The sequence below is a fragment of the Drosophila obscura genome, unplaced genomic scaffold, assembly GCF_018151105.1.
Source record: "Drosophila obscura isolate BZ-5 IFL unplaced genomic scaffold, ASM1815110v1 contig_84, whole genome shotgun sequence".
Classification (NCBI taxonomy): Eukaryota; Metazoa; Arthropoda; class Insecta; order Diptera; family Drosophilidae; genus Drosophila; species Drosophila obscura.
In genome coordinates, this window is record NW_024542877.1 from 265,647 (window position 1) to 409,825 (window position 144,179).

Here is a 144,179-nt window from a genome sequence, read left to right on the forward strand (position 1 = left end):
GGCTGTGGCTATGGACTTAAAGTGAGCATTTTGACTGATTTAATCAAAGCAATTCTAACGAAGAGCCTCAAAGAGCGTTTCTGTTCCTCCGTTCCACTTAGCAGTAGTTCCATTGCTTCCTTTGCATTCCATTCAGGTCCAGTGCTCTATAACCAGAAACTGTTCCAACTTCTTTCTTTTCTGCTTCTCTGATAGTTTCCACACTGATTAATCCATCTTTTATCGCTAATCTCTTTTCATTCCATTCCAATCTATTCCATTTTCAGTCGTTCCATTCCGTTCCATTCCCCTTTGCACACTAAAACTGTTTTGTTGCTAAATATTACGGACTCTCTACCGCTGCCGTAGCGAGGGGCAAGGCAAATGGCCACCAGGCAAATGGCACTCCCATCAAAGCAACGCCTCTCGAGTGGCCCATTCCTTCAACACATTCCCCCTTCCTTGCTGCTACCCCCCTTTACACATAGCCATACCCTTAGCCTTGCCCCCGCTGCATGCTGCGAAAGTTTTCAAACTATTGGAGGGCAGGGAGTTAGGCGGAGACGACTGGAGACGACTGAAGGCTCCAACTGAAATGCCAACGCTCACATTATCAAAGGCAGAACACCCCACCCCCCACAACACCCCCTCGCGCAGAACTACCGCTACACACCGCTCTACTCACTCTAAAGAAGAAACCAGCTGAGGTCCGCCGTCCCAAACGACCGACAACCGCCGACAAACCAACGTAGCCCCTGCCCCTGCTCCGTACCCCATCCTCAGCCGTTGCTCGGTGCTCGGCTTTCTTAGCGCCAGAAAATCTGCGGAATTTATAAAATTTTCATAGTTACAACTTTCTTTATGTTGAGCGCGCGGGGAGCGCTTGCTGCAGGGGGCAGGGCAAATGCCGTCGGTTGGGGCACGGGGCGACCAGTTAATGTGCACCGAAGCCAGGCAAAGGACTCTCCCACCCAGCCATTCATCCATCCATCCAACCAGCCAGCCAGAGGGGAGGGACGCTTCTATATTTTGCAGTTTAGATTCAAATACATTGCCTCCTCCCCACCACAACCACCCACAACCCACTGCCATCTACCACCTACCCCCTTCCCCCACGCGCTGTCTTTGCCTGTCCTTTTCCCTTCTCTCGACTTTTCCTTGGCTGCGCCTTCCCCTCTCTGCGCTCAGCGTTTTTTGGCAATATTTTTTGCCCGCTCTTTCTATGCATAAAACTTTTCATTATTATTATTATTATTATTTTTTGTTGCTGTCGCTCTTCCCTTCTTTTTTTTGTGCTCTTTCTTTCTTGCTTTTGGTGTATTTTTGGGCGCAACAGAAAGAGACAGCAGCATCACATGGAGGTGCCTCTCATTATGTTGCCGCTCCGAAGCAAAAAGCAGCGCAACAAAACGCTGCTCTAACCCAACTCCTAGTGGAACATAGCTCCCTCCCCTCACCCCCTTGGCACACCCATCCTGCAGGCCGCATCGCGCTGTGAAGACAAACAGACGCAAACTTTCGCAGCTCTAACAGTTTTCTTCCAGCGCGAGGCATTCCTGAACGCCAGCGGGGCACAGCAGCCCCAGCAGGCGGGGTATGGTACGGGGAGTTGCTGGCAAGGGGGTGGGGTTGCAAGGGCAAGGACAGGGCCAGGGCCAGGGTTAGAATCCAGACGCCAGCGAGCGAAAGAGAGGGAGCGAGTGAGTGAGTGAGCGCTCCAAGAAGGAGGAAAGAGAAAACCCGAAAGAGAAAAACGAAAAACCCGAAAGAAAATGTTTCGCGCGCGAGAAATGTTAAAAAATATTTTTATAGCTGCCGCGAAACGTTAGAATAGGTGTGTGTGTGTGTGTGTGTGTGTGTGTGTGATGCTGCGGTGGCTGGTGGCTGGTGCCTGCCGCCTGGTGCCTGGAGCTGCTCCTCCGTTCCTCCTTTCGTTCTCCCTCTGCTTCATGCCATTGGAGGGGGGTGGGCAGGGCATCATCATCATCGTCTTTTTCTAGTCTTGGAGTCTTGGAGTTGCCGTTGTTGCCTTTGTTTTTGTTGTTGTTAGTCAAATGGGGTGTTGATTGAACGGTTGGTTGTTGTGAGCGAGGTTGTCCCACAGCCCTACAAGCACCAGATGCACACCCCCTCCCCCCCTTGAGTGCTCCCCTTTTTTTGCGCCCTCTCTCCATATCCCATCTCTATATTTATTTTATTCTTTTTTATTTTCCCCTATTTTTTCTTGTTTTGCGTTTAGACACAAAATTTTACAGTTCTACCCCACACGAAGAAAGCAATGGGAGAGAGTGAGATGTGAGAGAGAGGGAGAGAGGCAGCGGCAGAGGAAATGATAGATGAGAGAGGGTGCAGCGATGAGTGGCCAAGGAGGTAGGTAGGGGGGTATCTCCAGGGAGAAGGAGCCAAGTTTGCAAAAGTATTACTGTGTAGCATACAATACATACATACATAAATACATACTCGTACATATGTATAAAGAGATTGGCAATGTGCGGTAACTACCCAATAAAAGAGGGGGCTGGGGGCTGGGGCTGGGGGGAGCCGCCTGTGTCTTTGCATTAAGTAAATTGTAGTACAACACTTTTCGCCGAATTATTATTGCGTATTTCAAATCGATATGAAGGCACAGAGGCAGAGACAGCGACAGCGACAGCGTCGATTTCTGAGATTTGCAGCCAATGCGTAGCTGCGATTTGAGCAGCTTGCGAATATCAAAGTTTTGGGGGAATTTAAACAGCAAATAGCCAAGATATTCAGTACTCAACCAACACAAATACCTTGAGCCTAGAGCACACCTAAACATCAAGCAGCTGTCATAGCTTAGAGCTTAGATCGATGCAAAAACATTTAAATGCAGCTGAACAGCTGAAGATCATACCGGAGTACGTACCGGAGTACGTACTGGAGTACGTAGTTGAGTTCTTGCCATCACAGATCCAACACATCGCAAAGCGTTATATGCCTGATGCGATAGTGAATAAGATGGAAAGTTCTGCCCCCCTTTTGGCGCTGCCTAGCACTTGATTAAGGCCAATATTTGCCGTTCTTCAGTTGATAAGACGCATAACGCTGAAGCGTTTAGCAATTTGTTCAGTGGCTTGCTTGGGATAACCCCTTGGTCACGGCCATGGCCATGGCAGCTTAAAGTTAAATTTGTTATCTGTGAACCGAGTGGCCGTGGCCTGAATGATCTACGATAAGCGCGTGGCATAGGATGTGCACGTACCTGAACGTAGAGTAGAGGAGACTCTGCATTAAACCAGCACCACTGCTGCTCCGCCTCCTGCTGTGTGGCTGCTGCCTCCAGGCCACGTGGCACCTGCAAAAGGGGAAATTTTAAACAGAATTTCATTTGTAATAAATTGAGTGGTGTGGCAACTGGCCACTGGCAACGCTAACGCAATTCATATTCTGCATATTGTCTATGCCAAAGTCAGTTAGGCATGCAATTGGGTTTTTGTCTAAATACCAAATGCAGAAAAGAACCCACAAAAACTACGTACATATTGGTGGAAAAATGCATGAGAGCTTTGCTCCTTTTTGTTTGGGGGGGGGGGAGGGGGACGGGGGCCAACTAAATGCGACTTGTAAAAAATAATAAACACATAAATTACAAAAAGCAAAGCAAAAGGCACGAAATTAAGCCGACGAAACGGCACGAATGCGAACAGGAGAGCTCTGCTAGACTTTGCCGGATGATTGTGTGGCGGCATGTGCAACGCATCTGTGGATACCCTCGACATTGGGGCGTAGTGAATGCTGCTTCGTGTGGGGCTAAATGCCTCGCTGGTATCCGCCAGTGCAGGGTATGGCAAATGAAATTAAAATGGCAGCAACAGTAACCAGTGCAAATTATAGTTAGCGCCACAGTTTTTGGCTGTTGGCCAGTGCCATTACCCTTTACCCTTTTCCCTTTTGCCTTCCCTATCAGCACACACATAGAGACATTCGTCTAAACGTTTGTTTGGCTGCACTGCGGCAGCTACCGTGTTAGCCACATGGCGTATACGTGATACGATATTCCCGAAGCGCTTCAAAATTTATTCGCTTGTTAACCATACAATTGCCTTTGCTGCCCTGCTACTCTGCCACTCTGCCACTCTGCCATTTGCCACTAACTACTGCTGCCACTGCTGCTGCTCCTGCTGCCACTGCTGCTCCTGCCACTGCTGCTTCTGCCACTGCTGCTGCTGCTCCTGCTGCCACTGCCATTGTTGTCAATGTCATTGTTGTTGCCACTGTTTTGATGCATATTATGACCCCTACCACATGCATTTTTTGCGCGCTTTCCACAAAGTTAGAAGCGGCAGCAGGGTGAAGGGATCAGACCGTTTGGTCAGGTCAGGTCTGGGCAGGGCAGCGCAGGGCAGCACAGGGCTTCTCTTGAACAGTTCAGAGAGCGCGAAATCTCATTTGGTTTTTATCTATTTAAATACCCTTAAACCGCGATTGGGTGCCACAGTTCCCTCAGGAACTGGCTGCCTGACTGAATGATTTGTATGGCAATTACGATTGAAGCCGCGATCTTCTCTTGCTGCTCCTTTTCCAGGCAAGAGCATGCCAGCATCGGCTTTCAGCTCCCACCTCGATTCGGCTATAATTTCCTTTTCTTCCTTTCTGTGTCTATGCAACACCGAAATGTAAAGTGTTTTTTCAGTTTTTCACAAAAATTATTAGTAATTTTGTTCTACTCCACTGCCCTGAGCATGAGAGAGAGAGAGAGAGAGGGGCGTGGTGTGGCGTGGCGTGGCGTGGCATGGCATGGCATTTGGCCAGCAGGATAGAGGCGTGGCAGTTGGTGGGGGCCATCGAGCAGGCAGCATTTTAAATATAATTATAATATAATTTGGCGCTGTATTTTTTTTTTTTTTGCGCTGCCCATTCCCTTTCCTCTCTTCCGCTCTCTCCCCAACCACTCTCTTGTTACATTTCATGTGTATATATATATATACATTTTTTTTCTACTTTTGTGGGAGTGCTAGAGGGGGTGGGGGGTTGAGTTACGAAGGGATTTTGAGCCATCGCGCTGGCTGCATTGTTAATGCAATTTTCGCTTTTGTTGTCGCTTTTTATTTGGCGCTTTTTGTATTAAAATAATTATAAATTTTTTTTTTATTGTTTGCCCCTCATTTTGCATTTTTTTTTTTTGGTGTTGTATCTGCTGTGCTGTATCTTTGCGATTGCCCTTTGTTTTATCCACACACATACACACACACACATACACACTAATGTGTGCTCGGACATGTGTGTAAATTGTAGAAAAGTCAGTTTTTTGATAGTTTTTTATTTATTTTTTGGTTTTGTTTCGTAATGCTATTGTTTGAAAACCGCCTGCCTGTCTGCCGCTGCCTGCCCCCTACCCCCTGCCTGCCTGCCTGCCATTTCTCATTTGCTTTGCTCTTGTTTCTCACATTTTGTACAATTTTTCTCATTTTCCATTTTAATGCTGCATATCCCTTTTGCCCCTGCGGCGCATTTAAGCTTGTAATTTCGTAGAAAAGTTTAGCTGCCACTCGGCGCAGATGCCACCACAGAGGGGACAGTCAGTAAGGGGGGAATCCTGGAAGCCTACCTGTTTTATTGCATTTCCATGTCCTGCACTTCGAGAGTCGCAAAGTTTTTCAATAAACAAAATCAAAAGCACATGAGTGGGCGGCAGAAATTATTTATTTTCATACTCGTTTATTGCCTGCAACATTCCGCTGCATAATTGCTATTGACAATGGTATCGAGAGACGCGCGCGCTGGCATATAAAGCCATTAATTAATGAGGCCCCCCCTGTCTGCCCCTGCCACCGCAGCACACAGCACACAGCATACAGCTAGGGGGGCGGCCTTGGAGCCTCATTCGCGACAGCTGACTATCGCTGAGGTTGTCTCTGGCCAGAGGCGCCTTCGGACCTGCAACAGGTGTCCGTGTGACCTAGAGAAAACTGTGTTTCCATGCCCCGCTGCACGCCCCCACTCTGTCGCATTCATCGTCTGCTTCGAGTGGATGCCAAGGACGTTGCGTGGCCACCGCGAAGGAGTTTGTGTCGACAAACAGAAGCAGCTGGAGACGTAGACAGCGACAGAGACAGAAGCAGAAGCAGACCCAGACACAGACAATGCCACAGCACGAGGCACGGACAGCACGAACCACCCAACCTCTCACACTCAACCTCTGCGGAGGCAGACAGGTCCAGGACGAGGACGAGGACGAGAACGAAGACGAGGACCAGGACCAAACATTGAAATTAAAATCCAGACTGTCCGTGGCCGACTCTCAAGTGTTTGTCGTTGTTGTTTTTTAAGCGCTGCCGCCACGGACTTTTAACTTCCGGCTTCGCTCTCTGCTGCTAGCCAACCCGCCTGCCCTCCCACACCTCCACTCTGCTGTTGGCTGCTCTGCAGTCACGGCCTTGCCTGGCAACCAAAGTTGACTCGACTCGACGCGACGCGACTTGACCTTGCAGCAGCCGACATCTTGGGCGGCAGTTGGAGGCATGGGGCTGCCAGCCATCCAGCCAGCCAGTCTACCTGTCTGACAAACACACGCGTCTCATCTTCATTCTGCTGCTGTGTGTGTGTGTGTGGGGGGTGTGTGGGGTGTGGGTGTGCAGTGATAATCCGCATAAAATTACAAGAGCAAGGAGCCAAAAGGAGCAACAGGGAGCAGCAGCAGCAGCATCAGCAGCAGACACGCACGCAGCCCAGCGACAGCGACGACAACGACAAAAGAAGCAAAAGTGAGGCCAAGGTCGTCTCGCTCGTCCGCCCACTCACTCACCCACCCACCCAACACACACACACACACACACACACACACACACATGGCAATTGACCAAACAAGTAAAGTCGTCGTCGTCGTCGACGTTGTCGTTGTCGTCCTGGCATGTGGCTCACTTTCACTTCGTCCTGCAAAAAAAAAAAACACACAGAGGATAAGAAGCATAACGAAGGGGGGAAAGGGAAAGGAGTGGCGGGAAGGGGAAGTGGCAGAAGCAGCCTCGCACTGCGAACGTCACACCGAGTGCCCCACCCCCACCCCCTACACACTTCTTGCTGCTTTCTACTCCCCTGAAGCTAGCCCGAAAAAAAAAGAAAAAAAAAAAAAAACGAACGTCCTGCGCTTGCCACTGTGCCACACACAGACACAGACTGTGGCGTATGTGTGTGTGTGTGTCACAAGAGCATATGTGGAGTCAACGCGTTGCCCAAACAAAAAGAACCAGAAAAAAACACACATACACACGCACACACAGAGAGACGCACACATATCCTCCTGTGGCAAGTGGCAGCGGCAGTGGCAGTGGCAGTGCTCCTGCCTGATCCAAAGAACGACTCCTGCCACTTGCCGTCTTGCCTTGGCTTTGGCTTTGGCTTTCTCCCTGCTCTGCCCCCCTCTGACTGTTTGTGTGTGTCCATGCCTCGTCTCGTATGTGTTCCTTAAGTTTTTATGGCTTGCTGACTACTACTTCCGGCATCCGGCATCCGTGGCATGCGGCATGCCCCGCCACTCGATGGTCTTGTCCGGGACGAGCCAATGAATACATTAACACACTCACCCAGACACCCAAGCACACACACACACAGACAGAGAGAAAGGACAGCAACACCCCGAGCCAAGCAGACAGTGACAGCAGCGTCTTGTGGCATGGCCTTGACGTCCGGCATCAAAATACACATGCAAACCCCCTCCCACCCACCACCCTTCTAACCCACCCCCTCATACGCCATTCTTTCCCCAGACGCCCCCCCCCACCCACTTGTATCCCATGTCCATCTCTGGCACACTGGTTGCCATTGTTGCGCCTGGGGCGTGGGGTATGCAACAAGTGGCGCCGGCTTGGGCCCAAATCAACAAATTATCACACACACACAAACACACTGACTGCCGCTGCTGTCCGCCCAGCCCCCTCGCTTTTCACGCTTTTCTTTTGGTGCCATTTGAACTTCGATAATATGGAAATTCTCATCATTTTCTACCCCGGAATGAAAAGCGTTTTGTGTGCCACAGACAACTTGTCGCGCCAACTACGAATAGAAAATTCTCCAGTCCACACATGAGGGTGAAGAGGTTAGAGTGGGGGAGAGAGGAGAGGAATTGTTGACAAGCAAAACAACAACAGATATGTGTGGCGTGGTGTGGAGTGCAAATGGGAAATGGAAATAGGAAAACTCAAATTCAAACTGAATCCGCAATCCGCAATCCGAAATCCGGCATGCCTCAACCCGCATTGCCTCATGTGTCGTGTGTGTGAGCTTTATCACATCGTGTTTGCCCTACAAAACACACCCCACACACGCACACGCACACCCTTGACCTCTTTGGCCAGCCCATCAGCAAAGGGGACATCTAGCAGCCAGTCCGAGGCAGTCAGGCAGTCAGGCAGGCAGAAGCATGGCTCATGAGCGGCTATCACTTACTCATGTGTCATGTCAGACGGGTTTGCCCCTTGCCCTCACCCCCCATCCCATATTCAAAGGGGTTGCCTGGGCATCTCTGCGTGTGTGTGTGTGTCTCTGTCTGGGCCATGTCTCTTGTTAAGTGTTTTAGCAAAGATTTGCCACATGCGTTTAGGGGTTTTGGGTTTGGGTTTCTGGTTTGGGTTTATCTGGTTTTTGGGCAAAGGGTTGCACAGGTCTCGGGCACCCGGTATCGGGGTCAGGGGTCAGGCAGGGCTCATTTACATGGCCAACTAGTTTAGTTGTGTGAGGCGGATATTGTGGATCTGCTTGATTTGCATTTGTCAGCAATGGGATATGTTTTAATCGACGCCGGGGAGTGGGACATACGGGTCAAGGGTCACCACCACCAGCACACACACTCTTCCCTGCCCCTGCCCCTGCCCCGGCCCAGCCATTTTGGGTTTGGAATTTTCCACCCGTTTTCATTATGAAATGTTCTATAAAATTCCGATTAATTTTTTCTCGCATTTGAATCGCTCACTTTTGGGACAAATATGCTGCGGCTCTTTAGTTTTGGGCAGTGGTTTAGCAAAGGGGTTAAGAGGGGTCAAGGGTGGTCAAGGGGTACGTCTGATATGTGTCTGATTTTCTGGCCTATGGCATTCGTGGCTGTCCAGGGTTCAAGCAGCGCCGACACTTGACCTTTGTGGCCTGTCCCATATTCCATTTGCCATTCGCACAATGAGCTTTTGATTAGTGGTGAAAGTAGCTGTAAAATGGAAGAGGGGTGGGCTGGGGTTGGGCTGGGGGGGGGTGGGCTGTGCTAAGGGCTAATTAACTTTCGTGTGAGCAGGCAGCAACTGCAGGCAGAATGAGCTTGTTCCAAGGATCTCTGCAGCTGAACCCTGACCTTCCAGAGTTGCTGCTCGTGCCTCAGATCGCTCTGAGATGATGCCCCAAGAGCGGCAGCGGAACCCTTAAAATATTCTCTTGCTAATTAATAGAGCCTACCTCCCCCCCTCCACCCACCCACGCCAGCCTCAAATATTTTCCCCATATGCCAAAGGAGTCGTCGTTTGGTGTGGAGGGGTGGCTGCGGCAGGAGGCAGGGGGCAGGGGGCTAAGGGTTTTCTCTCAGTTTAAAAGAAAAAGTTTTAAATTAATTATTAGAAAAAGCATCAGCTGCGGTGGGCGGAAGGAAACTAAAGGGGCGGGGGCATTGGATGGGCGGTTTTTTTTTTGGGGGAGTGGGGGGGCAGTGGTGGAGCTGCCACATGAGTTTGAGAGCTGGCAAAAGCTTCGTCAGCGTCAACAGCAGAGCAACATCATGAGGGTTAAGACACACACACACACACACACATGCGTCACACCTCCCTAGGCAATTTCCGCTGCCAAATTGAAAAATTACGCGAGCGCAAAGTTTTGTGTTGCCTTTGCCTTTCAGTTGCCACTGCCACACGACGTTGCCGTTGCTTCTGTTGCTGTCGCTGCTTTGATTTGCCCTAACCCCCGCCCCATCCCTACCCCCACCACCTGCTGCTCCTCTTGCTTCTGTTTCTGCTCCTGCTCCTCCTCCTATGCTGCTGCCACTACTTAAGGGGCGCAGAAAAACATTTTTACATTTTATACGCTCATTACATAATTTCAAAGTACATGTGCGGAATTTTAGAAAACCAAGCGAAGCAGGGGGTGTGCTGGGGGCAGGGCACCCAAAGAGAAAGCGTCAGCGGAAGGGGTGCTGGGTGGGTGGGTGGCTGGGCCGAAGGGAGGTGCGTGAGCAGGCAGAGCCAGATGAAAACCGAACCGAAGCGAACCGAACCAGGCTTTGGGTTTTTGCCTCTCTCCTTTTTTTGTTTTTCGGTTGTGGCTGGGGAGCAGGCCCACTTACCCCCCACCCCAACCCTGCCCCGTTCACCACTTCAGCATTTCCCCATTAAAGGAAAAGCAACAAAAGCGAAAAGACAGCTATCGAAGGCGCACACACACACACGCACGCAGGAAAAACGAGAAAAACGCTAATGAAAATTAAAATGAAAAATTGCAAACGACGTGTGTGGCAGCACGGTGGTGAGGGGGGGTGTGGGGGAGGCACATACACATGCATATATTAGACACAATCATCTCTCGCTCCCTCCCACTCTCTCCCTCCCTCTCTGTGTGTGTGTGTGTGTGTGTGTGTGCACGCATGTCTCCGGTTCCAGCTCCGGCTCCGGCTTCGGTCTCCGTCTCCGGCGTTACTCCATTTGCCTCCCGCCCCGCCGCTCCTCAGCTGACAGCGAAAAACAGAAAAAGTACAAACAAATTTTCCATTTTTACTTTGCAACACACACACGCACACACACACACACACACTATCTCTGTCTCTCTTTCTTCTGCTCTTTCGACAGTTCTTAGGGCTGGTGGGGTGTGGGGTGGGTGTGAACGAACGAACGCGAAACGCTTTGCCATTAGCATACACTACTCACATTTTATAATACGTTACCAACCCCACCCACCCACCCACTCTACCGCTACCCTCCTGCGTATGTGTGTGTGTGTGTGTGTGTGTGTGTGTGTGTTCATTTCATTACACTGTACATAATGGTTGCGCCTGTGTGTGACTGCGTGGAGTGGGAGTGGGGTGGGGGGCATGCAGCAAGGCTAAACTACCCTTTCGCCTAATTTTTAATCTCAAGCGTTGCCAGGGCAACACCAGCAGCAGGCAGCAAGGCAGCAGCAAAACTCCTGCTCCTAGTCCTAACTCCTAGTCCTGCTCCTGCTGCCACCCTCTGGGCAGAAGGATCAGTTCTGCGGGGGGATAGCAGAGCTGCCGGAAAAGTGTCCTCCATCTAAGCTAGTTTTAGCCATTAAAGCAGCTCCCCCCCCCCCAGCACCCTCAGCAGCCCCAGCAGCAACAAACTTGGCCATTATATACGAGGACGACTGCGAGTACATGTATCCTGGAGCCTGTATCCAGTATCCCCGCACTGTTTTTGTATATGTATGTGTTTTCTTTCTTTTTTTTTCCCAGCTCTTGTATCCCTTTTAGACGTACAATTAAAAATGTAAATCAGCCAGCGTCGCGGCTGGCGTCGCTGCTTCTGCTACGCGGTGGCGTCGCCCTTTTTTAATTCTCCTCTTCCTCCTCCTCCTTTTTTTTTTCGACATTTTTCGGCGGCGGCGGCGCTGCTGCTGCTTTGATGGGCTGGCGTGGGGGGGGTGTGGTGGGGGGTTGGGGGGCTGTTGTAGTGGGTGTACTAGTGGGTGGTTGTTAGTTGGGTGGTGGCAGGCTCTCGCTCTCTCTATCTCCCTCTCTCTCCCTCTCTCGCTTTTCATACACCCCGTATGTGTATGTAAATATTATATTTATTTTATTTCGCGGATGACAAGGACACATAGGCCACAGGCTCTCTCTCTCTCTCTCTCTTTCCTTTTTTTGTTGTTACTCTCTTTTTCGATTAGGAATCCTTCAGAGCCTGCCACTGCCACTGCCACTGCTCCCCCCCCCCCCCCCCCCTCCCCCCTCTGGCTGTGCGTCAGTGTTCGCTGCTCCCCTCCTAATCTATTATTAAAAATGTTAACTGAAAGCATTCCTCGTATAAATATAGAGCGCTGTAGAGCCCTGGCCTTCGGAGCCGCCCCAGTCCGGGGCGGGAAGATCAAGTGGAGCTTTAAGCGGGGCGGGGAGGGGATAGACGCACACAAAGCCAGCAGCAAAGGATCCAGCAGCCCAGCAGCCCAGCAGCCAGCGAACATAAATACATATTTATTGTTGGTACAAGCAATTTAGCGAAAAGAAATCCAAATTATATCATAACTTTGTGTAGTGCGCCATCTGGGGTTTAGTTGCCAGCAGCCAGCAGCCAGCATCCTCATGCTTCGTCCTGCGTCCTGCGACTCTGCGTCCTGTTGCTGTTGCTGCCGCCTACGCCTACAACAATGCCCCCCATCCAAGCGGCAGGCAGGCAGGCAGCAGCTGAAGCTCAAAGGCACGAGTCCTGGAAGCATAGACACCAGCAAGCAGCCCACAGTCAGAGTAATAATTCTATGCCCAACGCCATTGTAGCCACGTTAAAGATGTTGCCACACACACACATTTTTGTAGCTGTTCACCCAACGTTTTGTTTTGGGGCCCGCCATCCTTCCAGGAGGGGCAACAGGAGTGTGGGCTGGTGGCTGGTGGCTGGGCGAGGGGGTAAGAGGCGGCAGCACAGGCACTGTAACAATGAAAACAATTACAACAACAATTGCGAATAAACATGCAAAAAGCAAAGTAGAAGATGAAGTAGCTAAAGAGGAGAAGCAGCGGAGTGGGAGTGGGGTGCAGAGAGAGCGAGCGGGCGAGAGGAGAGAGAGAGCAACAGAATCCGAATGAGAATGAAATGTTTTCTAATAAATTTTGCTTTATGTGCGCGGTGCGGCGCAGGAGCGGCATGGAGCGGCAGGGCCAAGGCGAAGGAAGGCAAACGACGCGGCGGCGTTGGCGGCCGCAAGTAGCAGCAGCAGCAGTGGGGTGGGGGTGGGGGTGGGGGGTTGTGCAGGCGAAAAAGGGAATAAATAAAAATAAAGTTTTATATTCATGTACCGCACACACACACACACACAGACACAGACACAGCCAGCGGTGGCTGCTGCTGCTTTGCCACCCAATTGCCATTAATATGGCGGCTGCCTAACATTCATCTGTATATGTGTTGCGTAGCTGTGTGTGTGCATGTCCTGTGTGTGTGTGTGTGTGTGTCTCTAATGCCAAGTTGCCATTTATTTTAACTTTGCCACCAACTTTAGGAGGCAGGCAGGCAGACCCACAAACCAGAGTCCCAGTTGGTATTGCCACTGACTGCTGCCCCCCCCCCCTCTCCCTAGGACCCCCCCCCCCCTCGTTTGACTCAACTAAGCCGAAAAAACTCGTTTCTTTTTTTTTTTCGTGCCATTTTGTTGCTTTTCTTTTACTATTTCCAGCCACATTTTTTCAATTTTTTTCTGCTCGTTTCTGTTTCTGTTTTTCTGGCTTTTTCTCTCGCTTTGTTTTCACTTCTCTTCTCTTCTCTGTACTGTTCTCTACTGTTCTTTTTTTTTTTTTGGGGTTTCTGCTTTTTTTTTTTTCCTTCTGCTCTTTCTTTAGATTTTTTTTTTTTGTTTCTGTTAATTTTTTAACGCATTTTGCGTGGGCCGCGCGTTTACTTAGTTAGTCGCCAGGACTCCAGGATGCCAGGACACCAGGACAGAGAGACAGCGGCAGGGCAGGGCAGAGAAAGGGATAAGGGAAAGAGAAAGGGAAAGGAAAAGGGAAAGTCGCGCGCGGATTGCGACAGCCTTCGAAATGCCGCGACAAAGGTAAAAGGATTTTTGTGTAAGTTAGACACAGCGAGCAGAGGGGGGGTAGGGAAGGGGGTAGGGAAGGGGCAGGGAAGGGAGTGTGCCAGGGAAATGCAGAAAAACGAAAAATAAATTAAATGGCTGTGTCAACATTCATTCAACGACAATGCGCTTCGTTATCCCACGATCGATCCTGCCCTTGCCTCAGGCTTCACCTCGCTCTCTCGCTCTCTCTCTCTCTCTCTCTTTGTCTCTCTCTCTCTCTTTGTCTCTTTCTCTCTGTCTCTCTCTCTTGTCTCTCTCTGACATGCAGCTGTGCCATTCTTAGGTCATTCAGTGGGTCATTCGGCAGGCACAGGACATCATTAACATTTATATGCGCATAAAAAGATAGGCCCGAAAATTGGATGCGGCATGGCCATCCATAACCATAACCCACCCATACGGCAGCCACTACATAGTGCTCTGTGGCATACACACATACACACACACACACATACATACATACATATGTACATATAAATATCTGAGAGATGATCCCGTGGGCCATAAACCACAAATAGAAAGAGAACTCTTCGTCGTGGCAGCTGCCGTTTTACTAGCATTCACATTCGGACTTTATGGGGGGGGGCTGGTGGGGTGTTGTGGGGGGTTGCATTAATAATTCCGTATTGGCCGCAATAAAAGCTCCAGAAGATGTGTCCAAAAGGGGTTCTGGCGGGGCTGGACCACAAAGCGGAATAACAAAAATCAAAGCGTGCTCAGGTCATTAAAGAGAGAGGTGGATGAGGGATGGGCAAGGGCAAGGGTTGGGCATTGGCATGGGGATAGTACCACTACACTGCCAATACAATTGAAAGCACTCGCCATCTCTTTCTCTCTCTCCCACTCTACCCCACTCTCTTTCTCTTCTTATCCGGCTGGTATACACAAGGGTCTATGTCTGCTGCTGCTGCTTCTTCTTCTTCTTCCTAATCAACCCTTTATGAACCCCTAAAAAAAAAAAAAGAAACGCAAAGAAAAAAGGTAAAAAGAAAAACTGCAAAAGCAGTAGAGAAGCGGTGGAGGGGGAGGTGGAGAAGAGGAGAGGCATACAACAATAAAATGTAAAATTAGAAGCGACAGCATCCTCGGGGGCAGTTTTCCAATGAACAGACGGCAGGACCGAAGCACCGAAAGGACTCTTCTGACTTCAATTAGAGCAGCAGCAGCGGCAGCAGCAGCAGCAGCGGCAGGGGGAGAGCGAGTGAGTCAGTTCCGGGAAGTGTGGCTGGGATCCTAGGGATCCCTGATGGCCAGAGGACTTCTAGCTAAAGCATAGATCTCGCCAGAGAGTGAGTAAGCCAAGGGGGTGGTGTTATAGGGGGGTGCTGGTGAACTATTCCTGTTGCCTCATCGATCTGTGACGCTGGTTCTAGTTCTAGTTCTAGTTCTGGCTGCTTCTGCTGCTGGCTTATGCCATCCAAAAAGCATCACACGGCGGATTCCACACAGCCAAAAATAAAATAAAATAAAAAAAAGGTAAGGGCCAAAAGGGGATGGGCAGGCAGGGCAGGGCAGGGCAGACATCCCCAGCAGCCAGCAGCCAGCAGCCAGGCATCATTAAGGGTAGTTTCGAGCATCGTAAAAAATATAGAGAAATAAAATTGAAAAAAGCAACAACAACAGCAACAGCAATAACAAGGTCGAAAGACGAACTCGAAGTCGATGTCGAAGTCAGCAGCAACGCAACGCAACAGCAGCAGCAGCAGCAGCCGCGACGACGTCGACGCACAACTACACAAATACAAAGGCAATGTGGCAGTGGCAGTGGCTGTGGCTGCTGTGTGGCAGGAGGCATAAAGAAAGCTCTCCGCCAGCTCCAACAGCAGAAACAAAAAGCGAACGAAATAAATAAAAAGTATCGATATAGAAAATGTTGGAAGGAAAACTGCGCCGCCAGCGCAGCTGCTATCCTTGAATGAGTTCTGCCGGGGGTGGGGGGGGGGGGAAAGCCTAAAAAGATGATGATGTGCTGGCAGGGGGGTGAGTGGGGCAGGGAGGCAACTACAATTTTAGAGCCCTCCCGTCCCCGTAACCAGCGAAGGAGAAACGCGAACGCGAAACGCCAAATGCGAAACGAAGGCCAAATCAATGAGCGGCATTCCAGGACAGACTCCTTTTAGTGGTGGTGGAGTGGGGTTGGGGCTGGGGGAGGGTGGCTTTTGTCCGGGTGTGTGGGGGGGGGGCTGCTCTTCTAATTTTAGTGTCGCACCATGAAACTTTAGCCCCCGCACCCCCCGACGCAGTTCACTTTCCTCTAGTTTCCATTGCTATAACTGGGTCACAGTTCGAACCCTATTTGCCGCCTACTCGCAGCCCTCCAGCCTACCCCTACTTTCCCATTCTTGCGCCCTTTTTCTCGCAAATTAAAAGAAATATGTTCCATTTCATTTGAATGCGGGGTGTGGGTGTGGGGGGAGTCTGCTGTGGGGGTCTGCTAAAAATGTTGCCGAAATCAGAGGCAGCCCACGCAGCCGCCTTCCTCTGCAGCCTGACTGCTCTTCCTATATTCTCTCCATCTCCATCTCCTTTGCCATCTCCTTCTGTCGAAGTCGAGCGTCTTCAACTGGTTTCCCCCTTGCCACCGCCCCCGCCCAAGACCCCACTAGTACCCACCAAACTCCAGCCCGCAGCAGCCATTAAGTTTTCTCGCTGTAATAAAAAATCTTTCTCTTTTTTTTTTCCTGCCGCCCATCGGTGTGTTGGTGTGCGTGTGTGTCTGTGTGTGTGTGTGTAGATACTAAATTTTTTAGTTCTTTCTTTTTGTTGTTGTTGTTGCTGTATTTCCTTTGCCTTCTTTGGCTCGCGTCGGCATTAGTGTTTATTTATTTTTTTCTCGTTTCTTTCTTTCTTTTTTTTTTCTTCTTTCACTTATTTTATTCTTCTTTTTTTTTTTTTTTGCTTTCTTGAAAAGAAGATTTATGTAAAACGCGTCAAGGGGGGAGGGTGGGGTGGGGGGGCAGCAATGGGGAAATAGTCGCAGATGCTGTGGCCCTGTTGCTGTTGCTGTAAGTTTCACGCAGCTAAAAAAGCAAACTGCCAAAATCCCAACCATCCATCCATCCCAACCCCCTGCAACCCCACCCACCTACCTCAACTTGTGCCACAGTCTGTGGCCCGTGTGCTCTGCCCCTGCCCCTGCCCCTGACTCTGCCTTTCCTTTGACGGCGACGGCGGCTTTGGCCTCGCGTACTGACTGCCACTGCCACTGCCACACGGCAAAGTGAGAGAGAGTCTGAACGCTGAAGGGGGTGGCACAAGGCAGAACCTGTCTACCCAGCCCGCCCTGCCTGCCTGCCTGCCTTCGGTGGTTGGCAAAAGTTTTCGGCAAGTTTAATGTTTAGATTTCTAAGACGCTGCCCGCCATTGGATTTTCAACTATAAAATATTCTTTTCATTTTTCAAACAGAACCAGAACCCACCCTACCCCACAGCCCATACCACCCACTGCCTACCACCCCTGCCCTGCCCTGCCCTGCCCTGCCCCGCTATCCATCTTTGGCAAAGCCATTAAAACCAAACGCTGAATTATAGTAGTACTTCGCTTTGTACATACAAACAGAGGAGAGGGAGAGAGCGAGGGAGAGAGCGAGGGAGATCCCTGAGAGCAGATCTTAAATGGGAATAGGCAAGATGGGGGGTTAGGGATAGGGATAGGGATAGAGTTTGGGGCTTGGGTTTGCCTTGGACTTGGCCACTGCTTGTTGCGGTGCTTAGTTGTTAGTTGGTGTTGCCCCCTCCCGACCTGCCTGTACACTGTCGATTCCAATGGGTAGACAGAATCCCCATGCAGAGCTTCATCTAGCAGTGCATCAGAGACTCTGCTGCTACTCCACAGCCCATAGCACACATGCAGCAATGGCAATTGCCCTCAATTAGCAGCGGCTAGGCTCCAACTGTGACTTTCTTGGCAGTGGCAAGTCTACGTCTACCTGCTACTTGCGGTGGTGCCCTGCCTGGCGAGTGCCGTCCTTGGCACTCGAGGGGAAGTTCATTGAACACCTTCGTGGATGCAGCCTATTGACAAACTGTTGCTGCCGTTGCTGCCGTTGAAGGAATGTCTGTGCAAACCTGCCAAAATACTCACCAGAGAACCCTCGCCCCTCCCCTTGCGATTGAAACAATTGGCATTGACTTGCCTTCAATATTTGCACATGCCACACTTGACACTTGTGTGTGGCCTTCTCTACCGCTGCTCCGCTAACCCACCACCCCTTGTCCTAGTGGTAGGTCTCTCTCTGTACTCCAGTTAGGCGCAAACAGTGGGCGATTCCACACAATTGGGGCCCGGCTATTGGCGCAGCTGTCTTGACAATCATTCTGCAAGCGCAACTCCAATGAAAATGATACAATACCGAGGACAGAGCCTTAAAAACGATTAGGGTGGGGGCGTGGGGAGGGAGTGGTTGGGGTTGGGGTTGCCACGGGGTTGAGTGGGTTGCTTACAGTACAGTTCTGATTGACCCTAGACCCACTGTGCCACGTGCCCAGGAGGAGGCAGCAGCAAGAAAATCGAAGCCAAAAGCAGCAACGAAAGTAAAGTTTTGCACCCCTCTCCGGGGGTGTGGGGGTGGTGGGCGTGGGAGGGTGCGTTGGATGAGAATCCCCTTTTGTCCCGCACCGCTCCCCCTGCTTTTCTGCTCGAATGAATTTTAGAATTCGCCGCATTTTGTCTCTCAAACTATGTGCAATAATACAAGCAAGCCCCCCACCCCCCTCTACACCTCATCCCCTCTACAGCTCTAGGAGAACTAAGAAGAAGAAGAAGATGAAGAACAAAATACGAAGAAGGAAGAAGAAATTGCCACAAAACGTGCTTCTAAGTTATTTTTCATTTGCCACGCTTTGCGCAAGCTGGCTGACCCTCTGCCACAGTCTGCCACAGACCTTATAGCCAAACGCCACCACCCCCACCCTTAACAGAGTAGTTAGGCAAAAGTAACAGCAGCAGAAGCACCAACAATAGAGACACAGCGAAGGAGAGAGCGAAAGAGAGAGGGAGTGCGGAAGCTGGAGGAGGGAAGCCCCATTTTAAGATTTATGTCGGTGATTATTTCTAAGTTTTTGTGCGCTCAATGCTGGCCATTCCCCCGCCCCCTGCCGCTACTCTTCTCTATAAAGAAGAAAAGGAAAATGCCGAAAAAGGAAAAAGGAAAACTGTAGGATCTGCACGATGGGGGCCAGGTGGGGCAGGTAGCAGCAGGGCAAAGGAGCCACAGCCAAAGGAGCCCCCTAATGCTAGACGAGGTCGGTCCCTGGGCCAGAGATAATTCCAGCAAAACCAGCGATAGAGTGCGATAGAGATAGTTGAAGAGAGTGAGAGAGAGTGCCAGAGAGAGAGGCAGAGGCAGAGGCAGAAAGAGCAAGACAACTTTTAGAAAATGTTAGTTTTGTGCAAAGTCCTGGGACGCCGCGCGGGTTTTACCTCTGATGCTGACTGCCGCCTGCCTGCCTGCTTTTGTGGAAAGTTTTTCAACATTTCAAATGCCCAACGCAGCCCTCAACCCCTTACCCTTTTTTGGGGGGAGGGGCAGGCGCTAGGTGGGTGGGTGGCTGGGGGTAGGGTGGCGTAGGGAAGCTGGCGGGAAGGGTCGGTTAATAGTTCCACCTTTTCTTGCTGCTGCTGCTGCTGACAGGTGAAACACGCTCTCTCTTTCGCTCGCTCTCTCTCTCGCTCTCTCTCTCTCTCTCTTGGCTTCTCTCTTTGTTGTCTGCATAAAAAATCGAATCTAATCTATCTAATGTGCTGCTGCCCTTCTCCGCCATTTTCATGGGCCCATTTTCCATGTTTTTTTTTGTTTTTTTTTTTTTCTAAGCACAATACTATTTTTGTATTTTCTTGTATTATCGCATTTTCTTGTATTTTCCACCTATCCCCCCACTCCACTCCACTGCCATTGCTGCTGCTGCTATTCTCGTTGCTACATTTAAAATGTTTTATTTGGCCATTTGTATGTTTTATGGCATTCCTTGTTACCAACTGCCGCCACAGCCACAGCAGCATGGGGGATACGCTGATACTCTCACGGATGGAAGCAACGGGGGACTGCCATGCAGCTTTTGGTTCCAGTCCAAGGACTGGCCACAGGCACAGGTGCACTGTCTGATAGCTGTAGCATAGAGCATTGCTTATTCGGTGTTTTTGCCTCACTTCCTTCCCTGCCTTCCTTCCTTGGCTTGCCATTTTTTGTGCCTTACTTTATTTAATTTATGGCCCCCCCCCCACCCGCACACGGCTTGCAGCGAGGCAGCGAGCGACATAAATAAATAATTGAAGCTTTATAAATCTAAAACATTCGCTAGAAAGTAGTTGATATTTCCCCCGACACCCCCCTCTTGCTTTTTCTGCCTAGGTGTGTGGAACGGTGTGGGGGAGGGGTGGGGGGGTAATGCTTATCTGTGACAAACTAAACAGAATTTCATTTGATGTTCCCTTTCGGCAGCCACTCTCCTCCCTCCACACTGCCCCTTCACTATAAATCCCCCCCCCCCCCCTGCCTTACCATCGCCAGCCCGCATTTTTTTATTTTCAAGCATCTTTGCTCGTGGCCTCCCCCCTCCTGTTATTCGTGCTGCTGCTGCTGCTTCACTGTCAAGTTTACTTTCGTTTTTAGTCTGCCGTATGCTCATTCATTCAACCATTCATGGAGCTAGCTGGAAGGGCTTTGTGTGGTGGGGGGAGAGGTACATACAACGCAGGGGTAGGGGCAGGAGCAGGGGCAGGGGCAGGGTAGCTGGAGCTCAAACTTAAATGCGACCACTAAAAAAGGAGCGAGCTGCAGACAGTCGGCTGGGGCTGGGGCAGTGGCAGTGGCAGGGGGTAGCCAGAAAGCATGAAAAAAGCACGCACTTCCACACACACTTCCACACACCCACACACACACACACACACACTCGCACACATACACAGAAAAAGGTACGATATTAAAAGTAATAATAAGTGCCTTTAGAAAGAGACAGCAAGAGTGAGAGAGAACGAAGAGAGTGAGTGTAGGAAAGGGGTGGGGGGGACCACCCGCACTTAGATATTGAAATGAGTATTTTTTTTTTTAAATATAAAAAGGATGCCCCTCCTACCCTAGACACACACACACAGACACACACTCACACACACACATACATATATCCCCCTAATATCCACTTACAACAACAACAACAACTAATACCAGCGACGTCGACTGAGGCAGAGGCAGAGGAGCAGCACAGCATAGCGACAGCGCAAAAAACCAATGCAAAAGAAATATATCAACCCTCGTGTGCTTTTTATTTTCCAAAACTTACTCTCTCTCGCTCGCTCTCTTCCTCTCTCTCTCTCCCTGTCACTCTCTTACTCTCTGCAGCGCTCTTGTTCTGTCCCTGTCTCTGTCGCTCGCCTTTCGTTTTCATTTTTTCAGCATTTACTTTTTTTCGCTCCCCCGCTCCCTGCTCCTTGTCCTTTGCCAACTTCTACTTCTACTGCTGCTCCGCCGACTGCTTCCTTCCTTTCGGTACTTAGTTTTCTGGTTCTGCGTCTGGGATTCTGGGTCTCGGTCGTGAGGGGGGACCCCCCAACCATCCATCTATTCACGGGGCTCCACGCGAGCTCCACGGGCTCGCAAAAAAAAAACTCTCTCTCTCCTCTCTAAACACGGGACACAGCGCCCCGTGACAAAGGCTGTGATGATGGGCCGGGGGGGAGGGGGTGGTACATACCTACATATACATATAAATGTACGACCTCGCCACTTATCATATGGAAAATGCACTGAGAGAAATTTGAAACAAGTTCGGTTAGTGATCGAAGTCGAGAGAAAAGTACAGTCTGTGCTCGAAATATCCACTTAAAACTCTATTTGTTTCTCGCTCTCGCAATCAATGCAAGTGCAAGAAACTCGAAAATCTTTTCGGCACGTTCGGTTCGTCCTTTGGTTGCAATCATTCGTGTTGTGTTCCGTTTCCATACCCGAAGTTCAGCAGCAGCAGCACATGATCGAACACGCACATCGAACACGCTCATCGAACATCCAAACAGAATGTTGGATCGAACAATTTTGTTCGTTGCACTGCTGTAGGCTGCGTTTGAGTTCGATCATGAGCTCGATCGTCCACACTGCCATGCATTTTCACATCGTAGCTTGCTCAGATTTCTCGCAGTGTAAGACAACATCTAAAAATCACCTTTTCTCCACTACTAATTCCGCTTATCCCGCTGCCGCCGCCGCCGCCGCTGCCACCGCCGCCTGCACTTGTAAGCCCTTGCCATGCCGCTGTCGCAGTCAACGTCTCTGCCTGCGACACACACACACACACACATAGAGCAGCAGCAGCAGGAGCAGCAGGAGAGAGGAGAAAGCACAAGATGAGATTGTTTAACTACGAAACACGTAGTTAAAAAACGAAAAATTGAGACCCGCAAAACGAAGATACTCGCTACAGTGGGGCAGGGGCAGTGGCAGGGGGGGTAGGTGCAGTGGTGGGTTGACAACGGGTAAGTACGCGCTGCTAACTAGCGACTTTGACAGAGACTGCGACTGCGACGGCGACGTCAAAAATTGAAAAAATACAAACACAACTACAATAACAGCGACAGGAAAGCGCGACTCTGTCTACGTCTCAGCATCAACACCACACACACACACAGTCAGCGACACACACACACGTGCAGAGGGGGTGGTGGTTTTGCCTTGAAAAGGAAATTTCGCGCAGCAAAAATCTAAAGCGAAATTGCGGCAGCTCCCTGCTAACGAGTAGGTGGACGGCGCGGGTTAGGTGGAGGGGTACGAAGTGTAAAGTAAAGAAAGAAATGGTGAAATAAAAACCTTGTTTCCGCGCAAGTTACAAGAGTACAAACCCCCCGCGTTGCCCGCACAACAGCCAACCACCCACAAGCAGGCTCAGGCTCCCCTTTCGCCTAAAAAAAAAACTAAGCACACACACACACACACAGCCTCACCTTGCTCCAAGAGCATAAAGAAAGTTGTGATATTTGCTAGCAATAAAAGTAGTAATCAGTGGAGGGGCGCAGGCAGCGGTGCAGGGGAACGCCAACGTCGCTGTCGACGAGTTAGAAAGAGATGAGCATTAGAAGAAGGAGCAACAGCAGCAGCAGCCTCAGCAGCAGCAGTATTTCGTAGCAGTGGGGGGTGTACGGGTGGTTTGGAGGCAATAAATGCGCCGCGTAACGAGAACTTTTCATTTTATATAATTCTCGAATTCGGAGTTTAGATTTTTTTTTTCTTTTCCGGCTGCTTGCCTTGTTTGTTCGTTTCTTGCTCAGCTTTTTATTTTTGCTGAAATTTTTTCTATAAAAATCGAATTTTTAAGTGAATTTTCTTTTGCTGCCCGCTTACTGCTTACTCCTCGCTACACTCTTCTATATTTTTCTGGATTCTGGTTCGTCTTAATTCAAGAAATTCCAACTCGTATTCTTCTCTACATCTATCATCTATCGCTGTCTTCTATCCATGAGGATCCAGGAGATATGTCGCTAAATTTTGGGCGTAGATATGTCGTTAGGGCCTGCCCGGAGATATGCCAAGTGTACACCTGTTTGATTTCTTACTACTTTCTTTTTTGATATTCTTTTTCTCTAATTTTTAGGCTATTTCATGAGCTAAAAAGAGGGTAATCCTCCATCGGATATCTTTTATAGGGATTTAATTATCAACGGGGGGCATTCGCTCTCAGCTGCCAAGGTTCTTTATGCCTAAAACTCAGGCAAGTTTGGAGGTTTATTAAGTACGTTTTAATATTTACAGCAGCGAAGAACGATCTAGGGAAGAGCCCCTAGAACAAGTCACAGTGTATTAAATTTGTTTTGTAAGCATCTAAAGAAAATAATAATTACCAGGTATCCTAATGTCGAGCAACGTGTGCCGTTGCGACTGGTTTTTTGTTGTGCTATGTTTCATTTCATTTTGGAGACAGTTCCTCAGACTTGAATGCTGCCACTGCTCCACCGCTCCTCTGCTCTGCTCTGTTCTGTTCTGCTGCTGATGCTCCTCTACTCTGCTCTGCTGATGCTCCTCTCCTCTGCTCTGCTGCTGTGCTGCGGCAGTTTTTTTGTATGTTCAAATTAGGAGAGCGACATTAATTTTTTAGAATTGCGCGTAAGTGTTGTTTCGAGCAGGAGCAGGAGCAGCAGCAGCAGCAGCCAGCATTCCCGTTCGCGGGAGCTTGTCAAAGTTTGCGCTGCCGCCAGCAGCAGCAGCGCGACGACGAAAGGGATTCAAGGCTGTGTATGGTGGGGTCGGACTGGGTGGGAATGGAGGGGGTGTGGGGCTGGCGGCGAATGGCGATGGCGGTTTGGGGCACTCTGCGCGTTGGGCTTTGTGTAATGTGTAGTAAACGCGCGTGTCTGTGTATGTAGTTGTATTATTTTTTACGAGCGCGATATGTTGTGTAAAATAGCAGCAGCAGCAGCACCACCCACACCCATACCCCCCCTTGCGATACCTTGAATTTTTTATTTTGCTATGCGTCCAACAGCCCCCCAAAACTGCTCGGTAAAAAGCGTTAAAATATATTATAATGTTGCGAAAAATGAAGAAAAAGTCCACAGACAATGCATGAGACCACAGCTCCAGCCCCATTAACACCCACCCCCACTCCCCACTCCCCGCTCGTTCACACCCGCGTACCCGCGGCTGGCACTAAATAAAAATGTATTTACAAAAATTTTCGTGCTGTGTCCTGCCACTTATTATTAACTTTTTTTTTGTTGTTGTTGTTGTTGTTGGTCTGTGGACTTTTCATTCGCTTTTCATTTTCCACTTGGTTATGCGCTTGAGAGTGCGAGCGCGGGTCAGCGGGGTGGCCGGGCTGGCAGGCATAGGTTGATTATCGCCTGGCAACAGCCAGCGATCGATGCCGGGAATGGAATGCTTAAACCCCTAAAATGCAATGCCTAATAATAAGAGCGGGTTATCTATCAATTAGGAATGTGGACATGCATGCATGCATATATGCCTCATCCCCTCAGCCCTTAGCCATCCACCCCACCCCTGAACGTATCTTCCTTATCCACCCCCCTCTGTCCCTTTGTCCCTTTGGCCACTGGAATTACTTTATGTGACAATTAAAATGCATTTTCCTGAAAAATGAAAGCCCCATGAATAATGGCAGAGAAATATTTGGCGTCATGCGGATTTTTTTTTGCCCTATACATATAATTCCCAGACTTTTTTTACCGCAATATTTTCACAAACACACACAGAGTCAGGGTATGTGTGTGGGTGTGGCAAGATGGGGGTGGGGAGAGGGGTTGTAGTCCGGCATTTATATTTGCCTATGTAATGATTTTTTATTAAAAATAAACAAACAAAAAAAAAAATAGAAAAGCATCAACGGAAAAAATCGAATGTGAAATAAAAATCAAGCTACCTCTCGCCCCATCTCCCCCACCCTCCCCCTCTCTCTCTGTCCATCTCTTTCTGACCAGTATCGAAATTTATCGATGAAGCGCCATGCATGGGGGTGCATGGGGTAAAAAAAAACGCAGTCAAATGAAATGTTAATTTTATTTTGATGTAATATTTAACAGCGACGCGTCGTGGCGTCTCGACGCCACCCCCGCCACTCAACAGGGGCGTGGGGACAGGGCAAAATTGGTTGCACACAGGAACACATATGGCGGCGGCGGTGGCAGCGGCGGATCTGTCTGCTGGCAGCTGACATTTGCTAACAAAACAATGCAAAATCACTGCTCCAGTCCAACATCGGTGCCCCTCACATGGGTGGTGGGGGGTACAACTGCCAAGGCCCAACCCCTCGCATCAGGACCTTGTTCGCCATATCATCCTGTCAAATAATCATAACAGCATCAGCCCAAAAGCCCGTGCAACAAAGGGCAGGCTCTAGTGGAACGTGACGTGGCAATAGCAAACCATCCAATGCTCCATTCAGCAGGATGGGGGTTGGCTTCCACGCGCTCGTTCTCTGCAGGCTCATGGGACTAATCTTCGCCCGAAGATGCCCAGAAGATGCGCTACATATCACACCTGCTTCTAGCGTAGAAACACACAAAATTAGAAAGAATGCGTAACGAGCAAGAACAAAGTGCTGCAATGAAGCGAAATTTTTTGCAAGCAAAAAATGTAAAGCATTAAAAATTAGCTAAAATATAATTATGGCTCTTTCCTTCTGCTTTTCTTTGTTTGTTCTTTCAAAGCTATGATCAGATCAATATGTGCACCATTCATTTATGGGGTATTTCTATCTACAAGAAAAATGCTTGCAATTTTTTGGCGCAGCTTGTGCTGTTTGCCTTGTGCTTTAAGTCGCTGCATAAGATTGAATCTGTTGCCCCAAAGGTAAAAGTATTCTATGGAAATCGGGACATAATCCCTGAATTTTTTCTCCACCACTCACTTTTGTCCCTTTGTCCAGCCTTCAGCCGACTAATTGCCTCATAAATGGTAATGCAAATCTTTGGAATGTCAGTTTTTCTTTTTTTTAATTTGTTGACAAAAAAAAATACATGTGGGACTTACATACATATCTTCCAGTGCGGTGGGCAGCAGCAGAAATCTGCCTCAAAGCATTCATTAATGACGTCCAATGAAGGATGGATGCACTTCGGATTTTTATTTTCCTTTTTTTGTGCTGTGTATTCTTGGAATTTTAATGCGCGTCAATTAGTTGAGGATTGTAGGGACAGTAAGGACCTGTCAAAGAGCATTAACGGGCCCACGGGTCAAAGGTACTGGCCATTCAATGAATGTTTTTTCAATCGCATCATAAGTCCAACAGTTGGTGGATGCCTTCTTCGTTAAGTCCTTCAGGATGCGCGGATACCAAAAGAGTATTACCACAATGTTTGTCTGTGTGTGTGTGTGTGTGTGTGGTGGTTGGGCTAATATCTACCCATGGACATGCAGCTTGCATTCAATGTGTTTTTCCTTTTTGTGCAGCAATTCCTGTGGGTGGGAATGCCAAGGACAACGCTTTGCTGACTGAATCTGAAGCTGAAACCATATTCTAAGAATAACACCCACACACACATTAATATTGTACTTCCTTGGCATTGAGGAACCCCTGCCCCACACCACACCCCTCACCGTTCAGCAGAAATAGGCTCATGTACAAGCAGCACTTACGTAGGAGTAGAGACTGCTGCGCAAAGCCTCGCAAATGAATGAACGAATGAGCAAGCAACACACACACGCACACACATATGTATAGATATATATATTCCACATACATATTCATGTATGCAAAAAATAATGTTAAAAACTGTAGGGGGGGTGTGTGTGTGTGTGCGCGAGCCCCAAACGACATGCTAAAAATTTGTATAGAAAATTAGTTAAAAAATTACTCCGCAGACACGCGCACGCATGATGTTGTTGCGTGTGTGTGTGTGCGGGATGGTGGGGGGGTTGGAGAAGGATTTTGGGGTTTTTGAGTTTACATATGCGCACACACACACATACTTTGATGCACGCGCGACAGAGAGAAAAGTAGAAGAGTCTTTCCTCGCGTGCGCTCCACCAGTTAGACACACAGTTGGCATTAGTGGGCGGTGTTAGAAAGTGCGCGCATCACCCCCATCACCCCGCCAGCACTCTTTGCACCCCACTGTTCCTGCCACACACACACACACACACACACATAGTGGTGTTGTGGGGGTTGGGGGAGCCATGTACAAATTTTAATGTTTAGAGTCGCTCGCGCTTAAAGTTTGTCATAAAGCACCCCATTAAAAAAAGGGCGAACCGTGAACTCCATGGCGGTACATGGAGCATAGAGTGGGGTGGGGTGGGGGATATATGGGGGGCATGCTTGAAGGTAGTAGATGCTGGCGAATGCTTGTGGTAGTGCGGGAGGGGGGGAGTGAGTGAGGGAAAGTGAGTGAGGAAAGTGCGTTGAGAGTGAGAGAGAGTAAGAGCTAGAAAGAGAAAGCTTCATGAAATTAAATACAAATGCGAATTAGAAAAACTTGTTCCCTTTTTTTCGGTTTTGTGCTCTGCCAGAGACCCAATCCCTCCCCCACCCCCCTGCTCTCTACCAGCCCCCCCCCCCCTCACTCTGTACATATGAAAAATTAAATTGGCTGCTGCCGCTCAGCCCCGGCCCCCTTCTGGCCACTCAGTCATGACGCAGAAGGAGGAGGATGACGCCGACGACGACGCCGTCGACTGACTGCAGTGACTGTCACTAACAGACTAGCGCGGAATAGGGATGGGGGTGTGGGGGTATAGGTTTGGGGAGTGGGTACACACGCACATGCCAGCAGAAAAAGCGAAAAACTTTTGCCGAAAAAGAAAGTGCTTTTGCGTAGAGGGAGTGGAAAATGGAGGAGCAGCAGGAGCAGGAGGAGAATGATGATGCGTGGGCACCCCTTTGGAGGTGGGTCTTGCGAAGGGTATGAGTGTTATGCTGTGTAGAAGATGGTAGGGCAAATGAAATGTAGGGTAGGGTAGAGCGGGCATAGGAGTACCCCCCCCCCCACAACAAATTAAAACAAACAGAGCCAAAGCAGCAGCAGCAGCAGCAGAAGCATTGAAAGAAGACTGAAAGCCAAAGAATGAAGCAAAAGAGTCGCAGCATCAAATGCACTAGAACTGCCGTACTTACCGTACTACTTATTAGGCCATTCTGCACCCATAAATAGGATAAATTTTTAGCCATTGATTAGCATTTATTTACAGCAGAAAAGATTCAAAATGATCATCCCTGAAAAGGAATAAGAAACCGCAATGATCATCAATGGTAGAAAAGGGACCAAATTGGAGATAGATCTTGTCACAGATTCCTCCATTTGTAGCAGTTGGATAAAATGATAATAATAATTATATTATATTATATTATATTATATTATATTATTATATTATATTATATTATATATATTATATTATATTATATTATATTATATTATATTATATTATATTATATTATATTATATTATATTATATAATATTATATTATATGAAATATTATATTATATTATATTATATTATATTATATATTATATATTATATTATATTATATTATATTATATTATAGTATTATAGAGCAAAGCTAAAATTGCAGATTTAATTTTTATTTCTTTCTCTGATGCTGCACCTTTCTTTAGCTGATCTTCTCTCTGCACTCATCTAAGGACCCAAAAGTACCCAGAGTACCCAAGACATTCTCATCGAAAGAGCAGCCAAAGAAATGTAAAATTATTTTGGCAAAACGAATTCCAAGGGGGCGGCGGGGCACAAATTAAAAAAAGGAAAACTTCGCTGCCGCCAGCAGCAGCAGCAGCAGCCAGGAGCAGCAGCTGACTGACACAAGTGTGGGTGGGTGGCTGTGTGTGTGTGTGTGTGGTTGGGTAGTAGGTGGTTAAGTGGGTGTGTATGGGCGTAGGGGAGGAGGACAACTTGCACGCACCACGACGCACTTTTTCACAAATACATTTGCAATTTATGTAGCTTTTTTGGGCTTTTGGGCTCTGCGTCACGCGAAATAATAAAAAGGGGAGCAGCACACACACACACACACAACACACAGAAAACAGCGAGAGATGAGATGAGCCCCCTCCCGCACCACACACACAACACACACAACACACACACACACACAGTAGGCAATGTTCGACAATGTTCTTTCTATATGGTTACATATTCATATGTGGGAGTGGGAGGCAAAGAGCGCGAGAGAGAGAGAGTGACAGAGACAGAGTTTATATAAAGCCCCAACGAAAAAGGAGAAACGCAACTTTTTTAGCCTGCCCCTCCTCCTCCTCACCACCACATAGTGGGTGGGTGGGTGGCTGGCCCCAAACTTTCTTCTGCAATACTCTTTTCCATGTGGCATGTGGCATGCAGCCCACACAGTGCGCTATAAATGTATGCGGCATGTGCATTATATCCCTGATCCGTGATACCCACTCCCTGCGCCCTGCTCCCTGATCGTGGGTGCAGCTGTGTGAGTGAGCGAACCCTTTTCGAGGGTATTCAGCAATTCGGCTTTGCCACATGCCCCCCGCCACATTCCCTACTTATTTGCTGTTTGGACGTTTTTTTTGTTTTCGCTTCCCTCTGTTCTTTTTGTAGTTGTTTTTGGCAATTAACCAAAAAACCAACCCCAACCCCCAACCCCCAGCCCCACAGCGCGCGCAAAAAAAAAATGAAGAAAATATCTACCTTCACCGAAGGCTGTCACACGCATGCTTTTTGGATGCCACCCACTAGCGGCGCCCCTCCCACCCCCTTAATGCCCACCCACTTGAAAATTTTTAAATATTTTTAACTGCTGCGCTCCGCTTGAGAGCTCTGTCGAAGCGAAAGGGGCTGGGACGGGGGGCTCTGCTGTGCCCTCTTTCCCTCTCTCTCTGTTTGGTTAATATTTTTCGTTCGCTTTCTATGTGTGTGTGTGTGTGTGTGTGCAAGGGTGTACATCCCCCTCCCGCCACCGCATGTGCGTAATATATTAACCGAAAAATAAAAAGAAATACGAGGAGCCGCCAACAAAAAACAAAGCCAACAAAAAAGTAGGTGGAGCTGCTGCTGGCTGCTCTGACACTTGAAGCATAGCTCTTTAGCTACACATACACACACACACATACACCATACACACATACACTATACATATACATATATTTAGTGGATGATGTGTGTGCACAACTTTTTTTTTTTTTGGTGCGAGGCACATAATTAATAATTGGATAGCGACTTACCAATACAAATGCCACAAGAGCAGGCGTGGCAGGCGGGGGCAGGAGATGGGTGGCCGGATGGCCGGGTGGCAGAGTATAAAAATCGTATATGCACCGCTCCAATGATAAATATTATTACTCGTATCTATTCCTCTTTAAAATCCATTTAATTAGCGTAATTTCAAGGCTTAAACGGTTTCCCTTTAACAACATTTATTTCCTGCATCTTTTCAGATTCAGATTCAGATTCCATTTACCAGATTTCACATTCTGATTGCGCAGCATTCGTTTGCTGCCATAAGGATATACGCAGATCAAGCAGGTGAGTAAAACACACACTCTCAATGGCTGCTCAAACTGCTGGCAGATCGGGGTTCACTATTATGCCGGGTACGAAGGAAACTAAACGTCTCTCTTTTACACAGTAGCTTGGCAGTAAAGCGATTTAAATGTACCTCTCCAAGAGTATCTTCGCAGTAAAATATGGGTGGATTTTCTTGTCTCTCCAACTATCTATTTTTTCTTTTTTACCGCTTGCTCTATGCTAGTGAGATTTTACTCAGAAAAAAAAAAGCCCAGCCTGCAGCCTTGTAGCTATTGAAGGGCATCCACATACAGAGTTTCGTCACTTTATTCTTTTAGAGTAGAATTATTCCTTTATTTTTCCAAATTCATTAATCAATTTACATCCATTTAAATAATTTTATTAAATCTATTCGTGAAAGTAAAATGCTGTAGAAATTATTGTGACAGCAAGTTGCAGCTACAAATGTATCTGCAAACGTATCTGTATGTGCATTATATCCCTGAACCCTGATCCCTGATCGTGGGTGTAGCTGATCGGAGCAGATTTCGGTATTTAATTCCGCCTATGGCAGACAAATTTGTGCTGATCCGAGAGTCAATTTCCAAGATTTACCTGCAAAAGATATTAAAAGAATGCGTTACACAAAATTTGCATTATTATCTTTTGAGCTATTTAGCAATTTGCTTAATATAAAAAATTTAAAATTTAAATATTAAAAATTAAAAGATTAAATATAAAAAATTAAAAATTAAATGATTAAATATAAGAAATTAAAAATTAAAAGATGAAATATAAGAAATTAAAAGATTAAATATAAAAAATTAAAATTCAAAAGATAAATAAATAAATAAATAAAAAAATAAATATAAAAAATTAATAATTAAAATATTAAATATAAAAAATTAAATATTAAGAAATTAAATATTAAAAGATAAAATATCTAAGATGCAGAAATACGTAGATCCTTCTTGTTGCATAAACTTTTAAGCCTCATTTAATTTCATGCTTCGCTTTGCTTACAGATTCCCGATCCCCAGATTCAGTTTGTGAGCATTCGCATTCGCTTTCGCATTTGCATTCCACAAACCGATCACAGCCGCAGGTGAGTAGATGATCAAAAGATGCTGCAACCTTTAACAATTCCCCACTGGAAAGGGTTTCTAGGCAAATAGAGAACATTGCTCGGTGTTCGTATAAAGAAACCGGTCTAAAGCACACAGCACACAGCAAGGCAAAGCATAGCATAGGCAGCCCTCATGCCACACACGAGGGATGGCACACACACACAGAAATATACGCACCCCTGTACGGGGCATGGGGCATGGGGCACGGGGTCGGGTCGGGTTGGGTCGGGTTGGGTCGGGGCATGGGACAGACACCACACCGTATGGTAGAAAAGCTATTCCTATTGGCTAATTACTACGACGACGAGGCTGAAGCTGAGGCTGAGGCTGAGGAATTACTCCACTCAGTCGCCTTCGAAAAAGTGTAATCTGCATACGGGATGGTATATCTGCATCAGTGTGGGTGTGTTTGTGTGTGTGTGTGCGTGTGTCTGTATGTAATTTAAAGCAAAGTCTAAGAAAATATGCGGAAACTTTTTTGTGTGGGCGGGAAAGTACGTAGAAGCGGGGGGATGGGAATGGGAAATGGTTGCAAAGATGAAGCCGAAGAACTTACCATGCACCCCCCTACCCTACCCAACCCTACCCTTTCCCTTCTTAAGTATGTGTGTGTGTGTCTAAATTATATGCAACGAAAAGCAGCCAGCCATCAACTGGAATCTACGAATATTGCATCTGTATCTTTGTATCTGTCTGCATGCCAATGCGCGAGAAATCTGTCGAAGATTCGGGAGTAATGCAACAGCAACAGCAACAGAAAGAGGAGCAGTAAAAGGGGCTAGAGGAGGAGCAGTAGAAGGGGCAGCAGCAGGAGGGTCTGGTGGAGGAGCAGCAGCGTCACAAGAAATCTCCTTGAGCGCCACATGCAGCTTAAATAATTTGTCGCATTTGCCGGTTGCCTAACTCCCCAAAACCGCCAAGCCATCATCCCCCAACACCTAGGCCACCCCACCCACCTACTGCCATTCACCTCCTCTAATCCCCCCCCCTTCCCCCTCATCCTATCCACCTTCGCCACCTTCTTGCTGCCTTCAATGAACTACGCGAAACTACACAACGAAGACATCAACATTCACATCCTCATCCACACAGTCTGCCGCCTTCTACCGCCTGCCGCCTACTGCTATCACCCACCCGTCGCTCCCCCTCTAGTTTATGCTCCAGCTCTCTCTCGCTCCGCACACACACACACAGTTGTAATCTCGCTCTCTTTCTCTGCTTTCTCTCGCAACGAAAGAAAAAGAAAGCAGAAAAAAAATACTTCGGGGCGCACTTGTTGGCATCTCTCGTCTCGTCTTTTGCTCAGAGAATCCTCTCCTCTTCTGCGAAGGCAGAAGTTGGCCCAGGGGGGTTGGGGGAGTTGGATGCTGGCGCTGCGTCGAGGCGCTACTGGTGGGTACTTTACTTGATGATTATGGCGACGATAATGATGATTGGAATGGCTTTGAATGGCGTTGAAAATGAAGATTGCGTGTAGTAGATTTGCTCTCGGGGCTCTCAGGGTTTTGGCTGGGGCTCTCGGATTCGGGGCTCCCTTCCGACTCGCTGCCTGTCTGTGTTTGTGTGTGTATTTTTGTGTCCTGTTTTGTGGGGGGGGGGGCATCTGTTTGTGTGGGTGTATTTTTGGCGGGGGGTCGTCTTGATTTTTCGGCGGGGGTAATGCGTCCAACTACAGGCACTATCAGCATTTGATTTTATTACGCTCATTTGCTATGCGCATAGTTCCGAGAGTGTTTACTGTGTGTGCGTAGGGTGGGGAGTGGGCAGTGGGAGTGGGCAGTGCGGGGGTATGTTGACTGTGGTAGGGGTTGCGTGTAGTAGGGGGTGTTGGGCTGTTTTAGCGTCTGTTTTCGCTGGCTGCCTCTATCAAAACTATGGCCTAAGCAACAGGATGGTCTGGCAGCGTACAGTGTGGTCCGCCAGGCATCTTCTTGCGAGTGTTCCGTGCCCCCAGCACCCCCTGACAACAAAAAACTTTGACCTGCTGCGACAGCAGCGACTGAGCCGCTGGCAGCGCCGTTTGCCGCATTGTTGTCGTTGTCGTTGGCATCGTCTTTCGGCCTCGTGACAATGAAGGCCACGGCGACTTTTGCCGGCTACACCCCCCCCGCCCCATTGCTTCTCCTTTGATTCTGCTGTTGCTGCCACAGCCACTGCCACAGCCACTGCTGCTGCTGCTGTGGCTGCTGTCCAGGCCATCGCTTCAGCTTCTTGGCCAGTTTTAGTAGCCGTTAAGACGTCGTGGCTGCCTCAACGCCGTGTCTCGTCATATTGTACGTGATTTCTGCTCTCTCTCTCTCTCTCTGTCCCTGTTGTCTGTTCTCTGTTATTCGTAGTCCTGTTTCGTCGTCTCTCCTGTTTTCTGTTCGTCCTGTTGCTGCCTGCCGTCGCTTTTGCCCTTGCTAAGGATCTTCAGCGCTAAGGATCCCCCAGTGGATCTCCTGTCTACCTAGAAATGTTGCCTACTTTTTGGGGGTGCCACAACACTGCAAAGAGAAGAGAAGGGAGAGAAAGAGTGGGAGCGAGGAGAGAGAGAGATGGAGCCAAAAAGACAACAAATTAAAATTTAAAAAACTTCTCTCTCCTCCCACACACACACACACACACACACCACACACACACACACACACGTACGATATCCTTTTTATTCGCTTGGTTATTTTTGTGCGTCAATTTCCCCTTTTTCCATGGCATGCCGCGACGCTGCTGCTCTGCCGTCGCAGCTCTGCCCTTGCACGTGTGTGTGTGTGTGTGTGTCTTTTTATTTTCGTGCTTTTACAAATTTTTGTGTGTGTTTTCTTTTTTTCATTTTTCGTTTCGCGCTCTTTTCCGCTGCCTCTCGTCGCGATTTTTAAAATTTCCTTCCCACTATTGGGGGTTGTTTGTGTGTGTGCTCTGTGTGCTCTGTGTGTGTGTGTGTGCAGCGCCGCAGCAGCAGCAGCGGCGGCAGCGGCAGCAGAGGCCGCAGCATGCAGTGGGGTTGGTTACGGGATTTTTTCCTACGCCGACGAAACACACACACACACGCATTCCGCCTCCTGTTTTTTCGCTTTGCTCCTTTTTTTCTGTTTTTTTTTTTTTTGTTTTTTATTTCTTCTGTTTTTTCTGCTGCTGTTGGCTGCGCTGCCACCGCTTTTGGTTTTATCATTTTTCGCTTTTTCCTTTTTTCCTTCTTTTTGTTTTGTTTCTGATTTTCCTCAACACCGCCTGCCACCCGCCCCCACCCCCCCGGCCAACGATGCTGCTGCCGCTGCGTTGACGTCGCAGTTGGCTTCGCAGCGTCGCATCCTTTTTTTCCAAACGCTCGCACGCAGAAAAAAAGAGCAAAAATCTCTCCTTTCTCTAGCTCTCTCTCGCTCTATCTCTCTTTCTCGCTCTGTCTCTCTGCCTCTCTCTCTCTCTATGTGTGTGTGGGGAGGTGGGCGAACGCTGCAGCAGCAGCAGCAGCAGTGGCAGTGGCAGGGGCTGAAGGGCGGCTGGTTGGGCGGCCGAAATGAGTAATGAGTGTTTAGTACGCCGTTTGGCGGGTGATTTTTATGTGCGTCGTCGGACACAAGTGGGTTGGGCAGCCGGTAGGGGGAGGGAGGGGGGTTAGCGGCAGAAGCAGGGCCGGACCGGCATCTGCCAGCCAGCCTGAAAAGCCGCTTGGCCGTGTTGCAGCAGTAGCCAGACGGCAGTGAACGACGCGAGAGTGCAGCAGCAGCAGCAGCAGCAGCAAGCGGCAAGCCGTGTGTGGCACATAGCATAGCTTTTGGCGCAAAACGGAATGCCCCCGCAGTTACCCCCCAAAACTGCCCCCGCCCCCGTCACCCCCGACAACTGTACGTGTACCTGTGCTGCTGTATCTTTATGTCAGTGTGTTTGTGTGTGTTTGTGTGTGTTTTAGTGTATCTGTGTGTCTGTGTGTAAAATGACTTCAATTGTGTGCTAAATTTTCTATTTCATTGTCGCGTGTCTTTACGCGCAGCATCCCAGCCGCTGTCAGCCTCTGCCCCTACCCACCAACTCCCCTTCCCCATCCCCTTCCCCCCACCTCACTGTCTCAGCCTCCTGCTCGCCTGCTGGCCTGCTGCTTTCTCCACCACCAAAACAAAGCTCCAGCCAGCGGCAGCGTCGTCGTTGTCGTTGTCGTTCATCCTTCGTGGCTTCGTGCCCGGCGAAGCCTTCGGCTTTTTGGGCTTCGGGTTTTTTTTTTTTTTGTTTGTTTGGTCCTGCTGCCGCCGCAGCCGGCGCTGCTGCTGCCAGCGATTTGCCGACTTGCGGATTTGCCGCTTCCACAGCGTTTGGGCTCCAGAAATAACGTTAGTTGCTGTTTGTTGCTCGTAACGTGCGCGTGCTGCGACGCGGACTGGAACATACCCTGAACACAAAATTAAAACAAAATATAAAATACAAAAAAACACAAAACCACATCAGAGGTCTACCCACAAAAACAAACACAAGAAACCGAAGAAAATAGACCCCCCCCAAACTTCATTTGGCTCCAAAAACTCCAAAAACATAAACAGAAGTGAAATTCCGAAGGAGTCTAGGATCCCACAGAGTCCCATTCCCGCCACTGCCCACAGCCCCAGAAGACAGATCCCCTTAGATCTCTAGATCATTCTAGTGGTTCGGTGTTCGCGTTCAACATACTTTTTTTTTTCAAGTGCCAATCCGCTGAGACTGTTACACAAAAAGCAACGAAAAGCTACAGAGAGACACAGAGATTGATTGATTGATTGATTGATTGATTGTTGATTGTTTTCATATTTTTTGTTTGCGTGAAGGCGAAAGAGAGAACCAAAAGAGAGAACGCGGCAAGCCAAAGTGCTAAAAAATAAAAAAAACAAAGGAAATATTGTGCAATATTACGAGATATTATTCCCCCAACCACAACAAATGCTGGAAAAATCTCAATATTATATGTAGACCCTAAGAAAGCCCTCTGCACCAATCCAGTGATCCAAGTAGATTGAAAAAGAGCAAACGAAAGAATCCCGTGATTCAAAACTGAAAACCCAGAACCAGAAATCCAGCAACAGAAACCGAAAAAGAAACCGTATCAAATACGCGTATTCCCCAAAAAAATAAAAAAAAAACGCGAGCAACTTGCAACAGAAACTCAGAAGCAACAACAGAAACAAAAACAGAAGCCAGAAGACAAGTGAAAGTGAAAGTGCAGGCAGCCAGCCAGCCAGCCAGGAGTGGAGCGAGGACTCGAAGAAAGGGTTGCGCCCGCCCAAGCTGCAGCTGGGCACGTGGAGACAATGCCCAATGCAGGTGTCCTGCTGCCACCAAAACACACACAACACACAAGAACGTAAGTGATTTCTATCTCTGTCTGTAAAGATTTCCCCTGGATTCCTCGATGCAGTACCGTTTCCGCATTTATTCGTGTGGGGCATTATCGTTTATCGAGCAGCCTCGATCAACATTAATCGAATTTCGATTTGTATGATATATCCTCCTTGTACGCTGCCAAACAAAAGAAAAAGTCAAAGTCCAAGTCGTTCCACATAATAAAACGCAATTAACGCAATTCGTTTCCAAATATTCATCAAGCATCAATCCAAATTTTACTGAGTAGAAATTCTTTGGAATTCTTCTCGGTTTGATTGGTTCTTGCTTTGGGGATTGTTTGGAATTTGATGTAAAATTTCGTAAGAACAAAAACAACACCACACCAATATTCAGCACAAGTTTTGTTCCAATGGAAATTGCATTTTGCCTGCAACAGAATTCCTTGGGCAAGAATTCGCTTTCTGCTTTTCGTGTCTCCTCCATCTGTGCGGAGATATCTCTCATCCTTCTTATACTTATTTTTTGATTGATTTGATCTCATGCAAACTGAAGGGGATTTCAAATTCATTTCAAATTCATTCGAAATCTGAACAGAATTCTTTTACTGGAACCCTCAGAGTTCTGCTTTCGTTTCCATAAATTACAGATTGTATTTTTCAGTGTTCTGGAATGTTTGCCCATTAATGCTAAATGCTGCTGAAAGGGGGGTTTCCCATCAATTGGGAACACAATTAAAGACTCTGTTATTCATTTCCTTTGGTAGCTTATCAGCCTTTCGTCACGTTGATTCTCCCACGCTTTACAAATGCCTCAAAATATCCAAGAACTGTTACGAAAAAAAATCTCTACAAAGAGCAAAATCCTCAAATCAAATTGGGTTTCCGTTTGCACGGAGTTGCCCATCAGTGTTCATTCCCCAAATTTCTTTTAATCTCTTTGCTCGCTAGACTTCTTCTTCTGCTTCTTCCCTTCCGCCTCGTACCCGAAATTCTCTCACTCTTGTGGAATCTCTCGCATTCACGGGTATATCGCATCGCATCGGATCGGTGATTCGCATTCGGTTGATTCCCTCGCCTTGGCGGTCATTGAACCTCCTCCCCAAAGCTTTTTTCTTGTAAACACAATTCCGCCTGTCTAGAGAGGGGGCGGGGGGGCGATCTCTAACGCGTTGTTGCTGTTGCTGTTGCTGCCACTGCCATTGTCGTGGGTTGCCCGTCGTTGACCCTTCTCGGAATATTACGTATACGCCGCCGACGACGCCTGATCGCCTGCGCTCGTTCTGCTGCCTTGAGGCGACGACGCTGCGGGCAATGCACGCATACGATATTAGGCCTTCACAGAGAGAGGGAGAGGAGAGAGAGCGAGAGAGAGAGATAACAAATGTGCGAGTATCTGACTAATGCGCCTGCCTTCTCCTGCTGCCCTCCCACCCTCAATGCAGCTCCAATTAGAACGAACAGGCAGGCAGGCAGGCAGGCAGCAGCAGCAGCAGCGACGGCGACAAGTTCAATGCGATCATTCGCTGTCGCTGTCGCTGTAGCTGCCTCTGCTTTGAGGTTGTTGTCGAGGTCTCCTTCTCCTGCCGCTCTTCCCCCCCACTTAGGTAGGGGTTAATGGCAGGTTGTAATTTTTTGTTGTTTTTTTTTTTTGTGCAAGGCTCTCTCCATGGCAAACGTTGCTTAGAAGAGAAAGGAGGGGGAGGGGGGGGGAGAAAAAACGTGGCAGTGGCCGAGTCATTGGTGACATTCTTGGGATGATCTTGAAAGAGTCATCCAACCGACAGAGCCAGAAAGAAAGAAAAAACTGAATGGGCGACAGATCTGCCATACATACATATGTATATATGTATGTATGTATGTATGTATGTATGTATGTATAGCTAAAGATACGTACGATTATTCTCATATGCGGTTTCATTTATAAATCGGTTAAAGGTCGCCAATACGAGAATTGTTCGTTCACTGTCGCGGGGAGGGAGAGGGAGAGGAGAGAGGGAGCGCAGCGAGACAGGCAAAACCAAAAAAAAAAAAACCCATAAAAAAAAACAAAAAAACCAAAAAACCTTTAAAAAAAAAAAGTGCACACAAAAAAATTACAGAAAACATTAAAAAACAATTCTTGAAAAATGCAAACAGCACAAGTGCGCGACAAGCACAAAAACCGATACGCCACGCATAAAAGAGGCTTAAGACATAGTAGCCCAGCCCGATCCCCCCCCCCCCACTCAAGGGGTAGGGGGGGGCAGGGGAAATTGCATCAAACTCAAAAAAACGCAGCGACAACAATGAGTCCAAAAAAAAAAAACAATATATGGGCAAACAAGAGATGCGGCAAGTGGCAACAAGTTCTTATTATGCTTCCCTCTTCCGTTCCCGCTGTTCCAGGCACTATCCCCCCCGCCACTGTCACAGAGCAGGCCTGTGTCCCTCAGGGCCGCGGGGCCCATTTGGCAATCTTTTGGTTTTTTTTTTTTTGAGTGCAAGGAGATGCGAAGGAGAGCAAAGGGCAGTGCGGCGGGGTTGGGGGCAACCCGTTTCCAACCGATCCCAAGAGATCGAGAGCGAGAGAGCGAGGGAGAGATAGTGAGAGCGAGAGGGAAACTGGGTTAGTGCAGCCAGAGGGGAGGGAGATCGTCGTCGTCGTCGTCGTTGTCGTTGTCGTCGTGTAATAAAATGCGGTAACCAAAATATTAAACAAGTCTGCGTCGACAGTCGCAGATTCATCAGCAGCAGCAGCAGCAGCAGCAGTGTCCGACATCAGCAGAAAGGCCTCCTTGCTAAGTAAAGCGGGGAAGGGCAGGGCAGGGCAGGGCAGTGAAGGGCAGAGGGTGTGTAACGGTAGGGGCCCTAAAAACAAACGCAAAAAACCAGGCCGCCGCCGTCTTCCACATAAAAAATTAACTCAAAAAAAAAGAGGTGTATTTTTTTGTATTGGGTGTGTTGGGCTGGGATTGGGGTTTCTTCTGCTGGTTTTTTTGTTGTATGTGAAATGTGGGCTACACTTTCAATTGGTGCACCGCCCCCCACACACCACACCACACCACACCATTCAACCCATCGGCAGTAAGAGCGCTGATAAACGCTTCACAGATCGTTGTGAGAGTATGCGTGCAGGGCAGGGCACACACACACACACACAGCGAAAGTTGCAATGTTCCCGTCTATTTGCAGAGGGCTTTTTGCTGCTGCTGCGGCAGCGATCTCCAGTCAGAGCAAACACTCGCAGCAGCAGCAGCGTTGCGTTCTCCCTCTCTCTGTCGCTCTCTCTCTCTCTCTCTCAGAGACGACACTTTTGTCTTTACAATTTTCCCCCAAAAAATTGTTGTGGCCTGGCCGCCTGGCCTTTGAATAAACAAAACTTCTAAAGAGCCGCACCAACACACAGGCAGAACCACGCACACACACGCACACTGCTGCTTCTGCTGCTGCTGCTGCTGCTGCCGCTGCTGTCCCGCTGCTTTCGTTCTTCGCTGTGTTTTTTTTCGGGTACTGCCGCTGCTGCCGCTGGCTTTCACTGTGTAAAAATGCAGCGCGCGATCAACGCAGCGCAGTCGGCGTCGCTGCACTCCAAAAAACTGAAAGAAGCCAACGACAGCGACAACAACAACAACAAATGCAAAGCAAACGACGACAACGACGAACGGCAGACGACGAACAACGACGATGAGAAGTATATAACAAAAAAAAGCGAGCAAAAAAATACAAAAAAAAATAAGGCGAGCGAAAAGCGAAAACATAATGTATATATGGGCAAGGGAAAGAGAGCAGGGTTAGGGCAGCGGGGGGATATATATTCTCTGATTCAATTGGGCAGACGTAGGCCTGTATGTGTGTGTGTGTGTGGCAGCAGCAGCAGCAGCGACACACTCACACACTCCACTCCGGCGCACACACACATATTCCAACATTGCATTTTTTTTCGGGGGAACCTCAGTTGAGCTTTTCGATTCCGATCGGTTCGTTCAGTTACTAAAGTTAGTTCCAACCAAACGCACAAAAAAAAAAAAAAAACAAATACAATATTGTATATTCCAAATATATTATACCCCAAATATTCCAAAATTTTCAATTACCGTTTCAAGTTTTTGTGCCTAAAAATTTCCAATTGAATTTTCAAACACACACAGAACACACACACACACACAGTCTCGTGAAAGAGGACACTCTGTTGGAAACTTTTTTTTTAAATTTTTTTGACAAGTGCAACCGCGAAAAAAGGGGGAAACAAAAAAGGATCCGAAGGGAGAGATTTTGTGCGCGATTCGCGCGCGATTTGCAGCAGTCGAGAACAGCCGAAGAAGAAGCAGTGCAACAGCGGCTAAGGAGCAAGGATAGGAAAAAGAGATAAAGAGATACAGATAAGAAGAAGAAGGAGAGGGAAGTGAATCAGTGAACAATTTTAGAGACTCTTTCCCCGCATGCCCGCCCGCGCCGCAATGTGCGTGGCTGCCTATGCACTGACAAAGGCCGAATGCAGCCGCAAGGTATGTAAGGGGCGCCAACCTCAACCCCCCCCCCCCCTGAGCCCCTGAGCCCTGAGCCCCTGACCCCCACCCCCACATCCTCATTTTCACTGGAAGGAAGTGCATTCCAGCCATACATCACATCTCTCCATTGGAATCGATCCTCCTGCCATCTATAAATCCTGAAGATCTCCCAGAAATCTCTCGGATACACACATTGAAATTTGATTCCTGGGGCTTTTTCTCCCTCTTATTCACATGAAGGACATTTGGTCTTGTGCAATTTTGATCGTAAGAGAGAGAGAGAGAGAGATGCAGCAGCTGCCTTTGTCTTCTCTCTCTCCCTCTCTCTCCCTCTCTCTCTGTCACTCTTATCTTAAGTTCAACTTCAAGTTTCGGCTACTTCTCCCTCGCGCTCTCCCTGGCTCTCCTCTTCTCTCTCTCTCTCTCTCTCTCAGTCATTAGCACTTTGATGGAGAATCGTCGTGGCCTAGAAGCCCCCCCTTACTGCTCGATCCCCTTCCCACGTTCTCGTGCAAATTTTCGGTGCATCTGCATACAAAGATACAGAGGGACATAAACACACACACATACACATGTACAAAGACATAACCCGAGCTGCAGGAAGTCACTCAAGGCAGCAGCATACGCGGAAGGGAAGGGAGTGCGGTGCGGTGTGGGGGGGTGCGGGGGCAGAGCAGAGCAGAGCGACGAAAGCGGAGCACAGTAGCCGCCCTGCAAAAAGGCAGCGGCAACAGCGACAACAGCAACGTCCGATCTCTGCTGGCGTCTCTGCTGCCGTCGTCAATGCATTGTTCGCTTCTACCTCCTCTTCCTGTCCTGTCCACACCCCCCCCTCTCTTTTCTCCTCTTTGGCTGTGCCATTCTCCGGCTCTTCGGCCTTTGCCGACTGTCGCTCTGACTGCAGTTTGCCGAAGCTCGCCAGGGCCAAGGCAGCAGAGGATCTTGGGCACTGCGCTTCGGCTCAGAGGCACGACTGCGGGGCCGAAAGCCAAAAGCCGAAACCGAAGCAGAGACCCACCCGAGACCCAGAAAAGTGCAGTTTGCTGTTCAGCGTCGCACCGAACAAACGTACAACGTGTCTCGTGTGGCAGCTCATCCGCCGATCCGTTCCGTTGCCGCTCTTCGGCCTCACGCACAATCATTTTTCATTTTCGCAACCGAAACAACAGCAAACAAAAAACCGCCGTAAACCGCCCGGACACGGACAGCTCCGGCATAGGACGACCCCCCCACAAAGTGTATTCACTGCCCCCCCTTGTCCTTTCTTTTGTTTTTCTCCCCTCTTTTTTGTTGTTTGTTTTGTTGATTTTTAAGTAAATTGTTTTTTGGCGTACAAATCAGGATCAGATCCTTGCCACCTGCCACCCGCAACACATAAATTGCAACCTTGCAACCTTGCAACCTCGTGTGGCTTTAGTCAGAGAGTGAAAGACCCTCACTCGGCCTCAACTTTAACCTCAACTTTGACCTCAGCAACACAGCACCGAAATATCCGCACTCAGGAAACCACAGGATTAAGACCAGCAGCAGCAGGAGCAGCAGCAGCAGCAGGTAAGCAGGCGCCGGTGCAGCCGCCGATCAGCCAGCCATCCATCCACCGGTGGAGCAGCGGGTTGAGAATGTTCCACAACTTTCGCTTTCGCTTTTCATCAGGCGCAGTAGAACGTGGGGCATGGGGGGCGGGGGGACCAGAAAAATGGGACAACAACAAAGGGGACAGAAGGAGACAGCAGAGAGAGAGAGAGGAGACACGAACTCAACCACACAACGAGATGCGGGGGCTCCGAAATCCTCTGTCTACGACTAGCTCCCCCCCACTCCACCCCACCGCGCTGTTGCTTTGGTTAGTTGTTAGGGCGACCGAGACCGAGACCCACAGACCAGAGACCAGACAGAGGCGACAGGCAACAACAATGGGCCACATCCAACATCCAGAATTCACATCGCCCCCCCGCCCTGCCCGCCATTACCATTCGCATCCCCACAAAAGCCACAAAGACCGGTACCCTACTCTTGCCACACAGACACACCACACACACATGCAACACAGTGGCAGAGTCGGGGAGTCGGGAGGGAGCCTAGGTGACGTAATGGCTACTACTCCACTAACACATTTTTCTGCATTCCTGCACCGCGTGCTGCAGGCTGCAGGCAGAAGGGGGGCATGCTACAGAGAGTCAGTCGCACGACGACGCGAGAGAAAAACTGAATGAAAATTGCAGGCAGAGTCAGGCAGCAGCCAACGAAGCGTGTGCCTAGCAAAAAAAAAGGAACAACAAAAAAAAACACAGCAGAAAAAAAGAAAAAAAAAAAAAAGAGAAGCACGAAACTAGAGACAGAGGAAGCCAGAGACCAGAAAGCAGACTACGACAACAGACATAGATAGAGCGAGCGAAAGAGGGAGAGAGATAGAGGGAGAAAGGGACGACGACGACTCACACACGTGGTGGAGCCATGGAGGATGGGGATAGGGATGGATGATGATGATGATGGCACTAGAAAAAAATAAAACAGAGACTCGCCAAACTGGTGGCCGCCGCCGCCGCCGCCGCTGCCTGACGAGGAGACTAGACATCGTCGCAGGGAGAGGGAGAGGAAGAGACAGAGCGAGAGTGAAGCTTGCAGTGTCTATGCGTGTGTGTCTGTGTGTGTGTGGCTGTGTGCGAGTGGCCGACATTCAAGGTTGACTGCAATTGTTGCAGTAGCCAGCCAGCCTCTTCCTCTGCCTTGCAATCATGCAATCGAGACGTGTTCCAGGAACCACACCACAGAGAGAGAGAGAGAGCGAGAGAGAGTAGTTTCAGTCCAGTGTTTCGCAGAGAGAGAGAGAGAAAGAGTGAGCGAGTAACAGTAAAACTGAAGCGAAGACTGAACATTTTAGGGCTTCTTCTTCCGCTCAAAAGGGACTAACGGGAAATAGTAGGAGAGCAAGAAAGCAAAGAAGTAAGTGAAAGAGCTGGCGAAGGAACAGTGGTAGAGGCAGTGGCCAGAGAGGCACAGCACAGTGGAAAGAAGAGATGCGCTGCTCCGTTTGCCATTTACAGTTAATCAAAAGAACAGAACAGAAGTCGTTCGGAGTTCGTTCTCGTGGGGGGGCAATTAGAAGAAGCCTTCTCTCTCCCAAGAGAGAGAGGGGTGTGTAGGGTGTGTTGGTGGAGGCGGCGGCGGCGGCGGCGGCGGCATTACTTCCGTTAGCCTTGGCTCTCAATCAACAGAACAGCAGAACCAGAAAAGAACAGAACAGAAAGCAAGAAAGAGTCACAGCCGGCGGCCAATTGAGGCGGTCGGTCGGGTCGGTCGCACAAGTGGACACACACACACCATACAGATAGATACACCATTTCCTATAGTAGTTCCCTCTCCACCCCCCCACCCCTTTTTAGGAGGTGACTCATTGAAAAGCGAGAGGGGGAGAGAGAGAGAGAGAGAGAGAGAGCACTTGTTTGGCTGCAACTTCAAAGCACATCCACATGCACATGCACACACGTTGCAGCGACAGACAGATGCAATAACAAACAACTTGCACACAAAGCCCAGGCACAGCCATCATAATGATCATGATGATGATGATGATGATGACGATGGTGCCATTCAAGGCCACGCGACGATGACTGGAAGGAGGGAGGAGAAGACTAGCAAAAACAAACAGAAATAAAAAAAAACAAAAAGAGGCAGAAAAAAACACAAAAGAGAGACAGAAACAACAACAGCAATAACAACCAAGTGCATAGTTATCGCTATCGACAAAGTAGGCACAGATCATGGGGATCATGGGAGCAGCATTGGCGAAGCAGGGGGGGTGGAGGCACAGTGGAATGGAGCAAAGGAATAGGCTGGCTGGCTGGGCTGCTCCAATCGAGAGTCAAGTTCTCGGAAACGGTTACTCCAAGGCCAAACCCTGGAGATAGACAAACAAATGGCATGTTCGATGGTGGAGGAGGAGGAGGGAATGAGGGACAAAGGCAGCAAATAGGAGAAGTAGGGACAAAGGCAGAAGTAGAGGCAGGCAGAAGAGTGAAAAGAGGGAGCGCAGACTAGACAGCGGACAACAAGATAGTAGAGGCTACAACTTCACGTCTCCTCTCCGCTCCACTCCACTCCACTCCTCTGATTCGCTGCCTCTTCACTTCTCTCTCTTTTGCATTGCCTGCTACTCCTTTCGCCCTCTTAAAGCTCTACATTTTGTTCGCGATGTTTCTATTTTCTGCAGCAGCAGCAGACGACAGACGACAGACGACAGACAACCCATGCACTTCTGTCCCGTTCCGTTGCCTTTCCCGTTCCCTTCCCTTCCCTTCCCTGGCTGATCCTCTTGCTCATCAACCTTCCTCGTCTTCCACTGTTCCACTCTTGCATGCTGCTTCCACGCTGCTTCCAGGCCTGCTGCTGGCTCAGTCAGTCAGTTGGTCATGAGTGTCATGTGGAATTGTTGTTGCTGTTGTTGTTGGTGGATGGTGGAATGGCGGAGGGTGTCTGCTTGGCTGCCCCCGTATCTTTCCCCACCCCGTTCAGCACTTTCGTTGACATTTTTTTTTTTTGCACTCACTTGTGCACTCTTTTTTCTTCGATCTCTTGTCGTCTTGTCTCGGGGTTTCAGCTTACATCGGGGCCGTCGGATCGGGGCGAGGGTTGTCCGTGTGTGTTATATAAAAAAAATTGTTGGCTAAGGCTTAGAGAGCTTCGTTTTGCGACGGGTAATACGAGACGAGTATTAACGGTAAATGTGACAGTGACAGTGGCCGTGACTGTGCCACAGTAACCCTCACAGAAGCCCCCCAGTCCATGTGTGTGTGCTAGGAAACCGTAATTGGTACACACAAACACACACACACACACATGATGCACATTGAGCCCCATTCCATTCCAATATCTACCGCTTTTCTTCCACCCTCGCACAGTGCATTGATATTCAAAAAAAAAAAAAAAACATAAAATAATAATATAAAAAACACCAAAAGATCAACGGCATTTGCAGGCAGTCCCGAAAAAGTACTGCCTGGCCCCATATGCACATGTGTGCGCGTGTGTGTTTGTGTGCCTAAAAATAAGCCCCAACAGCAGCAGCAGCAACTGGCCCCGCGACTTCTTTTGCTCCAAGATATATCTGGAATCTCCTACATACATACACACTCGTATATTGCACATGCGGCAGCAACAGCGGAGGCGGCATCGTCGATCGCAAAGTTCTCTCTCTCTCCCTCTCTCTCGCTATCTCACTCGCACAATTTGCTGAACACATTTTTTATCTAATAACCTTGTGCAATGTTATTAAACCCAAAAAGTTTCTTAACCTCGCAGCAGCGACCAAGCAGCCGCAGCCAGCAGCAGCGGCGAGTAGAGCGAGCAACGCAGCGACTGCGGCAGCAGAACAGCTTTTTGATGAGAAATGCTAATACATTGTTGTGTATGCCTGCCAGTTTAGTGTGTGTGTGTGTGTGTGTGTGTTGCGTGTCTGTGCGTGTGCGATCGAATAATCAGCAGAACAAAGCTCAAGGGGGTATCGGTTGTGGGATAGGCGGTAAAGTAGCGGGAGGGGGCGGGCTGGGTTGTCCCGTTTTCCTTCTTTATATACGATATGCGCCTGCATATGTGTGTCAATTGATCGCCTGCATATATATTTGAGCTTGTGTGTGTGCTTGTGTGCCATATTGCGAAAAATGGTCTATAAAATTAATGAGCTGGCACACACACACACACACGCACAAATAATACACATGTAAATGCATCTCTACGGTCGCCGCCATATCAATATGTATGACAACACCCAAAACGGGGGTATGGGGGAATGTGCAAAGAGAATGAGAGCGTTGGAAAGGCAAAGCCAAAAGCAGCAAAGCAAACAAAGTTCCAAGTTCCATGTAATGCGAATTCAATTGTACGCATACATACACACAGGCACAGCAGCAGCAGCAACAGCGAGAGAGAGATCGAGTGAGAGCGGGAGAGCACATTCATTGCGTTGGCTGCGCAGCTGACTTTCGACTGCAGATCCGCGACTTTTGCTTGGTCTCTCGCTCTCTCTCCCTCTCTTTCACATCGTTTTCGGTCACTCTGCACCTCCTGCTGCCGCCTCCTCCTCTCCTTCTCGAGCGCACCCCCCCCCTTCCGGAGGCTTTTGTTCTCCGCCAGTAATTTGCCGTTTTATTATTTTTTGCGCTGTTTCCTTTTACATTATTCGCATTTGCTTGAACTTTTTGAGTGCATTTCGCATTTCAATTTTCCCGAATCCCCATTTCCAGTCGACAGACCAAACTAAAAAAAAATATTAACTGCTGCGCTTGGCAACTTAGAAGCGCATTTCTTTGCACCGCCCACCCCGCTCGTCAACCTGTGGGACAGACAGGGCTGCCTATTCCCTACTATTCGATACCGTTATGCTCTTACGTAGCCGTTTGCTCATTTTATTTTGCCAACGTCAACGACGGGCCAACCCGTTCCCAGGCGGCTGGCCAATGGAATGCAAATTTCCAATTTCGGAACAGAAAACAGAAAAAAAACAGAACCCGAGACGCAGCAGAAATGGCGCAGTAACAACACAGAAGCAAAACGAAAGACTACTTACAGTGATCTCTGGCAGATAGGAGACATCATCGATAGAGCGACGTGGGCGCAGCAGCAGCAGAGAGTTTTGGGCACGGAGGTGAATGCACCCCATCCCAACGATATGGTCAGCGCGGGCGCGGAGTATAGCGACGCGGAGTCCCGCTAGAACAGTCAGCGACAGCGACGGCGTCGTTTCGTTTGTTTGTTATTTTCGTACGTTTTTGCAATTTGCAGTTCAATGTTCATTAGATGGAGGAGGGAAAGGGAAAGGGAGGACAATTGACTGATTGGAAGTGGTCGACCAGGGGGTGGGAGAGAGCGAGAGAGAGAGGAGAGGGACAGTTATCAGGCGAGCCGCTCGAGCGATAATGGAACGAACGGGCACGGTTCGTTTCGGAGTTACACGCTTCCCGACAGTTGAACGCGCCAGCCACAGTTCAAAGCCCCGAGCAACGGCTGCAGCAGCGTCGACGCAGACGATGACGACAGCGCGCACACACGAAAAAAAAACACAAATCACTCACTTCCCCTTCCTCTTCGGGTATTGGGGGTACAGGCACTGGCATAGGCACTGGCACTGTTACAGGCACAAAACAAAAACCTTCAAAGGAACTCCCCACGGGGATCACTCCAATGGGGACGACCATTTCCGCGGAACAGATCCAAAGCCGAACGCGTCACACTCAAAACTAAACGGAAAATGCGGCACCGCCACGATCTAGCGGCGAAACTATTTTGCCGAGCAGCCGTTTACATTGCTAGTTTTCTAGCTTTCGAGAGCGCTAGATACACGAATAGGAGAGAGAGAAGGAAGAGTCCCACAGAAACCGCTCAAATAGAAACCGCACAGAAACTACTCACGAAACTAGTTGAGTGAGAGCGGAGAGCTTTCGAGCGACAAATCTATTGAGTGCATTGCATGATCATGCTCAAACGTTACGCTCCCTCTAACTCATGGAAGTTAGGCTTGAGGCATAGGATTTGCGCTGCTTGTCTAGCATAGCATCATTAGGAGGTACGATACTCTTCTACTCTTGCGCCTGCTCTTGCTCTTTCCCACACTCCCGCGCATACACACACACACATAAACAATCTCTCGCGAACGGGACAGAGAGCTTTTTCGACTTTGGCTCGCGATTTGTTGAATTTTGCTGCGGGGTAAACGACCGAATGTCCGACACACGATGACTAGGTTAAGGTGAAGGTCAAATTAGCGAAAAATGCAAAACAACTACAGCAACAGAGAAGGAAGCAAGACAGCAAGAGAGAGGGCGAGTAAGAGAGGGAAGGAAGCGGGGAGCCAAAGCTGACGGCGCAGTCGCAGCGCACTAACAATAGAAATCAACTTTGTCAGCGTTAAAGCAACAAAGACTGGGCTGGCTACGGTAGAGTGCGGAGTGGGGAGGAGTGGAAGTCGCAAAAAGAAGTTGAAGCGTAGACAAAAGTTGTCTGCTGTCTGCCGGTAGGGGGAGGGGATCGGATCGGATCGGCTCTGATGTAGGCACAGTAGGAAGCTCAGCCAGGCAGGCGGCGGCAGAGGCTCACATACATATGTATTAACACAAAAAGCCAAGGCCTCCGATCATAGAAGGGGGTAAGGACAGGGGACAGGGACACAGATCCGCAGACAGTTCTTTTTTTGTGCTTGTCTGCTGTCTGCCGATCCCCCTGCTAGCCCCTACCCTGTCTAAGTTATTCAAGTGGATCCCTCCCGCCACCTCCAATCCTCCAGCAGCGATAGACAAGCTACAAGGCAGTGACTGGGACTGTGCTGCGCTGCTGCTGCTGCCTTTTCGAGATGGTGTTTGTCCGCAACGCTCTCACACATCAACGCTTCGCTCTCTCGCCTCTGCCTCTCTCTCTCTCTCACACTCGCACGCTTTGGACTCGCTCTCTCTTCCTAAAAAAGCGCTGGCTGCGCTGCCTTCTAATGTTGGTTTCTCACTCTCTCACACACACACACACACACACTTGCACATGTGGCTGGCTGCCAGACGACAATCGTCTCTATTATGCGCAACTAGCTGCGGCAGCGACGCAGACGGTGACGGCGAGGCAGAGCAGAGCAGACGATGAACGCGAGACCTTGAACTTGGACTCAGTTTTCGAGTTGAAGAATTGGGTTTTGTTTTGAATTGTTTTTATATGTATGCCTGTCTGCTATCTCATTTCTCTCTCTCTCTATCGCTCTCGCTGTCTCAATCGCCCGGGCATGTTCTATGTTTGCTTTTGGGTTTGACGGTGTGAGAAGAGTGTTTGGGAATGGAGGAGGCACTGGAGGTTAGGTGTTGTCTGGCGACCCCCTTCATTGCCTGCAATTAGCCTAATGGGCTAATTAACACGCATTAATCAGGTGCAACTAGGGTACCAGTATCCCCTACCCTACCCTACCCTACCCCACTACTGTGCCGGTCATGTCCTATATATGTATGTAGCATAGCATTAGCATACACACACTCACACAGCAACGTGCAAAAGTATGTGTACATTTGCTTATGCATATGCCATGTAATGCCCCGTTATGCTGGACGCAGACGAGTTCAGTTCACGTGGTGCACTTGCAGTGAGAGGGGGCTCCCTCCTCCCTCCCAATGTCTCTCTCTCTGCTCAGTCTCTGCTTGCGTCTGTCTAGCATTTGTCTAGCCCACCCGACACACACAGCCATACAGACACAGACACAGCGTGCTGCATTTCTACTCTGGGGCTGCTGTAACGGTGCCTTGCGACGTCATCGTCATCGCCATCGCCATCGTCTCTCCCTGCCCTCTTTGACTAGTTTTTACACAGAACTTTCGCTTTCGATGGCTCTGGCTGTGCTGTGCTGTGTGGCTGGCTGCCCTGCGCTCTCTCTCTCTCTTTGCCACTCGTCACGTGTGTGTGTGTGTGTGCTTTTATGTGTGGGGTTTTGTGTGTGATTTGGACGTTAGATTTTACATTTGGCCGGCATTTCTCTCCTCGGAAGGGGGTGGGATGGGAAATGTGTGCGATGTGAGCGCCAGAGCGTCTAGCCGGCAACAAGTGGAACTGTCGCCCCACTGGGCCCCCGGTGTGTGTGTGTGTGTGTGTGTGTGTGTGTGGGAATGTATGATGTGTATGTGTATGTGATGTGGTTGCCAATGGGGGGGTGGGGCCTGTGGGGCCATGTGTAGATGTTGTTTGTTGACTGACCTTGTTTAATGTTTTGTAAACTGTCGTAGGTGGGAATTGTATAATGGTGGAATGGTGCTGGTACACGACCTGACAGCAGCAACTAAAATCAACTCAAACACACACACACACACACAAAAGAATGGAGACAGTGCACTAGGGCCCCTCCGCAACCCATTTCTGTGGATTAAAGCACGCTCCTCTCACGTGCTCCGTGTTGGGCGCCACTCGAAGGTCAGGATAACCGCTGTCACGCTGGTACGGGCAAAAAAAACCAAACAATACTCATTAATCTCGGGGTGGGTGGGAAAGTGCCCTATAGCCAAGTTGCCATTTTGTAAATATCAAAAGGGTTTAGTGGTCAAAAGAACAACGTGTTTTAGTGTGGTTTATCTCAATGATGATTAAAAATAACACTTTAGGACCCATCGGTGTGGGAGGCCAAGGGGTGTGTGTTGATAGAGGGTTCTTAGCGAAAAGTGGTCCGGCCTATTGGGACACCTTCGTTTAAAGTTGAAAAGTGGGGTGGAGTACCAACGTAGACGCTTTCCGTCCCGCAACCCGGGGGCTCCGCGGAATCATGATATACCTTGGCCATCCCGGTACAATTAGAGGTCTTATCTGGCCGGGGGCTCTCCCATGCGGTGGTTAATAAAGCGTTGCTTATCCCCCTTTTCTCAGTGATTTGGTAGATCGCGGGGGGGTGCTCCATTAGGTAAACCATAACCAACCTGATACGTCGTGGGTGAAGCCCAATAATTAACAATATATGTAAAAAAGGCGGTCTTTTCGGGTGTGAGAAAATAAACATCTGGTAAGGCCTATTACCCCTAAACCCCTGGCCCCCCTAACAAGCGCACAAAGGTATAAAAATGATATGGTGCCCCCATCGGGTCTAAGCGCCGGCAGAGGGCCCCATAGTGGCAGTGGGGAGGCAGTAGGTGCGTGTGAGTGTGAGTGTGTGCATAACTAAATCGCATAACCTTGAAAATAGAAATCGCACACAGAAACAGAACTGACGGGGGAACAACGATAGGAATAACGAATGCCAAAGCTAAAGCAAAGTCAAAAGAAATCCACAAAAGTTTTCGGACAAACAAAAAAGAAAGAAAAAGCAAACAAACGCACACACACACACACACACCCGACAGAAGCTAATAATGAAAGAAAAGCAGAGAGAAGTAGGAGTAGAAATAGAAGAGTGACACGCGAGAGAGAGCGCAAAGACATGTCGATGGAAGGGGGGGAGGAGAGAAAGAAGATAACGGCGGCAAACAAGTTTGCACACGTTCCAGTGTCAGTGCTGCGCAAAAACTTAAAGCTAACCTGCAAAAAGAGCGAATGAAAAACAAACGGAACTCACACGAAAATATATTTCACCTGTAAATATCCATACAATATTTATATGCAGCTCTATTTATAGTATTTTCTTGATCAAAGAGTTGTTTTGGGATGGAAACCTTGGAGAAGCCGCAATTCCCGCTAGCTTAAAACAAGCCAGATTTTATCAGAATAAACTAGCTGACAGCACTGCTACAAACATTAGCATGAAAACCCGTGCATTCGTGCGAAAAAATGCCAACAAAAAAATGTACAAATTTTATCAGAAAATAAAGCGTATCTAGCGGGCAGCACTGCTGCAAACACTAGCATTGCGCATATGGTGGAGATGGAGGTTAGAGCGAGAAAGATGTAGCCGAAAGTGCGAGAAGCTAATCAATTTGCTAGATCTGTGAAGAGGTAGTAGTAGTGGGTCGGCTGTGAGTGGGGTGGGGTGGGTAGGGGAAGGGGAAGGAATGGGAATGTCATAATGAGCTAGAGCCAGATCGGAACGGAAATATGTATATGCAGTGTGTTGGTGTTGGTCTATTTTTAATGGAATTATACAATTTAGTTTCCAACTGAATAAACTACTTCTCTATCTAATCTCATTTTTTTCGGTTCCTCCTTTTTTTTTTTTTTTTTTTTTGGTTTTTTATAAGCTACAGCGCAGTCAGCCAAATAATTGCTTTTATTCAAACGCAACACACACACACACGCAGAATTGCGAGAGAGAGAGACCCCCGAAAGCAAAAAAAAAAAACCAAAACGAAAACAAAAAACGACTGCAACGAAATCAACTTTTTTCTAGAACTATTTTGAAGGCTGCTGGCGGCAGCGGCGGCGTCGCAGCAGACGCTGCCAGTGTGGGATGCGAATGTGCGAAAGCGTCAGGGAGAACGGGAGTGAGAGAGAGAGAACGAACAAGCGGCGAAATGCGCCAAACAAAATTTAATAATAATACAGCTACAAAATAAAAAAAAGAAACAACAGAAATATAGTATTTAGCCTTGAAAGTTCGTAAACACTACGGCCACACTACCACACACATGCAGGCGTGTCTGTCTGCCTGTGTGCGTGTGTGAAAGCGTCGTACTGAAGATCTGTTATATGCAGCAAAGAAAGAAATATAACTATACACTTATCCGCTTCACGGGAATGGTGAAATGATCTATTAGGTATCCAATCCGATTCCCCCACAGCCCTGGTAGACATTTCCCACGGCGCCGCAGCCGCTGCTGCTGCCGCTGCTCCTGTCCCACCAGACGGGGGGTGGGGGAATAGTAACGCGAGTGCTTCCCATGATGTGTCGGGTAATGCGAGCCCAGGCGAGACCTTCGATCGGGGGACGTAATTGGAGGCAATTGTTGGAGTCCAGTTTGGAGTGTCTACCAATCGGTGGTGTCAGCGGCGCCTGGAGAGTCTGGCTTTAGATACTTTTACGTCTGCTTCTGTCTCTGTCGCTGACTCTCACTCCCAGCTCTCCCTGCCATTGTCTATGCTGTTACCATTGCCATTATTATTAGTTGTTAGTCAGCCAGGGCAGCGACGCTGGCAGAGGGACAGTGCCCAGCGACAGAGGCAGCGACTTCGACTGCGACGCTTTCAGTTTTGTTCTATGCACAAAAATCTGCCACTACCTCTGACACACAGAGCAAAAAAGAGAGAGAGAGAGCGAGCGAGAGAAACCAAATTTGACGCTGGATTTTTTTTTGCCAAAAAAAAAAGCTGCCAGCGTCGCTGCAGGCAGCATGCGCCTCTACGTGTGTGTGTGTGTGCTGCGTCTGGGAATTCTTAGTACATTCTAAAACGGCCGCAATCGGGCGGTCGCCTGTCGCAGCCCAGGTTCAAGATGGATTCCAGGTGCAAATACAACAAAAAAAAACACAAACACACACACACATGAGTGTGTGTCCCTGTTGCTATCCCTGTCTGGCTGTTGGGCAATCCTTTGGGCAGCCTGCGCGCCTAGCCTCCGACGCCGAAACGCCAACAGAGTGTGCGCGCGTTCGCTCTCTGGCTCTGGCTCAGCGGCTCTCTCTCCCTCTCTCGCTCTTTCTTCCAGACACTGGCAGAATTTTGCCAAAAAATTTTGTTGGATAGTTTCGCATGTGTGTGTCCTAATGCGCTTTTTCGGGTGCCGTCGTCAGCGTCGACGCCGCCGCCTCTGCCGTTTGTGCTGCTGGCCGTGGCAGTGGCAGAGTCGGGCACTCTCTTCTTCTTCGTCGCGAATTCAGTCGAGTTTCTACGCTTGCAGTCGCCAAACGCAGCAAGCAAGCAAGCAGCAACAAATCAGCAGCAACAGCAGCAGCAGCAGCAAGCAGCAGCAGACCCAGTCCCTGGCATGCCAGGCAGCAGCAGCGTTGCCTTTAGTCTACCGCAGACCTCACCAAACGCAGAACGCTCTCCACACGACGCTCGCTCGTTGTTCTCTCCGCCCGCCGGATGATCCTCAATCAGATCCTAGATTCTGGTCTCCTCAAACCAGCCCTGGGCGGTTGCGCCCCCCTCCTCCACCCGCACCCGTAACACACAACACTCTCGATGAAATCGTCAAAATAGTTTAGTTTTAGTTTATTTGTTTTTGCTGCATCGGTTCGTTCGGTCGGTCGCTCGGTTCGCTACGGTTTTGGTCACACTGTAGTTTCACTTCTAAATAAAACCCCCCACCCCCATCATCTCGCGCGCGCGTGTGTGTGTGTGTGTGTGCCCCTTTCTCAACAATACAATTTTTTTTGTACATTTTCTTGAGTGACCAAACAAAACAAAAAAAAAAAAAAACAAAACAAAATAAAAGATCTCATAAAATTGCGTATACGCCAGCAGAAATCCCCAAGAAATTTGCAAACACTGCAAAACACACACCAAAAAATGTTTGAAACTCAAACGGCGGAATTCCCCTCCACCACCCACAAAGAAAGGGTAACAACAGCATCGGTTTGATCGTAATCCAATTGGATAGAAAGGTGAGAGTCCCCATGCCCCCCACCACCCAGAGGGGGGGGAGATGGTCAGTGGAGCCGGTCGGGAATATGATGATGGGATGACGGTATCATCTTCCATGTGTGTGGTGTGTGTGTGTGTTTGTGTGTGTGTTCCCATAGACAAAGAACCGTTGGCTTGAGCTAAGCTGCGCAGCGCTGTCGCTGCTCTGCGCTGCTCTGCTCTGGGTCTGTCAGTGGAGCTATTTTTATATACATGAGCTTTTTGTATTTGTTTGTGTGTGTGTGTGGGACAGCTCTACAAAGTGCAGCGCACTCTGCCGCGCGCTCTCTTCGGGCAGCGGACTTATCTAATAGTTTTCACTTTCAATGTCGTGGAAAAATAAAAAAAAAAAAAAAAAGCTTTGCTGCGTTGTGCGGTGAGCGATAAGCAGGCAGGCACAGCGCAAGAGTGTGCGCGAAAGGGGAGGGGGTAGGGAGAACGAATGCTAGCAAATGTTTTAGCTATTCAAATGAAATTTGCGATTGCTTTTTTTTTGGTTTGCTTTTGCGTTTGCTTTTGCATTGGTGTCTTTCTCTCTCTTTCCCTCTCTCTTCCTGCAGCGATCAGCGATGCGTGCCTGCCTGCTGTCCTCATTCTACCATTCTCTCTTCGGTCGCCATTCCTCCTCCCTCCCACTCCACATTCTGGAGTACAAGTGTTATATGCTTATGCTTGTTATATATTTTGTATTTGCTTCTGTTATAATTATACTATTTTTTTTTGGTTGTTGCTACCTCCCGTTTTTGCGATGCGTTTGCTCTTTTTTCTCACTTTTACCTTGTTTTTTTTTTTCATTTCTTTATCTGTTCTGTTCTTTCGGTGGTTCTGCACTCGTTATAAATTTTTTGCGCTGTTTGCACACAAAACCCCCTGACCCCCCCTCCCCGCTCTGCTCCGTCACTCTGCTAATTGTCTTGCAGATAGTTTTTTGTGCTGTTTTTTTTTGTTTTGTTTTTTAGTTTTTGGTTTTTTTTACCGTGTGACATAGAAAACTGGTCGACGAAAATGCGTCGTCGCCGTGGTTGACATTTTAAACTGCATTTGTTAACAATTTTTGGTACATTTTGCGAAGCACAAAGCGAGTGTGAGACGGAGGGGGAAAAAAGCAGCAAACAAATGCGGAAACTTTACGCAAATGTAGCAGAAAATGTAATGCATGGAGCGGGGAGGGCTTGGAATAGTTGATGCATTTGCAAACCAGTTTTCAGTATAGTATTTGGATGATGTTATTTAAATGGTATTGAAGGGTATTTTTGATGGAATTTGTCTAGTATTTTTTTCTTTTTTTTTTTGTTTCTTGTATAGCAAAGAATCATTCCTTTGATGTCTGGAATGACTATATGTATAGGGTACATTCCTTCAATTCTCAGCTTCTGCTTAAATATGTCCGTTCGCTTATGGGAAATTTATGCAGGAAATCAACGCCAAAATGTGCCGTCATGGAACTATCAAAGTTAACTTTGTTCCCAATGGATATCTCCACTTTCTTTACTTGATTTTAATTTCCAACTTTCTGTCTTTGCAGCTAAACAATAAAAATTAAGGAAAAACAAAAAGTATCCACTAAATACAGAGAATAAAAAACAACAAGAACAGCGAGAGGAAACAACTCCAGAGATAGAAGATATAACCCGCATTTTCGGGACCCAAAAGTCGCCCTACCTTTATACAAAGGGGGCACATTAACAGCCGCCAACATACGCAAGAAGGTGACCTCGAAGAAGGCCAGCGTTGTGTCGGTTGACGACGATCACAACAACAATAACAACCACAACAACGACCACAACGCTCGGCAGGCAACACCAACACTAGCAGCAATCCATACATCGATCAACACCACCCCCAATCGTACGCCCACATTGACACCGATTGCCACGCCCATACCAACGCCAACGCCCACACCCACACCCAAACCGGACACAACTGAACAAGCACAGGATTATCAAAGCAAAATGGACGACACACAGCATTTCTGCCTCCGTTGGAACAACTATCAGAGCAGCATCACATCGGCATTTGAGAATCTGCGGGACGATGAGGCCTTTGTGGATGTCACCCTCGCCTGTGAGGGGCGCAGCATTAAGGCGCATCGCGTTGTCCTCTCCGCCTGCAGTCCCTACTTCCGCGAATTGTTGAAGGTGAGTCCCCGTCTCTGTCTCTATATAACACTGATCTTTCCCTTCGCGCTCGGTGCGAGAGAGTGACCCACTTAGCTGCGTCTCCCTCTGGCAGCCAGTCTCTCCTTTCTGTTTTGTTTTTTTTTATCTGCCATGCCACACACACATGTGCAGCAGCCGTTGCTTGGGGGCATGTGTATATATCCATAGATAGAGAGATACATTTTCGTGAGTCATTTGGGGAAAATTAAACCACTGGGAATCAAACTTGAATGGACCTTCAAGACAGCAAGAGAAGCCCAGAAGGAGCTGAGCCCTACCGGAGACGTTACAGAAAGTTTGCTTAGCGTTTTCCGGTCTTCATGTTGGAGGTTTTTCCTGCCTTCTTTTGGGCGGTTGTGTGTGGCTTTTAGCTAAAAAATATTATGCCAGGGAAACTGCTCTCTGCGGCAGGAGGGGCCCGGGGGCCATAGACTGCGTTCTGTTTGCATTTTAATTTATTTAGTTGCACACGAAAAGGAGGGGCAGGAGAACCGCAACAGCCATGATAGACACGAAAGGAGGGCAAAAACCAAAAGCAAGGCAGGCAGGCAGGCAGGAAGGAAGGAAGGAAGTTAGTTGTGTGTACAGTCCGTAACATGTCATAAAGTTTTGCCTCGCTTTCTGCCTTCCTCGTGGTGTCTCTGTGGCAGGTTTGTGGTGCAAATTAGTCGATTGCTGGAATGTCCTGTCCTTCCTGCCTTCCTTCTGTCGCCACTGCTACTGGGGTGGGGGGGACCACGTTACGTATGATTGATTTGTGTCGCCTGATCATGCAACAACGCATGAGGATCCCAGTCCTGGGCCTTGCCAACCCCTCCCCACCACATTTACGTGCCTTTTGCCCTGCTAATCCTTGAAGTTGCTGCGGCCCCAAGTTGCAGGCCAAAGTAAACTTCCAAACTAATGCAGCTCCTCCATGTTCCTGCCCCCTCTACCTCACCTCACCACTCCCTTCCCCGTGGCGGGGGGCTTGGGTCTGCAGCTTTGCTTCATTATTTTTATTATGACATTAAAATTATGTGAATCGGTTGTTGTTCGTCGACATTTGCCCGCCAAAAACTTTTGCGGCAGCCACAGCCCTCTGCATTGAAAATATTTGCACGCAATTGCGGTTTTTTGGTGGAAGAGGGACACAGCTAGTTAGAGAGCGACACGGGAGGTGGGGGAGAGAGAGAGGCAGAGAGAGTGATAGAGTGGGAAAGAGTGAGTGGCAGAGGAAGAGCAACGTTTGCCATTTGCATTGTAACGGAGCTGTCATTGGGGCAATGGTGTGGCAGAGTGGTGTTGGGTGCGGCAGGGGCTGCAGTAGAAATTATATAAATTACAAAGTCCCCCCCCCCCCCCTCTCTCTTTCTCTCGTTCAAGGATACCCGCCCATCCTTGTCTCGTCCTTCGACATGATTTGTTAACATGATAGAAAACTTAGTGCTTTCCGTTCTCCGTTACGTTCCCCGTTACGTTCCCGTTCCCGTTCCGTTTCGTACTGCTCTCTGTTCTGTTTCTGTTATTATTTGCCGTTTTTTGTTCCAAATTATGCGCACGGCCAAGAAAGAGAAAAGATAGGAGGAGGCGAGAGACAGAGAGAGGAATATTAAGCCAAGTATCTTAGGGTCGCAGGCCTACGAAGTGGGATACCCTACGCAGAGCCAGCGTTTCATTCCGTTTCATTCCGTTTCATTCCGTTTCGTTTCTGCATGCAGATACAGAAGGTAGTTCCATTTCATAGCTAAAAATATCTGACAGATATATATAGATACTGCAACGACAGATACATTATGGGCGCGCGATTCTTCCATCTCTTTGTCACGGAGTAAGGGTATTAAAAGAGCCTCGTTTTGCAGCGTAAAGAACTGCAATTAGGAGAGCGATGTATTTAGGGGGGAATGGGTGATGGGCGATGGGCATGAGGCAGAGTCAGTCGGTGACTCTGATTACGCAATGGTAACACGGCTATGGCAACGGCAGAGTAGGGGCATGCCGCTCTGCCCCTCTCGACTGAAACTCTGACAACAAGAACATGTCTCCGTCTCTCTGTCTCCGTGAAAGTTTGCAAGATCCTCCCTTGGTGCGCCCTGTTTCTGCTCCCTGCTCTCATTCTCAAACAACAACAGAAAAAGTCGGCATTTAATTTGTTAAAAAGGCCAACTAAATGCAGGGGGAGGGGCAGTGCCAGTGGCAGAGGCAGCGGCACAACAGCAAACGTGCAACAAAGGGTCGCAGTTGCATTTTTCTTGAGTTTCTCCTCCTTTTAGGGGCATTTCTTGATTCTGTTATTTTTGTATTTATTTTTATTTTTTTTTTACTGTTTGGCCGTTTTTGTTTGGGTGGAAATTATGTACCCAAGAAATTAGTATACAAAAAAACTTTGCTGGCAACAGAACTTTTGTAAAATTCAATTTGAAATACATGCAACAAAGACAACAACAACAGCAGCAGCAGCAGCGGCAGAAGTAGAGGCGGGGCTCACAGCACACAAAAAAAAGAGACAGTCTCGGGGCACCAAAATGCAGCAGCAGCAGCAGCAGCTCAATGGCCAAACTGGACTGCACGATGGGCAATGTAGAGGAGACACTTGGCAGCAACAGCAGCAAAAGCAGCAGCAGATCCTTCTAGCAGCAGTAGGCAGGGGCTGGGGTGGTCACTGGGCACTTGGCACTTGGCGTCGCAATTGTTCGCGACTTTGCGCCTATGCATAAATATTTAATTAACTGCAGAGCATTATTTTAATTAGGTGTAAAAACTGCCAACAGAACAACACAGACAAGAGCAGCAGAGTTGGCGGGAGGGTAGAGGGTGTAGAGGGTCAAAGGTGGGGTTAATGGGTTCGCTTGGCATTTGCTAAAAGCATTTGTTTTGTTTTGTTTGGCTTTTTTTTTTTGTGAACTGTCAGCAACTGTGCAAATTGCCCCTCCCCTCCCCCGCCTGGCACCCTTCATTAGCATGATGTGTCCAAGAAATGCAAAGATGGAGGGAAAGTATCTCAAAGTGTGAGTATCTCAAGTGCAAGCAGATGCATGTGGAATGGTGCTTGAGGGGGGAGAGGAGGAGCGCTGCCTGGCTGCTCGCATGCGTTGCTGATCGTTCCTCTTTTTTTTCCTTGCATTGTCGTCGTCTTTCGTTGAATTGACCTCAATTTCGCAATCTGTAAAAATACAAAAAAAAATAATAAAAAAAAAAACAAAAAATAAAACCCCACACACACACACATACAGATACGGATACAGATACAGGCAATCTTTCAGCGCTAACTCAATCGCAAATATGCGAATTGCACAAGGCGGCAGTAAATAAGACAAACACACACACACACACAGCAAAAGCTACAGATACAAAGATACACACAGATATACAGAGAAAAACGGAGTCGTTCGGGATGCGCGTTGCGACGATCCAAGGCGAGTGAGACTTGACCCAATTTCTAGTGGAAGCAGCCCAACAGCAACAGCAGCAGCTCCCTTTGTTGGAGTTCCACTTGATAAGTGAAAATTTACAAAGCACACACAGATACAGTTACACACATGCCAGTGCTAAGATACAGATACACACAGAAAATGGGAATGGAGGGAGAGGGCTGGGAAGTGCAGAGAAAACTGGTATGCGTTGGCCCTGAACACACACATGGCGGGGGGGCATTGGGCATGGGCCATGGCAGCAGCTGAAAAACAGAAACAGAAATCGAATGAAATGTAAAGAGAAACAACAACAACAACAAAACTTACTTCAAATCGGGCGACAATTTGAAGGTTGTCTGGGCAGGCAGGCAGGCAGGCAGGCAGGCTCTTCTTCCTTTGCCAATGAATCATTTAATACATTCAATCCATACAATCCACTAAATATCACAAAACCCCCTACCATCTCTGTTTATCCACTATTTAGAGCACACCCTGCAAACATCCGGTTATACTGCTGCAGGATGTGAACTTCATGGATCTGCATTCGTTGGTGGAGTTCATATATCATGGCGAGGTCAATGTGCATCAGAAGTCACTGCAGTCCTTCCTCAAGACAGCCGAAGTGCTGCGTGTGTCAGGACTCACCCAACAGCAGGCAGAGGATACGCATAGCGTAAGTGCCAGCCAGGGGCCCCCCCTTAGCTGCCATGACATGAGACCCAAATTTAATACCCACCCCTCTCCACCTATTTGTCTCTGCAGCACCTGGCTCAAATACAGAACCTGGCCAATGCCGGCGTTCGTACACCGCTCAACACTCACGCCCATCCACATCCACACCATGGCCCGCTGCATGATGATGGTGGCGCCTCGACATTGTTTAGCCGCCAGGGAGCTGGCTCCCCACCGCCGCCACCACAGTCGCTGCCCTCGCATCTCAACAACCAGCTGCTGAAGCGCATGGCCATGATGCACCGCAGCAGCGCGGAGGAGACCTCGCACGCCCTCAAGCGTCTGCGTGGATCCGCCGATAATGGCCTGCCCCTGGGCAGTGGCAGCAACAACAACAGCCCGGACTTGCCGTCCATTCATGCGCGCAGCGCATCGCCACAGCAGACGCCGGCTGACTTTAGTACGATCAAGCACCACAATAACAACAACACACCGCCGCTAAAGGAAGAGAAACGTGAGTGATGGTGGTGCAGTGGCGGAATCTAACACACATCCTTGAGACCGAATCTAACTGGGATCCCCCCATCTATTGTTATATTTCAGGCAACGGACCCACTGGCAACGGAAACACTGGCAACAATGGCGCTAGCAATGGCAATGGCATCTCCATCAGCGATAAATTGGGCAGCCTCACACCCTCACCGCTGGCCCGTGCCGGCGCCGACGATCAGGTGAAGTCAGAGCCCATGGAGCTGGTGTGCTCCAATAACAATGCCAATCCCAATGATGAGCACAGCAATGACTCCACCGGCGAGCATGATGCCAATCGCTCCAGCAGCGGTGATGGTGGCAAGGGGTCCCTAAGGTAGGCATCCATCCCATCCCCCCCCAGCCTGATAAATCCAAATCTTAGAGACTAAATTGTGGTATTTTGTTGTTGTTGATCTTCTAGCTCTGGCAATGATGAGGAAATCGGTGACAGTCTCGCCTCACATCATGCGGCACCACAGTTCCTCATTTCGCCGGCAGAGAACAAAATGTTCCATCCAGCCGCCTTTAACTTCCCAATGAGCAATCTCGATCATTCAGCGTTGCTTGGTGCGTATTCGGTGCAAAGTCTCCTGCCACATCCTGACGACACTCCTAACACACTTTTCTTTCTCTCTTCCCTCTCTTTTTGCGCTCTCTCGTCTGCCGCCTGCCTCTTCTGCTTGTCTCTCTCTCTCTCTCGCTCTGTGTGTCCATTTGTCTACTGTCCCTCGATCAGGTCTCAACACACAATTGCAGCAGTCCGGTGATCTTGCCGTGTCCCCACAAGGTGAGTCCGAGCATTTCTCTATTTTTTGTACTTCTATTGTTTCGCTCTATTTGCGCTCAAAAGCTCATTATTACATTTTTTACATCAAATGCAAAAAATACAAAAAACAAAAAAAAAAATATTATAAAAATAATACCAGTAAAAGTACAGAAAAATACCAGTAAAAATACCAAAAAAAAAAAACCAAATGAAAAGCAAAGAAAAAGCAAAAAGAAAAGACAATTTTTCAAAAAAAAAAAAATCTGCCCAAAAAATGCTGAGAGATTTATTTAATGCCCGTACAAAAATTTGGTTGAAAATAATCTTTATTTGATCTTCAATTAAAAGTCATTGTTTTTTTGTTGTTGTCGTTTTCTTGTTTGAAAATTTTATTTTCATTGTTTTTTCTCTCGATTTTTTGTTTGAGTTTTCGAACTGACTTGAGAGGCAGTGTCATCCATGCATCCATTCTTTTGTATGTATGTATGAGTGTTGATCAGGAGCAGGACTTTTTTGATTTAACTTTCGATTTATACCGATTTATACCATTGGAGACGACCGATCGATCCATCCCCTGCCCGCCCCCCAAGACCGCGGCTCAACAACAACAAAAAAAAACTGTCGATTGAGAGAACCACTACTACTGTCCTTTTTAATTACCAACAAAAACCGTTTTTCAGTTTGTTTGCGATTCCAAAAAAATAATAATAATCAAATACCAAAACAAAACAAAAGTCGAGTTAAATGTCGTAGAAGCGTACAAATTTCTTTCTTGTTTGATTGTTTCGATGGTAAATGTTTTCATTTGTTTCGGTCACACACACAAGACACAACAAGAACCACGAAAATCACAAACCCCCAGAACGAGAAAAAAAATAATAAAAAATAATACCACAATTATCAAAAAAAATAAGAATGCAAAATGCAATTTAGATACACGGTTTTTTAGACGCAAGTTATTTATGTATGACAAAAACGCCATGCTGATATGTTAATAATGATTACGATGAACGATGATGCGTCACTCGTTACTCGTCACTCGTCAGTTGAATGTTGATGAACGCAGAAGGATAATTGCTAAGCAAACAAAATTCTAGACAAGTTCAGACAGAATAAACACCAAACAACAACGAGGACAAGCAACAGGCAACATCCACCCCCCTCGCCAAGTTTGTTTGATGAACTACACAAAATTAATTAACTCCATCTCCAACACCACCACGCCATGGGCCCGGAGGCCTGTTGCATAATGTATGCTGCGGTTAGGCCGCAGCCATCCGGAGAGGCCTCTCCCATCCGCAGATGCCTTTAAAGGTCCTGCGGCTTTTGCGGCTCAATTTGTTGATTGGTGTTTATTGCTTAGGGCAGAAAAACTAAGGAAACCCGTTTCAGATGAGCTCGCTTTTCCGGCTTTTCCATTCACGCGCCCGCGCTGAGATATCCAGATTCAGATCCAGATCAGAACTAATAAAAAAAAACACACACACTGCAACGACGAGATGAGAAATATATATATAGTTTCCGTGTATTTGTTGTGTTTAATTTCCCTTTTCCTCCCCGTTTTAACGTTCTACTCGTTTATTTTCGTTACAAATTTTCGTTGTTTTTTTTTTCTTTCTAATTTTTTGTTCATGTTTCCGTTTTGTTTTGTGTGCTAATTTTTTGTATTCGTAATGAAAACACCCCCCACGCCCCCGCCAAAAGTAAAAAATAATAAAAAACCAAGTCAAAGTCCAGCAAAATGTACTACAGCAACACGCAGCACTCACCCCGCCAACAAACACACACACACTCAATCACATATAGACACCCCACACCACACACACACATAGTCATAGACATAGACACATTGACACGGCCTTAGACACACCCCCACATACACAAACACACTTGCATATACATACAATACATAATTAGATATCAAAACATGAGATTAACACAGACAGAAAAGTACGAATTTTCAAGGTTCTGTTTTTAAACCCAATCCTGTATCCCCTTCTCTGTTGCCTCGTTTACGTTTGGTTCAATTATATTCCATTCCGTTCGTTTCCCCCCAGCCCTTTCTACTGCTTCGTTTACGTTCGTTTACTATTCTCTCAATGAGAGGGCACGCAAATGCTTTTCAGTTTAATTTTGATATAAATTATCATTTGAAAACCCTGTTCTATATGATCTTTATGTTTCTTTATGGTCTCTTGCGTTCCGTTCTGTACCATTGCGTTCCATTATGTTTCGTTCTGTAACGTTATGTTCCATTCCGTTTGTTGCCCTGAGCCTTAACCAAACCCCCCCAGAGACCACGAGAACACAAGACTCTCTCCCACAAGTGAGACTCCTTGATAATTTGATGAGGAGTCTCCGCACCACACACCCCGAGTACATTTTGCAAATAAAAATTTTATTGGTGTCAAACGTTTTTTAGTTTCCATTTGTAAAACGCAACGCATTTGAAGATCGAATATATATACAAATACTTACATAAATATATATATATATATTGAATATTGAACTCTTTCCTTTATTTGTACGTCGTCGTGCTTGTGTCTATAACTAAGTAAACCAAACCAAAATCAAACCCCCAAAACCCTCAAAAATCCAAACCCTCGAACCAAACCAAACCAAAACGAAACAAAATTTGAGCCCAACCCAAAAACCAACCCACGAAAAATGTCAAACAAAAATGTTTTTCGAATCGAATTTTCCATATTCATTTTCATTTTGTTTTAAATTATTAATTAAAGGGAAGGCGATTATATTCCCCATTCGAGATTTTCCCCTTCCATTGACCAAAAGACCCTCCCATCCGCACACACTCGACCAGAAATTGATATTGAAATTGGGCCCCCCCACATACAAGAGTGTTCTGTCGTGTCCTGTCGATCGTATCCAAAATTTGGCCCCTTATTTTTTGAGCACAACCCAACACTACAACAACAGCCCCCCACAAACACACACACACACACACACAGAATTTGAATACACACTGACCCCCTCCTCCACAAGTATCTCATTGAATACAAATACGAATACAGAAACGAGTGCGCACCCCAAGATTCTTTTAGTAGGCCTTCGTTCGTTCACCCCGGAAGGGAGCTGAAAGCCGCGTTAAGAGCAGCACATATTGGCATTTGTATACATACATAAGAAGGGGTTTAGCTCCTATCGAAAGAACCGAAAGAAAACCGCTCCATAACAAAAAGAAAATTAAAAGAAAATAAAACATAAACATGCGACACATACACATACAAAAAACCATTGCATACATACGAGCGCGCTACGTTTCGCGTCGTTTCCACCGTTCCATAGTAATACAGTTAACAAAAAAAAAAACCGTTCCACCTCGTACCAACGTTCCGCGTGTCACACGGCAGACCCATACTACAACGCAAAAATGGTTCCCACCCACAAAAACACACACACACGCACACCAATTAAACGAAACACACATGATCACGCCTACACCCACAGCACGCACGCACACAGGAACACACACGAGAGACAAACAACGCACACACACACACGCATACACACCCACACTCAATCGTGAGACCCAGCTAAACCACCCACACAAACACAGAAAAAAGAGAGAATAGAATATAATCTCTCTTGAAATCGAAGGAGTCAAAAATGCACACACTCTCACTTTCACACAAACACACACACACATCCCCGCCCACACACCCACACACACGCACACACATACATGAACTCTATTATGCGAAGAGAACAAAAAAAAACTAACCCTCAACAAATTGATCAACTAACGCTATTCTTTATTTACTTTCCAATTTTACTAACCGACCAAAATTTTTACAACAAATTTCTACCCCCCAAAAATAATCGTGAGACCCCCCTATACATATATATATCAACCTACCCACACACCCATATATATATATGTATATATATATATATATGAGACCAGTATATATATATACAAACTATTGTTAAGAATTGAATCGATCTAACCCCTCGTATACGTATATAAATCCGCTTTACTAAACATCCCCCAAAATTCCCCAACACCCAATGGATACAAAGATACAAAGCCACAGCCACAGCCGCCGCTTACAGGCGATCCTCCAAAAGCAGACAAATCGATACATGATACAATCACACACCAACCAACCACCCTCTTTCCCCCCGTTCTCCCACACACCACACAACCATCCAAAATGCCCGCCCAACCACAAAAAGAACTATACTGAGAGTTATGTCTCAACAAAAGGCTTCAAAGTATATACAAATTGATTGACAAAAACCGCTTTAAATTACGCTCTATATATACATACATATATATATATATATATATTTGTTGCTCCTATTTATTATACATGAACACAACACACACACAAACAAACAAAAAAAAAAACACAAATCATGAAGAGAATAGTTATCTAGATTACGCCTAGAATATACAACAATACATAAATTGTGTATGCCTTTAGTTTAATTCCCATGCGAACAGCATTCAAAATTCACTAATTTTAAGTTCCACAATTGGTGACCCCGACAAAAAACCCACTTAACAACTGAAAATATGTATCCAACACCTATTAAAAAGTATTTAAGTTATCTCCTAAGCACACACAAATTGAACGAATTTGAACCATATGGAAGAACACATGATCCTCGTTCCTTTGCTGGCTATGGTGGATGGGGGGGGGGGGCTGGCTATGGAATCGGAAGTGCGTGGAAGTCCCGCTAATGGGAAACACAGAGTAGAAAGGGTGGAATGGGAAGAGCACAAATTAAAAAGAATATGAGTACAAACAGAATAGAAAATATAAGGAAAAGAAACGAAAAAAATATCGTGAAAAACAGAAATATAAAAAATGAATAGTAAAATAGAAAAAGAAAAAAAAAATTAAATTATTAGTGCAGAGTGCAGAGAAAGCGGATAAAAAGAGTGAGAGTAGCAATGCTAAAGGATACTGTCAAACTGGAAATATTTAGTGGCATAATTCATCCAATTAGGAACTCTTAGCATTGGGCAGAGTTGTATTGAAAATGGAAAACTTACTTGAACCAAAACCATCATAAATGCAGCCGAAATAGAATATCGATACAATTCCTCTCCACCCCCCAGCCTTCTACAGCCACACAAAAATAAAAAACTGCAAAGAAACAAAAAAAAACAAGAACTGTACCAAAAAATAACAACAACAAACAAAAAATACAACAACAAATGTAAACAAAATCTAAGCACAATGTAAATTTAAAACAAAATTCTGCTAACATTGAATAAGAAACAGAAACAAAAACGAATTTGAATTTGAGATTGAATTTGATATTACGCAAAAAAGACGTATCATTAAGATCCAGGAAGAAAGAGAGAACACGATGGATAATTTGGCAAGGGTTTATTTTTAGTGCTTTTTAAGTGACACACCCAAACACACACACGCCCGTCCCCCCAACACATACACACACACACACTCGTGCAGAATGAGAGAGAGAGAACACACACACCGGGTACGGCAAGAGGACACTTACACGAACAACAACAGGAATACAATGGAAAACCTTCTTTGGTGATGGTGTTTTTTTAAACACAAACACACACACACACACCCACACACGCATACAGAGACACTCAAACACACACACACACAATATACAGACTCTTCTCTCTGCTCCCTTCTCACGTTTGAAATTGAAATGCTCCTCCAAACTGCCCTACCCACCTACCTACCAACCACCCCCTACTTTTTGTATATTACCCACACACCAACACCACCGCACACTATGGTAATGAGTGAAAAAACAACAACCACAACAACAACAACAAAAAAACCCACCCAAAAAACCAACAAAAATTCAACCAACCAAAAAAAAAACCAAAAATTTCCCCCAACAAAATTTTGCACATGTTGAGTATCGGTAGTCTTTCCATAAATATCGAACCAGTCGAGATATTTCGAAACGAAAGAAGGCAAAAGCTGCAAGAGAACGAACAGTCACAGTCGCAGTCGTAAAAGTAACATTCGCAGTAACAGGAAACAGAAAATATCAATTTTGAGATTGAAACTGAAACGTCCGACGAACAATCAAAAAAGAAATTAAACTTCTCCACATTTACCACCTCAGCCCAGCGACAGAATGAATCCGAGGATTCATTTGGTTTTCTTTTCCATACCATGACGCCCATATCCCCATCCCGAGTCCCATTCCCCCCACTGATATCCATCTGCCATCTGTCTATATCTCTATATATCTCTGGCACTGTCACTGTCATGCACTGACCCCTTGCACCCACCCCAACCAGCCAGAACAGAATATAGTTATATATAGAAACTGAAAGAAAGAAACCAGATTGAACAATCGAAACGTAAATCCAAAGTTAAATTCAACAAATTCTGAGCAACTGAGAAACAACTTACATGAAACAACAACAAAAATTACCATATATTTGATGCAAAAAATGCTAAACCAAAATTCCATTTACTGATACACAAAAAAAAAAACATCCGGCTAAAATCCCTACCACCAAAAAAAAAAGAAGCAAAGCAAGGCAAAATCCAAATCCAAATCAAATGAGAAATCACGCAAAATTGAAACAAAAAATGCAAATTCAATTCAATAAAAAAAAAAAACTCGTTGTCCTTGGGCTAATGCGACGTTTTCTGACTTTCTTCCCCAAAACTTGTCGTCAGGTAATCTGACGACAAATGCTACAACTACAACTACAACTAAAAACAACTACTACAACAACAACAACCACGCTTACTCCCAACAAACAAACAACAACAACAACTCAACAACAACTCCATCACCAACAACAACTAAAACTACAAACCGAACAGCAATCACAAATGCCCCTGGCATCTGTGGCCTTAACCTCTCCACATTCGCAGCCAACGGAAGCAGCGGTGGTAGCGGCAGCAACGGTGGCCTCTCAGTGACCGCACTCTTGCCCCAGCAACAGCAACAGCAGCAGCAACACCAACAGCAGCATCAACAGCAACAGCAGCAACACCAACAGCAGCAGCAACACCAACAACAGCAGCAGCAGCAGGCCAACAATTCAGGCCGCCAGACACCGAATGGTATACTGGCCTGCAGCACACCCACAGCGAATACGCCCACAACGGCCCAACAGCAGATGTTTGCCGCCGTGATGGCCAATATGGCGGCCACGGCCAGTGCCACAGCGGCAGCAACGAGCGCCAGCAGCGGCAATAGCGGTGGTGGTGGTAATCTGAACAACTCAACGAGCGGTGGCATAAACACTTCAGGGGGCAGCCTGAACAATGCGCAAAGCGGCGGTGATGACTTCCGTTGCAATCCGTGCAACAAGAACCTGAGCTCCCTGACACGCCTCAAGCGACACATCCAGAACGTGCATATGCGCCCCACCAAGGAGCCGGTGTGCAACATCTGTAAGCGGGTGTACAGCTCACTGAACAGCCTGCGCAACCACAAGAGCATCTACCATCGCAACCTAAAGCAACCTAAGGCAGAGCCGAATGCCGTTGCCGTTGCGCAGACGCCGGGCAATAGCTACTACCATCAACAGCAACAGCAGCAGCATCAGCAGCTGAATCATCACTCCTCCTCATAGGGTTTCATGTACTTTGACTACCATCAGCAACAGCAACAGCAGCAGCACCACCACCAGCAGCATCAGCACCGCCATCGTCAACTGCACCACCACCTGGCCAGCGCAAACTTCACCTCAAGCTGAGGGCCGCCTTGATATTAGGAATGTGTTTTTTGTTAAGTTTGCCCCCCCCAACGATTTGTTCCCCTAATTTCTAAGTCCGAAGAAGCCCCAAGAGAAACCCCCAAATCCCCTACAATCCATAAGCGATTCAAACGATTGCATTTGAATATTCTGAACATTGCACATTGAATATTGAATAATCTACATCAGAATACTTACATACATACATAGATTCATAAGCCACATAAACACACACACACACTCACACACAAATACACACAAAAATACTTTAAAGAAGAGAATGAGAGGAGAGAAAATGGTGCTTTTTAAAATAAAGAAAAAAAAAAATGGAAGAAATATAAAAAAGAGAAGAAGAAGGTAGGCAGAGAACACAGAACACAGAACACAGATAACTAAAGATAGATACAAGAACAGGAGAACAGAAAAAGTTTGAAACAAAATAGAAATGAAGGAAGAGTCAAGAGTACAGCAGAGAACAGACGAGAGCACACGACTTAGGCTAGTTACGAATTAGAAGTTGCCTTTTTGGTAGTTTGCTAAGCACACACAGACAAACACACACACACACACAAGGATACACAGTTTATACTGCAAATCGATAAGTACTATTAGTAGTTGTTGCCCTCCCCTGAACCCCTTTTTCAACACACTCTCTTCTTGTTAGCTATATATAATCTTTATAACCCTTAATGAAAGAAGGAAGCAAGCAAGGAAGGAAGGATGAATGTTGTAGTGTAGAGCCCAAGGCAGAGAGGTGTGTGCCCCGTAGTGAATTCTTCGAAATGGCTTTAACTAAATAGAATTTAAACCAATAAAATAAAAAAATAAAGAAAAATTAACAAAAAAAAAAAAAAAAAAAACAAAAGGAGGATAAAACTTTGGAAAGGATGGATAAAAGAAAATAAAGGATAATGATGTTACGATTTATTAACTCTCTTTTTACACTTAAAATAAAGACCAAGATACAGTGTTTTTTTTTTTACACTTAAATCTACATAAAAAATATAAATATATATATATAATGTTGAAGAGTTGAAGAGTTATAGAGTATATATACACACAGATGCACACACACACATGCATGTATGAGTGGGAGAAACGCCGAGCGATAGGAAGAGCGACCGACCGAACGACCGACCAATTGCAAAGATCTTTACGATAATAAACTAAATATAATTAACAGATTTTCTGAATAGTTTAGGGTTTAAGAAGATCACACATACATACACACAAACACACACACACAAACACACACACACAAACACACACACACACACACACGCACACGAATCACGATGCATATGAATATATTTAAGGAAAAAAAAAACAAAACAAACAAATGTGTTTAACTTTAGTACTAAATAATATTTTTTTTTTTCTCCAATTTTTTGTGTTTTTTGTAATCCGTAAGTTATACGAATATTAATTAAATATTTTGACCGGATACTTTTCAAGAGTACACCTGTGTTCGTTAATTATTAGAATTTGCATAAGAGTTGAAAGGTAAACAAGAATGATACGAGATACAACCAACCCATAACCATATATACCATATACCATATAATATAAAATACCAGCCCATATCCGTAAGCTTAAGATCTACCTATGAAACAAGCAACAACAAAAAGCAAAATTGCAATAAATAAAAATCCATATATGTATAAATACGAAGCGATTACTGCGGTAAACACTGTGCGATTGAAGACCACAAAACCCACTTACGATTCTATACAATTCATGAATTAATTACAAATAAAAGTATACACATGAAGAGGGAAATATTTCATTTACCAAAACAACAACAACAACATCATGAGATCGATTGATTGTCCTCCGATTTGAGGCAACCCACCCCCTCCCCCAATCATTCTATTCACTATACTCACTATACTCGCTCTATTCACTAATACACTCCACTACACTCACTCTATTCACTACTGTACTCCACTCTCCATTCACTCCATAAACTCCACCTCCACTCAGTGTTGTATGCATGTCAATCGAGGCGTCAACCCCCTTACCAAACCCCCCCAACCACCCAATTGTGAAACAGAAGAATAAATCGAATTGATGATCCCCCCACTAGTACTCTCTCTCTCTCTCTATTTCTCTCTGTCTTACTCTCTGGTTATATTCTCATCATAACATTCCCATACAAACATACATACATACATACGATACATACATATTTACACTTATAGCTAGAGAAGATGGTGCAAGATTTTTGGCTCTGTCTCGTGTCTCCTGTCTACTGTCTACGTTGTTTCGTACTTGCGTATGTGTGTGTTCCGAACTGAATCGAACTGAACTACCCCCTCCACCCAACCCCAAGTCCAACCACACCAAACATGCAGTTCCCCCCCCACATACACACCTACATTACATACCTATACCTATACATACAGACAGTCCTGAGATAACTCGTATGAAAGGGCAGCGCAAAAACATTTACCCTCCTCCATTTACTTTAAGCACCCCCTGAAAGAAATAAAACAACAAGAAAAAACCACAACAATTACAATAACTAATACTAATACTTATCCCACAAACCCCCCACTCCTGAACGTCTCCTTACCCCTCGAAGACCACCAACCCCCCCAACCACACCATCATCAGCAGGCCAGCAGCAGCCGTTTAAAAAAATGCTAAGTATCTGAAACTAAGAGAAAGCCCCCGACCCAGGCCCCACAGCCCCTAAACACCTACCCCCACCTCGCACTCACACACACAAACACACAAAAACCAATTCGATGAAGCCTCCTACACTAAGTGTGACCCCTGACCCCACAACTACCCCCTAACCCTTATCCCTAGCACGTTTTGGTTCGTTTTTAACCAATCTCCCACCAAACCGTACCCAGCAAACCCTCCCCCCCACCCCCTTACCAAATCCAAACCAAAGCCAAACCCAACAGGCAAACGGTGCTGCGATTGAGTTTGAAAAAAAAGAGACACTAGTGACAAAAAACCGCAAGAAAAAAAATTGACAACTTGCAACCACAAAAGAAAGCAAGAAAAAAAAAAAAAAACTAAAAATAACCCAAAAAAGAGAACAAAATCAAAAATAATACTAAAAACATTTTTATACATACAACAAATCAATCAGGCCAAAAACAAATGTTTCAAAATTTTGCTAAACAAAAATAACTTAACAAACAATTGAGAAAATTCAAAGAAAATTGAGATCGAATTGAAAAAATCGAAATCGAACAAAAATTGGTTTTAAAAAGCATCCACGAAATTATCGATATTCACACACCCAATTGGTTACAACCACCACCAAAATTACAGAAAAAAAAACAAGTTACCAAAAAACGTTATTTGTTTGCCACAAAAATGGCAGTGTGTGGCAGGTGGCAGTGGCAGCGGCAGCTGGTCTGCAGCTGCAACTGCCATCAGCAGTCCAGAAATCGAGAGTCGTCGCAAGGCAATCTCGAAATCCAAAAATCCGAATCGAAGCGAAACTTGCCGCAAGTTGAGCTCTTCAGAAGAACCTTTCCAATTCGTATTTGAACAATCAACAAATCACAAAAAAACTAGCCACAGCCAAAAACAGCCAACAACCACAAACAGTCAAAAAAAAAAAAAAAACCGTTTTTATTCCCATTTTATTTCTATGTGTTTTTGTCCCACAATTTTGGGAACCCAGAAAAAGAAACAACCAAAAATTCGAAAATCGAAAATGCGAAATTGCAAACCGAATCTGAAATTTGAATCGAAATATCAGCACAGCGTTTTTTGAACAAATTCCTTCGTTAAAATCGAAAAACCATTCGAAGAATGAGCGAGCTCCACACTTCGCAAAACGAGAGAAACATAAAAGAGAGAACAAGCGAAAGTACAAGTAAAAGAAAGGAAAACAAAAACCAATGTTAGCAAAAAAAAAAAAAAAATAAATAAATAAAAAAAAAAATTAGCAAAAATTTTACATTGTTTTGAGCCTGGATTTGTTAGTGTTATAAAAGTAAACAAAGAAACAAACAAACAAAAACAAACAGAAAACAGAAACACAGACAAGAAAAACAAGCACAGAAACAGAAACTTAGACAACAAACACAGACCAACTAATACATAAAAAAACAAACCGAACACACACACACACAAAACATTCAAACACTGGAACACACACACTGACAGATTAAACACCAAAATAGACACCAAAACAGACGCCAAAACAGACACTAAAACAGACACCAAAACAGACACCAAAACAGACGCCAAAACAGACACCAAGCAGACACCGAAACAGACACCAAAACAGAAACTAAAACAGACATTTAAACACCCACAAAACAGAGAGACAAAACTAAACGAAACAACAAACAAATACGAAACAAATACAAAAGAAAAACCAAACAAAAAAAAACAAAAACAAAAAAAATAAATAACAACAAAGTCAATTATACAGAAAAGTCACTATTGTCTCTTTTTTTCTTCTCTTCCCTCTATATGACCGTGTTTAGGTGGCAGCACCGGTGGTGGCAGCCTACTCGGCGGCGTCATAGTGCCCGGCGGTAGTGGCAATCCTTCTAGTAATAGTAGTAGCAACAACCAACAACAACAAGTAGACCAACAACAATCATCACAACAACAACAACACCACCTCCTCCAACAACAACAACAACAACATCATTCCACACAACATAATCCACAACAACAACAGCAACAACAACAACAGCATCTGCAGCAGCAACAGCAACAGCAACAACATTTGAAACAAGAACAACAGCACCAACAGCGCAACAGCAGCAGCGGTGGCTGCAGCAGCAAGCTGCTTGCCCACGAAAGGGAAAGCCTGTCCCGTTCCTCGCATGGCGGTGCCACAGATGGGCATGTGGGCACACCCTCGCCCTCACCCCAGGCCTACCACAAGCGGGAGAGAGAGCGCGAGCGGGAGCGTGAGCGAGAGAGGGAACGTGAGCGGGAGCGCGAGCGCGAGCGATCGATCGACCGTGAGCGGGACATTGAGCCGCCGGGCACAGGATCAGGACCATCATCGCCGCCACTACCACCGCCGCCCTCGCATCATTCGCATTTCGGACAGCATCCACTATCGCTGCTGCCCAGCCACCATCAGTTGCATGCCACGCACCACGAGTTGACCGCCGCCGCCCACCATGCCCATGCACATGCGCACGCTGCCCATGCCCATGCCCTGGCGAGGGCAGGATCACCGCTAGAGCATCACCACTTGCTGCACCACCGACGCGCCTCGCTGTCTCCATCGGCTGCCGCCGGCAGCAGCGGTGGCGGTCGTGGCTCGGCCGCCGGTGGACCTGGGGGAAGTCTGCTGTCGTCCGTTAGGGCCAGCGATGTGGCACAGGCCAATCGGCTGCTGTTGCCCCTGCCCCTGAATGCGTGCCACCGCTGCGATGTCTGCGGCAAGCTGCTGAGCACCAAGCTCACCCTGAAGCGGCACAAGGAGCAACAGCATCTGCAGCCGCTGAACAACGCCGTCTGCAATCTGTGCCACAAGGTGTTCCGCACCCTCAACTCGCTGAACAACCACAAGAGCATCTACCACCGACGCCAGAAGAACCATCACTCGTACTTCCATCATGGAGCCGGCGTGGGCGGTGTCGGCGTGGGCCAGGCTGGCAGTCCGGGCAGCCGTCTCCATCAGTCGCTTAAGCTCCCTGAGCGCTGCAGCGGCAGCGGCCAATAACAGTGTATCAGTGGGCGGCGGCGGTGGCGGTGGAGCTGGCGGCAATGCGGTGGCAGCCGCCGCAGCTGCGGCCGCCGCTGCTGCTGAGCTTCTGCTGTCGCCCATTGTGGGTGCAGCGGCTGTGGCCGGGGGCACGGCCAGCTCAACGCTTCAGCTGGCGGCGGCGCACCAGCAGCAGCAGCAGCAGTCGTCGCCGGGCATTGTCAAGCCGTGCATAGACTTCTTATAAGATCAGCATCAATTATTGCAGCAGCTGTTCCACGTTGCGCTCAACAACTCGGCAGCGGCTGCAGCGGCGGCGGCGGCAGCAGCAGCTGCTGCGGGACCACCGGGCACAGGGGCATCCCCAGTCGGGGGCGGGGAACCGTACGGATCGGGTTCTAGCAGCACGCCCACCGTTGACCTCACGCAATTGGACCACTCGGGTGGAGGCGGCGGCGCTGGCAGTGCGGGTGCTTTTTCAGCGGCGGCAATGCAACTCCATCAGCAGCAGCAGCAACAGCTCAGCCACCATCTGCCACCCCATTTGTCGGCCCACCAGCAGCAGCATCACCATCAGCATCCGCATCCGCATCAGCTGTCCCACCAGCATCCGCATCAGCTGCCGCATCCGCACACGCATCCCCCACACCCGCACCAGCATCAGCATCAGCACCAGAATCCCTATGAACGTATGAATTTATTAGATCAATAAGCGAGGCGCAGAAAAGTATGCTACAGAAAAACAGAGAGACAGTGACAGAGGAGAGGACACCACGAGAAGGATTGGGCACCTACACACACACCCACACACACAGGCACCCACACACACAGGCACCCACACACACACACACATACCCCCATCCACTACGAAAGAGATGATAGATGAGAAGAGAAGAGAACCGACCGACCGACACGAAGGATTAGAAGGAGCAGCAGTACGAAAGAAACGATATACTCCTTCTCCAGGATCATTCATTGATGATGCAGCAGCACAAGCGAGAGTTTTGTAGAACTACTACTACTACGTACATATGTATTTCGGATCTCACATAGCGGAAAATTCAAAGACTTTTTCGGCAAGAACAAAAAAACGAAAACAAGGAACAAGAAACGAGTGACGAGAGATGGAGAGTGAAACGAGAGGAGAGGAGAGAAAAATAAATGGAAAAAAAAAACAAACAAAAACAAAAACATTTTTAGGCAAATGGAAAAACTGTGATTATTTACGACTTGATTATAAAGCAAGCAAAAACAAAAGTCTTTTACGATATATATACGCTATATACAATACATACGATACATCTAAAAACAAACGAAGAAGGAGCAACAAAAATATACAAAAAAGTAGGAATCGCGCTGGAATCCTGGGGCAGGATAAACACGTATAGTTACATATACAATATAAGCATTTTTTTTTATGGCGCATATCCCAAATTGGGATGCGAATAGAGAAGGATGGTCGTTAGAACTAGGATAGGAGAAAGCATAAAGGAGAAAAAGGAGGAAAGCAAAGGAGTAACAAGGAGACCTTTGGAGCGCACACGGATAGAAGACTGTTAACCCACACACACACGCACACACACAAACAAGCACACTCACACACATAAACCCCCAGAGTATTACCCAACGAGGATCGTCAGACCGTCATTATCCTTCCGCTCATAAACCAGAGATCCAGAGTTACAGATGCGGATGCCACCCAAGGATCATCCTCCCTCACCCATCAATGTGCAATGCGCTAAACATTCGACCCTTGACCACACTTTACCCCCATCAAAACGAACAAAAAAAAAAAAAGGAAACTTCTTCTCTGTACAACAAACAATTCTTCTCTGTAGATCCAAACAAAAACACAAAACATTTTTTTTTTTTTTTGTTATTTTTGTATGTATTGTAGTAAGATATCAGAGATCTATATATAATACAAACAAAATACATAGATACATACATATGTGTAAATGTAGCAGCCACTAAAAATATTCATGAAATGAGTAGCAAAAAGGTCACTGAACCAGAAACCCGATACCAGAAACAATATGAACTCTAGATCCTAAGTAAAACTATATATGTATATGTGTGTCATACGGTTTTTTTTTTTATATGTCTACGAATACATTACCAATAGGAACGATATGATGTACATGTATGTAATGTATATGCATATGCATTTGCATATATGTAGCTATAACTATACATATATAAATACGCATATGAATACGATATATATGGATATGGATATGAATATGAATATGCCTATTATATACTAAGACTATGGACTCAACAGCATAACGCATACCACACCAGCATAAGGGAAAACATTAATTTCAAGAGGGGAGATTTTTACATAGGCAAAGAGAGGAGAGGAGAGTAGGAGCAGTAGTAGGACCAGGATCAGGATTAGGTTGTAGGACAAAAAACAGCTGAAATTTATTTAAACATCGATTTGGGGGCACTGTATATTTTTGGCGTATGGTTCTATTCATTGGAGGAGGACTGACTAGGTTTTAGGCTCCGATTAAACCCGATAAACGATAGGGCTGTATATTCTTTTTGTCGTATGGTTTTTGTTCATTGGAGCTGTTATCTCATGACGACTGACTAGGTTTTAGACTCCGTTAAGCCCGATTAAAACGATAAACGATAAATAATTAATTTAATAATCAACTAAACGATAAAGTCGACTCTCGTCGACTATCGATAAATGATTCGATTTACTTGATCCACTGATAACTTGAACAATCAAATTGTTTGGCCCCTCAGTTAATCGTTTTTATAAATATATTTTCCAATTGGCAAAATAATCAAAATTTAGACCGTTTAATTTTGTCGCATTTTTGCATCCTTTTTACATTGATTTAAATGAGACTGATGATCCTTTAAAGTAGAACTTTAGAGAAAGGGCAAAACTAAGAACTACGGACTACACAACCGAATGAACGGATGGATGGATTGATCGATTGATTAAAGGATGGAGACCGAAGCGGATCGAATGGCGGGAAAGGCCTTAGCCTTAATATTTAAGAGCGTGCAATTTTCATACCGTGGTCAATAGCGTTAGGGAATGGTTATGGGAGGGGGTGGGAGAGGTAGAGAGGGGGGGATTTTAGGTAATAGAGGAAAGAGCTGTAGCTGTAGCCTTTTAGTTGAAAGTAAAAGCCACAGGCCGAACGAAGTTGACGAAATCTTTACATACAAAGAGGAGGGATCAAGGATCGAGGAACGATGAACGGGGAACGACGTTGTGTGCGAGTATAGTCGAATTTTATTTTTTATATAAACTTATTTTTGATTACCACTTAGTGTACCCCCCCTAGCACCCCCGCAACTCTATTCGCTGGGGGTGGGTAGGGGTGGGGCAAGTAAATATATATTTCCAATAATTTTTATATTTTTGGCAAACCAAAAAAAGTCTGAAAAAACGTTTACTAAGTTACGTGTTTTGATACCAAATTGATTGATTTATTAAGCTTATGCACATACGAGTATACTTAATGTACTACTACCACATATACACGAAACAAAACAAAAAAAAAACTATATCTATATCTGTATCTAATTTTAAGACAACCCAAAAACCCAAACCCAAAAACCCCATATTTGTTATGCCCCCCCACACCACACCAACTCACGGAGAGTCCCCGAGGAGGATCTCCATATGCAATGCCATATCTACCAATATATTTGTTATTTACACGAGTAAACAGCTTCCTTGTACTACTACTACTACTACTATTACTACTATACGAGGAGGACTGGCCTCAGCCGGCTCATCCTCGAACCTCTGCAATGTCACATCGTTTTTTATTACGTTCAATAAATGAAAATGTAAATGTAAATTGTAAAACAAAAGCAGTATGAATACTATGAATAGCAGTTTGCAGAGACACAGCTTTGCACTTTAAATGTTTGCTTGTGTGTGAATTTGATGTATAAAAAAAACGACATCAGATACAGTCTCAGATACTCAGAAAACCCTCAGAAATACGGACACACACACACACACACAGAGAATCGAACAGGATAAACCTAAAACTAAGCTGAGAAAATATAAACTAACCGTAAACCATCTAACTAAAATAGCATATTGATTACTCCCCCAGATAGCAAACAGTAAGAGATTGATCGATCGATCGATAGCAAACAGTAAGACATCGATAGACGATAAACCAATACAGAATACCGAATACCAAATACCGAACAAATACACAGAAAATACCCGAAGAAACCGAATAGTTGATCCGTTTCAATGTATTTAATATAATACGTATGAGTATTTGTGTTTTCCAGCATTCCCTATTCACCCACCCAGCCCCACGCCACACTCCCCCACTCACTCCACAGCCCCTTGGCAGTTATATAAACATACTCAAATACCGTATTATCCAATGAACCATTAGCTCCAAGCCACATAAAAGCTTACAATTACAAAATACAATTACAATTACAATACGCGAATATATAAGAAATAAACTCAAAACTACAGTAAAAACAACTACAGCTACAACATGCAGTACAGTGCAGCATGGTACAGTAAATACATAGTAAACAGTGCTACAGTAACAGTAACAGTAACTACCTATTCATGGATAGAAATACATCATACTACAAACGTCAAATCAAATAGCAAATCGCAGGATGAACTAAAGGGAGAACCGAACGAACACACCCCCAAACAACAACAACAACAACAACTATCAATCGGAATAAATATAGAAATAGAACCGTTTGGCAATGAAACGCCAGAAAGTAGGAGTCAGAGTCGTCTATTAGCGTTTCATGCCTTTTTGTTCCGTTTAAGGCCAGACAGAATCAAAGAATCAAAACCAATTCTCCAATACAGAACCCATACTTATAGAGATAGTAATAGTTCCATTAACAATACCAAATACCCATTACAATACACCCCCCCCCCCCCCCCCCCTTACAATGCAATTCCGTAACACATGCAGATCGAAGATCTCGAGCGAAAGACAGAACCCACATTTCGAATCATTCTTCTGAAAAATGCAAAACTCCAACATACAACAATAAAACTATTAAGTTTTTGCCCCCTCTTAGATTAGTAAGAAGAAGAAAACAAAACATAACAAAGAACAATGTACATTTTGTGTCTCCTGTACGTACACAGCTCTGTATATAAGCAAAAGGCGGGCCAGCACACCGTCTGCGCTAATAAACAATACACACACTTGCATACATCCATATACATATATATATATATATATATATATGCAAAGCAAAAAATGCAAAGAAACAAAATGAAACGTTTGAATAATTACTAATTTATATTCATGTAAATGTCAACTAGACACAACTCTAAGCAAAAGCAAAAACAAAACCAAAAATCAAACTGGAAACAGAAGGCAAACCACTCCCCCATTTATTTCGTAAAAAATCATAAATCGTAAAGACAGTTTCTTAAGATCAAAAACGATGTAAGATGGAAGCCCAGACACACACACAAGCACATACACACACACACACACTCCTATACCCCCAGACAACTACAAAGAATATGAAAAGTATTTTCATATTTAAAAAAAAAAAAAAAAAAAAACAAACCGATATCGTGTTATTATTTAAATAAATAGAATGTATATAAGTGAACAATTGTACGTGCTGACGATTTCTTTCTTTGCCTTTGGCCCCATTGACCCAACCCGCCTTTACCCTCCCACAGACTCTGTTGGGGTTGCCTCCGCCCGGGGAGTGTCGCTGTCTTTGGATCTTGTGGTTGGTTTTTCCCATATTAGCTGCGGTGTGGCCATTGAATTGGTTCTAAGGGTTCTATGGCACATATCATCAAATCATATCACCCCCTTTCCAGAAATCCCCCCGTAGCTGCTGTTTGGCGTCTTCGATATCTGTTCAACGAGGGTAATTTGTTGACTCTCTTAATACCCTTCCCCCCACCGCTCTGACACCAAACACCCGACACGGACCTGGCCCCATATTTATCTCCTAACACATGATCGCTGCATTCACCCACCCACCCACAGGCCTACCTCAATCCCACACCCCTACACTCCCAGCACCAAGCTCCAACCATGCGGTAACTGATAACCGATAACCGTAACCGATAACCGTAATTGTTAACTGTTAAGTCGATAACACCCGGTCGCCAGTTATGTGTGTGTGCGCGCCGCCGCCGCCTGCACCTGTTTGCGCGGCATCGAATCGAATGATGCCCGTTCCAGGCTGCCAGGTGGGCCCAAGGTTGCCGGCCCCATACATCGACTGTGTTGGCTCTTTTGTGTACTGTTATAATTACTATTCTTTTTCGTTATGTATGTATATGTAATGTTATTTATTAATGTCCTTTTGCCATCATCATATGCCAAGACATACGCAGACATATGCAGTTTTTGTTGCCGTCCCACGCCCTCCCACTCTGTTTTTTTTTTTGGTACTCCAATCCGCGCACTTGCGGATGACGAATACCAAAATATACGTACATATATATATTCTTACATACATATATGTGAACTGCATTCCATCCAGAACACATCGAATACACAACACCATTCACCATTTTTTTTTTTAGCAGTAAGAATAATAAGAATGAGTAAACGACAACCAAACGACACTCAAAACTGAAAAGTAAAATAGCTAAAATATAACAAAAAAAAAAAAAAAAATATGTATAGAAAAACAAAACAACAAAAAATACCAACCAAAATCCAAAAATCCACAACCAATTTACAGGAAATTCGCCCAAGAAACTCTTCTCATGTCAGCTGTGCGGTAAGCTCCTCTGCTCGAAAGCCTCCCTCAAGCGCCACATTGCCGACAAGCACGCCGTGCGCCAAGAGGAATACCGTTGTGCCATCTGCGAGCGAGTCTATTGCTCGCGCAACTCGCTCATGACGCACATTTATACCTACCACAAGTCACGACCCGGTGAAATGGAAATGAAGGACATTAAACTCTATAATCAATTTAATTCGTCAATCTGAGATTTAACACCTTTGCCGGGCACGGCCACTAGCCATGTGCCACAGCAAATAACAGCGAAGAAAGCCAATACAAACAATACCAACATGACGACAACGCCCTACACAGCTACAACGACACCGACACCGACTTTAAATGCAACTGCAACTGCAACAGCCATGACTGGCATGCCCATGACAGCCCATGATCCTGGCTTAGGGGGGGCCTATCCCAAGCGACTCAATGACCAGTACCAGCTGCTCATACAGCAGCGACAAATAATGACACTCTACGACTACTATCTGTATCAGCGCTCTGAGACGATCAGCGGCAACAGCAGTAGACACGGTGGCACTTCCATTGCCACCTCGAGCATCTAGAACTAGCACTCGAAATAGACACCGAACTCGAACTAGAACTCGAAATCAAACTCAAACTCAAACTAATTAACTTAAAGCAATGCCATTTGTAGTGATATATATACAGAACATACAAATATACATAAAATACATACAAGCCTATTATACAAGACGAACGAAGAAGTAACGCAAACGTATTATATGACAAAATATGAAGGAAAATATACATACATACATATGAGAGCAGGAAACAAAAAGGAATATAGATTTAGGCATATTATACAAAACAAAAAAAAGAAAAGAAAAATAAAAGACATTAGACTTTAAGTTTAGGCATAGGAAAAGACATTACTTGGAACACTTTTTAGGACAGTTTAGAACTTTAGATTAGACCTCATGTACATCGATGTTCGACCTAAACGTAGTAGACTTGCTGACTTTTTCACAACTCATGCCTATGGACCATAATGATATGATAAACAACTGATGACATATATACACTGTTTATACACTCTGTGGCCTTCTTTATACCTTATACCTCATACAACGTACTCGTAGTCAATTTTACAATTAGAGCTCGGTTTATTTTTATTTTTTGTTGCACAAGTTGCCTTTCTAAATACTGAATACTGAACGTATCTACGTAATTTCCTTATTAGATCTTGGACAAAACAAAAAAAAAACGAAAACAGAAACAGAGAACGTGCTTTCTTCCAACACACATATACATTTATAAAGCAAAAGAAATATATACATATATACATATATATAATTCGAAGACATATAGTTAATAAATAAATTAAATAAATAAACACACATATTAATCATAAACATAAGTCCCAGTTTTGCCGGTCGATCTTGTGCTTAGTGCTATAAATGTTGCTGCAACAACGGCGTGGCGTGGCATGACTTGGCTCGTCATCAACAACAACAACAACATCAACAACAACATCAACATCAACAACAGCTACAACAACAAAACACAATTTGTCGAGTGAAGCGTGAGATCAAGAGAGCCAAGAAATCCCAAGAAACCCCCTCCCAAGAGTTTTGCCCAAAAAAAATCGGAAAGATGTGACAGCTGATATTCAAGCCAAGCCACCAACACAGTGCCACAGCTGCTGCAACTTTAACTCGGTAGTTTGGGGTACTCGGTACTCGCTACTCGCTACCAGCTAACCGCTACTCGTTAGTCAGTCAAAGTACAAGATCACGCGCTTGCTAAAGGTTAGCCCAACATCTTAAACTACATTGGTAGTCAAAATATTCAAAAAACAAAAACGAGAAGATACGTAGTTAGTAACATTACAGCATTCTATCTCCCTTCTTCTCTCATGGCCTATCGTTCTTACACGCAATCTATTCTTTCTCTCTCTCTCTATCTCTGCAGTTTGCTCTCTGCAGTATTGTTCACTCTCTCTTCCTTACTCAAACTCAATCTACATCTATCTCATGCGCCTATTTCTTCTAGTCTTTCCTCTGTCTCTCTCTCTCTCTCTCTGTCTATCCTTTTTCTACTTGCCTCACAAATACACACTAACTATCCATGAATCGATATTTGTATCTTGATCTTGAGACAACTGCGATATCGATATCTACTGTAAAAAGTGCCTTCTCTACTATATAAAAACTAGATAATCAGAAAAACTAAACTACTATATGCAGCTAGTCAGCATTGCCAGCCTTGGCTAACGCAAGTACTATCTAATCACCTTGTCTCTCTACCGCCGCTGTGGCCCTTCACATACCTAAATACTTATATGTATTTTATATATATATAACATAACCTTTGCCTGCTCACGCGCTCCAAAACTCGCCTCGCCTCTACTCGCTCTCACTCTGTCCTAGACTTGCTGTAGCTATAGACCAAAAACTACTACTCATGTAAAAAAGAACATCTGCGACCTGTAAGTACGACCCACACACTCGCTACCGTAGTCGCTCTCTCGCTCGATCTCCTCTTTCTCTCACCTACTCGCTCACATTCTCGCTAACATTAACTCTACCTCTTGTAAAGCTGATAGATGATCCAAAGTAAAGGATGTAGAGCACCTGAAGCATTGATCGAAAGAACTCGCCGTTCACTCTGTCTATCTCTCTATCTTTTCTCCTTTCCTCTCTATATCTATTAATCTGCAGCTATACTAATCGCCAGCCAAATTAACCATTACAGCCACACAACCAAAATACAAAACAAAAATAAAACGAGTAGAAGTACTCGTGGTTATTGTTTGATTTGCACACTCGTTGGTGGATCCATTCGGGTACTGTACTGTTCAATCAAAGAAGTTGCAGGAGATTGGACTTCTGTCTTCCCCTACCCATACACACACACACACATACACTCACTAACACCCCTTTAGAAGACCATTCTCTCTTTTCTGTGTACCTTTGATCATCTTCGATGCTCTGTTCCTCTGTTCACTCAGCGTTGACCTTAGCATCTGCGTTTCCAGTACTTGTATTGTTGTCTCTTACTCTGTATCTCTACTCTACACCCTCCAGACTCTCTACACACACACACTCTCTCTCTCTCTCTCATCGCCTACCTACTGTTCCCGCTCTGATGCAACTGTAAAAAATAAGCAAGAGTACCACCCACATATACATCTGTATAAAGAATATCTTTTAAAAATATATAAATATAAATACATAGAAAACCCGTTAATAATGGATAAAAACCAAACCGCTACAACTACTATATATATATCTATTGAAACAAGACTACTCAAAATATTTCACTTTTCGTTTTGGTAAGTTTGCGTGGTAATAGGGGACCCGAAAACCAAATCAAATACAACTACAAATCCAAACAAATAGAGTCTCATCACGCTTCCCTTCCTCCGTGCTCGATACACGATCAACGATCCGTGATCGTAGCTGCTGCCCGATAACTTTACTAACTGCAATTCATAATTTATAATTAACTTACCTTTAGCTTTTCGTTCTGTTACATTTTTTTCTTATTTCGTTACAAAAAGAAAATCAAAACCAAAAACCACAAAACTGAACAAAACCGAAACCAAATCCAAAACAAAAATCTAAAAAACAAACGAATCCAAAAACAGATCAAATGACACACATCTGAACTTCATATTCGAAATGCGATTATCCGTGTAATTGTAGTGTAAAATTGTAATTGTAATTGTTTGTTGCTTTACGTTTGATTTCGTTTTTGCCTCCCGCTGCATGCTACTCGCTACTCGCTATTTGTCACTCGCTTTGCTTGCGTGGCGTGTGACGAGTATTTGCTTATTTATCGTACATTTTCCGTTCGTGTCCATACAACACATACTTACACACCCACACACTAACTCATACCCATACACACACACACACGTACACACATACATACATGCTGTTATATATATATATATTTGTACATAAGCATGTGCTGACTGTTTATTGCATTGGTTTGTAGTAGTGTAACTTGTTCGTACCGTATCGTATGTACCTTGTATATAAAATCTAGTCTAATTTCCCCGTATTTACAGTAGCACACACACACACATAAACACACACACCGACACACAAACGCACACACGTGTAAAGTGTACAGATCAGTTGGAAAATATATATATATATTTTTCTATACCAATCCCAGGAGCGCTGTCAAGGCCAGTTGGCGCGTCCAGCGATTGAATTGCATGCTAATACGCTGAGCGTCACCGCCTGGTCATGGCAGTGATCCGGGATGTATCTCTAATAGGAAAAATGCAGTCTAGCAATATTCTAACGTAGACAAAACTCCACCTACTCCTCCACGCATCTACATAAATTTAAACATAAGCTCCAAGTTATGCTCGACAAATAAATTAAAAACGTTTCAAAATTAATTCCCCTTCCCACAAATCCAAACCGTTTCCGTTCTGTATATTCTCACGCGATTACTTAGTAGGAATCATCATTCGGATTAGCGTTTTGTAGTGGCGCAAAAACTTTGAAATTTGGAACCGATTTACACGAATTATATATACATATATATATATATCGATACATATTATAACGCTTTATCCTGTACCTCTCTCTGCTAGCAACTCCAATAAAACTCAATAAACTCAAATTAAATTCAGGAACTTTTTAGTACTACAAATAGAGCATTAAAGCATTTTACCCCTCTCTCTCTCTCTCTCTCTCTCTCACTCTCTCTACCTCTCGTACCGTATTTTATTTTAAACCACTTCCTTTTCCCCTGTACCCTATACCTCCTGCTACCCACCCCACATCCCTGTCGCCCCCGACAAGGGGGAGACGAACCAAAATGACAAAAAAAAAACTCTCTACCATGTATTTTCACATTTTTTAACTTTTGCACTTTTAGTTTCATATTTTCTGAACCAACCACAAAACAGCAATATAAATCTAAAACCCAAATCTATAGCAAAAGCAAACTTCTTCAGACTTCAGACTAATATAATCCAATCGAATCGAATCCAATCCGATCCAAGCCATGCCAAGCCCCACTAACTGAATTCTTTTTTGTCTCCTGTGCAGGACCGCACAGTATCAATCGATCTGCAGCTACCTCGCCAACAAGTTCTACCTCATCGCCGCCTTCGCCGCCCACGGCGCTGACATCGCCAACCAGTTCGCTGAACGGCAGCCTGGCCGCCGCCGTCTACAATCTTCATAGTCATGGCCATGTCCTTGGCCATGCCACATCGCCACCGCGTCCCGGCAGTGTGGGCAGCAGCATTGGCAGCAATATCTGCTCCTCCACCTCCATGGGTGGCAGCATTAATGGCAACAGCAACAGCGGTAATAACAACAACAGCAGCAGCAGCGGTAACAACAACAACAACAGCGGCAACGGCAACAACGGCAACGGCAACAACAACAATGGCATTCCCGGTAACCAAACGAATTCATCGAATGTTGTCGGCCAATCGCAGGCTGGAGCCCCACAAGTGCCGCTGCGCATGCCCCCACCGACCAGCGGCGGCATCAACGAGCCACAGGAGTGCCCCTACTGCAGGCGCACCTTCTCCTGTTACTACTCGCTAAAGCGCCACTTCCAGGACAAGCACGAGCAATCGGACACGCTGTATGTGTGCGAATTCTGCCACCGCCGTTATCGCACCAAGAACTCGCTTACGACGCACAAGAGCCTGCAGCATCGCGGCTCGAGCGGCATGCTCAAGCGTCTGCTAAAGACATCGGCCATCAAGCATGGCCTGGTGGGGCATAGCCACGGACACGGACACCATCCCCATCCACTGCCCCACCACCATGCGCTGTCGCACACAAGGACAAGCCTGTTTGACTTCACCAGCGAACTGGGCCAGCCGCCGCCGGGCATCCAATAGGAGCTAAGTTGGAATGCAATTTTTTAGAGAATCAGTCGGTCTGCCAATGTCAATGCCAGTGGCAATGCCAGCAGCCTAAGACCAGCTACAAATACTTTGCCCATTGTTTTCGCACTGGAAAAAGGGGCGCCACTGGTCCCCTTCTCCTCCTGCACTAGATCTTAGTTAATATATATCTATTAATTATTAATTATTATGCGTATGTATCTCTAAGCTTAGGCATACTTTGGCGTCAACTGTTTTATTATTATTATCAAATTATGTTACATAAATATTACAATTATTATTATTCTAATTATCGCCAACACACACCTCCTCCCCCCTCACTTTTTTTTTTCGTAGATTTAGTAGTTCTTTGTGCTGCTCTCAAAAAAAACCTACTTAGTAGTTGGAGCAACGACCATACATCGCTGCTTCATGTGCAATACCTCAAGAATCGTGTAAATAATTTCGATGATAAACAAAACAAAAAAAATACCTCTGAAAGCTGCACAAAGCGAAAGTAACACAAGCGTATAGTTTTGATGGAATACTTATTAGAATTAGAGTTATTTTCAACAATAAACAAACAAACAACAAATGGGAAGAGAACGAAGGACTATAACACTCACAAAAACAAACATATATACATATATGCACATACATATGCACTCACATTGTAAGCGAAAGCGGAAGTGTTGTTGACTGTAGTGGTGGCTAAGGCGCCTGTGGCTAAGGTTGTGGGCTGAGGGCTGACAAGCAGGCGGCAATAACACGGCACATATCACGACCACTGAATTTGAATCTGCAACTGCAACTGAAATCTAAACTGAATCTGAAACCCATCTGCCATGCCAGCCTCAGCCTCAACTTCAGCTTCGGGCTCTCTGCCTCACACTTCACTATCCAATCCAAAAGTGCAACAAAAACACGACAAAACAAAAACCCACACACACACACAGAATTTGTTTGTCACTCACACATAAGTTTTATAGACACATAGATACAAATACCATACACATGCAAATGTCTTTTAACGTTTTTTTTTTCCTAGTTTTACAAAAGCTCTTATTTTTTATTTAGCAACTGCTGCGCCTCTAGCCACACCCCAGTGCATTCTCTAAAAAAGAAAAAAAAAACAAAGTCAAATTCCAATAAAAAAAAAACAAACAAAACAACAAAAATCCCTCAGCTCGGCGGCAGGCAGGCCCCTTAGATGTTAAGAGATGATGATGATGAAGATGATGAATGTGTGTATTTTTTTTTTTTCGTCAACAAATGACCTAATTGTAAATGTAGCACGTAAGCTTAAAGTTAAAATTAATGCAAATCTAATGTTAAACATGAAAATCAGGAAGGAAGATCGACGAAGAGGAGAACGGAGAAGAACAAACAAACAAACAAAAAAAACAAAAAACATACAAAACAGAAGTAAAACGTTATCAGGGATAAAATATCAAGTATGTAGTAGCGAAAGTCCTTTTTTTTCTACTTATACAATATATACATATATACGACGAATAAAGTAACAGAAATTCAAATCATTTTTTTATATATATACTTACACATATGTATACGTATATTATATATGTGTGTGTATATGCGTACGAGTTAAGCAAAGAGAAACAATTATAATAAAGTTTATGTATACATGTATATAACATATATATATACCATATATATATACACAGGCGGCACTAGGACGTGTGGTGTATAACTCGTACAACAGAGAGCTGTAACCATTTTTTGCAATTTTGAGGATTAAAAAACAAATCATAAAAACAAAGTAGCCGCATAGTAACTCAGTGATTTTTCACCAGCGAAGTACAAATGTTCTGAAATTAAAATTAAATAACAAAATGCGAGGTGGAGAGAAGTTTTAAGCAAAGCCCCAAGTCAAATATCAGCGTGAAAAAAAAACAAATGATGTCAATAAAAACAATAAACTGCCGAATGCAGTATGCCAGTAATTTCAGTAGTAATATATCACAACAACAATAACAGAAACAGTGAACAGTTTGCACTGCCGACTTTGTATTGTAAATATACAATAGATAATATATATATAGAACCCCCCACAAAAACTATTTACACAGATCTACATATTAACCTCAATGCAGTAACATCAGAGATATAGCAAACTGTTAGCTGGAACACAGATATAAAACCAGACATAAAATAAAATACACCCAACACGCGCCAAACAAAAAGTACGAACGTACAGATGTACAGATACAAATGTATCTGTTGAACGTCTCAGGAATTTCATGCATAAAACCAATTATGTATAGCCCAAACAAATACCAATACCAATACCCCCTACCCCGTAATATAGAATACAATATGTACTCCAGGTACTATTCGAAATCTTCCACACTGATCGAAATTTGTAATGGGGCATATCATATTCACATCATTCAATCAAAGCAGAGTTTCTCTCACGATTTCCTCTCGCATGAATGAGCAAATAAAGCATAGTTTTATTAACTAAATGGGCAGTAACAAATACCAAGTACCACATGTAAGCCGTTGCCGTTGCAGCAGTGTTAGTAGCGAAAAGTTGTCGAAAGTATAGGCGGAGTTATTAGTATTCTTTGTGCCATGCTAATCAGACGGAGGGAAGCAGACAAGACAGACCAGATAACAGATACAAGAAAACAGGAAACAGAACACAGGAATATTAAGATAGGAATCTCTCCTGTCCTAGCGTTCAAATAAAGTTCCATCCATGTTTAAATATGTATGCATGTACATGGCGTACGTACGTACGTATCCAAGTTCTCTGAAAGCAGTCCAGGCATCATGCGCATTGTACATCTGATGTAAGCGTTTTCATAGTCTTAATTAATTTATTCAAAACCTAACAGATACTTTTAAGTTGTCGCATAGGGAAGTGGGAATCAAATCAGATGGATGGGAGGGAGGGTACCCGGGATCAAATGATGAAGGCCTAAAGTTTTTGTCTTTCTTTTAAATACACATAAAAATATTTATAATATTTTTTATCGTCTATTTTTTTTTTGTATTTATAGTTTATAGTTTTTAACCCTGTATAACATATACTATTATTATATTTGCTTATTCTGGACTATTTTATAAAGACGAAATTTACCTTTATTTAACTTTATTTTTGGAAATTAAAACGAATATGAAAAAAAAACAACAAAACGAAAAATAATGCAAATGCAACAAAACTGTGATTTATGAAATCTTTTTGACAAAGTAACATTTTGACATTTCCTTTGTACGAAATTCCATTTTGGCTGTTCTTATTTTGTTAATTATGTTTATTAAACGAAACTGAGAGGTAAAAAACTCGAAATTAATCTCACAAAATTTATGTTTAGGTAAAAAAAGAACTGTGAATGCGAACTTTTGTATTATTTTTTGTGAACTTTCTACATATACTATAAAACATGTTTATGTACTGAACTAAAACTATTCAAAATTTATATTGTTTTGGCATATTTTTTACCACAATAAACAGATTTTTTTTTCAAGCAAAAACAAAGAAAACAAAGCACAAAGGTTTGGGTGCCTTTGTATCAACGATACTGGCATCAAAATACATCATTTCATATTTAGTTACACTTATCATTTCGTTTATGGTTATTTATTAAGCCGTTTGTTTTGACTCAATCCTTCAGAAGCTTAAGCCCCGACCAGCCATAGATATCCCTTGTCGCCCTACCTACCCAAATGTCGTTGGATGATGGATCAATCTCATTGTATCAGTCGATAGTCAGAAACAGAAACAGAACCGGACCAATAGACCCACGGAAGTAGAACCAGACGTACAGTTTCTTCCTTTAGCATGGCCAAATAAGTTAAAGATGATGCGCCTATTCGTACCATTAATAAGAAGATTTTGAATCATATTAATGTAGTACATATGTAGCTGTAAAGTTCGTTTAAAGATATTCTTAGAAATACAAATAGATATAAAGTATATACTCGTACATACAGACACATATATCCACAGTGAAGCACTTTCCTTTCCCCTTGCACTAGCAGCTACCTACCCACAATGCCCAACATACATAAAGTAGGAAGTGAAGGTAAATGTTTGTACCATAGACTCCGGCCACGATCATTCTATCTATCTTTTTTTTAGGATTATATTAGCAGGCTATACTGTACGGTGGTGTATCTGCTCTACCATGCAAAAGAAAGCATGAGAATAGCATACATCATGCTACATGCATATGTATGCACATTGTACATCTACGAGTATGTGTGAGAGAATATTATTAATGAAATATTAAAGAAACGCGTAAAAATTGATGACGAAAATGCAACGCATATCACGAAACAACAAAACAAAACAAAAAACTAAACAAAATTAAAAACAAAACAAAGTAAATACAAAATTCGAAAATACGAAATGATGTGGAAAAACAATTAGATAATTGAAAATTATTAGTCAAAATTATTTATTATATTATATGCATATACATAATTGCATACATACATATGTATGTATGTACATCTATATATGTATGTTTATGTATGTGCAAATATAAAAAAAAGAAGCCAAATACATTTCGGAACTATACTGTTTATTGATTTATCTTTTCGGTATTTAAAACAAAAATCTGTGATTAACTACAAAATTTAAATTTTTAAAATTAATTGTATAGCGCGCCATGTAAGCGATAACGATGTTTATATAATTAATTACAAAACAAAAACCAAAAAAACCAAAAAACAAAAATACTGCAAATCAAACTTGAGAATTAAAATACACAAAACAACTTTTTGGATTTTATCTAATAGACAAATACATAATACATATACAATACATACATATAGCACATGCGGTTGCATTTTTCCAAACCTTTCGGCTCTTCGTTGCACACATGAATATTTTTACTGAGACACGGCGCACTTGGCTGCCAACGTAAATCTACCGATTGAAGGAGATTCAGATTCAGATGCAGTTGCAGATACAGATATATTTACACATAGATACATACATAAATACAAAACAAACAAACAAACATAAATCCTTCAGCCATTGCAAATCGATGCACAAAGAGAGTTGTACTTGAAGGAAACCTGAATGAAAATTTATAATAATAATAATTATAATATTATGACTATTTTTTTTTTTTTGTAGACTTTACTAGGAATTATATATCTGTAATTTCGAACACTTTTAAAGTCCGAATTTATTACCAAACAAAAAGGAAAGGGAAAAGGAAAAAATGAGAAATTAATGAAGAATATTTATCATAAAAATAAAGAAAAATTGATTATACGTTAGTAAATAAATTGCACCGAAAACAGGAAAACTCATTTCATGCATACAAACATACATGTATACAAACTAATTGTACATTTTGTATTACTAATACTATTGAAAATCAAAGAACCTCCGCCGCTGGGCGCCTAAGACCCTCAATGGCCGCCGCAGTGCAAAACAATGCAAATGTTAGTCGATTGTCGTCCCATAACATATGTACATACATACACACATATGTATATGTATGCCAACATACAAAAATGCAATGCGGATACAACAAAAGAAGCAGTTTAAATCGATGGGTCGAGTAGGACGTATGAAAGATGTTTATCAAAACAACAAAAGCAAGATGGATTGAATTATGAATGCTTAGTTGTACTAACCGCATTTCAAATATGGTGGTTAGAATACACGCATCAAACATACATATATACATACATATATATAAAAATAATATAATTACATGTATACAAAGAAAAAAAAACTAATTATTAATAAAAATTAAAATAAAAACAACACCAAATGTTTTCTTCTTTTCCCATTACTGCAGCAGATTAAACCCAGATTCGTTCAATCATAGAGAGCATCAGTGAAACTTATCTAAAGTTTCCGAAAACAACAGCCAACTTATGTAGAGCTGCACCGCAAGGAAGTGAGCTGTAAGTGTGCATTTGAATTTGAATTTGAATCTCAGTTGACCTCAATCGACGCGTTCATTTATCGGTCATGTATATCGATACATTAAAATGAATCCAAATGACGCTTATCGCACAAAAGTATCGATATAAGCACATCGAAGAAACATGTCAGTAAAATCAAAATATCAATATAAGTATCACCTCCAAAAAATATACAATATACACAAATGTATAAGAAAAAAAACAACAAAATAATATTATAAAAATATATGAAAAATAAATAATACCATACGATATCTTTTTTTGGAATATTTTCAATACCTCTTAGTCATGTCAGAGGCCCCAAATATCTTTTCGGGGCACTCACCTCTTTGAGCTTCTTTCCCCTTTTCTAATGCGCATTTTTATATCTGTACTCAAAAAGAGTTAAGTGGATGTGTGTAACGCAGAGAAGGAAAAGTTCCCGTATATATATTCTTGATCAGCATCAATAGCCGAGTCGATATAGGCATATCTGTCTGTCCGTCCGTCTGACTTTTTGTCGCCTAGATCTCAGAGACTATAAAAGCTAGAGCATACAAAATTTTGTATCCAGGCTGCTATTATATCACACTTCTACAAGTGTATTTCAAAATTTCGCACCGCCACCGTCCGCCCCACAAAGTACGAAAATCTGTGGCAGCCACAATTTTAGAGATACGATAAAAGTAAAAACGCAGTTCGTGGAGAATGCCCATATCTACCAGATTGCCGGATCTGAATCAGATCGGATTATAATTATAGCCAGAATGTAGAAATGTATTTTCTGTTGGTTTCCCCTCCTTCTTCAGCGTTGCTGACACCACTGATTCTTTTTCTCGCTCGCACACTCTGCCGCGTTAAGTGCGTGAGAAACCCTAGCGCAGGAGATGTAGAATATAAATCGTACATCTATAATCTACATGTTAGATGTAAAATATACATTGTAGATGTAGAAAACAGATGTAGCAAAAAAATGTAAGTGTAAAGCCCCAAGTCAAATATCAGCGTGAAAAAAAAACAAAAAACAAATGATGTCAATAAAAACAATAAACTGTCGAATGCAGTATGCCAGTAATGTCATTAGTAATATGCCACAACAACAATAACAGAAACAGTGAACAGTTTGCACTGCCGACTTTGTATTGTAAATATACAATAGATAATATATATATAGAACCCCCCCACAAAAACTATTTACACAGATCTACATATTAACCTCAATGCAGTAACATCAGAGATATAGAAAACTGTTAGCTGGAACACAGATACAAAACCAGACATAAAATAAAATACACCCAACACGCGCCAAACAAAATGTACGAACGTACAGATGTACAGATACAAATGTATCTGTTGAACGTCTCAGGAATTTCATGCATAAAACCAATTATGTATAGCCCATACAAATACCAATACCAATACCCCCTACCCCGTAATATAGAATACAATATGTACTGCAGGTACTATTCGAAATCTTCCACACTGATCGAAATTTGTAATGGGGCATATCATATTCACATCATTCAATCAAAGCAGAGTTTCTCTCGCGATTTCCTCTCGCATGAATGAGCAAATAAAGCATAGTTTTATTAACTAAATGGGCAGTAACAAATACCAAGTACCACATGTAAGCCGTTGCCGTTGCAGCAGTGTTAATAGCGAAAAGATGTCGAAAGTATAGGCGGAGCTATTAGTATTCTTTGTGCCATGCTAATCAGACGGAGGGAAGCAGACAAGACAGATCAGATAACAGATACAAGAAACAGGAAACAGAACACAGTAATATTAAGATAGGAATCTCTCCTGTCCTAGCGTTCAAATAAAGTTCCATCCAGGTTTAAATATGTATGCATGTACATGGCGTACGTACGTACGTATCCAAGTTCTCTGAAAGCAGTCAGGCATCATGCGCATTGTACATCTGATGTAAGCGTTTTCATAGTCTTAATTAATTTATTCCAAACCTAATAGTTGTCGCATAGGGAAGTGGGAATCAAATCAGATGGATGGGAGGGAGGGTACCCGGGATCAAATGATGAAGGCCTAGAGTTTTTGTCTTTCCTTTAAATACACATAAAAATAATTATAATATTTTTTATTGTCTATTTTTTTTTTGTATTTATAGTTTATAGTTTTTAACCCTGTATAACATATACTATTATTATATTTGCTTATTCTGGACTATTTTATAAAGACGAAATTTACCTTTATTTAACTTTATTTTTGGAAATTAAAACGAATATGAAAAAAAAAACAACAAAACGAAAAATAATGCAAATTCAACAAAACTGTGATTTATGAAATCTTTTTGACAAAGTAACATTTTGACATTTCCTTTGTACGAAATTCCATTTTGGCTGTTCCTTTTTTGTTAATTATGTTTATTAAACGAAACTGAGAGATAAAAAACTCGAAATTAATCTCACAAAATTTATGTTTAGGTAAAAAAAGAACTGTGAATGCGAACTTTTGTATTATTTTTTGTGAACTTTTCTACATATACTATAAAACATGTTTATGTACTGAACTAAACCTATTCAAAATTTATATTGTTTTGGCATATTTTTTACCACAATAAACAGATTTTTTTCAAGCAAAAACAAAGAAATCAAAGCACAAGGCACTTAAACCTTTGTATCAACGTATTTGATGCCAGCATCAAAATACATCATTTCATATTTAGTCACATTTATCATTTCGTTTATGGTTATTTATTAAGCCGTTTGTTTTGACTCAATCCTTCAGAAGCTTAAGCCCCAACCAGCCATAGCTACACCTTGTCGCCCTACCTACCCAGATGTCGTTGGATGATGGATCAATCTCATTGTATCAGTCGATAGTCAGAAACAGAAACAGCACCAGAACCAGAACCAATAGACCCACAAGTTGAAGTAGAACCAGACGAACAGTTTTTTCCTTTAGCATGGCCAAATAAGTTAAAGATGATGCGCCTATTCGTACCATTAATAAGAAGATTTTAAATCATATTAATGTGGTATATCTGTAGCTGTAAAGTTCGTTTAAAGATATTCTTAGAAATACAAATAGATATAAAGTATATACTCGTACATACAGACACATATATCCACAGTGAAGCACTTTCCTTTCCCCTTGCACTAGCAGCTACCTACCCACAATGCCCAACATACAGAAAGTAGGAAGTGAAGGTAAATGTTTGTACCATGGAGTCTATGGCCACGATGGCCACGATCATTCTATCTATCTTTTTTTTAGGATTATATTAGCAGGATTATATTTTACGGTGGTCTTTCTGCTCTACCATGGTAAAGAAATCATGAGAATAGCATACATGCATATGTATGTACATTGTACATCTACGAGTATGTGGGAGAGAATATTATTAATGAAATATTAAAGAAACGCGTAAAAATTGATGACGAAAATGCAACGCATATCACGAAACAACAAAAAAAAAAACAAAAACTAAACAAAATTATAAACAAAACAAAGTTAATACAAAATTCGAAAATACGAAATGATGTGGAAAAAACAATTAGATAATTGAAAATTATTAGTCAAAATTATTTATTATATTATATGCATATACATAATTACATACATACATATGTATGTATGTACATCTATATATGTATGTTTATGTATGTGCAAATATAAAAAAAGAAGCCAAATACATTTCGGAACTACATATACTGTTTATTGATTTATCTTTTCGGTATTTAAAACAAAAATCTGTGATTAACTACAAAATTTAAATTTTTAAAATTAATTGTATAGCGCGCCATGTAAGCGATAACGATGTTTATATAATTAATTACAAAAAAAAACCAAAAACAAAAATACTGCAAATCAAACTTGAGAATTAAAATACACAAAACAACTTTTTGGATTTTATCTAATAGACAAATACATAATACATATACAATACATACATATAGTACATGCGGTTGCATTTTTCCAAACCTTTCGGCTCTTCGTTGCACACATGAATATTTTTACTGAGACACGGCGCACTTGGCTGCCAACGTAAATCTACCCGATTGAAGGAGATTCAGATTCAGATGCAGTTGCAGATACAGATATATTTACACATAGATACATACATAAATACAAAACAAACAAACAAACATAAATCCTTCCGCCATTGCAAATCGATGCACAAAGAGAGTTGTACTTGAAGGAAACCTGAATGAAAATGTATAATAATAATAATTATAATATTATGACTATTTTTTTTTTTTGTAGACTTTACTAGGAATAATATATCTGTAATTTCGAACACTTTTAAAGTCCGAATTTATTACCAAACAAAAAAGGAAAGGGAAAAGGAAAAGGAGAAAAAATGAGAAATTAATGAAGAATATTTATCATAAAAATAAAGAAAAATTGATTACACGTTAGTAAATAAATTGCACCGAAAACAGGAAAACTCATTTCATGCATACAAACATACATGTATACAAACTAATTGTACATTTTGTATTACTAATACTATTGAAAATCAAAGAACCTCCACCGCTGGGCGCCTAAGACCCTCAGTGGCCGCCGCAGTGCAAAACAATGCAAATGTTAGTCGATTGTCGTCCCATAACATACATACATATGTATATGTATGCCAACGATACAAAAATGCAATGCGGATACAACAAATGAAGCAGTTTAAATCGATGGGTTGAGTAGGACGTATGAAAGATGTTTATCAAAACAACAAAAGCAAGATGGATTGAATTATGAATGCTTAGTTGTACTAACCGCATTTCAAATATGGTGGTTAGAATACACGCATCAAACATACATATATACATACATATATATAAAAATAATATAATTACATGTATAAAAAGAAAAAAAACTAATTATTAATAAAAATTAAAATAAAAACAACACCAAATGTTTTCTTCTTTTCCCATTACTGCAGCAGATTAAACCCAGATTCGTTCAATCATAGAGAGCATCAGTGAAACTTATCTAAAGTTTCCGAAAACAACAGCCAACTTATGTAGAGCTGCAATGAAGTGAGCTGTAAGTGTGCATTTGAATTTGAATCTCGGTTGACCTCAATCGGCGCGTTCATTTATCGGTCATGTATATCGATACATAAAAATGAATCCAAATGACGTTTTTCGCACAAAAGTATCGATATATGCACATCGAAGAAACATGTCAGTAAAATCAAAATATCAATATAAGTATCACCTCCAAAAAATATACAATATACACAAATGTATAAGAAAAAAAACAACAAAATAATATTATAAAAATATATGAAAAATAAATAATACCATACGATATCTTTTTTTGGAATATTTTCAATACCTCTTAGTCATGTCAGAGGCCCCAAATATCTTTTCGGGGCACTCACCTCTTTGAGCTTCTTTCCCCTTTTCTAATGCGCATTTTTATAACTGTACTCAAAAAGAGTTAAGTGGATGTGTGTAACGCAGAGAAGGAAAAGTTCCCGTATATATATTCTTGATCAGCATCAATAGCCGAGTCGATATAGGCATGTCTGTCTGTCCGTCCGTCTGACTTTTTGTCGCCTAGATCTCAGAGACTATAAAAGCTAGAGCATACAAAATTTTGTATCCAGGCTGCTGTTATATCACACTTCTACAAGTGTATTTCAAAATTTCGCACCGCCACCGTCCGCCCCACAAAGTACGAAAATCTGTGGCAGCCACAATTTTAGAGATACGATAAAAGTAAAAACGCAGTTCGTGGAGAATGCCCATATCTACCAGATTGCCGAATCTGAATCAGATCGGATTATAATTATAGCTAGAATGTAGAAATGTATTTTCTGTTGGTTTCCCCTCCTTCTACAGCGTTGCTGACACCACTGATTCTTTTTCTCGCTCGTACATCTATAATCTACATGTTAGATGTAAAATATACATTGTAGATGTAGAAAACAGATGTAGCAAAAAAATGTAAATGTAGATTTTTTTTTTTAATTCTCAAATTCAAAAAAATCATATGCTCAAAAATGTATATGCTGACTGAGTAGGGCTGGGAAAAAAATCGATAGCGCTATCGATACTATCGATTGTTGAAAAATTAGCCAACCATCGATTGTTTCGGTTCACCATCAATAGTATCGACCGGCAGAATGCTTCACTCCTGAAAGTACGAGTTCGTGAAGATACAAAATTTATGAGAAAATTGGAATAAGCTCGACTTGTTGTGTTCACTGGATTGTTAAAAAAGATATGGACAAGTTTTTGATTAACATATAATGCTTTTTATGGGGTACTTTTGTATACAAACATATGTGCTGGTGTACTGAACAGCGTTTGTGTGTATGAGTATCTTGCGTAGACCGCCAAAAAAGCATTTAATAAGTTATGCAATTAATATATTGTCAACCATATTCATCTGACTGCCAAGAAGTGCAACCCGAGAAAAAGAAAGGAGCATCGGAAGTATGGAACCATTTTACGCGGATCAACAAGACTTCTGCAAAGCGCAAAAAATGTGGAAAAATATATGCGACAAGTGGAAACACTTCTAATTTGTTTGACCACTGGAAACGAATGCATCAAAAGAATGAGCACGTGGAAAAGCCCCCAGCAGTAATGACGTTTTTGAACGGTCCAGTTCCTTACGAAAAATCTTCTAAACGTAAGATAGCTTTTGATAAGCAAGTGGCACGTGTGATTGCTGTGGACGTACAACCATTCAATATGGTTGAAAATCGAGGCTTTAGTGCACTTTTAAAATTAATTGACCCGCGATATCGCTTACCATCAAGAAAAACCATGAGCAACGTCCTGATGCCTGAATTATACAAAGAAGAAGTGGTCCAGCTGAAGAACATCTTAGACAAAACTGACTCTGTTGCAATAACAACAGATACCGTGACTTGTCACTACTTGTCCGATTCCTTTGAATTAAAGTCTACTGTATTATCTACTTGCCAGCTGGAATGCGAGTTTAACCATAACGCAGATAATATTGCAGATACTATAAAGAATGTTTTGGTAGAATGGAACCTGTTCGATAAAGTTACTGCTATAGTAACAGATAACGCAGCAAATGTCGTTCTAGCGTGCAAACTTAAAAAAAAAATAGACATTTTCCATGTTTTGCACATTCGATTAATTTGGTTGTTCAAGATGCATTAAAACTAGATTCGATTCAAGGCCCGTACTTAAAATGTAAAAGAATTGTGCAGTTTTTTAAGAGCAGTCAAATTGCATTTGCAAAACTAAGAGCGGTTCAGAATACAGAAAAGATCTTCAATTTAATTCAAGAGGTCCCAACCAGATGGAACAGTGGTTTTTTTATGATACGTCGAATGCTACTTCTTAAAGAACACGTTGCGAAAGTGTTGCTGAGTTCCCCAAAGGCTCCACAAATGCTTACGGCGGATGAATTTTATATTTTAGAAGATCTGCTAGTGCTACTGGGATATTTTGATAGTGCCACCACAAAATGTTCTGCAAAAGGGGTAACAATATCCCTGATAATTCCAATCATATGCGGGCTAAATACAGAATTACTCGAATCAACAAAGGCACTAAAAACTAAAGAAGGTAAACAAGTATGCAGTTTTCTATTGGAAAAAATAAATTCAAGACTTTCCCACTATGAAAACCGATCAGTGACCAAAATAGCAACGATTTAGACCCACGTTTTAAAAAATATGGATTCCGGTCTAATAATATAGCACAAAATGCAGTCATTTTAATTGAAAATGAGCTTGCTTCTTTGAAAAGTCAATCTCCCGAAAAACTGCCAATTCCACCAGATGCTCCAGAAGAATGTGAAACGTTCATTAACGATCCACTGCCAAAGCTGGTTCGAAAAGGGTAGATTCTATGAAAGCTCTTAAAACCTACATGGAGCAGAGCCATCTAAATCAGCACCCTCTTGAATTTTGGAAGGTAAATACAATTAAATTCAACAATTAAAAAGATAAAAATTAGTAATTTTAAAACAATTTATTATTGCAGAATTGTACAGATGAAACCGTTGGCCTTCAACAAATAGCGAGGCACTGTCTGTTTATTCCCGCAACATCCACAGAGTCTGAACGAATGTTCAGCAAAGCGGCGGATATAGTTTCCGCAAAAAGGACATTACTAAAAACATCCAACGTGGACAAACTGCTGTTTTTAAACAAAAATATTGATATATAAAATATTTTTAAGTTATTTAACCTTTTGAAATGGATCTTTTTATTTTACCTAATACATAAGACCGTATGAAATATACGTATTATTATTTGTTTTCTCAAATTTTGGCTTTGTTTAATGAGGTTTAAAATATTCCGATACTATCGAGGTTTTCCACCATCGATAGTGGAAAACATCGATGGTGGCCACTATCGATGTTTTCCCAACCCTATGAATGAGTACGGGCACTAACCATACAGTATATAAAACCTTATCAATGAACTAGTTTCTAAGTTTCAATATTATTTGAAAAAACCGACGAATTAAATTTTTGTTGATGTATTTTTAACTAAAAAAGTGTATTTTCTTTCGTGGTAGCAACCCATAACATTAAACTAAAAATTTCAAAAAAAATCGATAATTTTATTGAATAACAAAGAACCGAACTGGGGGGGTCCCCCTTGAAAAATGAGCGATATGAGCTTTAGCGAATCTAATCAAGATAATTTTAGTTTAGGAGATATGAGCAGAGATAACATCCTTTATTTTTATATATTGTATTTATTTCCCACCCCCACCCACTCTGCCCATTTCCTCATTTATGTTGCGGCTTGTCAGCTCAGGTCGCTACAGCATATCAGCCCTCAAAACAAAACGAAAAACCAATTCAAGCGGCCAAAAATTGTAGAGCCCACACACAAGCATAGTATGTGTGAATACATGGCACACACACTGTTTAGGCAACGCAAAGTTTCTACCGGAGAACTATTTTATATTATAGCAGCTCAGATGTCGTTGCGCCTATGTTTTGGGAGTATGCCTTATGCATCTCTTTCGTAGTTGTTTTGGGAGCTACAGCGATCGGCAAACGTCTACGGTCTGCTCGTAACGCTCTTATACGGCGCTCTCGTACGCTATTGTCGCGTCGCAAGGTGCAGTTAGGACTAGCATATAAGTACTACATAAGTTCAAGAACCACATCGACGGCAATGAACAGCAAGCCGATGATACAGTCTGTAAGCGACAGCCCAGGAAAGCAGAACGCACCCTCTGTGCCAAAAATTGTATTTTTAACTTAACCTCTAATAAATCATTACGCAATCATTAAATCCGCGTATAAAAACCTTTCTGGGACCACCGGATCCGCCCCCCTAAGGAACGTCCACTGCCGCCACAGGTGTAATACCACTTTGTGTGCCGCATCATTATTATCAGCAGATTGGGGCTCCGTCAAGGCGCAGCCGTAAACCAACATATTTTTGGTGCCGAAACCCGGGACTGCTTTGCTTGGGACTGGCTGGAAACAAACCGTTGGTCTTCGTTGGACACCTTTAAACAGTGGAAGGTTCATTTACGCAAGGTTAGTGCACTTGTGAGTTGTTGTGTGATAGAGAGTTGAGTCATGGCCGAAGGTGTAGTGGAATTAATTTGCGAGCAAGCTGCGTTGGTAGACTCGGTGAAGCGTATGTTGGAAAAGTTCAAAAATGATGAGACCAGTAAATCTGAAGCGCATATGGAGGCTAGATTGGAAGCTATGACCACGGTACATGCGGAATTTCGCGCGAATCATCGTAACTGATACGGTCGGAGGATGATTTGGTGAAGCCGGGTTATTTGGAGGTGGATCTTGAAGGGCAGTTTGAAGAAGCGTATATCGATTGTGTCGCGCAAATTCGAACGGAATTAAACATCTCGAGAGGTCGGATTCTTGCATCAACGCTCATCTCATCCGGTGAAGTGCAGCGAAATGGGTCCACCAAACCTACTGGTGTTAGCGGGTCAGCCGGTGTTGAAGAGGTTAAACTTCCTAGAGTGAAACTACCCATGTTCAGTGGAGAATTTGTGGATTGGCCGGCATTTAAGGAAATGTTTGAAGCTCGGGTCCATAATTGTCCCTAGACTCACGGATTTGCATCGATTTCACTACCTCAAAGATTCTCTTTCAGATGAAGCGAAAAGGGATATACAACACCTTACTCTGATAGAATCTAATTACAGTGTAGCTTGGCAAATGTTGTTGAAATTGTATGATAATAAGCGAGTGTTGTTTCAGCATTATATGCAGGTTCTCGAGCAACAGCCCATGGTCCGTAACGACGACCCTGTGTCGCTAAAAGGGTTTTTGCAAACTTGTCGTTCATGCATTAAATCGCTGGAGAAGGTGGGGGTGGATTTCACCCATCAGAGCCACATTTTGGTATACCTGATGACGAAGAAGCTGCCAGCGCAGATACGATTGGATTGGGAAAAATCGATAGCTCAATCGCAAGAGTTACCAACTTTCGAGGAGCTGTCTACCCAGCTAGACGGTCAGTATAGGACGATGGTCACGACAGCCTCAGCTGACAGAGTGTTGTCATCGAACAAGGAGAGTAAAGGCGCTGCTGGGTCCGGCGTAAAACGCAGGGATGTTAAATCTTCATTTGTTGCCCGATCGGTGGATCAATGCGCAGTCTGTGGCACTGAAGGTCATTCCATAGTCGACTGCAAGGTATTTGGAGACATGAATGTAACAGACCGGGGGCATCGGTGATGAAGTATCGCTTGTGTTTCAATTGTTTGGGAAGCAACCATCAGTCTCGCAGGTGCAGGCTAAAAAACAATTGTTCGATTTGCAGACCGACACACCACTCTTGTCCATGTGAAGCGTCAAGTAAGGGATTCTGGGGGATCAGGTGCAACAGATCACGTCAAATGTCATAAATGGTGCGCCCGCTATAGGAACGCAAAAATATGAGGTACTGCTGCCTACGGCGTTGGTCACCATTGAGTCATCAGAAGGCTTCCCGTTGCAATTTAGGGCATTCTTAGACCAAGGATCGCAACTTCGTTTGTATCGGAAAACGTAGCGCAAAGACTAGGATTGTGTCGACAAAAGACACATTTAAAGGTAAACGGGTTATCCAATGCGCGGATTACGGAAGCATCCTCTTCAGTTCTGTTGAAAATCGGATCACGGTTTGAACCGCAAGTGAAGTACAATGTCACAGCGTATGTTTTGCCGAAGGTTAGTAAGAGGATGCCGGATCGTCGGATATCGATGGAAAAATGGACTCATTTCAAACATCTATGTTTAGCAGATCCCAATTATTTTGTACCCCAAGGAGTGGATATTTTGCTAGGTAGTGACATATATGATGAATTGATGTTGAGCGAGATACATCGTGGACCTGCAGGCACGCCTATCGCGCAGAACACCCGTTTAGGGTTCATTATCTCAGGGAAGGTCTAGGATTCTACAACTAACGCATTGGTACATACGGTTCAGGTGGTCCAGGATGATTCATCTGCGGAATTGGAAGGGTTGCTCGACAGTTTTGGGAGCTTGAGCAGTATGAGCAAGAATCTGGAGGATTATCGAATGAAGAACAATGGTGTGAGGAACATTTTCTAGAAACATACAAAAGGTTGTCGTATGGGAAATATGTAGTGCGGCTCCCATTGTTATCGACATTGGACCCTAGCGCAGTGATTGGAGCGTCGTACCGGCCAGCTCTAAAAAGGTTGTGCCACCTGGACAAACGTTTACGGAAGGATGCCAAGTTGAAGGAAATATATTCCCAAACGATCCGAGAATATTTGGAACTAGGCCAAATGAAGAGGGCTTCCTCCCAGTGGAGCGACGTTGAAGATCAAGGCGTATTGATGGCCAAGGGGGGAGCCACACATTGCTATTTACCCCACCATCCAGTGATTAAGGAATCCTCGACAACAACAAAGGTGCGTGTTGTATTTGATGGGTCAATGAAAACGAGCAATGGAACGGCGTTAAATGAAGTATTGGCGATCGGGCCAAAACTGCATCGGGATCTACCGAGCGTGTTGATAAACTGGAGGTCGTTGAAATACGCATTCATGGCAGATGTCGAAAAGATGTAGAGGTGCATCAATGTCCATGAGAGGGATGCTCAATACCAAAGGATTCTGTGGAAACCGGATGAAGGCGATCAAATTGAGGAGTACGCATGTTGCACGGTGATGTTTGGCACGAGCTGTGCTCCATATTTGGCCATAAGGGTCATGCAACAATTGGCCCAGGATGAAGCTCATAACTACCCGTTGGCTGCAGATGTACTAAGACGTCAAATGTATGTGGATGACGTTTTATCAGGAGCGGATAGTCTGGCTGATGCCAAGGATATTCAAACTCAAGTCATCGGGATGATGAAAAGTGGAACGTTTGAATTACGTAAATGGGCTAGTAATTGCACACAGCTGCTAGACGGAATCCCTCTGGAGCACCGTGAGACAATGGGACCGGTAAATTTGCAGGGCGATGAAATGATACGTGCACTGGGCTTATATTGGAACCCCAGTGAAGACGAATTCCGATTTCATTTAAACTTCGATATTCCGACAGGTACACCAACGAAGAGGAATATATTATCCACGATTGCAAGGCTATTCGATCCGATGGGTTGGCTAAGCCCAGTAACAATAGTGGGACGGCGTCTTATGCAGACCTTATGGAAAACAAAACTTAATTGGGATGACCATGTTCCGCTATCTATTCAAAGGGAATGGGAGAAATTACACTGGAGTTGCCAAATTTGTCGAAGGTGCATATACCACGGTATATAGCTTGGGGAATGTCAGGCGTTATTCCGCAGTTGCACATATTTTGTGACGCCTCCATGAGTGCATATGGTGCAGCAGCCTATTTGCGGATGCGAAAAGAAGAGGAAGTTTTTCATGTGGAGTTGGTGGTAGCAAAATGTAAGGTGTCGCCTATAAAGCCACAGCTTACAATCCCACGAGCCGAGTTGTGTGCAGCAGTTATGGCTGTCAAAATATTCAAATATCTAAAGGACCAAATAAATATCCCAGTTGATTTTTCAAAAACGGTTTTCTGGTCGGACTCAATGATCGTTCTGAGCTGGATTCGAGGAGGAGCTACGAGATGGAAGATGTTCGTTGCCAACCGAATCAGCAAGATTTTGGAGCTAACCGATGGGAAACAATGGAAACACGTTGCCTCGGAGGATAACCCCGCAGACCTTTTAAGCCGTGGAGTCAATGTGACGAAGTTGTCTTCCTGCCAATTGTGGTGGCATGGGCCGCGATGGCTTCAATCGCCTGAAACGGAATGGCCAACCACAGCAGTATACCATGCAATGGACACAGTAGTGAGCAGCGAAATGAAGAAGGTTGAATGTAATTTTGTATCTGTCACGGACGAGTCCTGTCCCTCCTTACTGGAGAGCTGTTCGTCGTTTACACGCCTAATCCGCGTCATATCTATGTGAATCGGTTCTTAAGGAATTGCCGTGTTACCAAGACTGATCGGAAGGCTGGCTTTCTCAGTATAGACGAGCTAAGCGGAGGACTCTTGTGCGCAGTCCGAATGTGTCAATTGGAAGCTTTTCCCAAGGAATGGAACATGTTAATGAACGGGAAAGGTGCGACCAAAGAGAGTTCGCTGCTGCCACTTAATCCTTATTTTGATAAGGAAGAAAATGTTATTCGGCTTGGAGGCCGATTGAGAGACGCATTACTGTCGAAAGCGGAGAAACATCCGTATATTCTTCCCTTCAAGCATCCGCTGACAACGTTGGTTATACGTTTTAGCCATGCCAGTACTCTGCATGGGGGAGCTGCGATTACACTCAGCCATATACGAAAAAGATTCTGGATACTGAACGGGCGAAAATGCTGTACGAAAGGAAATTCACCAATGTGTCGTATGTTACAGGTTGAATCCGAAGACCACTTGTCAGCAAATGGGAGATTTGCCAGCGGTTAGGGTTCGCCCACAAAGAGCTTTTGAATCCATCGGAGTTGATTATGCAGGACCGTTCAACATATCCCCTTCTAAAGGAAGAGGTCGGACAGCAATCAAGGGCTACATCGCTGTATTTATATGTCTGGTGACCAAAGCCATCCACTTGGAACCCGTGGGGGACTTGACATCAACCGCATTTATGGGAGCACTGCAGCGATTCATTGGCCGACGTGGGAAATGCACTCACATATAGCGATTGTGGGACGAATTTTGTTGGCGCAAATCGAAAGCTGCAAGCTGATAAGTTGGCATACAGACGGTACATCGAAAATACTATCCTCTCAAAACTAGCAGATGATGGGATCACTTGGCATTTTAACCCTCCATCTGCACCACATTTGGAGGACTGTGGAGGCGGGTGTTAAATCGATGAAATACCACCTGAAGAGGACGATCGGAGTTCGTACACTTACGTATGAAGAGTTGGCTACTGTGCTAGCTCAAATCGAGGCTTGTTTAAACTCTCGGCCACTATGCCCTCTGAGCAATGATCCAGAAGACCTAATGGTATTAACCCCTGGTCACTTTTTAATAGGGGAATCTTTACTTGCTCTACCTGAGGGACAGGTTGATAACATTAGCCACACGGAACGATGGAGAAACTGTCAATATATGGTTCAGCAATTCTGGAAACGTTGGAGCTCTGACTATTTAACGCGATTGCAACGGAGACCGAAATGGTTAGAAAGGAAGGAGAATTTAAAGGCCGGCGACATAGTTATTGTTAAAGACGAGCGGCTTCCGTCTAATTTCTGGCCCCTTGGTCAAATTATGCAAACTCACCGAGGGAAGGATGGTTTAGTTCGAGTGGTCACGCTAAAATCTAACGGGGGCCTGATTAAACGACCGGTTGCAAAGCTCTGCCCTCTACCTATACAAGATAATTGGCTAAATTCTGACATTGACCCTCCACAACACTCATAAACTGCACTCTCTCGTTACAGCGTTGTTTTGAGCTTTATTTTCAGTTCTATTGGCCTGAAGTTGGAAAAAAAAAAGGAAAAAAAAACCAATCTGGATTAGACGATACTGAAGCTATCGTCAAGGGGGGAGAATGTTTAGGCAACGCAAAGTTTCTACCGGAGAACTATTTTATATTATAGCAGCTCAGATGTCGTTTCGCCTATGTTTGGGAGAAGAGTCCTTATGCATCTCTTTCGTAGTTGTTTTGGGAGCTACAGCGATCGGCAAACGTCTACGGTCTGCTCGTAACGCTCTTATACGGCGCTCTCGTACGCTATTGTCGCGTCGCAAGTGCAGTTAGGACTAGCATATAAGTACTACATAAGTTCAAGAACCACATCGACGGCAATGAACAGCAAGCCGATGATACAGTCTGTAAGCGACAGCCCAGGAAAGCAGAACGCACCCTCTGTGCCAAAAATTGTATTTTTAACTTAACCTCTAATAAATCATTACGCAATCATTAAATCCGCGTGTAAAACCTTTCTCTGGGACCACCGGATCCGCCCCCCTAAGGAACGTCCACTGCCGCCACAGGTGTAATACCACTTTGTGTGCCGCATCATTATCTCAGCAGATTGGGGCTCCGTCAAGGCGCAGCCGTAAACCAACACACACATTTACGTAACCTGGAAACGAAACTCAAAACAAACTCAAAACGTTTTCGGAAAATAAGAATTGATACATAATTTTGCCGTGTCTGTTTACACACATACATTTGCAAATTTCAGCTTGCTTTCGCTTCCCGACATGAGTCATACATGCCGAACGGCCCAGCTCCCGACCCGAGTGTCTCAGCCTCACAGAGCCGAAGCGCTGGGAGCCGGGACAGAATACTCGGCTTGCGCCCCTTTTGTTGTATGAACTGGCACATCTATATACTGTATGGTTAGTGGTACAGGCAAAGACAATATACCCTGTAGAACCAAAGGGGTGAATTGACCCTCTCGAACTAGCTCCGCGCCGATTACCGCGCAACTAGTTATGCAACTAGTTACGCGGGAAGCGAACGGCGACTAGGCCTTTGTCGGATACAATATACTAGTTCTGCAACTAGTTACGCGGGAAGCGATCAGCGACCAGTCGAAACAGAAAAACAGAAACGAAGCCGTCATCGCTTTGTTTTCGAAGTCGACAAATAACCGTAAAACCATGGAATTATGAAGAAACCGCGAAAAAGAGTTAGACTACAGTGCGGACTCAGTTAGTTTTTACTGATGCTGCAACATGCAATTCGCACCAAAATGGTAAGTTATTCGTGATACTTTACTGTACTTGCACTCGTGGAATGCAAGAGACAAAAAATTACACAAACAAAATGCATTTGTTCTCCGCGCGTATGCTTTGTGCGTTGATTTTTTTCCACTTCTGTGCTAGATCAAGTTGCTGGAAGAAGCATTTGAAATTGTTTTGCGATTATTTCATTAAAAAGTGAGAAATAACACTTCAAATTAATAAATTAAACGCCATACAACAGGTACGTGACAAGATATTACATATTTTGAATAAAATGATGAGCAAACGGCGTTTGCGTAGACTCCGAACCTTGAAAAGTTAGCGTCGTGCAGTGAAATAAAAGTGGAACAAAAATTATTAGAAAAAGAATTAGAAGAAACTGGAATACAGATAGAACAGGAAGAATTAGTTTATGAGGAAATTCAACCAAATAAATCGTCATTAAATATGTACTTTCAGAAAATCTACAGCAGGAGAATGCCGTTGTTCGTGGTAAGACTAATAAAGATTAATATTTGTATTAGCAAAATTAGTACCAAAATTCCTTTCAGATCAATTAAACGTCCTTGAAAAAAATTTAGCTGACCAAACAGTTTTAATAAAACAGCTTACAAAGGAGAAGGGCGATATGAATTCTGTTCGGGACCAGTTCCCGATTGAAACGGACGAGCAGCTGATGAAAATGGAGGAGAATATAAAAATGAATAGAGACATTTATGTAAGTAAATTAAAACTCTAAATAATATGACCTATTCATTTTCTAAACCTTCTTCTTGAATCCTTCTATTTACAGATTTCAACAATCAAATCCATATTACAGCCAGCCGAAGTGCTTGTCAACTTAAAATTTATTTTAAGTCAGGAAATTGTACTGGCATATAATGTGGATGGAGTACAAGGGAAGAAAGTCCTCAGGAGCCACTCGGAGTTTTATGGAGCTTTCCTAGGTAAAGTACACTACTAGTGTTTATTATATTTTAATTAAATTAAACATATAATTATTACAGAATGTATTCCGCCTGGAGACGAAGCACCAGAAATGCTGATGCGCAAAGCGATGCAGAGGGTGAAAAAGAGAGTTTTCAAGCAAAGGTGTACCAAACCCAAAAATGAAACTGTTTAGGCTAGGCTAGATTTTAATATATATTTTAAGTTTGAATTTTGAAAGAATTTTGAATTAAACATTCATATAACACAATTTTGTATTTAATTTATTTATTATAAAGCCAGCAAGCTGCTGGTCAACCAGCTGCTGGTAATCGAAGGGTAATCGATCGGGAACTAGTTCCTGACGATCTACTGGTAACTAGGTCGGAACTAGCTCATAAGCAACTAGCTACTGGTAATCGATCGGGAACCCAGGGGTGGTTACGCCCTAGGACATGCATGTGTTAAATTCTCCGCTGAAATACATTGTCGGGGAAACGAAGCGGAACTAGGGACATGAGAATGGTAGCTAGTTCGGCACCGGTACCGAACTAGTTGCCTGGTACTAGAGGGTAGGTATAAGATGCGGAACGCTCATACATTTCAATTGCCATATGCAAGCCAATTTTTCGGCCCGCGACGAAATTCGCGCCATCTCGCTTGCACAAATTTGAGAGCGTACGAATCTAAAAATGGAATCCGCTTGCATGTGTGAGTACACACAGAACCAGCAAGTGCGTGTGTGTGCGAAGCGGACGATTTTCGAGACGAATACCTTTTTATGAGTTAATCAACGAATTTATTTACCGTCGTTGAATACGTCGCACGCTGAATACCCTAATGACAATTACTCCAATGTGAAGTCATGCATTAAATATATTATGTATTTTTATATATGTATATCCGATCATTATACCGAATCCGAATATACCATCTGAAAATAAATTATCATTGGAGGGATATATACATATAATATATGAGTTTTTTAATATTGGGGTGGTAAGCGTCTTGCAAAATTAACTTACACTTATAAAGTGAAGGGTATATTTTTCTACAGCGCTGTAAAAAACGTATGCATGTGCACACATACAGTCGTCGCGACGACTCGGCTCGGCTGTCGCATCGGCAAAGAACCAACTTCGTGTGCCTTCGTATGCTGTATGCATACAAGAGAGCGGCTGGCTCTAGAGCGATCTCCATCTAAAAAATTTCAAGAGAGCGTGGAGCCAGCATGCCAAATTCGTGTGCAAAAATTTCGTATGGCGTTATGTAAATTATACTTATATTGTCTTTGGTACGGGTAGAGTCGCGTCCGCAGAAGCGACTCACACGTTCCTTCTCGTTTTTATTATTTATTATTTTAATATTTACATTTCTGATGATTTCATATTTATATTCTACTCTACAAGGTTAGTTGCTCTTTTTTTACTTTTTAAATATATTTTTTATTTGGTTTTTTTTTTACCCGTTTGGCTAGCTTTGCTCTCCTCTACCATCATCCCCTCTCCACTACCTTTTTTCCACTGACCTTAACCGTTTCGTTGTTCGATGATTTGGGAGCACAACTGTAACTCTTGCTTTGGTTTTTAGCAATGCCACGCGGCCTGCGCGCTAACAAGCCCACGCTTAGCCGCTTACCACCCGCTAAATGCTACCCGATACACAGCTTACCCGCATATACCCGCTATCCGTAGCTTACACAGCTTACCCGATACAAAAGTTGTGTTCTCCACGCCACGAACCGGGCTACAGTGGCTGCCGCAACAGGTAAAGTTAAATGCGAGTCCTCTTAAATATTAAGCAAATGGTTATTCAAATAAAAAAAAAAACGGTTATGGTTTCGAACACACACACGCACGTACATATACTCATAGACACACTTGCTGTACATAAATAAATGCTTGAATAACCCTGTAGTACTGGCGGTGGCGATTGACCCTGCCGAACTACCTACTACGCTGGTCCGTACATGGGTACCCACCGAAGTAACCCTATGGTAAGCGAACGCGGAACCACTCAAAGAGTAGAAAATAATCTTACTCTGTATACTTTACAACCCACCGCGTACCACCCAGCGAACTAGTTCGATGGGGCTGCAACGTCTCACCAGTAGATGAAAGAAACGAAAAAAAACGAAACAAAAGAAGTAAGAAAGTAGCCAAAAATGAAGCTGCGCTGCTTCTGTGGAGCAAAGCGCTGCTTCGTTTTCGGTTTTTGACATTGCATTGCTGGAATGTTCTATTTCTTTCGGCTGAATTTGTTGAGACGCGCTTGTGAGTTCCAGTGAAAAAAGTGAACATTTATCAAATCAATTATTTAAAAAAAGGTAAGACAAAGCAACTTTAATTAAATATGTACAGCAGGCGGCATTTACGTAGACTTAGGAAGGAAACTAGCGATAAATATGCTAACAAACTAAAACTAGTGAGGGCAGAGACAGTGTCGTCCAGTGAAACAGAAAAAGTTGAGGTACTATCTGTCCAGGGACTGGTACAGATGGACAAAGATATAAACAGCTCAAACAGAGATTTATACGTAAGTATGATGTAAATCAAAATTTTATTGTTTATTCTAATTGTATTTTCACAGATTGATGCAATAAAAACGATTCTCCTGCCAAGCGGTATTTTAAAAAATTTTAAAAATATTCTTGCTAATGCCGTTGTGTTAGCCTATAACGTGGATGGAGTGCAAGGCAAGTCGGCTCTGAAAGATCTTAAGAATTTTTATGGAGTTTTGCTTGGTATGCATATCTGTTTGTCTTTCTAATTTCCTGCCCATTAATACTTATTTGATTTTTATATTTATGGATGCTATAACTGTAGAGGCAGGGACTGGATCAGCGGAAATACAACTAAGAAAAGCTCTTCAGCTGCAAAAAAAACGACATTTTAAAAATATAAGCAACAATAACAACAACAAAATAATAGATAATAATAACTCATAGGAAATTAGACAAATAAAATAAGTGAAATTGTCAACTGCACGAGCTTTTCTAATTATGTTCCTTGTTTCCTTTTACTACCCCTTATATGGGTACCCATTTCACTACCCCTTATATGGGTACCCATTTCACTACCTACCAGATGGGTACCCATTTCACTACCCATTGTATGGGTACCCAAATCGTCAACCACCAGAAGAGTACCCATTTCACTAGTTCGGGGGTAAACGATGTGGTGTCGCTGGTCCCCATGCCCTAGGACATTGTGGGTAAAAATGGAAATGAAGAATAGCATTGCTTAGGGTGTGTCCAGTGGGTAGTGGTGGTCTGTTAGGGACGGGTCATATCACCACCACCGAACTAGTGCCCAGTACTACAGGGAAACTTAATACATACATATATATAATATTAAAATTTATATAGATATGATTTTTTGTGTTGGCCATCACCGCCGATTCAATACACATAAAATTTATACATTAACAATTGATCCCCTGCAGTTCTGGCAGTCACCTCATGAAAAAATTAGCTGGCACTCGCGATAGATGTTGTAGACACCCTCCATGCTGTGTTTGTGCGCCTGCGGACCACGCTGGCAGCCCTTGCGAGAGCGTGGCAAGAACGAGGCAAACATCACAATCGGCAGCTGGGGATAGCGCTCCTGGAAGTACTCACGCCAGGCCACAACCACCTACGGTTCGACCAGATCCACCTTATTGAACACCACAATGGCATGCTTCTTGAGTGTCTTGATGATGTAGTCTTACAGGGAGGGTGGGAACATTAGCGTGGCATACCGCACATCCACAATGATTAGGAGTATGTCCGAGAATTCGAGCACACGCCAGAGCTGACGCCACGTTTCCAGATTCAGTTCGAACAGGGAGAGTTCCTTGGTGTCGCCGCTGCGTTGTTTCCTTTGTGGGCAGTGGGCAGTGAGCCATCACTGGTGCGTAGGCGCTTTTAGATTTATTTAAAAGTAATGATAAGTTATGTAAAGTTAAATTATATACAGTGGGGAGCAAAAGTGAGTACATACTCAGTATCACCGACTTTCGTCGCCCATAACAGCTAAACGCATAAAGCAAAGCAAACCAAATATTTTTCATATATCAATTACTTTATTCTTAGAAAATAGGTAATAACAACAAAAACAGATGGGAAGCTTTCATTGAGAAAAAAATAGAAAACCAAAACAACTCGCATGTACTCAGTTTTGAACTTTTCGTCTATTTCACTTTTTTTCGCGCTCTCAAGTTTCTTATCAGCAAATAGCTTGAAGATTTAGAGTTAAATCTCTTCTTTTTGTGTTCTTGTCATACATACTTTAATTTAAGATGTGCTTCTTACAAGTCGGTGCAGATTTATTGAATTTACTAAATTGTTTATACTTTGTGCCTGAAAATGAGAAAACTATCTCTTGAAATTGAAAATAGTGTTGTGTGCCTTACTAATAGTGGCTGTTCGACACGTACTATTGCTAAAAAGCTTGGAATTAGTCAATCGGTGGTGATCAGAGTGCAAAAGAGGCGTAATGTTGTCCCCAAACAGCAAGTCCAAGGCCGCCCTAAGAAGTTAACAGACTCAGAAGCTAGACTTATGATTTCGGAAATGAGGAAAAATAAGTTACTAACACCAAAAGATGCTTCTATGGCAATAAGCAAAAATGTTAGTCGCTCGACAGCCAGAAGAGCGCTTCACAACATTGGGTACATTGCAGCCGTTAAGAAAAAAAAAACCAGCATTGTCGGAAAAAAATGTCAAAGCAAGGTTGAAATTTGCAAGGGAGCATAAAAATTGGACGAAGGATGACTGATGACGAAGCACACAGCGAAAATTGTTCGGGAATGGCTAGGGAATCAAAGTTTTAAGTTGATGGAGTGGCCAGCTCAAAGTCCCGACCTCAATTCGATTGAAAACCTATGGTCAATCGTGAAACGACGGCTAGGGCAGTACGAATCAGCCCCATCTAAATTAGGCGACCTCTGGGGCCGTGTACAGATGGAATGGAATCGTATTCCGAAAGACATTATTGAGAACTTGGTAGAGAGTATGCCAAAGCGTATTAATAATGTCATTTCTCAAAGGGTCTATGGAGAAAATATTAAGTTTAATTGATTTTTTTTAGATGTTTGTAAAAAGGTCAAAACTGAGTACATGCGAGTTGTTTTGGTTTTCTATTTTTCTCTCAATGTAAGCTTCCCATCTGTTTTTGTTGTTATTACCTATTTTCTAAGAATAAAGTAATTGATATATGAAAAATATTTGGTTTGCTTTGCTTTATGCGTTTAGCTGTTATGGGCGACGAAAGTCGGTGATACTGAGTATGTACTCACTTTTGCTCCCCACTGTAAAATATAAGGATAATTAATGATATTCCGAGTTGGGTTTTTTTGTAATTCGCTCCGCGATCCCCACCAAGGCGGCCATCAATAGCACGTTCGGACGGCTTGGATAGGTGGAAACCAGCACCACGTTGTGCACCAATTTACCAAACGAGCTTCCACAGATCTCCAGATTGTCAGACTTCAGGTGAATAGGATGCAACGGCACTTCGGACGCCCGATTGAGGGGCCGCTGAAGAAGGGGTTGGGTTGCACTTCCGGCCCCCGATTGAGGGGCCCTTCAGAAGTGTTTTGTTTTGGGTCAGCTCCCTCTGGATGCGGCCTTCAGTCTCCTCTGTGCCGGCGAAGTCCTCATCTATTTGTGGAAATACATGATTTACCCAAGCATGGGGTTGAAAGTGTAATTATACGTCTGGTCCAGCACGGTATCCACGATGTCATGCTCCACCAGGTTCTTCCGCAAGTGGGTCACGTCCCACAGCACTGGGTATGTAAACGAGGCCTGTACCTTTGCCCAGAGGTTGGCAGGGCAATTGTCCGAGATCACTGCCAGTAATCTGGCCGAGAATCCCCGTCCCTCGATCATCGATAGCACCGTTAGTAGCTATTATATAGGCACTCAACTATAGGACAGTGTTGGGAATACAATACAGAGAAGGAATTTAAACATAATAGTAAAAAAAGGTTTAAGGTCAACGAGATCCTTTTACAGGTAAATGCTTTGGAAAAAAACTACCTCTAAACTATCACATCAGATATAGTTCAAGGAGATGAAAAACCTGTTTGACAGTGTTTCGAAGAGCCTGAGTGAGAGGAAGGATCAAAGGGTAGAACTCGTTTGGAGAGAGAGAGGGAGAATGTAAGGATTGATTTTGATTTGTCACAATTTTCAGGTAAAAAAAAATCGATATTGATTTTACAGAATTTCCAGAGGAGAAAAGAACTTAGTTCACATTTTCACCGATAGGTGGCGCCACCAAGTAGTAATGAAATGGTCCCTTCTACGTGTTGCGAGTAAATCCTAAATTCGCAACATGTTGCTTAAGGATGTGAAACATGATATTTGATTCAACAACCCTATTCTCAGCAACATGTGGTTTTCAAATAAATGGTTTCAGTTTCTGATATTTACCATGATCATGTTCAAAATAAATATTTTTTCATATTGTTTTGGGAAAATAAATGGTTTCAGTTTCTGATATTTACCATGATCATGTTGAAATAAAATAATTTATAAAAATATATATGGTTTTAGTTTCTGATATTTACCATAATCATATCCTTCAAGAGTAGAGTTACCTATATTTATATATAGGATGTGCAATCAATGAATAAAAGTATAAGATGAATGCAAAGAGAACTTATTATAGTAAATATACGAAGAAGGTCCCTTTTCATTACTACTTGGTGGCGCCACCTATCGGTGAAAATGTGAACTAAGTTCTTTTCTCCTCTGGAAATTCTGTAAAATCAATATCGATTTTTTTTTACCTGAAAATTGTGACAAATCAAAATCAATCCTTACATTCTCCCTCTCTCTCTCTCTAAACGAGTTCTACCCTTTGATCCTTCCTCTCACTGTCAAACAGGTTTTTCATCTCCTTGAACTATATCTGATGTGATAGTTTAGAGGTAGTTTTTTTCCAAAGCATTTACCTGTAAAAGGATCTCGTTGACCTTAAACCTTTTTTTACTATTATGTTTAAATTCCTTCTCTGTATTGTATTCCCAACACTGTCCTATAGTTGAGTGCCTATATAATAGCTACTCACAGCTATAAGCTATTACAGAAACTAGTAAACTGTATACAAAGATGGATAACCTAGAGGTCATTTTTATTGAGTCGCAACCGGAGGAAACCATAAATCTGGATTCTCAGCCAGACTCCGTGGACCTGTCACTGATTTTTAGAATTAAAACCCAAAATTATCTCGAGAGGAATTGGAATCCTATTAATGAGATTAAATGGGATGATGATAGTGAGGATGATGACCTCATGATATCATCACAATACATTTTTGAGGAATATGTCGGTGAGGACTCCATGACTGAAACGCCATTCGTTTTTCCGGATGATGATCATATTTTCGATTTGGTCGATGATCAAGACTGCGGTGAAAGGGATCGACTCAGGGATCTACTTCGGGATGAAGATGACGCTGAGTTAATAGCGGCGTTGGAAAGAACTGAGGCTGGATTTAAATAAGGCGAGAAAGCATATGTATAATAAAAATATTCGATGTATTTTTCTAATCATAATATTATATACATACATACATAGGTATAATAAATAGAATACTACATTTAAGAAATTTATTTTCAATGTTTCCTTACTTCTGATTGGGTGAATTTCACTTCCTACTATTACATGTTACATCCCCCAGAGAATCATAGGATTCGTTTGAAACAGGTTTTCCAAGCGAGGATTACACAAAAGAATAAGTGCATTTCAGGTATAGGTACCTGGTATTGAATGTATTTATTGGTTGAATTTCACATCCTATTATTACATAGTCAGCAGAAGAAATCGTTTTGAAACCGGTTTTAAACGAGTACTGAACCTGTTGAATACAAAAGACTGAGTAGGCGTTAGGCAGATAAATAGAACGCTTTTTATGAAAAACTCTTAGTTCTCTTCTAATAGTGAAAGTGATCAAACAAAATATAAAAATTTCAAAATGAATCCCGAAATCGCGTGCACTATGTGTTCAGAGTTTGTTAAATTAACAGAGTTCGCCTCTCACTACGACAGTTGCGTAGGACCGCGGATTCCGATTGAGTGCAATCTATGCTATAAATCCTTAGAGGGAACAGAGATCGACTCTCATTATGAGAGTTGCTTAGGTCCCCAGAAAAAAGTTGAGTGCGATCTATGTTTGAATTTCCTCGACTTAGCAGAGCTAGACTCTCATTATGAGGTATGTTCTGCTCAAAGAAATGCTTTCAACGTGCTAATGAGGAAATCTTCTTCGACAACTGACCTCCGAGAACAGTCAACTTCAAGATCTTCAAAACGGCCTAGAATGAATGCACCAGCGGAAAACATTGACTGTGCAATATGCGGTGAGAGTTACACTCCCTCGAAGGAAAAGCGCCATATTATGTCTGAAAAGCATAAGAATGCCGCTGCAGACCAAATACATAACAATCCTAATATTATCAACCTGGCATCAAACTCGAAATTTCCCATAAAATCATATCGGGTTCAATCCAGTAAAAGTAATCGGATTGACTTAAAAGATTTTTATAATGATTGTAAAAATGATATAATCAATTTACTTAATTGTTGTTTGAGCGAGTACAGAGCCGTAAAGTTCAATTTAAAAGTATATGGTCTGTATGTCAAGCAAACTGATGATGAAACCTTGACAGAAACAATGAAGCATTTCATAACTTCATACAAACCCATATATGAGCAAGAGTTCATTGATGAACACTTAAATAACGCTCTGGAAAACCTTATAACTTTAAGCAGCGAATTCCAGGAGAAGGATTCAGGTTGGGCTATAAAAAATTTTAAATATTTTGAGTTAACAATAATTAAACTGGAACACATCCCTGCAAGGGGGTATATAGAAGCTCCTAAAAAAATAAAATCACGAAATGCTATCATCAATGTTAAAAATGTAGATGATTTTTGTTTCAAGTGGTGTATTTTAGCATCATTAGCATATAAAAGACATGCAGAAACTACATTTACAAGATCAGTTGAAAAAAGGTTGGCTCGAGACAAATTAGCAATCCCATCAAGCTATCGCATTTTAAACATAAACCAGGAAATAATTCATTATAACGGTTTTAGACTCGATTTTTCTGAGATTGAGTTTCCAATAACAAGCAAAGGAATAAAGCGATTCGAAAAAGCCAATGAGGATTTCAGCATCAATATATATGAAATTGATGATAATGGTAAAAACGTTGTGGGACCCACAGTGAGGACTAATAAAATTCGTCCTAATCATATAAACTTGCTAGGCATCAATAGTGATATGCAAATGATGCATTATGCCTATATAACGTGCATGAAGAAGTTATGCTATTCCCAACATAGTAAATCTCATAGTGCAGCATATTTTTGCGATAACTGTTTGCAATTTTATAGTACTACAAATACTATTCACGACACTAAGGAGTGTGGAAAAGTTGCGGCTCTATATCCAGAACCCAATACTAAAACCATATTTAAAAGTTGGTCGAAAAAACTTTCACCCCCAGTCGTAATTTATGCTGACATCGAAGCTGTTTTGGAAAATTTCCATAGAAATCTTAATGATCCCTCCAAATCATCGACTACTATGGCGCAGAGGCATACAGCATGTGCAGTTTCATTTTATGTTGCACATAAATACAATCCTCATCTAAATGAGATGTGGACATATGAAGGTAAATATTATAAAATAAATAAATAAATATAAATAAACTCTAAGCATTACGACTTCGTTATTTCAGGACCTGATTGTATTGAAAAATTCTGTCAAGTGCTTAGGGCTAAAACTGATGGCCTTTATGAGAAGTACTGGAAATCTAGTAAAAAGCCCATATATGAATTCAATATTTGGGATGAAGACTGTCAGGAACACGAAGCGTGCTGTGCCTGCGATGAGCAAATTTTGGTTGATGATCGTGAAAAATACTTCAATCAATTCACGGGCCAATATGTAGGGCCTATTCATAAGGTCTGTAAGCAAACATTTAGATTAAGCGATCCCTTTTTCCCTGTAGTGTGTCACAACTTGTCTCGATATGACATCCACTTATTTGTAACATCGATAAGAGATGAATTGAAACCCATTCCTTGCAATAAAGAGTTATATATTGCGTTAACTCAAACTTGCAAGCTTGATTCACATCTTCATCAATATAAAATAAGATACATAGATTCAAATAGATTTTTAAATTCGAGCTTAGAAAAACTTGCTAGCTATATGGATGTATCCAATTTCAAAATATTGAACAGCAAATATCAAAACGAAAAATTTGACATGCTACGAAGAAAAGGAGTATTTCCCTATGACTATTTAGATAGTTTTCAAAAATTTGAGGAATCCCAGCTCCCTTCAAGGGAATATTTTTATAATTCTCTGAATGATGAGGAATGTAGCGTGGAAGATTATAACTTTGCTCAGAGCGTGTGGAGAATGTTTAACTGTACTAGTATTAGAGATTACTTAAAATTATACTTGGAAAGCGATGTTCTAATTCTTGCCGATGTATTCGAAAATTTTAGAACTCTTTGTTCACGAGTATACAGACTAGATCCCATTAATTATGTTACTGCTCCTTCAGTTTCATGGGATGCAATGCTTAAATACACAAAGATAGAATTGGAACTTATAAGTGATCCTGATATTTATAACTTTTTAAAAACTGCAGTCCGGGGAGGGTTGACTCAATGTACCCAAAGGATCGCTACAGCAAATAACAAATACTTAAATGACAAATTCAAGTCTAGCGATCCTATAAACTACCTGACATATATTGACGCCAACAATTTATATGGATGGGCTATGAGTCAACCACTTCCATATTCCAATTTTAAATTTCTAAGTAATAATGAAATTTTATCTTTCAACGCTCTTAATATATCAGCCAGAGGTAATATAGGATACATATTAGAAGTAGATCTGAAATATCCTAAAAATGTTCATAATAAACATAATAGTTTACCATTCTGCCCCGAAAATAAAATTCCGCCAGGAGGAAAGCAGCCCAAATTAATAGCTGATTTATCAGATAAAAAGAATTATATAATACATTTAAAACAGCTGCAGTTATGTATAGAGCAAGGTATGATTGTAGAAAAAATATCTCGAATACTATCTTTTAAACAGTCCTGTTGGTTAAAGCCTTATATTGACCTAAATACAACACTAAGAAAATTAGCTGTAAATGAGTTTGAGATAAACTTTTTTAAATTAATGGTCAATGCCGTATACGGCAAAACGATGGAAAATGTAGAAAAGCGTCGTGAGGTTGCATTAGTCAAAAATTATGAATCCAGACAGAATTCCGCAGGGTTTAGACAACGCATAGCTAGACATAATTTTCACAGTGTTGAAGTCTTTGGAGATAATTTAGCTGCAATTGAATCAACTAAATCAAAAATTTATTATGATAAACCCATATACATTGGAGTTAGTGTATTAGAACTTTCAAAATGGTTAATGTACGACTATTTCTATAATTTCCATTCTGTAAAATGTCCATCATCAAAAATACTTTATATGGATACAGATTCATTTATTATATCATCAGAAGAAGATTTTTATGAACTAATTAAAGACAATCCTAGTCGCTTTGACACATCAAACTATCAAACCTCAAACAGATTCGGTATACATCGTGCTAATAACAAGGAACTAGGTTTAATGAAAGACGAAAATGCAGGTCGGATAATGACCTCTTTTGCAGGATTAAAAGCAAAAGCATACTCATATTTAGTTGCAAAAGATGATAGCTCTGACTTTGATAACGTAAAAAAGGTTAAAGGAGTCAAAAAGTCAGTAGTGAAAAGATTATCGCATGATCATTATATTGAATGCATTAAACATAAAAAAACTTATTATGGTCAGCAGAGAGTTATTCGAAGTAGAGGTCATAAAATATATACTGAAATTGTAAATAAGATAAGTCTTAATTATAAGGATGACAAGAGATTTATATTGCCTGATAATATTTCAACATTAGCTCATAATCACTTTGAAATTCAAAATATTTTATATTCTAGTAATGATACACAAAATATTGTATAAGTAATCTGAATTGAATATATTTAGATTTAGTATAAAAATATGATAAGTAATTGTATATTTTGTATATATTTTGTATAACTTTTAATGAAAAATGTATGTATATAAAAAATAAAAAAAACAACATCAAAAATTGTTTGATGTTTAATTATTTTAATAAATTCTTTTTATCTATCCATGAATTGTGTGTTTCATCAAACCCTAACCATTTAACAAAAACTTTATCATGTTTTCTTCGGATTATTTTTTCAACTAAGAAAGCATTTTCATCTTTCACTTTTTGGAGTTCTTGATCATAAAAGGAGCCTTTGATCATTTCCCCCTTATAGTCCTCCAGTTCATATGTTACAGGATTGGTAGACTTGACTTTTAAAATTTTAAAAACTTCGGTTGTCCAGTTTGGTTCATATCCCTTCGTAAAAATACCTTTATATTTACTTATTCTAACAGGATCACCAATGGAAAACTTATTTTTGGGGAATACCTTGCAAATATTATAAACTGTTTTTAAAATAAACTCTTCATTTTGCTTGTCTACATCTATAGGACTCATTTTTATGGTTCTGTGATATGAATTATTATAATCATTTACTAAGTCCTGCAAGGCATGAATCCATACATGATTACCCTGCATACTAAACATTTTCCACATACGATTTTTTAATGTTCTATTAAAACGTTCACAAATAGATGCCTTGAGGTGTGTATATGTATGGTAATGGTTTATGTTGTTTATTCGCATTAACTCTCCAAAGGATCTATTGAAAAACTCCTTTCCTTGATCGGATTGAATATTTTTAGGGATATGTTTAGATATATTAAATATTCTCTTCATTGCTGATGACACATCTGAAGCTGTTTTAGACTTAACGGGAGCTGCATATGAAAACTTCGAGAACGTATCAATCACTGTTATCAAATATCTAAATCCTTTATTTTCCTTATAAAAGGGGATCATTTCAACTAAGTCTATTTGCCACGTGTCATTAATGCCCTTTTGAACGAATTTGCGACGAGTAAAGTTTTTTCTAGCAGGCTTATGTATTTCATTAACAACTTGCTGCTTACTCATTTTTATTAATTTTTACTTTTAATATTATTGTTGATTGATTGCTTATTTAATAGTGTTTGCTTATACTCGAGAACATCGCGTTTTATTTGATTACACATTTTTTTGGAAATTTCGAAACATAACCGGGTTAAATCTATTTCAACATTTCTATCATAAGTTCCGTCTAAATCAGATAGTTGAACATCAAATTTTTGCAATTCTGCACACTTAGGAATAATGTTATTATAGTAAAGAAATGTAATTTGTTGTTTAAGTATCGTATTCCAACATAAAAATGTAGTAAAAAAAATGCCTAATCTTAAAAATGATCTCCAGGACTCACTATCAAATTCAATTTTATTTCCAAACTGATTTATTATAAAAACATACTGCTTATCGGATTTTCGAAATCTAAAATTACATTTTATAGTACCTAATAATGGATGGTCTATAATTGTATCAGGCATCAAGAAATCATACTGATCAAGTTTTAATTGAATATACTCCTTGTATGTAACCAATTTCATCCATTCATCTTTATCTAATCCAACGAAATTGTTTTTGCTTTGCTGCATCCAGATCATGGGAGTGAATTTTCTTGAAGTTGAAAACCCACACTTTAACTTTAAATTATGTATTACATAATATTCGAGTCCGAATATGACTTCGTGATCCTGCTTCTTTCTAGTAGACCTAATTCTTTTTGATTGAAGCGTGTCCATTAGAGTTGAATGCTTTTTTTAAACTGAGAACTATTACTGAAATGAGCTGTATATAAAGGAGAAAGCTATCACCGACTCATTTAGTTTATTACAAAATCTCAAGCCAACATGAACACAATCGACAGGAAATCAAGCGTTATTGTTGATTTTCAATATCTCTTTGGAAATAACAAACAAATTTTTATTAAGGAATTAGCGTTTATGCAAACCGGTACAGTAACTCCAAACTTCTTTCATTTCAAACCACCATACAACCTAAATGAATTGGATAATGAAATGATTAAACAACAAAACATACATCATCACACCATAAATGGATTGGAATGGTCAGACGGTGAAATATCATATTTAAGTTTAGGTGAAATACTTTCACCACTAAACAGATTTAACACTGTCATTGTAAGAGGTGAAATTAAAAAAAAGTTTTTATCAAAGTATTTAAAAAATAACATTATTGATATCGATATTGGAAAAAGTCTGACCTTATATCCAAATTTTTTTACCAACTGTAGAATTCACAAAAAAATGCCTCTTAGATGTGCTCTAAATAATTTATTTAAGCTTTTTGTTATCTTGGAAAATTCAAATTATAATGTATACTGTAATGGTGATTCATATGTATAGAATTTCAGTATGTATTAAGCATTGGAATTAACTAGTTGATTAAAATGGATACATTTAAGCGTTTGTTTGAAAATGATCCACGCAAAAAAGGATACTCCCAAGTTGTTTATTGTAATTATTGCGGATCTGATACTCATTTTGAAAAAAACTGTCACAAAAAACGCGATCAGGAGAAACCTAATTAAATTATAGAAAACATTTATAAATGATTAATAAATAAAAATTACTAAAAAATGTTTAAACAATTTATACATCCTTTTACAATGCTAATTTGTGGTCCTTCAGGGTCTGGAAAGACAACGTTTTTAGAAAATTTAATAAACAAAAGGAATGAAATGCTAAGTATTTCAATTGATCGAATACTGTGGTGTTATGGTGAGGAACACGCTAAACCAAATTTCAATAACATCGAATACTATAAAGGAATTCCTGAAACAATTGAAAATGAAGCTAATGAACCCATTCTTTTAATATTAGATGACTTGATGATGGGTGCATTTAATAAAAATGTATGCGAGCTTTTCACGAGAGGATCTCACCACAGGAACTTATCTGTAATAGTAGTTACACAAAACATATTTCATAAATCATCACATACGCGAGATATTTCTCTAAACACAAAATACATCGTTGCATTCAAAAACCCCAGAGATAAACTGCAATTTCAATGCTTGGCAAGACAAATTTATCCTGAGAACTCTCAGGAACTATTTAGAATATATAAGGAGGTTACAGATGAGCCACATGGTTATTTACTTATTGACCTTACTCAGGGAATAAATGATCTCTTGAGATTTCGAACAGATATTTTTAATTCTGTGTACACAATTTGCTTTGCTGATGAAAATGGTTTACAAAAAGAATCTAAATCGATTGAAAGCGAACAAACATTTATTGTATGTGCTCAAAAGGGCTAACCACAAACTTCGAAATGCAATTATAAGTAATTGTGATATTGAGTCGGTGAAAGCATTAGTGGAAATAGTATTGAACACATTACAAGGAAATCATAAGATATCAAAATCTCAACTATATGCTCTCAAAAAGTATAAAAATGCATTACGTTATATTTCATGTCCAAAACGTTCAATCAATTCCAAGAGAAAAGTTCTCATCCAAAAGGGAGGATTTTTACCAATTCTAATCAGTTCATTGCTTTCGGGGATTTTTGGAAAAATATTAAGCAATGTTTAGAAATACGCATCAATTAAGCAAAGTAATTTTAATGCGTCCGAATGCTTATCAAAAACTAATAAAAGGTGAAAATGAAAACGATTTAATAAATATAACATTTTTACCTATTTTAAATGATAAGAAAACTAGTGACTATAATAAATGGATTAAAATACGTCAAGAATTGTGTTACTATCAAAATAAAAAAAGAAATAAGACAATGGATGTACGACCTAGTCTGAAAACATCACATCCATCATCTAAAACCATTGGAACACAAACACAAGACGACTCAGTCGGGTTTGATGTAATGCCCACAACTGATATTCTTTACAATAAAAATAATGTTAACCCAAAAAAGGATTTCTCAATAGATAATGAGTCACATGATTTACCTAATCTCAGCGACGATGATGATTTAAAGCCTGAAAAAACTTTTAAGTCAACGCATAAAAAACGTAAAGTAAAGGACACTTCATTTTTAGAAACACCATTTTTAGACACTCAAGTATCAAAAATACAAGCAGTATCTAAAGTAAAGCTTACCGATAAGCAGCAAAAACTAAGAGCAAAACTTAAGAGGGATAAAAGTGAACCAAAACCATTACAAGACTTGAAATACGTAAGCGGACGGGAAAAGTTGAGTAGATCTGTTAGAAACAGAGAGCCTTTGCAAATTGGAAAAAACAAAATTAATTGGGTTTCCTACAATTAATAAACGGAGCAGAACATAAAACAAAAAATGACATTTACAACACAGTTTTTCGTTACATTACTCAGTAATGATTCGTTAAATGTCTTTAATGATAACGTTAAGTGTGCATTTACAAACATTGTAAATATTCCTGAAAACATGAATGACGAATGGGAAGTTGGAATCACAGACTTATATCTTAATAAATGTACACCAGTCAATCGTAATAATTCCTCGATTATATCTACCGAAACAACAGAATTCGTTATTAGCTTAGTAAATGGGGAAACATTTAGATATGAAAATGAATCAATTGAGTCTGAAGTTTTTGAAAATGGATTGATTTTTGTTTACACTGACATTATTAAACCAAGATGTGTAGGAAACAAGAGACCCCGATGTCTTCGAGTATTATATTTCAATGGAAAAGAGCAACTCATGCAATTCAAAAATATTGAATATTATCCTATTGAAATATGGTCACCAAAGGAAATTTCAATATTAATTACTGATTCCAAAGGATATAAAGTACCATTTGAATCTTCAACAGTTCCAATATTTATTACTCTACACTTCAGAAAACGAATCGAAATGCTATAAATAAAACTGTACAAATCTAAATTAGTTCAGAGTAGAAATAGTCATCATGACGAGATCTTATCAACAATATTATTTAAATCAATGTGGTGGTGGGTTAAATCATATAGGAAGTCTATATGTGACACCCAGAGTTATCCAACAAGGTAGAGGAATTGGAAATTTTTTTAGTGGGCTTTTTAATTATATAAAACCACTCTTCCTTTCGGGGATAAACGCTATTAAAAATCAAGCCTCTGAAACTGGAAAGGCTGTAATAAATGAGTTTGGTCGAAAACCTTTAAGAAACATTATCCAAGAACAAAGCAAAATTGCATTGCAAAATCTGTCAAATAAAGCAATAAATAAATTTACACGATTCCAAAATGGTGAAGGTAAAAAGAATAAAAAGAGAAGGTCTAGGAAAAAACGAGCTCATTTATCATCTAAACAAGGACGCAAACATACGCAGTCGAGACCAATAAAGAAAAAATCCTCCAAGAAATTAAATATAAAAGATATTTTTTCGAAATCAAAATGACCACCCATATAGAATGTATGAAAAGCGAATTGGATCTGTTTGAACCACATCCCACACAAAGCTCTATTCTGAGAACTGAAGAAGTTTCATACAATCCCATAGCTTCATTGGACAGCGCCTCTTCAATTGAATTCGTTTGCTTAGGAAATGGTGAAACATATCGAGATCTGTCAAGTGTTTACTTAAGACTTGTTGTACAACTAAGAAAAAATGATAATGGAAGCATTGAAGGAGACAATGTTGGAGTAGTGAATAATATTTTACATTCAATGTTCAGAAGTTCGTCTGTATATTTAAATAATATATTGGTTTCTCAGAGTGATAATAACTATCATTATAGATCGTATTTGCAAACGATTTTAAACTATGGTAGTGACGCCACTGAAAGTCACTTAACCACTCAAGGCTATTATCCTAACTATGGTAAATTATTATCTGGTAGATATGTTAATACCGATGGATCCGTTTTGCTTAAAAAAATTTTTCAAAACAGTAATAAGGTTGAACTTTTTGGAAAAGTTAATGGAGATATATTTAATCAACCAAAACTGCTTATAAATAATGTTGATTTAAGAATAACTTTTAACATTGAAAAAACAGCATTTTATTTAATGGAATCTGAAACTGAATCAAATCTAAAGATATTGGAAGCACAACTCTTCATGAACCACATAACTATTAATCCAAGCATTTTATTGGCTCATCATCATGTTTTACAAACTAAAAATGCTATTTATCCATATAGCAAAGCCCAAGTAAAATCATTTACAATATACCCAGGAAATAATACATTATCAATTGACAATGCAGTTATTGGACAGATTCCTAATTTTTTGGCTTTTTGCATGGTAAAAAACAAATCATATTCTGGCAATCGAACTTTGAATCCTTTCAATTTTGAACATTTTAAAATTCAACGCTTTAATCTATTGGTTAATGGTGTGCAAGTACCATCGCAGGCTCTTGAGTTTGATTTCTCGAACTCTGAAAATGCACAAAGCTCTAGAGGTTATAATATGCTATTCAGAGCAAGTGGAATAAGACATTATGATCGAGGCTTGCAAATTACAAAGGAAATGTATGATAAAAATAGTTTTATATTAGCATTTGACTTAACTGCAGACCATTATAATTCAACCCATTGCTCAAACTTAATTTCTCAAGGAGCCATTCGAATTGAAGGACGATTTTCGGAACCTCTTACTGAAGCAGTTACTTGTTTGGTATACTGTGAATATGACTCAATGATTGATATTGATAAACATCGAAATATTCGGGTTCTATTATAAAAATGAATACATTGCAAATCAATAATTTGCTTTCTAAGCATTCAAAAACAAAAAAGGTTTTTAAAGGAGTTTATCCCTCTGATAAGCTTCCTAAAGTAATTTCTAAATATCCTGCTCTAATAATAGCAAACACAGATTCATCACAACGTCCAGGAACTCATTGGGTTGCTTTCTACTTTGAAAGCAAAAATTCAGCTGAATTTTTTGATTCCTATGGTCAATATCCTCAGAAAAAAGAATTTTTACAATTATTAAGAAAAAATTCAATGAAGTTTACATTTAATAAACAATCACTTCAAGGATATTTTTCAAGTACCTGCGGTCATTACTGTATTCTTTATGGAATTTTTAAGAGTAACAATAAAACATTAAATTGTTTTTTAAAACAATTTAAGAAAAATGACTTTAATTATAATGATAAGCTAATAATGAAAATGTTTAAAAAATATGTTTAAAATAAAACAACATAAAATTGTTTTAGAGTAAATATTTATTGCTGTTTTGAACTGGGATTCATTCGCTTATTTAGGTTATAATATTTTATCATTAAGTCTACAGCTTGAGCTTTCTTTGCCGGTAATGTATGACAAAGGCATGTATCAGGTCCATCGGTAGCATCGTCATCACTCCAGGGGCACAGCTTATAGTGAAAGCCGAACTTTGAATACTGGAGCTCCTTTTCCTCCAGATCCTCCAAAATGATCATTAAGTTTTCCAGGGTTTGTCGATGGTCCTCAAAGATCATCTCTTCGAATTGAATAAGGAATAGTTTAATCTGCTTGGCGTACATGCTTCAACTGGCTTCTTGAATCGATTACTGATGTTGGTACAAAGAGCCTGGCTCTTTATATACACGATTTCATTCTTTTCACCTTGTGTTTTCCCTTACCTATGTATATATTGTAAATAAGCAGTGCTATATCTATCCATCTCTTTTTACTTATGTAGATTCACATAGGTTTATTTACAACCTTTTAATCTCTTTTTTATTCTTTAAATGTATAGTTGTCTCTTGCTCTCTGACATACATAAGAAGTATTCCATTTAAATAATTATTTTTTCTTTACATATAAATTGGAAATGGGCAGTGCTATATCTAGTCATCTCTTTTCCTTTATATATAAGATGTGAAATTCCATGCTCCTTTAACATCTTAAAGGGTGTTTTTGAGGAAAATTTGGTTACATAACTTTTGGGTAAAAATATCCAAAGATGCTCGTTGTCCTTATCAGTTAAATAAAGAACTACTTTATTTCCAAAGGATGTTTTTTTGAGTTTGCATCCAATGATCTTGTACTCAAATCCTATACATAGATCCTCAACCTTGGTGTATCCAATCACTGGCTTTGTCTCGTTAAGTATTTCCAGGAACGCCTGTGTATATATTTTATTACAACTGTATCCTTATATATACAAAAAATAGTAATAAATTTCTTACATACCATTATAGGATTATAAACTATTCAAAAAAGACACTGTTGTATACTAAATTAGGTATCTAAGATTACATGGTCTTTTATACTCTGGGTAGGTTAATTTAATATAAAAGAGAGCTGTTCTGATTGGTAGTTGAGTGATAATAAGTAAATGATTCTAATGGTTTAAAAGCAACATGTCTTCAATCTGATTGGTTGTTGAGTGATAATGAATAAATTCAATCGATACCACTTTAGTATATGATTTTCAACTATTAAACATATATTTTTGTCTTTATATATAACCTTCAACATGAACCAATATATAAACAGAATGAAATGAATATAAAAAGAATTAAATGAATACATATTTCTTCCTTTGTTCATCACTTGAAAACCTATATAATAAGTTCAAGTTCTTAAGATAATTTAGTTTATTTTCAATTCAACATGAGGACATTTCATTGTGAGCTGTGTTATGATCAAAAATCGTTTAGTTCCCTCAATGGATTAAAAAATCACACCCTAAAAATCCACAACTTCAGTTATCCAAAATCAAGATCATCATTTTATCGATGTTACTTATGTCCTGGACCTAAGAAGTTTTGGTTGAAATTTGACTTCAATATGCATATTTTATTAAAGCATAACAAAGAATTAAAGCAAATAAATGAAAAACTAAAAAAATATTAAAAAATAAATTATCCAGTAAATGTACATATATCTTTAAATATAAGTGAATTTACCCGATTGTACCTAGATTAATAGGATGTGAAATTCAACCAATAAATACATTCAATACCAGGTACCTATACCTGAAATGCACTTATTCTTTTGTGTAATCCTCGCTTGGAAAACCTGTTTCAAACGAATCCTATGATTCTCTGGGGGGATGTAACATGTAATAGTAGGAAGTGAAATTCACCCAATCAGAAGTAAGGAAACATTGAAAATAAATTTCTTAAATGTAGTATTCTATTTATTATACCTATGTATGTATGTATATAATATTATGATTAGAAAAATACATCGAATATTTTTATTATACATATGCTTTCTCGCCTTATTTAAATCCAGCCTCAGTTCTTTCCAACGCCGCTATTAACTCAGCGTCATCTTCATCCCGAAGTAGATCCCTGAGTCGATCCCTTTCACCGCAGTCTTGATCATCGACCAAATCGAAAATATGATCATCATCCGGAAAAACGAATGGCGTTTCAGTCATGGAGTCCTCACCGACATATTCCTCAAAAATGTATTGTGATGATATCATGAGGTCATCATCCTCACTATCATCATCCCATTTTAATCTCATTAATAGGATTCCAATTCCTCTCGAGATAATTTTGGGTTTTAATTCTAAAAATCAGTGACAGGTCCACGGAGTCTGGCTGAGAATCCAGATTTATGGTTTCCTCCGGTTGCGACTCAATAAAAATGACCTCTAGGTTATCCATCTTTGTATACAGTTTACTAGTTTCTGTAATAGCTTATAGCTGTGAGTAGCTATTATATAGGCACTCAACTATAGGACAGTGTTGGGAATACAATACAGAGAAGGAATTTAAACATAATAGTAAAAAAAGGTTTAAGGTCAACGAGATCCTTTTACAGGTAAATGCTTTGGAAAAAAACTACCTCTAAACTATCACATCAGATATAGTTCAAGGAGATGAAAAACCTGTTTGACAGTGAGAGGAAGGATCAAAGGGTAGAACTCGTTTAGAGAGGGAGAGGGAGAATGTAAGGATTGATTTTGATTTGTCACAATTTTCAGGTAAAAAAAAAATCGATATTGATTTTACAGAATTTCCAGAGGAGAAAAGAACTTAGTTCACATTTTCACCGATAGGTGGCGCCACCAAGTAGTAATGAAAAGGGACCTTCTTCGTATATTTACTATAATAAGTTCTCTTTGCATTCATCTTATACTTTTATTCATTGATTGCACATCCTATATATAAATATAGGTAACTCTACTCTTGAAGGATATGATTATGGTAAATATCAGAAACTAAAACCATATATATTTTTATAAATTATTTTATTTCAACATGATCATGGTAAATATCAGAAACTGAAACCATTTATTTTCCCAAAACAATATGAAAAAATATTTATTTTGAACATGATCATGGTAAATATCAGAAACTGAAACCATTTATTTGAAAACCACATGTTGCTGAGAATAGGGTTGTTGAATCAAATATCATGTTTCACATCCTTAAGCAACATGTTGCGAATTTAGGATTTACTCGCAACACGTAGAAGGGACCATTTCATTACTACTTGGTGGCGCCACCTATCGGTGAAAATGTGAACTAAGTTCTTTTCTCCTCTGGAAATTCTGTAAAATCAATATCGATTTTTTTTTTACCTGAAAATTGTGACAAATCAAAATCAATCCTTACATTCTCCCTCTCTCTCTCTCTAAACGAGTTCTACCCTTTGATCCTTCCTCTCACTCAGGCTCTTCGAAAACACTGTCAAACAGGTTTTTCATCTCCTTGAACTATATCTGATGTGATAGTTTAGAGGTAGTTTTTTTCCAAAGCATTTACCTGTAAAAGGATCTCGTTGACCCCTAACTTTTTTTTTTTTTTTTTTTTCTTTTCTTTTTTTTTTTTTTTCCCCCCCCCCTCCTTTTTTTTTTTTTTTTTTCTTTTCCCCTTCCCCCCCCTCTTCCCTTCCTGTCTTCCCAACACGTCCGTATCCACCGAAACCGTCTTCAAGTATAGGAAAAGGGGTTTTTTTTTTTTTTTTGAGGGGGACCCGCTTCCCGTTTGGGAAAGGGAGGGTTTTCTTTTTTTTTCCAACGACCAGCACCTTCCAACGGGGTAAAAGTGGAATGGGGGGGGCAGATCGGGATATGAATCTCGTCAAATACAACCACGAATTCTTCGTCGTTGTCGAAATGGTCCAAGTTGCCGGAAAGGTCCACAATTCCAAGTCTCAGATGCGGCGATCGAAGGACCTGGTATTCAGCTTCCAGAATCACTTCAGGGTTCACGTTGGGACGGTGCGGTCCGAAAATTCCTATAGCGTCCATAGTGGGTTTGTATCAACACTGATCAGCCTTCATTTGATGTCCAGCTTATATACTTTTTCGGCGCTCAAGCCGTTCAGGAAATTGCACAAAATTACACAACTACCTACTACGGGACACGGGACTGGACTTTCCAAAGTAACCCTTTCACTACCTGCCCATGGATGGATGCCGGTATTTCCCTAGGAAAGGACACAGGGGCATTGCCCTTGATACCTACCGTGTCTCCCGCCACCACGCGCCTTTTTGGCAGCCCCTCCCTGGAACCATAGTAGCTGTCTCTGCCGCGGCCCGCCACCCACCTCCCACACACGGCATGTGGATGCAATTGCGGCAGATTGCTCCTAGAATAGGAAACCAATTCTTGTATCCATGCACAGGTTGTGATGTGTACCAGCAAAGACAATATAAGTATAAGTATAAGTATCTCATACATTTCAATTGCCATATGCAAGACAATTTTTCGGCCAGCGACGAAATTCGCGCCATCTCGCTCGCACAAATTTGAGAGCGTACGAATCTATAAAGTTTAAGAGTATAAAAAAGTAGGTGCGCCATTAAATATTTTTCGGTACTACTTTTTACCAATTATTCCAATGTGAAGTCATGTATAAAATATATTATGTACTTTTATATATGTACATATATCCGATAATTACACTACTCGACAAAATCGAACTTTTTTTTTCCTCAAGGATCCAAACCGACTTTTTCTGATAGATATGGGGCTTTAAAATTTTTTAAAGAATTATGGTTTTTTTTCTATGGCAGAACTTTTTTTGAAGAATTTTTGAAGTCTGGTATTTTTTTTTAAAGTTTTTTTCAGAGGTAGCGCTTGTTTTCACATTACTCTAGTATCTTACGTCTGGTTGTAAAGAACTTTGCTATTTTGAAAAGATAATTGAAACAGCTAGAAGTTGATGCCAAACACTTTGTGATTACAGCTTACCGTCTGGGAAATATAAGGCATTGAAATGCTAAAATGAATATTTTTGTGGGTATTTTTTACGAAATTTTGACTTTAAAAACTCAGGAAAAGTCAAAAAAAAATTATATCTTGTGTCCTCTATTTTTTTGTGTATAGGTGCGTTAATTTGGCGTTGGCGTTAATTGGCAGTTGGGCCCGCCGCCTTCAAAAAGGTATTTTTTGTTCATTTTTTCCATATTTTAGGTTTGGTTAACGAATTTTAGCTCCAAAGTCTCTCCATAGATTTTAATGAGCGATACCTTAAACGACGCCAAATTAACGCACCTATACACAAAAAAATAGAGGACACAAGATATAATTTTTTTTCGACTTTTCCTAGTTTTTAAAGTCAAAATTTTGTAAAAAATACCCCACAAAAATCATCATTTTTGCATTTCAATGCTTTATATTTCCAGACGTAAGCTGAAATCACAAAGTGTTTGGCATCAACTTCTAGCTGTTTCAATTATCTTTTCAAAATAGCAAAGTTCTTTACAACCAGACGTAAGATAGAGTTATGTGAAAAAAACAAGCGCTACTCTAAAAAAGCTTAAAAAAAATACCAGTTTTCAAAAATTCTTTAAAAAAAAGTTCTGCCATAAAAAAAAAAAATATCATCAAACCATTTCTAAGCCCCAAATCTTTAAGAAAAAGTTCGTTTTGTTCCTTGAGGAAAAATCGTGTTGACTAGTGTTATTATCGAATATACCATGTTAAAAGAAATTATCATTGGAGGGATATACAATAAAAGTTTTTTAATATTGGGGTGGTAGCGTCTTGCAAAATTAACTTACACTTATAAAGTGAAAGGGTATATTTCGACAGCGCTGTAAGAAACGTATGCATGTGCACACATACAGTGTGATTTTTGACACTCATAACATACACACATATGCATACTTTTTGCCCATTCTTCTTTGCTCTATGCTCCTCTCCTTCTCTTTTGTAACAACAGAATTAAAAGTTAAGCGGCACGCGTCACGGCACGCGTCATTTTATTATGTATGCAGACTTGCTTTAATGTATATCAATGATATATTTGTTTAATTAATACTTTTGATTTGGCTTCACTTTTCAGGGAACAGGCACTGAAACTTCAGCAACAAAAAGAGATGCAAATACTGGAGAGAAGGCTCCAAGAGAAGCATCGTCAGGAGATGGAGGAGCTCAAGCTGAAGCAGGAGAAGGAAATGGCAGAGAAGAAAAAAAACTTGCAGGAGCAGCAAGTGAATCAACTCCAAGGAATTCAAAGCATCCGGAGCATGCAGGAGCAGTTGGCCATATTGTCAACACAACTCTATAAGCCCCTGTTGCCTTTATTGGAGGAGGAGGTCGAATCGGCTGCAGTAGAGGCTCCTTTGGAGTCGCCTGCAGTCGAGGAGTTCGAGGAATCTGCCGCAGTACAGTGGCTATTGGAGGATTCGCCGATCGTCGAGGAGTTCGAGGTCGAATCGGCTGCAGTAGAGGCTCCTTTGGAGTCGCCTGCAATCGAGGAGTTCGAGGTCGAATCGGCTGCAGTAGAGGCTACTTTGGAGTCGCCTGCAGTCGAGGAGTTCGAGGAATCTGCCGCAGTACAGTGGCTATTGGAGGATTCGCCGATCGTCGAGGAGTTCGAGGTCGAATCGGCTGCAGTAGAGGCTCCTTTGGAGTCGCCTGCAGTCGAGGAGTCACCAACTTCTGCTGGCCCTGGAATACGGGACATTATAGCCTGGCAGAGTGTTAAGAATCCTAATATTCCAAATGAGCAGCAGGAACTCTCCGGAACCGGACGAATCGCGCTGGCAGCGTTGATCAAAGATCGGCCCCCACTGCACTCGCCTGTCAGAGGAAATCTCACATTTTTTTAAGGCCGAAGATAAGAATTACTGGGACAATTCGCTTCGGTACGGCAAAAATGGCCGAGCCGAAATAGAGTCAGGTTATAAAATAATCAACAAAGTCTACCACTGCTCATTTGATTGGATGTGCGGGTATAAAACAAAATTTAAATATCATATGACGTCACACCTAAAAGCGCACAGGGGTGTAAGGGATTTTGCCTGCGAGTAAGTATATGAAACTTCAAAATATTTATATTTATAAATTTATACCTTTTTCCAGACTTTGCCCGCTAAATTTGTGCAATCTTCCAACATGAGAGGCACATGATGCATAAGCATTCAAGCGAACAAAATTTTTCTTGCAATGAATGCCCAATTGTGGTGAAAACAGCGGAGTCGCTTAGGAAGCATGAAAGAACTGTTCATGGACATGGGCAGTCGAAAACATGCGAAGTTTGCAACAAGAACTTCACCTGTTTGGATCGCCTGAGGAATCACCAGGCAAAGATTCATTCAACTCCCGAGGACCGCCGTAAATATTTTTGCGAATTGTGCAATAAGCATGGACAAAATTTTGCTTTTCACAGTTTAACCAAAGAGCATCTTAAGAGGGTGCAAATGAATGAATCATTGAATAATAAAAAAAAATAAAAATTAAATAAAACAAACTTTACTTTGTTCCTTCTACTTTAGGGTCTTAAACTCGGATTATAATTCGCTCTACTCTACCATATAATATCCACTACTAATCCCCTTCCTCTTCTTAAATTACTAATACTAACATACCTTTCCTCTAATTAGTATTAGTTCTTAGCTATCTTTGCATGATTAGCTCTTTTAGTTTGTCTAGCTCTAATTGCAGTTAACTTATTTGAATTGCACGCAATAAAAAAGAGCAATCAAAAATACTGGCAACCAACACTGATATATATATATAATAATACAACACTGATATATATATAATAATACAACACTGATATAGTTTTGCAACTCAGCCGAGATTTGCAAATCAGCGGAAATTTTAAACCATGTACGTATGTATGTCTGTACAAGTATGTATGTATAGAGAAAAAGAGAGTGCATGCGATCGTGTGTTTCGTTTCTGTGGCCTTATAACTGTTATACAAGCCCTCCTAACACGCACACACACACACCAACAATCCATTCACACACGCCTTCCTCTGACTAAGCCCGTGAGAGCTCTGATTGATGAGAACATCGTAGGTCAGGTCAGTGATATGGGTGGCACGACTGTTCGTGCTTCTGTGTGGATAGGAATCGTCGCTCCGTCGGGGCACCTCGGCATTGGCATCCGTCGCCGTCAGGTACACGAAGCTGGAGTGGTGCACCTCCCCCCTGCGCTGGCCATGTGCCTGACCGATCTGAGCGACCAGTTCGCCGGTCTCCCCATTGCTACTGGTGCTGGGATTGGCGCTGCCCAGCACCGCCGCACCCGGCGATTCTTGAGGATGAGGTAATGCCTTCTTGTTGGGTACTGGCCGAGCCAGTGGCGTCTGACCTCGGCGGCTGAGTCCTGCGACGCGAGGCAAAAAATTTCTCTTTGGCTGGCCAGCGGGTGGATGTGAAGCAGGTGCCGGATAGGGCGCAGCCGCAGCAGATCGGGCTGCTGCCATGGTCGGAGGATGGGAATTGCAAGGCAGTAGGCTAGTAGGCGAGTGCCCAATTGAAATAATAGTCAGACTTAAATTTTTTAAAAAAGAGCTAAAAATTTGGTTTACGCTAAGTCAAATAAAAAAAAATAAAATAAAAACTACCGTACGTACAGGTCGAAAACGATCAGAGAAGAATTTCCGAGCCACGGAACGAAGGCTGATGTACCACATCCAATCCCTACGAATGACTCTTCGAATCAATGAAATTAACATATTTTTTTTCTCAAAATGCATTGTTAAGCAAGCTCAATTTCAAGCACTGCATGCGGAAACGAGTCCATACAGTTAGTCAAAAGTGGGCTCTTTTATTCTTATTGTAGTACGGAATTGCACTTTCCATGCAAACTCACTTCCCCCCTGCGCTGGCCATGTGCCTGACCGATCTGAGCGACCAGTTCGCCGGTCTCCCCATTGCTACTGGTGCTGGGATTGGCGCTGCCCAGCACCGCCGCACCCGGCGATTCTTGAGGATGAGGTAATGCCTTCTTGTTGGGTACTGGCCGAGCCAGTGGCGTCTGACCTCGGCGGCTGAGTCCTGCGACGTGAGGCAAAAATTTTCTCTTTGGCTGGCCAGCGGGTGGATGTGAAGCAGGTGCCGGATAAGGGCGCAGCCGCAGCAGATCGGGCTGCTGCCATGGTCGGAGGATGGGAATTGCAAGGCAGTAGGCTAGTAGGCGAGTGCCCAATTGAAATAATAGTCAGACTTAAATTTTTTAAAAAAGAGCTAAAAATTTGGTTTACGCTAAGTCAAATAAAAAAAAATAAAATAAAAACTACCGTACGTACAGGTCGAAAACGATCAGAGAAGAATTTCCGAGCCACGGAACGAAGGCTGATGTACCACATCCAATCCCTACGAATGACTCTTCGAATCAATGAAATTAACATATTTTTTTTCTCAAAATGCATTGTTAAGCAAGCTCAATTTCAAGCACTGCATGCGGAAACGAGTCCATACAGTTAGTCAAAAGTGGGCTGTAAATACGAATTATTAAACAGAGACATCCGTCTCCTTCGATATAACTTTATTCAATGTATTTCTGATATTCTTACAGTTATAGCACTAAGCAAACAACACATAGAGGCGTCAAATCGACTAAAAACTGCCTGCATAAAATTTTTGGACGATTGGCTCCCAGGCCTTCGGTCGGGAGCCGATAGCTTCGGCAGGGCACTCGGCTCTCTCCGGCTTGAGCCGAGAGAGACCGCCTTTGCAGCTGTGTCGAATATAAACCGTGTGCGTGTGTAGCTATACCTGTATGCGTGTTCTCTGACTCATGACGGGATACGAAAGCTAGACGAGCATTGCAAATGCATGTGTGTACTCAGACACGACAAAATATTTATCAATTCTTATTTTCCGAAACCGTCTTTGTTTTGAGTTTTCAGGTTACGTAAATGTGTGTGTGTCATGTATTCTCACATACTGTGCTTGTATGTGACAGAATACATCAACAAAATATGAAGTCTGACGACGGGAATAGGTCCAGGGCCGGATTAGCAGTTGCCTAGGGCCCCCTACGGATAACAGAAAAATTTTGTTGAAAACACAAAACTCCAAATAATGAATAAAAAATATAATAGCCACTGAGAAAAATACAAAATAAAGGAGGACCCCCAAATTGATGGTTGCCCAGGGCCCGGTTGAGGGTTGATCCGACCCTGAATAGGTCGAGTTTGGTTTTAAAGTTGTTAGAGGACACAAATACAGGCATAGTTACACACGCACACGGTTTATATTCGACACAGGTGCAAAGGCGGTCTCTCTCGGCTCAAGCCGGAGAGAGCCGAGTGCCCTGCCGAAGCTATCGGCTCCCGACCGAAGGCCTGGGAGCCAATCGTCCAAAAATTTTATGCAGGCAGTTTTTAGTCGATTTGACGCCTCTATGTGTTGTTTGCTTAGTGGTTATAGCTTAAGCTAAGGCCGCGCAGCTGCGCTGCCAGGAATGCCGGCAGCGGAGCGGCCGCATTTATATGTTTGTTATATATGCCCAGCGCTGTTGATAGCGGGGGGCGCGAGGGGAATATGCACATGCTTGTGTGGATCATATCACTAACCATACAGTATATAGATGTGCCAGTTCATACAACGAAAGGGGCGCAGCTGAGGTTTCTGTCCCAGCACCCCCAGGTCTTCGGCTAGGGTGCTGGGACCATTCGGCTGTGGTGCTGAGACGTTCGGGTCGTGGGCCTGAGACGTTCGGCATTTTTTCGACATGTTCGATTCATGACGAGATGCGAAAGCAAGCTGAGAATTGCAAATGTATGTGTGTAAACAGACACGACAAAATTTTGTATCAATTCTTATTTCCGAAACCGTTTTGAGTTCGTTTCCAGGTTACGTAAATGTGTGTGTGCCATGTATTCACACATACGGCTTGTGTTGGGCTCTACAATTGTTGGCCGCTTGAATTGGTTTTTCGTTTTGTTTTGAGGGCTGATGTGATGTAGCGACCTATTCAGGGCCGGATGACCTAACCGGGCCCTGGGCAATCATCAATCTGGGGCCCTCCTTTATTTTGTATTTTTCTCAGTGGCCATTATATTTTGTATTCATTATTTGGAGTTTTGTTTTTTCAACAAAATTTTTCTGTTATTTCTAGGAGGGCCCTAGGCTAATCCGGCCTGGACCTATTCCCGTCGTAAGACTTCATATTTTCTTGGTGTGTTCTGTCGCTCGACTCGACGCGGGTCGGGTCGAGGCATTGACGAAGCCCTTCATAAAATATTTTTTCGAAAAGCTGTTGTTGCGACGGGCGCGCGGGGTATTTCTTCCATTCTCCTTTCGGCTTGCCTTTGCCTCTGCTTTCGGCTTCGTCAATGCCTCGACCCGACCCGCGTCGAGTCGAGCGACAGAACACACCAAGAAAATATGAAGTCTTACGACGGGAATAGGTCCAGGGCCGGATTAGCAGTTGCCTAGGGCCCTCCCTAGAAATAACAGAAAAATTTTGTTGAAAAAACAAAACTCCAAATAATGAATACAAAATATAATGGCCACTGAGAAAAATACAAAATAAAGGAGGGCCCCAGATTGATGATTGCCCAGGGCCCGGTTGAGGGTTGATCCGGCCCTGAATAGGTCGCTACATCACATCAGCCCTCAAAACAAAACGAAAAACCAATTCAAGCGGCCAACAATTGTAGAGCCCACACACAAGCACAGTATGTGTGAATACATGGCACACACACATTTACGTAACCTGGAAACGAAACTCAAAACGGTTTCGGAAAATAAGAATTGATACAAAATTTTGTCGTGTCTGTTTACACACATACATTTGCAATTCTCAGCTTGCTTTCGCATCTCGTCATGAATCGAACATGTAAAAAGCGAACGTCTCAGGCCCACGACCCGAACGTCTCAGCCCACAGCCAAATGGTCCCAGCACCCTAGCCGAAGACCTGGGGGTGCTGGGACAGAAACCTCAGCTGCGCCCCTTTCGTTGTATGAACTGACACATCTATATACTGTATGGTTAGTGATCATATTCAAGTGCCGTCGGCTATGCTATACATGCCGACGCTGCACTAATGTAGTACCAGGCATATATGTGTGATCGTATTTCGTCGCACTGAATATGCCTGGGAATGTTTATTGCATAAACACTGCAACAAAGTGTTACAGTGTGTTCCCTTTTAAGTACTCTTGGTACAGTGGGTATTGGCTATATATATGCATACTACATCTCCCTCCTTTTGAAAAATAACGTAATATTTATGAAGTTATTTTGTAATTATAATAGATAGATATTTAGGAAAATGTATTTAGAAAAAGAAACATTTTTTTTTTTTTTTTTTTTTTTTTTTAAGCAAATACACATATACATATATCCTATAGCTCAAAGTAAAAAATTTTTTTTTTTTTGTTTAAATTATTTTTTTTTTTTTTTGTTTCATATGTTATAGTAAAAATTAAAAAGATTTGATATATTTCTATGGATATACTTATGTATGGTCATACTAATTCTATCTATGAGTAAAAAAGTTTTAGTCTATCCTTATGGACTGTCTGAGTTTTCTGTTTATTATCGGAGATTGTGACGTTATCTCTTTCTCCGATATTTTCTACTCTATATGGTCCTTTATATTTATAGTCTAACTTGTGACCAGTTTCATTTTTTAATAAAACCTGGTCTCCTATTTTTAGTTCAAAATCTAAACTACTAGCGTCGTACCTAATTTTTTGTTTTTGTTTGCCATCTTCTAACATGATTCTGGCTCTTTTATATGCTATTTCTAATCTATATTTGCTTTCTTTAGCATAATCTTCTATATTATATATAGGTTCTATATTATCTATGCTATTAAAATGTATTGGTAAGTTTGAAGTCTTACCGAAAACTAATTCATATGGACAATAATCATGTGCCATATAGGGGGTTGTGTTGAAGCAATATACGAAGTATTGTAGCCATACATCCCAATCTGTTTTGTCAATTGAGATGTATGAGCGTATGAACTCATTAAAAGTTCTGTGGCTTCGCTCCACGGCTCCTACAGTCTGGTGATGATGGGCAGTGGATGTTATATTTTGAATATTTAAGTTTTTACATAAATCTTCAATTATTGAATTTTTGTATTCCGTTCCCATGTCCGTAATGAACGTCTTCATTGGACCGTACTTTAGAATAAAATCTTCAAATATAGCTTTAGCTACTGTTTTTGCACTTTTGTTATTGATT

The 144,179-nt window shown here is 42.7% G+C and overlaps 4 protein-coding genes and 3 long non-coding RNA genes across 18 annotated transcripts in view; 5 read left to right on the forward strand and 2 right to left on the reverse strand.

Moving 5' to 3' along the window:
- Nucleotides 1-3,206: 3,206 nt before the first annotated feature.
- On the reverse strand, nucleotides 3,207-48,782 carry LOC121405229. Its single transcript, XR_005968431.1, has 3 exons — nucleotides 48,094-48,782; nucleotides 30,353-31,250; nucleotides 3,207-3,298 (listed from the first exon to the last, which is right to left on the reverse strand). It is a non-coding gene; the product is annotated as an uncharacterized LOC121405229 (long non-coding RNA).
- On the forward strand, nucleotides 41,254-89,139 carry LOC111074655 (broad-complex core protein isoforms 1/2/3/4/5). Of its 5 annotated transcripts, none has more exons than XM_022367529.2 (8): nucleotides 41,254-41,528; nucleotides 57,052-57,664; nucleotides 61,562-61,750; nucleotides 61,840-62,263; nucleotides 62,353-62,614; nucleotides 62,702-62,847; nucleotides 63,017-63,067; nucleotides 69,703-71,000. In XM_022367529.2, the coding sequence occupies exons 2-8, from the start codon at nucleotides 57,479-57,481 to the stop codon at nucleotides 70,608-70,610; spliced, it is 2,166 nt and encodes a 721-aa protein (XP_022223221.2). In that variant the 5' UTR covers nucleotides 41,254-41,528; nucleotides 57,052-57,478; the 3' UTR covers nucleotides 70,611-71,000. The 5 variants fall into 5 exon arrangements, with proteins under 5 accessions (XP_022223221.2, XP_022223222.2, XP_022223224.2 ...); XM_022367530.2 differs by lacking the exons at nucleotides 41,254-41,528; nucleotides 69,703-71,000 and adding exons at nucleotides 55,305-55,507; nucleotides 88,167-89,139; XM_022367532.2 differs by lacking the exons at nucleotides 41,254-41,528; nucleotides 69,703-71,000 and adding exons at nucleotides 55,305-55,507; nucleotides 83,086-83,452.
- A 21,525-nt stretch (nucleotides 89,140-110,664) lies between these two features.
- Nucleotides 110,665-112,136, forward strand: LOC121405227. Of its 3 annotated transcripts, none has more exons than XR_005968429.1 (5): nucleotides 110,665-110,949; nucleotides 111,398-111,430; nucleotides 111,490-111,656; nucleotides 111,732-111,885; nucleotides 111,946-112,136. It is a non-coding gene; the product is annotated as an uncharacterized LOC121405227 (long non-coding RNA). The 3 variants fall into 3 exon arrangements; XR_005968428.1 differs by lacking the exon at nucleotides 110,665-110,949 and adding an exon at nucleotides 111,042-111,179 and having other exon boundaries at nucleotides 111,239-111,430; XR_005968427.1 differs by lacking the exon at nucleotides 110,665-110,949 and adding an exon at nucleotides 111,049-111,179.
- A 1,637-nt stretch (nucleotides 112,137-113,773) lies between these two features.
- On the forward strand, nucleotides 113,774-114,804 carry LOC121405223. 5 transcript variants are annotated; one of them, XR_005968422.1, is made up of 5 exons: nucleotides 113,774-113,861; nucleotides 113,941-114,011; nucleotides 114,226-114,400; nucleotides 114,455-114,608; nucleotides 114,691-114,804. It is a non-coding gene; the product is annotated as an uncharacterized LOC121405223 (long non-coding RNA). The 5 variants fall into 5 exon arrangements; XR_005968424.1 differs by lacking the exon at nucleotides 113,941-114,011; XR_005968421.1 differs by having other exon boundaries at nucleotides 113,780-114,011.
- A 4,798-nt stretch (nucleotides 114,805-119,602) lies between these two features.
- Nucleotides 119,603-123,906, forward strand: LOC121405218. The gene is made up of 3 exons (XM_041595811.1): nucleotides 119,603-120,072; nucleotides 120,148-121,537; nucleotides 121,604-123,906. The coding sequence occupies exons 1-3, from the start codon at nucleotides 119,833-119,835 to the stop codon at nucleotides 123,904-123,906; spliced, it is 3,933 nt and encodes a 1,310-aa protein (XP_041451745.1). The 5' UTR covers nucleotides 119,603-119,832.
- A 4,447-nt stretch (nucleotides 123,907-128,353) lies between these two features.
- LOC121405222 lies at nucleotides 128,354-130,989 on the forward strand. 2 transcript variants are annotated; one of them, XR_005968419.1, is made up of 2 exons: nucleotides 128,354-129,563; nucleotides 129,625-130,989. XR_005968419.1 is itself a non-coding variant. In XM_041595831.1 (2 exons), exons 1-2 carry the CDS (start codon nucleotides 129,281-129,283, stop codon nucleotides 130,571-130,573), a joined length of 1,236 nt encoding a protein of 411 aa, XP_041451765.1. In that variant the 5' UTR covers nucleotides 129,075-129,280; the 3' UTR covers nucleotides 130,574-130,979. The 2 variants fall into 2 exon arrangements, 1 of the variants encoding a protein (XP_041451765.1); XM_041595831.1 differs by having other exon boundaries at nucleotides 129,075-129,567; nucleotides 129,625-130,979.
- An 8,728-nt stretch (nucleotides 130,990-139,717) lies between these two features.
- The window catches only part of LOC121405219, a 10,854-nt gene continuing 6,392 nt past the window's right edge, over nucleotides 139,718-144,179 (reverse strand). Inside the window, exons 6-7 of the mRNA XM_041595812.1 lie at nucleotides 139,845-140,123; nucleotides 139,718-139,753 (exon numbers count right to left, since the gene is read on the reverse strand). Coding sequence (XP_041451746.1) covers nucleotides 139,718-139,753; nucleotides 139,845-140,123 — 315 coding nt within the window. The remainder of the gene's footprint in view (nucleotides 139,754-139,844; nucleotides 140,124-144,179) is intronic.

Excerpts from the sequence above, each read along its gene's own strand:
- LOC111074655 (XM_022367529.2), top strand. The coding sequence starts at position 57,479 with ATGGACGACACACAGCATTTCTGCCTCCGTTGGAACAACTATCAGAGC. Across the intron at positions 57,665-61,561 it reads ACTTCCGCGAATTGTTGAAG|AGCACACCCTGCAAACATCC; the intron begins GTGAGTCCCCGT and ends TCCACTATTTAG. Across the intron at positions 62,264-62,352 it reads GCCGCTAAAGGAAGAGAAAC|GCAACGGACCCACTGGCAAC; the intron begins GTGAGTGATGGT and ends GTTATATTTCAG.
- LOC121405218 (XM_041595811.1), top strand. The coding sequence starts at position 119,833 with ATGAATCCCGAAATCGCGTGCACTATGTGTTCAGAGTTTGTTAAATTA. Across the intron at positions 120,073-120,147 it reads AGCTAGACTCTCATTATGAG|TCAACTTCAAGATCTTCAAA; the intron begins GTATGTTCTGCT and ends CTCCGAGAACAG. Across the intron at positions 121,538-121,603 it reads TGAGATGTGGACATATGAAG|GACCTGATTGTATTGAAAAA; the intron begins GTAAATATTATA and ends TCGTTATTTCAG.
- LOC121405222 (XM_041595831.1), top strand. The coding sequence starts at position 129,281 with ATGACCACCCATATAGAATGTATGAAAAGCGAATTGGATCTGTTTGAA. Across the intron at positions 129,568-129,624 it reads CATTCAATGTTCAGAAGTTC|ATCGTATTTGCAAACGATTT; the intron begins GTCTGTATATTT and ends CTATCATTATAG.